At 45.8% G+C, this 121,896-nt stretch overlaps 1 protein-coding gene across 5 annotated transcripts; it reads left to right on the plus strand.

Annotated features, from left to right (window-relative positions):
• Nucleotides 1-61,879: 61,879 nt before the first annotated feature.
• Nucleotides 61,880-121,259, plus strand: MVB12B (multivesicular body subunit 12B). Of its 5 annotated transcripts, none has more exons than XM_020800982.3 (10): nucleotides 61,880-61,948; nucleotides 73,086-73,208; nucleotides 78,491-78,598; nucleotides 78,886-78,982; nucleotides 79,789-79,918; nucleotides 80,745-80,867; nucleotides 87,254-87,351; nucleotides 108,272-108,327; nucleotides 111,294-111,353; nucleotides 116,350-121,259. In XM_020800982.3, the coding sequence occupies exons 1-10, from the start codon at nucleotides 61,895-61,897 to the stop codon at nucleotides 116,434-116,436; spliced, it is 936 nt and encodes a 311-aa protein (XP_020656641.3). In that variant the 5' UTR covers nucleotides 61,880-61,894; the 3' UTR covers nucleotides 116,437-121,259. The 5 variants fall into 5 exon arrangements, with proteins under 5 accessions (XP_020656641.3, XP_020656638.1, XP_020656643.1 ...); XM_020800979.3 differs by lacking the exon at nucleotides 61,880-61,948 and adding an exon at nucleotides 65,584-65,809; XM_020800984.3 differs by lacking the exon at nucleotides 61,880-61,948 and adding an exon at nucleotides 65,970-66,161.
• Nucleotides 121,260-121,896: the final 637 nt, after the last annotated feature.

The raw sequence follows: 121,896 nt of genomic DNA on the forward strand, positions 1-121,896 counted from the left end.
AAAGGCGAAGGGGAATTGATTCTTCTGGAGGAAGATCAGTTAGGTCTTCACCGGTGGACTGCAACTTTCCTGGAATAATAATTTTCTCTCTCTCTCTCTCTCTCCCCCCTCTCCTCGTCCACTGTGACGATCATAGAATTTCAATTAGACAGAATTGTATAATGGATTGTCCCCCCCCCTTCCTCGGAAAGTTATATACATTGCATATTCAAGCACTATAAAATATTTGTAAAAGGCAGGTACTTTTCTAAATTGGGTCTGACAGGACTATGTAGTGACTGGAATATTTATGCTAAGGCAGCCAGGTAATGGAAGATGAAGCAAAAAAGAACAGAAGCATTAAGGGATCGTCTGGAAATGTACCAGCAGAGTTTAGCTTGAGGCGTAGTCCTGAATGGCCCAGCCGGGATACTCCTGGGAGAGGATGTGGAATGATCTAGTTAGTGCTGGTTTGGCACTTCATTTTGTTTCAGCAAAACAGGATCCCCCCCAACCGAACGAACCACGAACCAACCAGCTCATGAGTTTTCCTCCCCATGTGGTTCGGTTCATGCCTACAGGAAAGAGAGGACGAAACATCGCATCGATGTGCAGAACACTGTGTGCGTGAGCATTCATGGGCCAAAAATCGGAAAGGATTTGGTTAGTTAACTAGGATGTGGTTTATTATTATCGTTTCCCCAAGTGAGTTTCCACGATGAAGCAGAGACTTGAACCCACATCTTGTGAGTCCTAGTCTGACACTCTGTCTGCTGTGCCATGAAAATCTATTTTCCCCCCTGGAATCAGAAGCTAATAAAACTGGCCACTTGTGTGGGAGGCCACCAACTAATGGCATCTGAATGGGAGGCCATCAGCCTCCCCCAAAGGTTCTCTAAGCAGGGCTAGAAAGTATTCGGCTTGTAATCCGGAAGCTATATTACTAGATGTGTTTGATCAAAGGGCTAGTGATGTCCTCTGTGCCTATAAGCCCGATAAATCTCTCCATCCCAGACTTTGTTCTAGCCGGCTGGATAGCTCCGTTAGCTTGGTATCTGGCTCCAGAGTCAAAAGTTGGGAGTTCATTCATTCATTCATTCATTCATTCATTCATTTATTCATTCATTCATTCATTCATTCATTCATTCATTCATTCATCCACTACTCTTGGCTGTTAATAATAAAAACACCCATGGAAATAAAGAGAAGGCATCATACTGTAATGGAATACCTTTGAAAAGACAATTAAATTAGGAGACGAATAGGCGGCCAGCAGAGAGAGAGAGAGAGAGGTTCGTGGATACAAAAAGAGAATTCATTGATGCATAAAATTAATTAACCCAAGGAAGAAGGGGGAGAATCGTACCTTAGACAAAAGGGAATTCAAAGCAATGGGGCCACCACAGAGAAGGCCTGATCTTGAGTGACAAAATGGCAATGGACCCCATTATAAGAGGTGTGGGTGGGATCAGTAGACATTTTGAAGGAGCTTTGGGCATGTTTCAGCATCCCGGGGGACCTCCCAGAAGAAAGAACGGATAAACCACGTCTGAGGACTATCTAAAAAACTCTGGAAAGTGTCACCATAAATCAGAATCCAATAGGTGGTGCATAATTATTCTTCTGGCTTAGAAATCTTAGAACTGCAGAGCTGGAAGGGATCCTATAGATCATGAAGTCCAACCCATGTCAAAGAGTCCCAGTGGGGGAATCGAACTCTCCACCTCTAATTGAAACATATCTCAATTTTTTCCAAAGGAGGCTTATGTCTCTGCTTCCAATTGCCACCCATTCATTCAGCCAGAGGGCTTTCTCCGTTCCCTGGAGGGTTTCATCATTTGACTGACTAATTCTACTGTAACATTTCTTGACAATCACAGTTGGTGACTCAGTCTTTTGCCCTCTTTCAACAATTAAAATATGGTATTGATACAAATAGGGTCTGGCAGCTGCTTCAAAAGGGTTTTTAATTGAATGATTATTGTATTAAATAACTGTTTTTAATGGAGCATGAACTTTTCAAATCATGACTGGGGAGCGATTGAGGTTCTGGCAAGTTTAGCAGGTATTAACAAGCCTTGGAAAATTATAAAATCATTATAAGTATTATTATTTGAAACTTTGCCCAGTAGGGTTCACAAGCAGCTAGAAGGAACACAATGGAGAGCAGGAGATCATGGGCCTGAGCTAACAATGTGGTATTCCATTTGTAATCAGTTTCACAATACATTCCACATGACACAATATATCCTTTGGGAAGTTAATGACTCTAATGAGATCCCTTTGTCAAGCGTTGTTTTCGTGAGTTATAATCTGTTGTTTCACATTCTTCTAAAAGCCAGAATCCTGCTGTGCAGCTTTGTCTGTGTAACAGGAATGATGCCAGCAGCAGCTCATTAAAGACTCCTCCTTTCAGTTCTGGGGCGTACATGGCTTGCGTACAATGAGACAAAAACACATGCAACCTGAAATTGGAAAAGGAAGTCTTTTATCAGCAGCGATCTGCTACTGATGATGACATCATACCTATTGTGCAGCTGGAACCCCACAACAAGATTTTGGTTCCTTTTTTTATATATCCCATGGGATATATATGCCTGGTCATTAAGTTCTGCTTAAGTTCTCCTCTGTATTCCACCATGGAGAGCAAGGCGCTATGTCAAGACACAGGCCAGGACTTGGCTTTCTTGACTGTAGCACCTTAGTTGTGGAATGCCCATCCCTTGGAGGCTCGATTGCCATGGATTTCATTTCAGTGTCATGTCAACACGCAGCTGCTCCCCAGAGTTCAGCATAAGGAGGTTGTGTTTTTTACACTGTCCATGTTTTTTCATGCTTTTAATGTGTTCAAATGGCTTTATATGTCTTCAGTTCTTTTAAGAAGGATGCCAGCAAACTAGAGCAAGTTTAGAGGAGGTCAACAAAGGAGGATCGCAGAACTGGAAAACAAGCCCTAGGAGAAACGATTGAAAGAACTGGGCATGTTCAGCCTGGAGAAGAGAAGATCGAGGAGAGATGGGACAGCACTTTTCAAAGACAACAGTGGAGGGGCAGGATTTGTTATTGGTTGTCCCAGAGTGCAAGGCATGTCATAATGGGCTCAAGTGACAGGAAGACAGATTTAGGCTGAATGTCAAGAAAAACTTCTCAACTGTTAGAGCAGTACGACAATGGAACCAATGACCATGGGAGGTGGTGACTGCTCCAGCACTGGAGGCCTTCAAGAGAAAATTGGACCACCATCTTTTGAGTCTGGTTTGATTTGGCTTCCTGCCTGGAGCAGCGGGTTGGACGTGATGGCCTTGGAGACCCCTTCCAACTCCATTATTCCATGACTCTGTGAACTCATTGTTTTTACTTCTTTCCCATTGCTTTTGTTGTACCTTAGCTCCGAGATCTCAGAATATGCGACGGGATAGAGAAACGTTCAAAAGACACCAACAAAGAATGAATATTGCATTACCAATGGGTTCATTTTGCTCTCCTTCTAGTTGGTTCAGGGGATTCGTGTAATTCTGTTCCTATCAGTCAAAGAGCGTAAGGCCCATCTTAGGGACAGCAACAGAAGTGGAAGAATATCTTTAATGTTTGGGGGAATCTCTGTACAGCTAGAAGGATCCTTCCCTCAGTTGGTGTCCTTGGAGAAATTCCTGTTTAATTAGTCTTCTACAGTGTATCCAGTGTATCTGGCCACAATGTATCCCATTGGTTTATTACCTCCATTAAGGCTCCAATAACTTAACAAACAGATCAATAAACCATTATTACTTCCAGTCTTTCAAGGAGCCCACCCTTGTTCCTTCCTCATCTCAACCCTAACCAGCAGTGGTGAAATTTACAGTTTCTCGTCACTTAAAAAAAAAAAAAAGGACGATTCATTAAAGCAATCCATGCTGGAGAAATGCGTCTTCCCTTGGAAGACAAAATAAGGATAATTAGAAGCCATCGCAGCTGGTAGAGGTTAGGGATTTGCAGAAACACAATAAGGGGGCATTAAGGGCATCTATGATGTATGGAAGTGAGAGCTGGACCATAAAGAAGGCTGACCACTGAAGAAATGATGCTTTTGAATTGTGGTGCTGGAGGAGGCTCTTGAGAGTCCCCTGGATGGCAAGGAGATCAAATCTATCCATTCTGAAGGAAATCAACCCTGAGTGCTCACTGGAAGGCCAGATCCTGAAACCGAGGCTCCAATACTTTGACCATCTGATGAGAAGAGAAGACTTCCTGGAAAAGACCCTGATGTTGGGAAAGTGTGAAGGCAAGAGGAGAAGGGGACGCCAGAGGACGAGGTGGTTGGACAGGGTCACCGAAGCGACCAACATGAACTTTATCCAACTCCAGGTGGCCGTGGAAGATAAGGAGGGCCTGGCGTGCTTTGGTTCATGGGGTCACGAAGAGTCGGACACAACTTAACAACTAAACAACAAGGGCATCTCAGATCTTTTCAGATCCAAGACTCAAGTTTAACTCCATGCTTGAGCAGAACCTCCATTGTTGCGGTTTATTGTAGGAATGGGGTGGCGTGTCCTTATGAAAAGGCTATTAGGGTGTCTCAAAGACATGATTCTGGCAGACCTTCATGACCAAACATCCACCTTCGAAAAGAAAGCTTGCATTTATTCTCCTGATGACCATTCAGAAATCAAAGCTACGGTATCTAATATGGAGCCTCCAGGAGCCAGCAAGCGCTCTTGGTGTGACAATCAGACCTTTTTTTGCACTTGAACGATTCCCTCTTCTACTGGGCTTCTTAGGAGGAAGTTGACCATCTCAGACAGAGAAACTTGGCCATTTCGTAGGGCAAGGGCATTTATCACCTGGGGTCTCGTGCTAGAAGTTCCAAACAAGCTCATGGCACCGCTCTCGATCTTCTAGAAGTTTCCTGTGAATGCCTACCAGTCGTCTTGGGAATTAAGAAGTTTTTCACAAAGAAGTGGCATCACGCAAAGAAATCTCAGAGCTTTGAACTATTGAGTGATGGAAAAGAACTGATTAGACGTGAATGCACCACTCTTAGATGAGGGCTGAACACAATAATAGTCGTTCTAAACAACAAGGAAGTCTTTAAAAAAATGCAGCAATTTACTCATGTAAAGAAAAATAGAAAAGGGGGGGGGAGAGGAATTAAATGACAAACAAATAATTCCAAACCAAACTAGGAAAAGAAAAGAAGTGACTTTTAATTATATAATCTTTCTCTCTTTCTCTCTTTTTGATGAATTTATTTCTGACAGTTTCGCACGATGACAAGGGAGTGCATTTTATATGCCAAGGGGATTTTTTTTTCCTCCCCTTTCAAAAAAGCTAACCATTATTCAATCTCGGCTGTTAAGGCTTTCGAATTGGCAAAATGATTCTCAATGCAGTTTTTAAGTGTTATGTTTATTGTCAGGAAACGGGGAGGGAGGGGGGAGAGAAAAAAATCCACAGCAATTACCACGTCACGTGGCCGATAAGTCTGTATGTTTCTTCCTTTGCCTTTATTATACTTTTTAAAAAAGGATAGCGAGAAAATAAGTTTTTGCCCAGCTTCTTTCGCTGTACAGATTGACAAGCCTTTAAAAGACAGCTGTTTCCCACATTTGCAGACTTTATAAGGAGGGAGGGGGATCAGCTAACTTTGAAGCCAATAAGTCGCTTGTCTTTTAAGTTGAACAATCAATTATGTTTGTATAGCTATTTCTGAGTTTGTCTTTTCAAAAGAACAAGGAGTATATTGTTTAAAATATCTGTCTCTCTGCAGTCCTTCTCAGAATGGAGACAGGCAGCTCGTAGAAAAGGTGCAAATTTTTGGAAATGTGTGGAGGCTGGAGGTTGGCCATTTATGCACTGGGTCCGACGCACTTGCCTCTCACTTTATTTCACTGAAGCATTGATACCATTTCTTGTTCTTGCGCTGAGACATGCTTTGAAGGCATCGATGTGGGAAAACATTGAGAACTTGAGGCTGGAGTACGTCAGAACCCTTAAAATTGGGGCAATGCACCCCAATGTTCTCCATAGGCCACCCCCTGAAAGAGCAACATAGAAATCAAAGTAATATCAGTCGCTGTGACATCTTATGCTTTCCTCTTTATCACAGCCGGTCCTTCTATTTAATCATCATCTTAAAACTGCGGGGCTGAAAGGGACCTCATAGATCATCAGGTCCAGCCAGTGTCAAGAATTGATCTCTCAACGGCCAGAAGCGTAAGCCACTGAACTGTCCAGCCAGCTAAATTGTTGTTGTTTAGTTGTTAAGTCGTGTCCGACTCTTCGTGACCCCATGGACCAGAGCATGCCAGGCCCTCCTGTCTTCCACTGCCTCCTGGAGTTGGCTCAAATTCATGTTGGTCGCTTCGATGACACTGCCATTGGAAGGCTTCAAGGCTGAGCTCGGCGAAGCTCTGCCATAGCTTGCTTCTCAGGAAGCAAGCTCCCAGCTGGCACTGGGGCAGGAACAGGAAGTGGGGGTTGAGCTAGGCCTAGCAGTCTAAACCCCTTCCAGTTTAGGTCTTTCTCCCAGGTGAGCCACACTGAGGCATTTGTGAGGTGTCTACGAGGTAGCTGGAACTCCCGGAATGGAGAATTATGGGGCTTGTAGTCCAGAAAATCCAAAAAATAGCACCTTTAGTGGGAATGAGAAACTACGGGAGACAACATCTCCATTGGTTCTTGACTGCCTTCTACCCTAACCTTGTTGCTGAGTCTTTGGGTATGTTTGATCTTCTGGAGCAGTGGTCCCCAACCTTGGGCCTCCAGATGTTCCTGGACTTCAACTCCCAGAAATCCTGGCCAGCAGAGGTGGTGGTGAAGGCTTCTGGGAGTTGCAGTCCATGAACATCTGGAGGCCCAAGGTTGGAGACCACTGTTCTGGAGTACAGAACTGACTCTTGGACTGACTTGGACTCTGAATTTAGATCTCCTGTGCCTAGCTGCACCCTAATAAGCTTTTATTTGCCGACCCTGGAGCTAACTCTACCCAGGAGCAGGTTATGTTGGTCGTAAGATATGGTAGGACAGCTATCTTTTACAAGGGATTCAGAGCTCCTCATCTTGTGTGGTGCAGGAGAGAAAAGATGCACCTTTTTTGGGGGGCGGGGAACCATCTTTCCTCCTTCGTACACACAAGAGGCAGAGGAGATGTAATGTTCACAGAGCTGGTGCAATTTATTCCCACCGCCTGGAGGAATCGGCCATATTTCATGACAAGCAGAGCCTGGAGTGAGGATGAAGGTCAGCCCATCAGAGGTGGAAATAAATTGTATCGGATTACAGCTTCCCATTACGGAACCTATTTATAGCGCCTCTCCTTTGAAAACTATCTGGGAATTTGTTTGCTCGGGATTCGTTCTCTTTCTCAATTAAAAGTCACAGCTCAGAAGTGACACTGGAAAGAAGGCCCCTAATTTGTGGAAGAAAATTACTTGCCCGTGGCAGTCGAAAACGGCTGGCCGTGAGATCGGGCCAGTGGTAGCTCACCTGCTTATTGCTACCAATTGCAGCAAGAACAGAGCAAAAAAATTTGAGGCAGTGCGGGGTAATGGTTAGCCAGGGGTGTGGGGAATTCAGGTTTGAATCCCCAACGAGCCATGGAATTCAGCAAGCTCGTTTTATTCTCTCTCACTGATCTACCTCCCAAGGTTATCGTAAGGAAAACCATCCGCTTGAGGGAGCATCATCTGTACTGCCTTGAGGCTATACCGGTGGGCAGAGATGGTGACTCAGAAATCAACACACAGCAGAACCTCCAGGAGAAAAATGCAAGTCATTTGCTACTGCTACAAATTGGTGAGCACACCGCCCCTCGAGAAACGGTTAAGGGATTTCTCCTGTCCCAGAGAAAAGGTGACGACTTTTGTCTGTCGCCCCAAATTCGTGTCCAGGAATTTTGTTTCGGGTGGTTTATTTTATCCAAAATGGATATTTGGTGACATAGGTGCCAAGATTTGGCTCCTAGTCTAGGAATAACAACCGGTGATTGGTCTACAAGAGGAAGAAAGAGGAAGAAGCTCATGTGGATAAAAGAATAGGAACCTATTCAGAGGGTCTCTTCCCGCTCTGCAGTTCTAAGATGGTGGCAATGATTAAAGTAGAGGAGCTCAAAATAGCAGATTCTATACCTCTCTCTTCCATTTCCTCCACCTCACCTTGATTCTGGTCTATGAGATTACTGTACCTGCCATCATCATCACCGTCATTAACAACATTTTTTACACTGTCTTTCGCCTTGGAAAAGGACCCAAGGTGGCTTATGACATTTGAAGACAATATTTAAGAACAAAACAATGAGTATACAAAGGTGGCATACATCATTAATTGTCTTTGCTGGCTTGTGGAAGGACATCTCTGTATTTTTTTTTTTAATGAAAGAATGCTTTCCATAGACATCTTTAGCAAACGGAGTAGAACTGGACCGGGCACACTTTTGACCTGACGCAATGCGATGACTTTCAAGGCAGAAGAGTGATCAGGAAAATGAGGTCAGTAATGTTATAGCTAAACCACCATCATCAGTCTTCTGTCAGGAACCACCTTGAAGCTCTCCATCACTTGATGGTTTGAGAAACAGGGCTTACAGTCAGCATCCCTGTTTTCTGGAAAAAAAATAGTTTAAAATGGATATGATCAAGGAGGGGATTGGTGGATTTTCTGGACTAGCAATACCATCATTCTCCATTTTTGTTCTACCTGCGTTATGGGCAACGCGCAGGCATCTGAATGTGATGCTCCTGGGGGAAAAGGCCTAAATGAAAAAGATCTGAGGCTGAGCTAGGCCTAGCATCAGGTTCAGAAAAAAAAAGTTCCCCGCTAGCATTGGGACAGGAACAGGAAGTTCGGGCCGAGCTAGACCAAGCTTTTTCATTTACATCTTTCTCCTGAGTGTCATGTTTGTGAGGTGTCTTCAAGGCAGGAAGAACTCCCAGAATAGAAAACTGTGGCATTTGTAATCCAGAACCTCTGAGAAATCCCCCCTTCTAGTTACAGTTACCCCATTGCAACCCAAGGCACAGGGGTGCCTCGCTTTACGACGTTAATTCGTTCCAGCGAAATCACTGTAGAGCGAAAACGTCATCAAATGAAATTTTTAAAAAAACGCATTGAAAAAAATCAGTCCTAAAAAACAGCGGAGGGCCATTTCTTCAGCCGGTGGTCATTTTGAACCCCAACGATCAGCTGTTTGCTGATCATCATAAAGCGAAAATCGGTTCCCGAAGCAGGGAACCAATCATAGAGAAATGAAAAAAAAACCCATTTAAACCATTGTTTTGAGATCGCAAAAGCTTCAACGTTAAGCGGATTTGTTGTAGAGCGGGGTAATCGTCCAGTGGGCCACAACTGTATGTAAAATAGTCCCTGGATTTTGTAAGTCGTACAACTCTTAACCTTCAGAATATGCCTATATCCTTGTTCTATGTTCTGCCTTGTCTGCCGTAGCTGCCTTGAATTCCCCATCTTGGCCTGCCACCGTCCCCCTCCCAACGGTGATGGGGGGGATGATGGCACGCTCTCACCCCAGTGGGTCGGAGCTGTCAGTGATCATGCGGTTGCGGGGACCGCAACCGCGGCCCCGCTTCGTTGCCGAAGAACCTGTGAGAAATTAAATTCTCCACTTGGCTGGTCCGGGTGACTCGGTTTTGCTCCGCCAACTTGTTTCTTCATTATATTTTTGGCTGATAACTGACTGCAGGCTTGTCTTGTCTGCTTAATGCCAGCCGAACGGCTCCACGAGAAGAACTGGAGTTGTCTGTCTCCCGAAAAGGCACGCTGGATGACTGTCCCCCACCTCATTTATTTTACCGACAGGTGGATGAGAGGGTGGCCGAGGGGGGAATCACCTCCACTCAGTATACCAACCCAAGATGGTAGGGTTTCTGGTTTTTTGTCATTCCCCTCTGGCTCTCCACCTCGCTCCACCTCAGAGATGAATTTCGAACTAAATGGCAGGGAGGAATTTTAGATTTTTTAGGTCAAAATCTGTATTTCCTGATGAAGGTGATCCTTTGCCGAATATTTAGATTCTTCATCTCTTGTATTTGCGTTCTTCGGGGCTGGCTCTTGGCTAGGATCGTAGAATCCTAGGAAGGTCAGTCAAATTCTTCCTAGGGGCTTCACTCCATTCGAAACCTATTTTGCAGGTTAAGTTCAGCACCATAGAGAGCTCCTATACATTTTGGGGTAAAACCCGGAGCAGGAATTACTGCCCCTCTGGCAATGGAGCCACCAGCTCCATCACGGAGGGCTAGGCATTCCCCAGTCCTGGTATTATCCTTTACCCTAACATGCGGAGCAAGGAATGCTGCAGTCAACATCTGGGTCTGCAACTCCCATCACCCTCAGCCAGTACACCTGATGATGAACGATTCTGGGAGTTGTAGTCCAACTATATCTCAAAGACTGCACTTTGCCCATAATGGAGTCCAGACTCTGCTAATGTCTTTCCTCCCCCCTCTCCCTTGCTCCTAATGCTAACTGCCGATGAATCCTCTCTCCTCCCTTTGCTCCTCTTTCAAGCCCCCAACTCCACTTTGTGCGAAATGCATTTTGTTCCTCTCTCTTTAATGCACCTCTCCTGACCTTTCCTGCCAGCCCCCTTCGGAGCCCGGCTAGGAGTCGTGCGGAAAAGTCACGTCAAATGGGGCAGTAAAAACCACTTTGGCCTGATGAGAACGAATGGGTGTAAGAGGAATGGCTCAAGTCTTTCCCCCCCCCCCATCGTTTGCTACTCTGTGGTCCCCTCTTCCACCTAGGAATCTGAAATGATGGGGGGAGGACCTGAAGGAGGACGCCGTTGTGGGGAGAAAATACCGCTACAGGTATTGGCGCCTGCCTTCATGGGCGCTAATTGTGCGCCGTGGAAGGATTGACTTGTAAAACGTATCTGGGTTGCCTGAAGGACAAACAATTCTACAAATCATATTATTGTATGCGGAGAAATTGGTAACACTTGGCGTTATGGCTCCATGTATAAATACCCTATTATTTATGAAATTAAATTAAACGGCACTTGATAGCAATCCTTTTTCCCCTCCCCTAATGCTAGTGTGTTGCTTTTTAAATGCTACCTTCCTGTTATAAAGTCATCTATTAGATCTCGGGAGTCCATCAACTGGTGGAAAAATTTATTGTCCATGGATTTTATAACACACTGAGTGTTAACAGTCGGAAACAAATAGGCAATTCCCAAGATAATGTGGCGCAGGCTTCTCTCTCGTTCCTCCCCCCTCTCCTAAAAAGGCAGTACTTTGGAATAGGATCTTTATTAAGTATAAAACGGGTGCTTGGTGTTCTATCAGAAGCTGCCATGTCTAAGAAACACCTCCAGGCAGAGAGATGTGAATGAAAGGGATCTGGATTTTTCAAGAGAGATATGATTGATTTTCCATGGCTGAAATAATTGGGGGTGAAGAGGGAAAGTGGAATTCCCCCATCAATGGCTGCTCCAGTACTTCCCGAGTCCTTCAATTAGCCATACTTGATTTCAGTTCAGAAGGCAAATTTTGGCTCAATTCAACACTTGAGAGCACAAATTTTCAATCCCCCCCCCCCGAACTGGGCAAGGTCATGAATAGCGTCTTTTCCTGATTGGGTTGCTGAGACGTTGGGTGTTGATTCAATAGGATCAACATAAGTTGATCAACGGGGTTACGAGGCACCTAGGCACCTTCCAAACTGGATGGATGGTTTATATGGAATCCATGATGACCACGTCCTGTTGATGAAAGTCTCAAAGAACTGGGCGTGTTTAGCCTTGAGAAAAGAAGACAGAGGGGAGATAGGAGAGCACTTTTCAAATACTTGAAAAGGGAGTCGTGGAGGGACAGGCTGTGCTCTCAATCATTCCAGAGTGCAGGACCACGTAATGATGGGCTCAAGCTACAGGAAGCCAGATTTAGGCTGAATATCAGGAAAAACTTCTCAACTGTTAGAGCAGTACGACAACAGAACCATGACTTCAGGAGGTGGTGAGCGCTCCAACGCTGGAGAAAACTGGACCACTGTCAGATCTGCTTTGACTTGCATTCCTGCCTCCAGCAGGAGGTTGGATTTCCAACTCAATCATCCTCCCATGAGTCTATGATTCTAAGCTGTATTTCATGAAACTTTTAAAAGTTTTTTTTTCTCTCTCTCTGAATGTGTTTCGTCTAGGTATACGGTGTTCTGCGCATAGCGAAAATTGCACGTCAAAAAAAGAGAGAGATAATACATCTTTATCCTGTTATGATGATTTCTAAATTTTTTTCCTCTCATGTCAGCCAAGTTGGGAGGGGAAGGGCAACTCAGCTATTGGCTGATTTGCCCTCCCAAGATGGCTTCCCCCCTGCCAGTTCTGCCAAGTGTCGGCTGCGAATTCAAACAGTAGGAAATCCAAGGGTGATAAATAGCTATTTCTAAGTAAATTTCATGCAATTGCCCTTTGGTTAAAGTCTCTCCTCTCAGCACTTTTCCTGCGCCCGCCGCACCGCTAATAACATTCAAGAGCGAGTACTCGCGGTGTGACAACTGATTGCACTTTGAAGCAGTAAATGGCTGATTTCATAATTGGTATAATTTTTCACAAGTACCTGAATGTCATAGAGAGAAAGAATAAGCAACCTGGACTTAATACGGGAGCTTTTTTTCAATTCGCCCGGCGAAAATCAATAAGGTATTAAATCCTCTCAAACTGATTAAAATAATGGGCGCCCGGACCAAGGATGGGTGAGGAAAGCGGCTGGCTTTGGAAGGAGGCAGTGGGAGGGGGCAGAAAGGGAGATTGATGGCCAAAGGGTTAAAATATGGGACTCTTGTAGGGAGGGGCCTCACATCTTCTACTTAAACTTTATCATAGTTTTCCTCCCTCTGCTTCCCGTTTGCAGTATTCCACTTAACACGATGGAAATGGTATTCCCCTTTTACTGTTCTGTTGTTGTTATTTCTCTGGTACAAGGCCAAAGGGGCAGTCCTCAAACGCCAAGGATAACGAGAAGAAACAGTGACTCCATTCCATTGAATCCTTTAGGAGAAAGGCGGCGTATAGGTATTTTAAATAAATATAAAATAAAAGTTTCAGCTCAGCTCCAGAAGATGGGTCAGGCAAGTTCAGAGGAGGAGCCACGAAGATGATCAGGGGGCTGGAAACCGAACCCTAAGAGGAAAGACTGAAAGAATTGGGCATGTTGAGTCTTGGGAAAAGTAGGAGAGTACATTTCGAATACTTAAAAGGTAGTCCTATAGAGGAGGGCAGGATGTGGTCTCGACCATCCCAGAGCACAGGACACGTAAGAACGGGCTCAAGCGACAGGAGGCCAGATTTCAGCTAAATATCAGGAAAAAAACTTCTTAACTGTTAGAGCGGTACAACAACGGAACCAGTGACTTCTGGAGGTGGTGAGCGCTCCAACGCTGGAGGCATTCAAGGGGAAACTAGACACCCATCTGTCAGATCTGCTTTGATTTCGAAACTTGCAGGGGTTGGACTTAAGGGTCTTATAAGCCTCTTCCAGTTCCATTATTCTAGTTGTCAAAAGCAAGGATGGGGAGCCCAAGAATCACAGTTAAATATTCTAAATTAAAGCATGGAGGTGGTGGTAAATGTCCCTCCATAGAAACCAGGAATCAGTTTTTTTTCCATCATGCTGTAAGACGGTGCTTCCTAACCTTGGGTCCACAGATGTTCCTGGCCAGAAATCCTGGGTGTCGTAGCGCGTGGTGAAGGCTTCTGGGAATTGTAGTCCAAGAACAACTGGGGATCCAAGGTTGAGAGCCACCGCTCTAAGAAGTCTGCAGGCAATTGTTTCTAGGGACCACTGGACCACACCATGGATGCATCCATCAGCCCGGCCTTTTGGAAGGGGCCAGGGTTGCTATGGCAATGATCTCTCCAGGCAACTTTTCCTGCCTCCAGGCACCTTTAGCAAAGTTCAATTAGCATCAGTAATAACTTGACTATTATCGTCCTCCAGGCTACAAAAGAGAAAAGAAGAAGAAATAAAGAGGAGAGGGAGAGGCGATGACACATTTTCAATTTTTCTTTCCCTCTGAAAGAATTTAGAAATCTAGGATGCTCCCTTTTGAGAAAAGAAAAGCTGCCAACGAGTCTAAAGATCAGTTGCGAAATTGCATCATTTTTAACCTCAAGTATGGTCGGGGGGGGTCTCTTCTCCCCATTTTGTCCCACTAGCAATCTCCCCAAGCATCTGAGTGATGATCTGGGTTGGGAACCCTTGCTCGAGAACAGTGGGTCCCCACCTTGGGTCCCCGGATATTCTTGGACTACAACTCCCAGAAGCCTTCGCCACTATCTGTGTTGGCCATGATTTCTGGGAGTTGTTGACTATTAACGTCTGTGGACAAAATGTTGGGAAGCATTGCTTCAAAAGCAAGTGAGTATTTCTCCTTTGGACAGTCTTCAGCTTTTGCTTTGAGGCCTCCATTTCTACCCAACTGAGCAAACACGGAGCTGGTCATTGTGCGAAACAAGGTATTGTATAGATCCGTTTCCCGTTTGCTATTCCCAACTGTTAAGTAATGAAAGGTTTTTATTCATTCTACTACGAATGGCCTAGACGAGTGAGTTACTGAGACAGTAAGTGCCAGTTAATGAGAAAAGGGGAGGACTATCCGGAGAACTGGAAGCTATTCTACTCTTGGAATCTCTTTGTCCTTCGGCTGTGTGACAATTTTGGGAATTTTGACCAGAAATTCAAAGCTCTCCAACAGAAACGAGTGACGACTGCATTCGAGTTTACATATTGGTTGTGGAGAGACGAGTTTGGTAGATGCGCTTCTGCTCGGCAAACCGAACAGCGTTCTTTCCCCCCACTCAGCTGGCGGCAAGCAAAGTACCGTAAACTAGCCAAAAAAAAAAAAAAAAAAAAAAAAAAAGATGGACTTTCTATGGAAACTCACTGCCCGAGGCTCCCGGAAGGGGGGAAAAAGGGGGGGAAATGGAATTTCTTTTCAGGTTCTAAGCAAAACTATAAATCAAATTTATTTCTCCTCAGCTGCTTGTTACATCATGGGCTTGTAGAAGAGTCCTGAAAGGCTCCGGAACGAGCTAACTCTCCCCTGTGGAAGTTGACCTGAAATAAATATATAAATATATAATCTACACACACACACACACACTTATCTGCTGTGTGTGTTGTTCCTTGAGCTGTTAGCCATGGCTTGCCCCATTTATTTGCTCAATATGCTGGGGACATGAAATCCTAGCGTGAGTCAAATGTTGCAGGCAATGGATGGCTTAGGAGTCATTTTCTTTCTTTTTATGGCCATTACATTAGTTTTAAATTGCCCCGCACAGCACTTAGAAATGGCCTCTCCCGTCCAGCTGAATGTCACATGGGAAACCAGGAATTCTCTCTTGCTGCATAGCCGGGTCAGAAATTCCGGTGCCACGTTGTTATTTGAAAGAATACGAGGGCCCGGTTGCCAAAGACAGACAGCCGTGAGCCTTACACAGGGCAAAATTTAAAACACACCCATACAGCTTTGGTGTTCCAAAAGCTAGCCCGATTTCTGTTGGCTATCTGTTGGAGTTTCTACAACCTCTAGTGCTGCCTGTAGTTTGTTTGGAGAATGACTGTCAATCTATCTTGCAGGAACCAATCATTCCTTCCTGCCTCGGAATTCAAAGAGAGCCCCGCCTTTCTGCTGAGTGTTCTGTTTTCCTCTCTGTTGAAGTGGGTTAGTCGGTTGCTGCTCTCTGTTTGCCACTGCAAATAAGGGAACGTTTTTATTCTGAGAAAAGGAGACTGAGAGGAGATATGGTAGCACTTTTCAAATCCTTGAAAGGTAGTCCTACAGAGGAAGGACAGGATGTGTTTTCAGTCATTCCAGAGGGCCGGGCACGTCATAATAGGCTCAAGCGACAGGAAGCCAGATTTAGGCTGAATATCGGGAAACATTTCTTAACTGTTAGAGCAGTACGACAACGGATTCCTGGGTCATGTTTTTGGAATGAAACCAGCACACCAAGCTTAACTAGTTGCATGTGCTGGTTTTGTGATTGATTTTTTTTGTCCGAATATCTAAGAAGAGATGCTTTCAATAAATAAATACAACAATAGATAATTAGTAATGGTTGGACAATTTTTTTTTTAAAAAAAGGCTTTTTATCCACCTTCCTGTGGATACGTTTTACTATGGGCTTTATCAGCTGGCATAGCCTATCAGCGATCTGGTCATTGCCCAATGGGACAGGTTCATTGATAGGCTATGCCAGCTGATATATATATCTGCGTCTAAAAATTCTACTATCCTCCATAGCAGATGCATCAATACAGCCAGCACGCCCTGAAAGGAGAACCTTTGAAAATCGTTGATTGAAGAAAGAAGAATTATGATACAGCCACTTCGAAACTCTGAGATCAAACAAAACAAAATATGAAGATAAAACACACACACACATGGATACAAACCACCCACAAGTCATTCATCAGGGCTGTGGTAGCTCTTGACCACACAGTGAATGATTTATTAAATCTTAATATATTCCATAAAGAGTCCCCATATTTCCATAAATGTGTCACATCTGCCTAATACATAGTAATGAACCCGCGCGGAGGATAGATAAATAAGATCTAAGCATGCCATGCCCATGTTTATCAAAGAGAGATGCGCCAATATTGAGTTCTTTAAAGTATTATTCCTCACCGACAAGGTGAGCTGGTTTCAAAGACGTCTGTTCAGCAAAGATCCCCAGTGTGCATGCGTAGATATGTGTTGGTGTGTTTGTGCGTGTGGAGGAGAGAGAGGGGAAAGAGGGGAAGCAAAACAGAGTTCTACTTTTGGATCTCTGTTTTATTTTTTCTTTTGTCTACTTAGGAATACATTGAGGGCGGTGCTACATTGCTCCTATGGCCCTCCTAGCCAATCAGGGACCCCTGTGGCATTGTGAATTCACATAGCCAATCAGTTTGCTTACGTTATTCCTCGAAAAAAATCAACTGAGATTTTTCAGGGTGAATGATTCCTCAAAGCATTTTTTCACACAAATCATCATCATCATAGAATAATGAGTTGGAAGGGCCCTATAAGGCCACCAAGTCCACCCTCCTGCTCAATACAGAAATCCACATCAAAGCAGGTCGGACAGATGGGCGTCCAATTTTCTCTTGGAGCGCCCACCACATTCCGAAGTCATCGGTTCCGTTGCTGTACCGCTCTAACAGTTAAGAAGTTTTTCCTGGTATTTAGTCTTACGTCTGGCTTAATCGCATGCTGTCAAGTCGATCTGATCTTATGGTGACCCTTTCTAGGAAATAACCGATGCCAATTTGCGTTAATGAAATTGGCGGAGACCGATGGGATTTTAGGAAGATAGATTCTGATATGTGAAGCTAATACTGAAGGGGCACCTTCACTGTGAGGAGAGATGGACAATAAAACAGTTAACAGCCAGAATTCCCTTGACAAATGTGTCCACTTTCTAAGGTATCTTGTGGTTTCTTGACGAACTCAGGAAAGCCCCTATATTTAGTATTTGATGAGGTTTAAATCTACCTAGGAACACCGTTTGCTGACTAAATGTTATTTAATGGGAGTCGCACCCATTTGAAAAAAAAATGGGGCACTGTTGTTTGAAGGCCACAGTTGTGCCTCTGGGCACCCCATGTGTCCCACCCCAAAAATAAGTATCTCTTAAAATCTGAGAATACAGTGGTGCCTCGCTAGACAGTTACCCCGCATGACAGTTTTTTCTCTAGACATTGACTTTTTGCGATCGCTATAGCGATTCGCAAAACAGTGATTTCTATGGGGGAATTTCACTGGACAATGTTTGGTCCCTGCTTTGCAAACCGATTTTCGCTAGACGACGATTTGCTTTTCGCTAGACAAAGATTTCGCGAGACAGTGATTTCAGTGGAACGGATTATCATCGTCTAGCGAGGTGCCACTGTAATTTGGTTCTTTGTTCTCATGTGCTGTCAAGTCACTTCCGACTCGTGGCAACTTTATGAATGCGCCATCTCCAAAATGATGGAGCCATCTCTCAACAGCCTTGCTCAGCTTTTGCAAACTCAGACTTGTGACTTCCTTTAGGGAGCCAGTCCATCTCGTATTAGGTCTTCCTCTTCTCCTGCTGCCTTCCCCCTTTCCCGGCGTTACTGCTTTTTCCAGAAAATCCTGCCTTCTCATGCTGTGCCCCAAAGTTGGACAGCTTCAGTTTCCTCATTTTTTTTTTTAGACTCCAGAAAGATTTCAGGCTTGATTTGATCTACCACCCACTTGTTTGTCTTCCTGTCGGTCCAGAGCATCCACAAAGCTCTCCTCCGACGCCGCATTTCAAAGGAATTTATCATTTTTTTCTGTCGGCTCTCTTAACCGTTAAGCGTTCACGGCCATGCGTGGCGATCAAGAGCGCAAGAGTCAGTGTCTACTAGCCATAAAAGCTAAATAGCTGGTGGAAGGGAAACCGTCCCCTCCATGCCCATCTGAAGCATATGATCGGATGCTGTCAGAAACACAATCCAGGCCGTCTGGACTTTTGGCTCAAGCCGAACCGACAAACCTTCCCAGCAACACATCAGCCGTTGCCTCGGTGGTGGTGGTGATGCTCGACTCTGCATCTGTTGAGCATCCTGTGGGTTCTTCGTACATCCTTCATTGCTGTCACCCCGCAGGCTGCGGTGGGCTTAATAAGACTGCCATGGCACCACTCCTCCTTGAACAATCGCCGCCTCTTAGCAACGGGCAGAACAATGCGGGGACTCCCCGTCGGCCTTAGGGCCTCCCGCTTGCCATGATGGCGCTTGGCTCATCTCAGCTGTACATTCAGCTGACAGGCTGCGTTTTCTTTGGGGTGGTGAATCCTGTCAGCAGTTGGGATGACACTCATTACTCTCGGGCTCCAACTCTGCGGCGCTGAGTGACAGGCGGAAACCTCCCTGACACTTTCCGAGGGCTTCCTTTCGCACTTTACACTCGCCACGGTGGTGTCGTTCACACCCAGGTTCCTTCCTCTGGCTCGGAGTTGGGGAAAGACGGTGGAGGTAACTTCTGATGTGAGGGTTTATTTGCCGACGGCCAGAGGCTAGACCCCCTAAGTCTTCTGGAAACCCATATTTTGAGTCCGGTCGTAGATGTTCTCGAGCTTTTCTCACCAGCTTGGGTAAGACTTTTTGAGGGGATGATGGGGGCAGACCCACGGCATCCTGGCCCCCTCTATTCAGCTGTCTGGTTGTGTTCATTTCTGAATCTGTGTGTCAAACTAGGAAGACTCACTGAATTTCTAGTCTCTTCTGTTTAGGCCATATCCACTTGGACAGGAATTTGAAAATACGGTGAGATCCTTCACTCTCACCTGAGAGAAGACTAGGAGTTCACCCCTCCCGTTAAGACCTCTGTCATTTCTACAATGTCTGTTATATGAGGTCCATTCAAAACAAACTCCTAGCCACTCTAACCAAGCTTCCACTGAAAGTGAAATATTTAAGGAGTGGTTTTACCAGTGTCCGCTGCCCAGTGAGGTCCCATATCTAAGCAGGGATTTGAACCCAGGTCTCCAGAGTGTGTGTCCACAACGTTGCTCACACCATGGCGAGAACTGGGCTGGCAGGGCTTGAGAATTCCTCATCCTTCCCCTTGGGAAGGGGAACGGGGTTGGCTTCTCATTGTTTCTTGAAAGGACAGGATGAGCCAGGATTTACAGTATTTTTCAGTGTATAAGACCCCCCACTTTTCTAATCCAAAATTAAGAAAAATAAGTGGGACTTAGCAAGTGTAGGGGGAAAGGGATGAAAGTGCTGCAGAATCGCTTTGATCCCTGCTTTAACCCTCCACTTGCGTTTGTTCTCTCCTCAGCTTACTTCCGTGTATAAGACGACCTTCAATTTTTAGTGTAAAGATTTTAGACAAAAGTATAGTCTTATACACTGAAAAATATGGTACTTCCTTTGCTCGGAGAGGTCTTCCTCAAGGAGCCCATCCGGCTTTCCAAGAATCCCTCCAAGGGCTGAGCATGGTTTGCTGAGCGTTCGCGAAGCCGTGGCCTCCATTATCAACTTTTCCTCTGCTCTCCCGGATCACAAGCTGTTTTCCCCTGATTTGTTAGCCTTTAGCTCTTGGATGCCATTCCCCTTTCAGCGTCAGCATGGCTTGAAAGGAGATGGCAGCTTCTCTCCTCCCCACTTTCCCGTATCTGCTTCCTCCCACCTTTTGAAAGATGGCCTCACCTTCCTTGTCTTCTCCAGCCCGCTTCTCCCCTGGGAAGGGGCCGTCAGGCGGTGCCAGCTGCGTCTGTCACAATATGGTAAAGAGACTCCACTCCCCGGACAACAGCCCAAAGTTTGGCTTGAAGGCGTCGCTCATCGGGGCTTGTTTGGGGCGCGCCAACTTCATTGTGTCTTCTCTTGGCACACAGACCGGCGCCATGGCTCTAGTGCCAGCTGTACAAAGCTCTCTACTAGATCATATATCTTCCTGACAGTTGAATACCTGGGACCGGTGCCTCGGCTCCTTTCCTTGGCAAGGGATGCCAATTCGTCTCCACTCTTGCGTGCCGGAGCCCCATCAATATAGACTTGGGCTACAGCCCTTGGCCAAGACGGCTTAAAAAGTTGCTCAAATCTCGGTGGCAATGTTTGTCCCAGTGTGCAAACCCAGAATGCATTGGGGAAACCTGCACACTTTGAAGAATACTACACAAGTTTCCCAACCAGCAATGCATAATTGTTGATATGTTTTTGTTGTTATTAACAATTTATTAAGGCGAAACACGGATGTTAGAATCTTGTTGGTCTCGTTGTGCCTACGGAAGAGTGACAGCAGTAAGAGGAGATTTTTTTGATCATGAAAGACTTCCTCCTTCCGTCCAGCAGCTTTTCTGACAAATAATCCCTTTCACGGGGTGGAAGCTGTGGGAGCTGCAGGACAGATGGAGGAAGTTTTTCATGACCAGCAATCCCTTCCTACTAGAAATATAACCCAGTAGTGCTGATCTTCAATATCGCAAGACTTTGGTATTGAAATAACTGTTGGTGTTAAAAAGAAGACAAGTAAACAGGATGCATCTAATATTTAAAGTTAGAAAAAGAGCGGGGTTGAGGACAGGCATTGTGGCCATCACTCATTCATAGGTTTTCGAAAAGCCAAGGGATGCCTGTCTTTCATACCCGCGTTGTATGTCCTCAAATCCGCTCCTACGCACAACCCCTCGCCCAAGCCGGGGACGATGGGGTAAAAGTTTCTGCTGAAAGGCATCTGGCAACCTCCCTGCGCCGTGAAATGATATTAACATTTTATTATTCTAAGGTGAGCTTTTTAAAACGGAATTTTAAATGTTACCCTGCTGTTTCCGAACACGAAAACCTTTAATTTTATGCAAATGAACAGCGAGGAGCGGAGGGCCTTAATGCAAACAAACACTTTCTTTGAACAAAGAGGTTGGAAGTGAACAAGAAAGAGGGAGAGAGAGAGAGAGAGAGAGGGAGAGAAAATATTCCCAGAGATTCTTTAATTGCTGTCTCAAATTATGTAAATCCCAGCACTAGGCAGAATGCAATTATCCAGTGCCCCTCTCTGCCTCCGTCGCTAATGTCTAACAAACTATCGGTAGGTGACATTTAGTGGAGGTAATGCAAATGAGAATTAATTTTTCTCTCTCTCAGAGACAAAGGGCAGTGGAAAGAACACCTCCTTCATATACAGTAAAAAGAAACTGAAGTGGGTATGTGATGTGCATCTGTGAAATGGGGAAGGTGTTCAAAGAGGAGTCTGGAATAGAAGCACTGAGATGGGTTACTTTGAAGGACCATGGATGGCCCAATTCTCTTCTCCTCTAAAAAGAAAGGGAGACATTCAAAGTCCTGGCTCCAACCCATAAAAGCCCTGAAAACTTTACAGCCAATCTGTCTCGAGGACTATACAGGTCTCCCTTCATCAGCCTACCCGGGTGCTAAGATCATCAAGGCCTTTCGCTTGGTCCCACCCTCTTCGGAGATGCGTTTGTGAGGACACAGGAGAGGGGCCTTCTCTGTGGCTGCTCCCAGAGGGAAAGGAACCATTCAGCAAAGAGGCGGGTCTCTCTCTGAATTCCGAGGCTGGAAAAAAAAAGGATTGGCTGATGCTCCATAGATTGACAGCCACCCCAGCCCAGAAGGTCCCTCCCAGCTGAAAAAACTACAGGCAGCATGTGGGTTTGTAAGAACTCCCAACAGTTTTCGTGGTGTGTGGGGCTTGTATACTCTGGTTTCTCTTCAGATCGTACAAATCTTTCGCCTTTACAATGCGACAAAGTCACACGCACTGAAATCACCCAAAGGAGCTATGAAGAGGTGGCAATGTTCTGTTGCCGGTGACCTCGTCACTATCGGGCATGTGGAGTTACGCAATAGGATTCCATTTGGACCCTCCGATCCTGTTGCGAGCCACCACTAGAGTCGGCGCATAGAATCCGTGGAACGTACCGAAGGGTTGGCTTGCCAAGTCTTTACATATTCAACAGGTCTACTCTAGTGGTGCCTGCCGGGAAAGAGATGGGGTGGGTGGGTGAGACGATACAGCATCTTCTGGCAGGTGGACCTTGAACACTTCAGTTCCATTTTATTTCGCCCCCCCTCCATCACCACCCACCCCGTGTTTTGGGTTGTTTTTTTTAAAGCCAGGAAAATGAAATGAGAAATAGTCCCAAGGTCTCAGTCAATGATACCCATTGCGAGTGAGCAGCTAGAATCCATGCACAGTGTCTCAGAGCGGAATTGGGAAACATCACAAGGAAACCATTTTAGAGAGTAATGGCTGGAGATGAACCTATTTCTCTTCCATGCTGACAATGGCTTTTTTCTTCCTCGACTCTTCTGCCATCTAGATGGCAGGCCGGCCGGAAGGTGCCGGAGGTAAAGCTGCCGGGGCTGAAAAAAGCCGACAGCCTTCGGTCGCTCCCGATTCTGGGAGAAATCCACAATGGTTTCACTGCGCCATAGATCTGCAGTCCGTGAGCACGGAGTCTCGCTTTTCCCTTCATTTCTGATCAAATGCGAACCAGATTTGCAAAATCCTTCATACATCAGCCTAGCAATGCAGGCCGATTTTGATAAAAATATGAACTATGTTGGCCAAACTCTTCATTTCTGGGCAGGAAGGAATTCAGATTTATTTATTGATTGGAGGGAACATCTGGAAAGTCCCAGCTGCCTGATTTGTTCATACAGACTCAGGTCTGTGGCTGATCAACCTCTTAAAAATCTATCTTTGAATCTCTATATCAAGATCGGCATGGGGCTTCCAGCTTACTTTAAATTATTTTTTGCCGTTTCAGCCATTTCTGGCCATTTTCAGGAGTGGTGGGAGCAAAATAAAGGAGGTGAGGATTGTTTTAGTTCATTTCAAAAGAATTTACCCATTTTTTTTAAAAAAAAATCTAAATGTTATTCATTGATGAGATGGAAAGAAATTCTGATGTCAGAGGAAGCAAAGTTGACTGATTTTCCCCATCTGTGCAGTGGAGCGGCTGGGCTTGGTCACTTCTGAGAGAAATCCATTGTGGCCTGTTTCATCCTGTGCACACACACAAAAATGCAAACAGGTTTCTCTTCACAACAAGACAGGACTCCCCCCCCCCTCTTGATGCTGTTGGTTTCAAAAAATGATTTGCACATTTGTCCAGAGGCTAGTAACTTTTGTTCCAGCGGCTTATCCTTTTATAGACATGGATAAAGCAAAAGCACATGATGGGTTGTTTGTATCTTAGTGGGCCACCATCCTTCCTTTTGTGCCTCACATTGGTTAGTAAATTCTGAGAGTTGCCACCTGAAAAGCAACTTTTGTAAGGTTTGATCACAACTCCCATCCACCCCACCCCACTGGCCACTGGCTCTGTGTGGCTGAAGGGATGTGGAAACCAAAACATCTGGAGGGCAGCCATGCAGCGACTGCTGTTCCAGATGTTGTGCCAGCTGGAACTCCTGGTATCGTTCAGAGCTGCAGAATGAAGACAGAACTTAGTGACGGAATTCGTGCTTTAAATCCAGAAGATTTTAGGTTTAATCCCAGTATCTCCAGGTGAGAATCCTGAAAGGAATACTGTCTTCCAGACCTGTTCTGGGCCAGCGTTGTCCATATTGGCCTAGACGGGCCAAAATATAAAGCAAGTCCTGGATCAAGTCGAGCCTGAACTTTCTCCAGAGGCAAAAATGTCGAACCTGAGGCTGAGCTACTTTGAGCCCATCGTGAGAAGACAGGATTCAATGGTGAAGACAATAATGCTAGGAAAAGTTGAAGGCAGCAGGAAAAGAGGAAGACCCAATACAAGATGGACAGACTCCCTCAAGGAAGCCATAGGGTTGAGTTTACAAACAGGGCTGTTGAGGACAGGGCATTTTGAAGATTGGTCATTCGTAGGGTTGGCGTGAGTCGGGGGTGACTCGAGGGCGCGCGACAGCAACAGATGTTCCAACAGTCTGCCCATCTTCCACTGAATGTCCTTTTTGCCTTTTTCTGTAGCCCGTAGAAAACAATGCACAAGGAAAAGGGGAAAGAACAGGGCGTCGCACAACCCACTACAGCACAAGAGACAGGAAGCAGAGCACCATAGCATTTAAAATATGCAGGTCTCTGGTAGGTCCGTTTGCAACATAACAGTGTGCGCCTTGAGCCGAGCAGGTCAATTGCTATTTGTCAAAGGGAGCTACATCTGGGTCCTCAGGCTCAGTGCCGATCATAGTGCGGCCCTTCTGAACTGACCCGGGCATTTAGCCTTTTTTTTCCGAGAAATGTTTACGGAAAGGTCAACAAATGCTTTGTGACAGGATGCGAATCGCATCCCCCCCCCAACCCCATCAGCTCCCTCTGCCTTACCTCCCCTCTCATCCCGGCGGCTGAACCTCGCAAGAGTGACACGCTCGGGTGGCTGAAGCGGGGAGAGAGCGCGGCGCGCGGATCCAAGTCACAAACCCCAGCTGAAATGGAAGAGAGAGAGACACACACAATAGTGTGGCAGCTGAACAGGCTTTGGTACCCCGACCGCTCTGCCCCCAGATATCGTAAAGAAAATGGTGTGGACTCCCTCCCTCTAGAATCTCTGCTCCCATTGTGAGCTGAAGCCCACATGCCAGACTCTGAAGATCGCTGTCCTGCGAAAACATTGTCTAGCGAAATGTGGTTCCCCATTGGAATGCATTGAAATCCTGACTCATACAATCATAGAATCATGAAGTTGGAAGGGGCCTATAAGGCCATCACGTCCAGCCCCCTGCTCGATGCAGGAATATACAGTGGCACCTCGCTAGATGATGTTAATCCATTCTGTGAAGATTGCTGTCCTGTGAAAACATCGTCTAGCAAAGTGTGGTTTCCCCACTGGAATGCATTGAAATCCACTTAATGCATTCCAATTGGAAACTCATCGTTTAGCGAAAATCGTCCATAGGAAACCATCGTTTTGCGAGCGCGGGTCCCCATTGGAATGCATTGACAGCTACTCAGTGCGTTCCAATGGGGAAAAAAATCGTCAACAGAACCCATGACCTCGGGAGGTGGTGAGCGCTCCAACACTGGAGAAAATTGTTGTTGTTTAGTCGTTAAGTCATGTCTGACTTTTCGTGACCCCATGTCAAAGTTTGTCATCACTTTCCTCCCAAGAAGCAGGCGTCTTTTAATTTCGCGGCTGCTGTCACCATCTGCAGTGATCATGGAGCCCAAGCTGTTGGCTTTCCTGTTAACTCATGATGTACATTTATTTGCATTATATACTTTCATGGCTAGTCTATGGGGCCTGAACAGTCTGATCAAGTTAGAGGTCTCTGGACACTCAACCCCCTCAAATGAAATTTGGAGACACATTAAGCCAATATAGAAGACACGTTCAATATTTTATTTTCTCCTGAATTCTTCTTCAGATCAAATTGCAGGACAGGATAGTTAAGAACATAGGGAGTTGGTTTATAACCCACCGGTCCTCTAGAGCTGTGGTTCTGAACCTTGGGCCTCCAGATGTTCTTGGACTTCAACTCCCAGAAATCCTGGCCAGCAGAGGTGGTGGTGAAGGCTTCTGGGAGTTGTAGTCTGAGAACATCTGGAGGCCCAAGGCTGGGGACCACAGCTCTAGAGCTGTGGTTCCCAACCTTGAGTCCCCAGATGTTCTTGGACTACATTTCCCAGAAGTCTTCACCAGTAGCTGTCCTGGCCAGGATTTCGAGGAGCCATAGTCTGAGAACATCTGGAAGCCAAGATTGGGAATTACAGCTCAAGAGGACTGATACATTATAAACCTACTTCCTATTTTCTTAATTATCCTATCACTTATACTGTAATCTGAGGTAGGGAAGACTTCCGGTGGCCCCCCTCTGACTCCCCTAAATGGGGAACTTGATGGAAATATCTCCAAAAAGGAAGGACGAATCTATCTAGAGAGCTGGAAGGTCAACCACCTATTTGGATTTCACGGTTTGTCTGAAGACTGAAAGGTTCCCCTCTTTCACGTATTAGTCCGGTTTCACATTGAATCACTCAGCAGAAATGCATCATCCCTCGAAATGGATGATTATTTTCCCTCTCCTCTCAAGCCACAGAGGGTTTGTGGTCACTACCCGGCCTAATCTTGCCTTCGCTCATGAAAAGGACATTATTGTCTACCCAGCTCTTCTCGAGGGGCGAGAGAGAGAGAAGCCTGGATTGGGTTTTCTTGAAAACGAGGCCCAGACCTCCTCGCTCTCTCGGAGAGCCACGGTGAACCAGAGTGGGGCTGACGGAATTGCACAGCTGTACCAATGCTACCCCCTTGTGACCAGAACATAGGAATCCGATCGGGTTTCTCAAGTGCTCTGTCTTGCAAAGAAGGGAGAAAGGGCTGAACTAACTGAGGGCCGTCCCGCACTCCGGGGACATGGGGATGCATGGAGAGACAGCAGCATTCCAAGAGAAATCCCTTTGAGGAGTTCTTTCCTTCTGAGCAGTAAATTTGCTCTCGGTAACAAAATAGCTCCTTCTCTTTTGCATTTATAAGCCTGCCTTCCTTCTCAGTTTCTCTCTCTCCCCACCCCTCTGCCTGTTCCTTCCTTCCTTCCATCCATCCTCAGATTCTTCCTTCCTTCCTTCGATTCTTTTCTTTCTTTCTTTCTTTCTTTCTTTCTTTCTTTCTTTCTTTCTTTCTTTCTTTCTTTCTTTCTTTCTTTCTTTCTTTCTTTCTCTCTCTCTCTCTCTCTCTCTCTTGCTTCCATCCTTCCTTCATCAGATTCATTCAGTCATTCATTCATTTATTCTTTCTCTCTCTTCCTTCCTTCCATCATCAGATCCTTCCTTCCATCCATCCATCATCAGATTCTTTCTTTCTTTCTTTCTTTCTTTCTTTCTTTCTTTCTTTCTTTCTTTCTTTCTTTCTTTCTTTCTTTCTTTCTTTCTTTCTTTCTTTCTTTCTTTCTTTCTTTCTTTCTTTCTTTCTTTCTTTCTTTCTTTCTCTCTCTCTCTCTCTCTCTCTCTCCCTCCCTCCCACCCACCCACGCACCCACCCACCCTCCCTCCCTCCCTCCCTTCCTCCCTCCCTCCCTCCCTCCCTCCCTCCCTTCCTTCCTTCCTTCCTTCCTTCCTTCCTTCCTTCCTTCCTTCCTTCCTTCCTTCCTTCCAGAGAGGGACTAAAATCTCCCACCATTTGGAAAGTACACTTCAGTTAATGCATCCTAAAATAGCATTGGCCTTTTTTGCAGCCCCATCACACTGCTGGCTCATATCCAGCTTTTTATCTCCCATAATTCCTTCTCATATGGAATTCTGGGGTTTTCTGTTTGAATGTCCCTGCTGGGCACCCAGATGCTTTGGGAAATGGCGTTTCTCAGGAATCCTTTGCAAACCTTTTCCAATTTGGATTCTAGGTGAATATTCTATTTTTTAAAAAAATTCAAAATGATGATGAGCTGGGGGACCCATAACTCTGTCTGCAATCCAGTTGACCATTCCGAACCAATTATATAAACTATTCTATTCTATTTGTGATTCGAAGCCTTGAACTTTGTCTCACCAAAGGTCATCTCATACAACTTTGGGGTTCATGATAATAATGTTTTTTTTCTTTCATCCTGGGTCCAATTCTTTGCCACAACAAGCCAACAGACGCCCTTCGTCTTGTTCACATTCAAGCAGAAAGTCCTGGCTTCCCACGCTGTTGCTACAACCTTAAGATTCTCCGTTTCCTTCCCCATTTCCCCCTTATATGTTTTTTTTAAACCTTGCCCAGTTAAATGATTGCTGTTATCAAGTGCTGACAAGTAACATTAAAATTTATTAGCCGGCATAAAGTTTTATTTAAGGCGGGCGAGAGATTTACTGGGCTCAGAGAGTTCCTACAAAGGATAGCCGTGTCACTTTTAATAACTACTGGCTCAACAAGTCTCTTCCAGCAGAATAATCGCAGGGCAGTTTGGAAAAAGAGCAAGACCGCACAACTCTTTCCGATGGGTCTGTGTCTCACATGGTGCCATTTTTGAAGCTCTCGGTATTTATTTCTAAGCATGGGACTTCACATTATTATTTTTTTCACTTTAAGTCCCACAAGTTTTCCCAAAGCCCACGTTCTGGTGCTGGTATCCATCATCATCATCATCATCATCATCATCATCATCATCATCATCATCATCATCATCATCATCATCATCATCATCATCATCATCATCATCATCCAGGTATTATTATTAGCTCAGTGGTTTAGATTTCTGGCTGCGGAGCCAAAGGCTGGGAGTTGAATTTCCCACTGAACCTCCTTGACTCGATATTTGTGTCAGCTAGGATTCAGGACCCTGGACAGCATCAGAAAAGTTCAGATTAAAATCAAGAGCTGATTCCCTTCTTCACTAACATCGGAGGCATCGGATTCGATATTTGTGTCAGCTAGGATTCAGGACCCTGGACAGCATCAGAAAAGTTCAGATTAAAATCAAGAGCTGATTCCCTTCTTCACTAACATCGGAGGCATCGGATTCGATATTTGTGTCAGCTAGGATTCAGGACCCTGGACAGCATCAGAAAAGTTCAGATTAAAATCAAGAGCTGATTCCCTTCTTCACTGACATCGGAGGCATCGGGTGTCCACCAGCACTGAGATCATTTGCCTGTCCCAACAGCGATTTCTTACACCTCCTGTAGCTTGCATGCCAACTTTTGTTTTGTGGTTGGCTGCTGGACGTTGTTGTGGGCTTTGCTGGCAAGTATGATTGGTCAAATCATTTTTACGATTCTAGAAGGTTGGACAGTGTCATCGAAGTGACCAACATGAATTTGACCCAACTCTGGGAGGCCGTGAAAGACGGGAGGGCCTGGCGTGCTCTGGTCCATGGGGTCACGAAGAGTCGGACATGACTTAACGACTAAACAACAACAATGATTTGTCTGTCAGTGAAGCTCTGCCTGAATCGCGTCTCTGGAACACTAACAGAGATCTTTTCTTATGACCGAGTAGGTGTCACTTTGTGTACAATTTGGCCTTGTGGTCTCTAGTATACTCCCAAACGTCTCGTCCTGAGGCGTCCGCCTCAGGCTTCCCCTCTCATTTCCATTTCCCCCGAACTGCGTATCTCGTCTTTAAGTGCTATTCATAAGAAAAAGCAGTTAACACACAGCTGACATATCTTTGATGCAACAATCATATACGGGAAGCCGGCTTGACCCCTGAAGATGCTCGCCTATGGTGAGATTGACACTTCGCATTGACTTTGCTTCAGGCTTATCAACGGATCTAAGCCAATTTTATTAAAGAGCACGCCAGCCACAGACAACTTTATAGACAGGGCTTTATAGGGAGCGAAGGTTTGTTTGAGGACGGCTCTCCCCTGCTCTTCCTTCTGCTTGTGTGACCTGTTCTGATTTTGTTTGCCCAGAAATGGACTCTTATACAAGAATGATGGGCTTACACAACAAAAGTTAATTATTTTGTTGCAGATCTTGGCCACGCTAGTTCCTAGGACAGTTGAAGGTATGGTGATTTGGTTACAGGCTTTTGAATTTTTGATTAAATCTCTCTAGCGACACAGCCAAAGTGCAGGGATTCAGAGAACAGAATAGCTTCAAGTTCTCCAGAGAAGCCCACCCCTTTTTTTCATTCACTGGCACTTAGGGTCTCGATAACTCACTCTGTAACACGAGTGGGAGAAAGGATCAAACGTTTCATTACAATGGAACCAACCAAACAGCAAAAACTAACCAACATGACTGCTTTCAGCAACAGACTTCAACCGACTCTACAGAAATGCAGAGTTCTCTTTGACTACAGAGGCAGGGAAGGAATGACTTGTTAATACTTAATAGATTGACATCACCCCAGCCCATAAAGGCCCCTCCCAGTCAAACCTACAAAAGGCAGCATGTAAGGTTGTAAAATCTCCAACAGATTTTAAGTTCGTTCTACATTGCAGAGGTAGCGTGCTCAACATGCAGACATTCATAGGTTCAGTTCCAAACATCTTGAGATGATGTTGGAAGAAGTGGATTCTAAGAACGAAGTTCCAAAAAACATAATTCCGCCCCGTTTTGGGTTGGCGTCCAAAACAGGCGGATGCCCACAAATTTAAGGAATATGGCTCTCCGTAAGTAAAATCCATAGAATTTATGGAAGGCAGTGATTAATAAGTCCCATTTCGATGAATGGATGCTTCTCTGTTTCAAATGAACACTGGGCTTAAATATATGTTCACAAAGTGATATATATGATGTGGTCGCGTAAAATCCAACAGAATAGAAGAAAGCAGCGAGGAGATCACCTAGAGCGATTATTCTTTTGTTTGGCTTATGCAAATGTTATCAGTGTTATTTATATATTCAAAGCCGCATATACATAATATATACATTTTGTGCTAAGGTAATTGCCCCAACTTGATTATTAATCCTTAATTTCCATGTCCGGGCCAAGAAAGATGCATTGAAAAATATACAAATGTGATGCACTGTAGAACACGCTTCCCTCTGGGTTCAAACATCAACTCCCTTCGGGAAAATATATAATAAATGTGTGTCTCGTATTTCCCACCCGAGTGTTGGCGTTCGGAAGGGGGAAATGGAGACGGATGGATGTGACAGACAGGAAAAAACAAAACAAAGCATGATAGGAAAGAATGAGGAAGAGGGAGAAGGAAACAACAAGCATGATTCAAAATACATGCACTGAAATATAGGTTTTTTTAAAGCACATCAGATATTCCCAGGGTGGGCAAAATATGTCGGCTTTGGTTTCCTCAAAAGTTGGGGGTTGAATTCCTGACTGGGCTTCGTTGACAGGGGATGGACTGGATGACCCACAGGGTCCCCCTTCTAGCCCTTCAGTTTGATGATGATGATGATGATCACTTGGGTCTATCCACTAGTGACTGGTGTGTTTTCCACCCTTTCCTTGTTTGTACCAGTCTTACTCTAGTCAACTGAAGAAGCAAGCTAAGGACCCTGAAAATGTACACCAAATAAAATTCGTCCATCTTCAGGGTAACACAAGATTCCTCGTCAGCTTTGCCCCAGGAGATATCAGAGCTCTTCTCCTGCCCCCCAAAGGAAGCAAACCAAATTCTCTACGTCAGAAGTTCCACCAAACAGACCGGCTTCCCCGATCCGTCATGTTCTTGCCACCCACCTCTTTACTTTACCAAAACTTGACATCACAATGAAAAAAGATTAGGAGTGTTGACGGCGCTGCCAAGGTGACAGCGACCAAGAATTATGGTGCAATCAGATTGTCAGAATGCCCATTAAGAGGCTAAAAAACCTTCCTGGGCAACCAACTCCATCGGGGCTGATTTATTGCTCCACACAGTTCATGAACTCATCAGTGGTTTTGCATGGGGGGGGGAAGAGAGATAGATTTCCACCACCCTGGACTTGGCATACCTTCACAACGTCCTTCTGCATCTTATCGCTTTGATTTTATTTTTTTGAAACCTGCTTTCCTTCCCCCTCCCCAAGCTATCCCCAGGGCTTGAGAAAAGCTCTCGTTTAAAAACAACAACAGTAACCTTCTATTCCACCATTGTTGTTGTATGACAACGGATCTCACATCATTTACAGCAGCGGTCCCCAACTGTTTTGGGACCGTGGACCGGCTGAGTCTTTGAGGAAGGCAGGGCACCCCCCCAATGGCTCAATTTGAACCCCCCCATGGCTCATTTTGAACCCAGACATGTTCAGTGCGTCCCCTTTCTGCAAAATTCATCCTTTTGTTACTGAATTCCAAATGCTGGCCCTAAAATTGTTGCAGAGTTTTGAATTTCTAGTTATATTCTTTTATATATATTCTCCTCTCTGAATACACACACCGCACACAAAGTACGGAGATTCACAGAGGCGAATAGCTTCAAGTTCCCCCAGAGTCCACCCCTTTCTCATCAACTGGCCTGTGCAGTCTCAGTAACTCACTCTGAAGTACTTGTAAGAGGAAAAATAAAGATGTTTCATTACTTAAAGTGGTGAACAGAGTGGCAGCAAACTAACAAGCAGTGCTTCCAACCAACTAAATAGAGGAGAAAGGAACACTCCCCAGAGAGGCGGGCCTCTCCTTGAATTCAGAGGCCAGAGGGAATGTTTGGATAGATTGACAGTCAGCCCAGCCCAGAAAGGCCCCTCCCAACCACACAAACCACAGACAGCATGCGCGTTTGTAAAAACACCACCGAAAATTTCATGGTTTCCTTCCCACCGAAGAATCCTTGAGGTCAAATTACACATTACATCAGTCAAAGGCGAATTCATCTCCCTAGACACGATTGTGTGTCTTGCCTATCTATCTCAGTCCATTTTGAACTGGGGGCATAGAGCAGGGAATCCTCCCTCGCACACTTATGCCACACACTTGGAACCTAAAAAGTTTACTCTTCAAAAACTTTGGTGCTAGACTCTGTGAAAAGTTTCCTTGATGGCTGAGGAGGAAAAACGCTCAGATTCTACATAAACCTTTTCTTTCTTAGATGAACACACAAGGGTCTTTGACTTATACATGGTGGCTTGGGGTTGCAAATGGGTTGGGTAAACAAAAGGTCGCTCTACCCTTTTGTATTTCTTCGGATGAAATCATAACAACCTTAGCGATGGCGTAAAGGATGGTCCAGCTTCAGCGCTCCCAAGGGGCGCTTGGCCCAGGGCGTGCTTCGTAGCAACGAGCGCGTAAATCACCGGTTGCGCCTGCAAGCTTTTGAGTTTTGGAGCATGCTGTGACAGATAGGGAAAGCAAGGAAATTTATGGAAATGTACAGGTTCCGTCTAGACAGGCAGTTATGGGAGGGGAGCGTCCATCGCTACTTTTGATGAGATCATGTTTCAAGAGACATCTGAGTAGTAAACTTTGTGCTGGAGGCCGAAGCTTTGGGGATGGTGACCTTGTTTATTTCATCCTAGAGATCAGCCTGCTGTTGACCAGCCTAAAATCACGTTGCGAACCTCGTAGAAGAGAACAAAGCCATTGGTAATCCTCAAGATGGTGGCTTGCAATTTTCAGTAGCTCTCACTTAGCGTGCCTTCACAGAATGAAAGATCGTGGGATTGTATTTCAGCATCTAGATCACAGCTGCCATCCCATAATCTAAAAGACTGGAGAGTAGGAATTGGATTTTTTTAAACTGGACTAACTATACCATCATTCTCCATTCTGGGAGTTCTTCCTACCTCACAGACACCTGACAAAACATTTAAAAGTGAGGTACCCACAAAAAAAGAGACCTAAATTAGAAAATTTTGAGGCTTAGCTAGGCCTAGTTCCACTCAGGTATCCCAGCTTGCACTGGGGCAGGAACAGGAAGTTTGGGCAGAGCTAGGCCCAGCTAAGCTCAAACGCCTTCTAAACTTAGGACTTTCTCTTTTAAATTCTGGATCTCATTTGCTATTATCCGCACCAGGTCTGACGGGTCCTCCTTCGCTGCCTCCGATCCAGTGGATGCCATCAGAGATAATTTATGGTCTATCCAACGGAAGGCCTTAGACAAATCAATTAAGAGAGCTGCTCCTCTATTGATTCATACCCGTAGCTATAAAAATATCATTGATTACCTCAAGAAGGGCCAAGGTAGGCGCACACCGCCACCGACGGCCCACCTGTCTCCCCGTTGATCGATACGGTACATTCTGGAAACTTTACCCGGGAGCCTCGTTGGAAAGGGGGACGAGGTTGGGCCAAGCTTAAAGAGCGAAAGCAAATAATTTCGCTAACAACAGCCCATTAGGCAGCGAGCGGGCTGGTTTCCCCCCATTTATTCCCTAACTTTAAAGTTTACGGTCACTTTGGTAGCAGTCACATTTTTTATTTTTATCCTCAACTGGAAGAAAAGTGGCTCGGTGGGACCTGTCGTTTGAGTGCTGATGGTGGCAGGTTTTCCTGGTGTGTGGAGAGGATAAATAGAAAATCAACTGAAAGTGTGTGTGTGTGTTAGAGAGAGAGGGGGGGTGCTATGCAGGAGAAGAACATGACTGAGACATCACACAGTGGAAATAAAGTATACTGGGGATGCCCCCCACCTTAGCCCTGATAATAATAATGACCTTTGAACTGCAGAGCTGAAAGGGACCCTACAAATCATTAAGTCTAGCTCCTCTCGAGGAGGAATCGAACTCCCAACCTCTGGCTAACTATAGCCAGAGATCTAAGCCACTGAGCTATATGATTGCTTGTTTCCACCTTTATGGGTTTCTGGAATATCTCTGCTGTAGGTGCTCACCCTGGACCAACCTATGATTTTCTCCTCGTCACCCTTCCACTTGACTTGTTCATTTGTCCAGTACCATAATTTTCCACGTATAAGACCCGCCCCCCACTTTTCTAATCCAAAATTAAGAAAAATAAGTGGGGCTTAGCAAGTGTAGGGGGAAAGGGATCAAGGTGCTGCAGGATCGCTTTGATCTCTGCTTTCCCCTCCACTTCTTTTTGTTCTCTCCTCAGCTTACTTCCCTGTATAAGATGATCTTAAATTTTTAGTCCAAAGATTTTAGACAAAAGTATAGTCTTATACACAGAAAAATACAGTATTTTCTTTCTTTGAAACATGTTCACGCCATCTTTCTCCTTAAAAAGGTCCCTGTACATCAGACAATATCTAAAGCTAACCACAGTGAGAATACAAATACTTAAAAGGATCAAACAAATACCCCACACAAAGCAATAAAAGCACAGCTGTCTGTTTAACAACCCCACTCAAGCAGCGCTGGTCACTGAAGGAAATGGATGTTAAAGAGGGGAAACCAGTCTCGCTTCCAGTGGCGGGGAGTTCCAAAGTCTGGGAGCAACCCACAGAGAAGGCCTTCTCCTGTGTCCCCCCCAAACACACCCGAGAAGGCGGTGGGACCAAGAGATGATCTTAACGCCCAGACAGGCTCATCAAGGGAAGACACGGTCCTGATAGCTTGAACCCAGGCCGTTTAAGGCTTTCTAGGTTAGAATCAGCACTTTGAATTCTGCCTGGAAATGAATCAGCCGCCAATGGAGCTGGTAGGATGTGGTCTATCTTGACCTTGGTTATGTTCACTAGACTGTCCGTCCTTGACTTTGTTCTCTGCTTCTGAGAACCAGAAACGAAACAGATCAGAGAAAGGAGGAAATTAAGTGGAAGCTGCATATGTGTTATTTTTCCTTTGATGGAGCTCATACTTCATGCCAGCTGTTCAAGTGAGGACATCTCTTTTTTTTTTTTTTACTAATTCAGCACTAGAAGTGCCTCTTTGTGGGTGGAAAGGTGTTAAAGCTGAACGCATTAAACATTAGCCATTTGAAGGAGACACTTCTGCATTTCACGGATCCTATTCTCAGGTTAATCTGGCTTGGGCTGTGGTTACGCTGACCCTAATATATTGGGTATTTTTAAACGATATATGGCTTTTCACAAAAGACCACTAGCTCTAACAAGTTCGCCACCACTCAGGCTTGCTTGCTTACACATAGATGCAATCTGCTTAGCAAAGGAGGTTGAAGGGGGGAATCCGTCCACCCCTGAGCTTTTCCCAATGCCCCAGCTCAGAATGGAGTAAATCTGAACCGGCTTTTGACAAGGTGAAGGAAAAGCGATTATACCAGTCCAGGCTGTCACGGGAATTGATCTGTCCTCACACCCCATCGATCCATGGTTTCCAGCATTTCAGGATGTCAACACCGCTCGATCTAAATTTCTACCCGCGACGCTCTCGGTGAAATGATGGAGAACTTTGTCCAAGGCTGGGACCACTCTACCTCGGCTTTGGAATTCCTTGATCGAGCCCTGACATAACGGAGAACCTCATCAGTCATGCTGTGTGGCACAGTATTAACTAAGTCGATCAAGACTTCCAGTTTATTTCTGAAAAACCCAAACATCTCACCCTTACTGGTCATCGTTGACCATCCCAACGACTCGCTGGATCATATTCCATTTATTTCAGCTCCATGTTTTCAGTAATAGTCAACCAGATGTCAATTGGCATTGAAAACAGACCTTGGGAAAGTTTCTTTGTCAGACTACAACTCCCAGAATCCCCTAGGCAGTACAGCAAGTGGATATTCTGAGGTGCCTAGTCCCCAAAGGATGTCTTTTTATCCAAGATCTGGTTGGCCATTAGCTCTCCAGGCCACCAATCAGACTTCAAGAAGGTGGTAGAAGGATATGGACACTGAAGGATGCTGACAAATTGGAGCAAGTATAGAGGAGGCCAACAAGGATGATTAGGGGGCTGGAAACCAAGCCTATGCAGAATGGCTGAAAGAATTCAGCATGTTTAGCCTTGAGAAGAGAAGACTTATGGGGAGATAGGAGATCTTGAAAGGTGGTCTTACAGAGGAGGGGCAGGATCTGTTCTCCGTCATCCCGAAATGCAGGACTCATAATAATGGGCTCAAGTGACAAGAAGCCAGAGTTCCGTTGAAGATCAGGAATAACTTCCTAACTGTCAGAGCCATGTCCTCAAGAGGTGGTGAGTTCTCCAACGTTGGAGGCCGTCAAGAGAAGTTTAGACAATCGCCCTGCAGATTTTGATCTGTACTCCTGCACAGAGCAAGCGGTTGGACTCGATGACCTGATGGGCGCCTTCCATCTTCATGATTCCATGATTCGAACGCTTTCTTTGTCACCTATCCAGAAGTTCTTCCTCTGGAGTAGACCTTTGGTCTAGATTGGGGGGGGGGAGAGGATAAAAATCCAATAAATAAATAAATTCACTAGGCACGAGGCAAAATTTCCCCAGGCTACTGAAATTCCACATTCGCCCCTGTGAGAAGAATCACGCCGGATAAGACAAAACGGTCCACCATCTTGAGTCTTAGGGTGGTCCATAAGATGTCTCCAGACCAGAAGTGGCTAACAGTCCTTTCCGATTGCTGCTCCTTCAATACTCGTATTCAGCAGAGATTCTTTGGCTGAAACCCTGGAGAGCTGCTACACGGGCATAACTTGATCCTGAGCAAACAGTAGCTCTCATCACCCCAAGGCAGAAATTCTTGTTGTGATGTTCCGCCAAGTCTTCTCCGACTTATGGCAATCTTACGAATGACCAGTCTCCAAAAGGCCCCATCCTCAACAGCCCTGCTCAGCTCCTCTAAACTCATTCTTCTGGCTTCCTTGAAGGAGTCAGTCCACCTTGTATTGGGTCCTCCTCTTTTTCCTGCTGCTTTCGACCTTTCCAAGACTTATTGTCTTCTCCAGAGAGCCCTGCCCTTCTACAAAGCACTTCTGCAGGAGCATCATTCAATTGATTGCAAGGGGGACCTGGTGACCGAATGTACCATTCAATTGTGAAACCTTCGACGCTGGGGTGTAATGCCCGGGAAATTTTTTGCAGGCATCTAAAAGCTTCGGGTTGAAAAACTGCAACGACACAAGAGGAAAGAAGACCAGTGACGGAAGAGGAAAACAGAAGCTTGCAAACTCATGAACCTATTTTTAAATGTATAGTGTGTTGTTGTTGTTTTTCATAATGTCCAGCCAGGACATTAGGTCAACAGTTGGAATGGGTGATTGAAGGAGCCAGAAAAAGTTGGTCGTTCAGCTAGGAGGAAGAATATTCCTTTTTGACTTCTCCTCTCCACTGTGGCACAACAGGCAGTTCCCTAAGAACGAGGCCTCTATATTACCCATTCCTTTCCTGCTTTCTTTTCTCCCCTTTTTTCTCTCTCTCTCTTTCCTCCCTCCCAGTCTGTTAAGTAATTTCTTCAACCTTTTGATGACAAGGGCAGGCTGACTTCACCCAGCATATTGCAATGGTCTTTCTCTGTTATTTATCACCGTAACTGCTTCCCCCCCCCCCCTCTTCGTCTTTGGCATCGTTTGAGGTCAGACAGAGTTTGCAGCCAGTAGAATAGTTGTTTTTCGTGTTCTTGGGGGGGGGGGGGAGAGAATGACATAAAAAAAGTAGAAGGAGGCGGGAGGTGAAGGTCGGGAGGAAGACATTGCAGAGAATTTCCAGTTGGGTGTTGCCATCTTGTTGAGTCGAAAGCATCTTTCAATGCAGAGGAGGAAGGAAAGAAAAGGAGGAAAAAGAGGAGGGAGTTTTCCTGAATATTCGTCAAAGGTTCTTCTTCTGTGTTTCTGGACCATCCAAACCAGTTGTGTCCAAAGTTTGTGGAGAAACTCTCGGTGCGAAGGTGGGCAAATTCGGTCACACCGAATTGCTCCCGAATATTTGTGGGAAGTGTATTGTCAAGGACGACGGTGATGCTTTCTGCTTGGAAATGGCTTTCCAGGAGTATTGGAAGAAGCTGGAAGCCTTTGGCCTAGATCTGATTATTAGACCCCCTTAGAGTCAGCCTCAAGGACTGTGTCTCCCTTCAGGATCCTGCCCAGGTGTTAAGAGTCTCAGAAGAGGCCTTTCACAGGCACATCTGATGGGGACGCAGGAGAGGGCCTTCTCTGTGGCTACTCCCAGACTCTGGAACTCCCTGCCACTGGAAGCCAGCCTGGTCCCACCTTTGCTCTCCTTCTGCCAGCAGGTGAAGACCTTTCTCTTCAGGGCTTTACCTTGGTGACTGGCTGTCTGAGTGGAGTTTTTTTTATTAATGGAGTGCTGAGCCTTACTACTTTGAATGGGTTTTTGGTGTTGCTTTGGTTTACCATGTTTCATGTGACATTTGTTTGATTTTTTCTTTATATGATTTGTATGTATGTGTTCTAGTGTTTAAATGTTGTATTGTAATGATGTAAGCTGCCTTGGGTTCTTGGAAGGAAGGAAGGATCTGATGATGGATGGATGGATGGATGGATGGAAGGTAGGTAGGTAGGTAGGTAGGTAGGTAGGTATGTAGGTAGGTAGGTAGGTAGGTAGGTAGGTGGGTGGGTGGGTGGGTGGGTGGATGGATGGATGGATGGATGGATGGATGGATGGATGGATGGATAGATAGATAGATAGATAGATAGATAGATAGATAGATAGATAGATAGATAGATAGATAGATAGATAGATAGATAGATAGATAGATAGATAGATAGATAGATAGATAGATAGTCACCCTACTGAATCAGTGGGACTCATGCATCTGTTGACCTATGGTCTGCAAGTTTGAAAATCATCATTACCATCATCATCATCATTATCATCTTAAAACTGCAGAGCTGGAAGGGACCCTGTGGATCAGTGAGTCCAGTCACCTCCAAGGAAGCATTGTGAGTAAGCAAACTTACAAACTTCAGTTCCACAGCCAGAGACACCAACCACCGAACTCTCTAGCAGGTCACGAATGGATCTGGTCTAGTTAAGATGAACAACTAGGTTGTGAGAAGACGCTCAGGCTGCACCCAACACCTCGCATGGCATCTCTTTCCATGTACAAAATCTGAAAACAGTGGCGGTGGTGGGGAGTCTTTTTTCCACAGTGGGGCTGGAAGAAGCTCATACCACCCACAGAGAACTTGAAGATGACTGAGGTTCTGGGATGATAGATTTCAGCACCTCCAACAGTTCCTGCAAAGTCCAGACTTAGGACCCGGAGCGGATTCTCTCCCCGCTGACACTGGAGCTACCACCAACGCCACTGGGGCTCAAAGTCACCATTTGGGGAGGGTTTAGAAAAACCTTGGCTGTCGTTCGGGAGAAGTATACAAAAGGCTTTCCCCCCCGAAGAATTCTCAGTACTTCGCAGAACTAGAAACCCGAGGGATTCCATAGGCTAGAATCGCAACCCGTGAATCAAATCACCGTCGCTATGTCGTGCCGCATGCTGCAGATGCGTTTCCTGAGTGACAGGAGAGAGGAGACCCATATGGGAACTTGCACAGTAGGGTAGCTACAATTTCAGTCTCTTCGAACCCCCTGCTAGGATAACAGCCCCCTTTCTGGGGCGCCTTTGCTCCATTTTTTAACTGTCACTCCGAACCCTCCCCTAGGTTAAGTGCCTTTCCTTGGCGAGGTTGAAAAAATCACCAGACAACTTGTAATTTAATTTGCAAGCGAGAACAAAGGAAACTCCTGGCATTGTGTGAGGAGGAGGAGGAGGAGAGGCCATCTTGATTGTGTAAAACCTTACCATGCTGAAATCAAAAGTATAGTGATGCCCTGTACTGGCACTTTGGTGGCTCTTTAATTGTCCATCTTAGGGGATGCTGGGTTCAGTAGTTTTGCATCTAGCGTTCCCTGGCAGAAGGCTTCCATGCCTTTCTTGAAAACTGAGAAATCCAAGTCCTTCAGCAAACTACATATCCCAGGATTCCATAGGATAAGCCCATGCCAAGTTGTGATAAGGGTGCAATGTACACACCCTCTGAGTTGAAGCAGTTGGGTGTGTTTATCCTGGAAGAAGGATAATGCAGAGGTGACACGATAACTATCATTTAATCTTTTAAGGGTTTTTCACAGAGATGATGGTGCAGATTCGATCATTTTGGCTGAAACCAGTAGGTTAGTTCCGAGCTGGTTCTTTCTTATCTCATCTTTCTCATCCAAGGTTTTGAAGAAGAGGCTGGGCGGCCACCAAACAGAAGTGAGCTCGTATCCAAACTTGCTTTGATGTGATGACCAGTTAACGAGAAAGAGGAGTGGACTAATCTGGGGACGTTGAAGCTATTCTGTTCTGAGAATCCTTGCACTTCTACTGTACAATCAGAGGCATTCAGTCAAAAATGCAAAACTCTGCAACAATACATCCACAGCAAAAACACACTGATCACCATAATCGCCCATCTCCTGAAAAGGACAAAGCTGATCCAACAGCTATAAATCCTCAACTCCCAAACAAACTACACCAGAGCACAAAGTGCTACTCCTGTCCTCTGAAGATGCCGGCCACAGAGACTGGCGAAGCGTTAGGAAGAACAACCTTCAGAACATGGCCAAAGAGCCCAGAAAATGGCCTGGAATAACATCTGTCTTCAGATGGAAGAGTGATGGGTGATAAGATGGACAGCTTCTTCTGGACTCTACATCCAATGATGGATTTATGAGAGTCGAGGGAACACATTAACCACCTATGGAAATGAATCACAGTGGACCTGCCGTGCCAGGGAATTCTAGAAGCATCATTCCCTGAACATGGAATCTCCAAGAATGATGGACTCTAACACCCATCATCTTGTGTTCCCATATGCTGAATGGGATGGAAGCCTTGGAGTCTGGAAACTTGAATGTCCAGGAGCTGCCATTGTCTGCTCTGGGTTTTAATCCGAACTTTGAAGACGCTGTTTCGAGGTATAGAACCCGGTTTGCCCAACAGGCTTGCTCATCTTGGAAAGCCACCACACAATTCAGACGCAAACCCAGAACGGACTCCCCAGTTTTAGGATATTGGAGGTGTCCACTTCTACAGCATGATGGGTGTTGGGATCTAAAGCTATAGGCGGAAGGGGATGGTTTGGGCAACTCTGTGTTGAAGTCGCTTGGTTAAGCTTCCAGAAACACAGACTAGAACCAAGACTCCAGAGTGATTCTCTCTCCTCCCCCCCCCCAAATAAAATCTGGTGAAATTCTCCCACATGCAAACGCTTTGCAGCTCTAAATTAAATAATAGCTCCCAGCATTTATGCTTGAAAAATGGGTGCCTGCCTAGCCAAATCGCTGCCCCCATATTATTCCTTTGATTCTAAGTAGTTGTTGTTACATCTTATTCATCTGGAAAATAATTTTAAACAGCCCTGAAAAGAGTGGATTCCTCTCGGTTAAAATGATCGCAGGCGCCGGGGCTGGTGACATATAGTAACATGATTCACTTGGACAGTTAGTGACTACAAATCCAATTCATTTCTTCTCTGGAGCACCAAGTTATTATCTGAAATGCACAAGGTGTCTGGGGCTAACGTATGATCAGCCAGGGACGCCTCTGACGGCTTGAAGAGCAATCAATAAAAATTGTCTTCAGCAGTTTTGTAGACTATGAAAGTTGGTGGGGAAATGAAGTGATGGAGATTAACTGGTGGAAGTCGATGCCCTGGTGCTTTGAACCCTGATTTTTAATTAAAGCGCCGAGACTGTTTTGTAGTGGAAGGGGGATTTCCCCCCCACCTCCACCCGTTACTTCCGAGAAATTCTGAAATAAAGGATAATTCAGTGGAACAACATACGAAGCTGTGAATGTTGATCCCGCTCTCCTTCGGTTAGAGGAAACCTATAAAAGTCATGGGACTTAAGTAAATCCTGGGTGGGTGAGCCCCGTTGTTTTGAGCAAAGGTGCGATCAGAATTGTCACACTGTTTCTTCTTGCTGTGGTTCTCCCGTTTTGCTGGAATTTAGAAAATGTCATTGCTAGAGTAAACTTGCCTGTCTTTGGAGCATTTCTATCTGCCTCTTCTTGGGTCCCTCTCAGACGTTGCTGGATTTTGTTTTTTGTTGTTGTGCTTTGTTTTTGGTGTGGCTAAAATCACTCCGTTTTTGTTCATTTCCAGCACGTGCCATTGCTGGAAATGAACCAAAGCAGAGCTCGCCACTTTAAATTTCTCTTTCTGCATTCAGTTTCCCGATATTGTTAAGTGGCTTAAGCTTAGCCTCTTCATGATACTGGGAAATTAAGCACTTCCTCCACCCTCTGTGGAAGGGCAGAGGAAGGAAGCAGAATGTTTTTTGAAAAGTTTAATAGCGCAGCGCTGATGCGCTATGCTACTTAGGAAAAAAATTGAAAACCTCCTCCCAGAAGGTGGAAGAGAGAGAAGGGAGACAAAGAGGATGGTCATTATTGTTATTCGGTTTACTTCTTAAGTGCCAAATAGGGTTACTTCAGGTGTGTAGCCACAGATCACACCACATGGTGTACCTGACATCTACTCTACCTTAAATTACCCTATTTAGCCCAATCCAACTTGCTCCAATTGAGCTGTATAGACAATCCATGAGTTTACTGTAAGTATAACTAAACTGGGATCCAACCCAAATGGATCTTAGGTGTATGGTCAATATGGTGTGGTTGCTTTTTCACATGGAGCACCAGCTCAATTTTTATTTAATATGCATGAATCTTGTCTTCTATAGCTGAAGGCAGGTTGCTGTTGTGGGTGCAGGTCCATTTTCCAGCTCTTTACTGCTGCCTTTCAGCATTTGCCACCCAGGGCCAGCCCTTTTGATATTCAGGTATAGTCTTAACTGGAGACAAGGAAGAATGATTGGTTAATGCTGGATTGATGGACGGTCATCCCAGGCTTCCCAGCCGGACCTACTCCAGGCAGCTTGCGAGGTTGCAAAAACCCCAATAAGAACTGCAGAACTAAAAAGGACCCTAAGGATTATTGAGTGCACCAGACGAGAATTCTTCTACTTTGCCTGGTGAATTTTGTTTCCTCACACAGCTACATTTTTAAAACAGCCGGAATGTATTTAAGGTGGGGATGAAGAAAAAAGGTCTGTCTAGGTTGAGCATAAAAAAAAAACACCCTTTCCTCTCAACCATCTCGCACCCCGTGTGCACCGTTCAGAGGTTGAGCAACCCTCGCACCTCTTGGATTGACATCAAACCCGTTCTACTCCAGCGTCGTCGTACATGGCCATTTGCGGGAGACGGAATTCTGAAGTAAACAGAGCATGGGACGCTTCCCGCCTGACAGTCCTCAGGTCCTAATGGAAAAAATGGCGTCAAATCACTGAACTGAGGAAGATGGAACACCAGCGTGGGGTTCACGCCGAACAAATCTTCCTGTCCGTCCGTCTGTCTGTCCCTCACTCACGACCAGTCAAATCCCCAAGTCTTCTACAAAGAAGGCAAGAAAGCCGTTCAATGGAACATTAACCTCACATTTCATATCTGTGCCATAACCCAGCAGTCAAAGCCTTTCTGTTCCCTCCTCACCATCCCCTCCGCCTTCATTATCTTGAACCCCTCTCACTTCCTTTAATAAGAAATGTCTCCAAACAATAAAAATGGATATTATATATATTTTTTTCCTCCCAAAGCATCTGTCTCGCAATTCCCCGTTAGTCCTGGCATCCTTGTGGGATCGCCAGTATAAAGCATTAACAGTAATTTAAAGTTGCTCTGTGCATTGATTATTTATGCTCTAACATAAAAAATAGAGGGTGGGATGGCCGAGAACATGGTTTTTTTTGATAAACTGGGCATGTTAAATCAAATTCTTCTGAATATGTGTGTGGAATCTCTAGGTAGATTCTCTCTCTCTCTGTGTGTGTGTGTGTGTGTGTGTGTGTGTGTGTGTGTGTTTATTTCCACACACACACAAGCACATGGGCACACGCCCAGATCTATATATTGTTAGCAAGCGTCTTGATTCAACCCGATCGCTAAATCACGCCGGGCATCTAAATAATATATAAGGCAGAGAATCGCCCCCTTAATATTATTCTTGTGTCTTATTAAACTAATATTTCAAGGCACGGAGGGTGCTGGGTGCCATTTGTGGGCATATACTGTACGTCTGCTGGCTGGGTCACCCTTAATGTAAAACAAAAGATGAACGCAGTGTGCAGAGGAAAGGGAGCGCAGAAACCGAGCCATAACAGTAGTAGAAGAAGTAATAATAACAAGGAACTAGAACGCCGGGCGATAAAAGCAAGAATCCATTCCATAAAAATGGAAGTGTGAAGGATTATTCTAATTGTTTGGCGATACCTTCAGAGAGACGGCATAATTAAATGCCACACTGTTTAAGACTTTTAGCTGTATCCTTCCCCTCCACCTCTGTTGTCTCTCCCTCCTTCCATCTGCCTTTACACCAGTTGCAAAAGCATCCCTTTCTTGAAAGGAGGCTTCGTCCATTAATAAAAAGAGAGGAACCTTATCATTAAAAGGTTCTTATTTTAGTCCCCGATGCCAAATCCCTACCCGCCCGCCTGCCCGCTTTGCAATGTGTTTCTGTTCGGCTCCGATCTTTGGATGTTCCACCTGGGAATATGTACCAGACACACTGAGGTTACAGGTTTCAAGTGAATGCGGTGAGCACAGACAGTAGAAAAATCTGCTTATAGCAAAAAAAGAGACACCGTGGTGGGTTTTAGCCTGAACTTTGCAGGAGCTGTCCCACATCCTAAGCCATATTCGCCCCCAGAGGTTTAGCAGCTGAAATGGCCCATTTAAAATCTGGACTAAAATCCAGAGCAAGTTCATGGGATTCTCTCTCTCTCTCTCTCTCTCTCTCTCTCTCTCTCTCTCTCTCTCTCTTTCCCGCTCCTCTGAGGCAGTCTCCACTGGCAGGATTCATTAACAAACCAAAAATAAGCAATGCTATATGATCGTTTTTGAAGCCGTACCTGTGTTTGTGCAAGCATTTCGGCAAGAAACACATTAAAAAAAGCAAACAATAACAAAAATGTTTTGGCACCTTAAAGACTGACTGCTATATTTAACGTAAGCTTTTGTGGAACGTGGTCCATTTTGTCAGACCGAAGAGCCAGGATACAGAGACTTCATGGTAAAATATTTGTGCAAGGCTTTAAGATAAAGGCACAGTGGTGTGTTGGGTTGCTTTTCACACCTAATAATGATTTAATTTGAAGCTTGATTCTGCAAACAGCAGCAATGATTAAAGGAAACAGCACCAGCATGTTGTCATGTAAGGAATGACAGATAATTTAATTATCACATTTAGTAATGGCTTAAGAAACCTTGGCTAATATTTAGTCCATTGAGATGCGCATCCAGTGTGTGTGTACAGTATATATTTTATCTCAGTTGTTTCCCACTAGATTCTTGTTCTGACACAGATATGGCCTTTTGGAAGTGAATGCACTTTCACACATAACAAGTAACCTATACACATGATAGGCAGAGGTGTAACCACATAGGCTTAGTCATCTTGTCCTCTTTCTATCATTCGTCAATCACCATGTGGTGACAATCCACATGATTTTCTCCTTCTTCTTCAGAGCCAATGAGATCCTATCTTAGAAAGAGCAGCCACACATCACTTTGATGGTCACCAACAGAAATCCAAGATGACACCTGTAAGGGGTTCTATAACTACGTTTAGAGCTTCCCCCCCCCCCCCACCGGGTTATCTCTGAAAGTGTTTTCTGAAGCAAGAAACAACATTAGCCTGTTGCAGTCTGTTAGTATAAAAACTGAATATTTATATATGCATAGGAGTCCCAAGTTCCAGATCCAGTGGGGATCTGAAGCATCATTCCAAAATGCTTCGTTTTCCTTCGGTGTCACATTTGAGGTGACAAATCCAGGGTCCTTCACATTCAGGTTTCCAAATCAGCCACTAACAACCACGTAGGATCAAAAGAGAGAGCTGTCCTTTTTCAGGGGAATTTTTTTGGAAATTGAAAAGTCCTTGGGTAATTGTGTGGAACCGCTAAGGAGAAGAAATGATTTTGTGGAACACCTGCCCCCATCTGTTGGCAGGTTCTTGGCATCGGCTGTCATCTGGAAAGCCAGGCTGCTGGGGGTCAGATGTGCCGTCCTCAACCGCGTCACCCTCAAAACATCTCCCATTTCTCAGAAGTGATTAGAAGAAAGCCCCGGAAGAGAGGATGAAGGGGTTAATGACACCAGTCCAACGAAGAGATAAAAGTGATGCATCAAAATTTAGGAAGAATTAAAACCCAAAATATCTGGCAGGGCAGGACGGAGCCGACTCTGTGGCTTGAATAACGGGGAAATTCCCCTGGCGTATTAAAGCTCGGCTTTGAGGTTCAATGGACCACATCTTCTTTGAATGTCACTCTAAGGATAACTTGTTTCCAGTTTGATTTTGTTCAAAGTCAGCTTCAAACATATAAGCATTTTTAGATGCCATATTTTACTCCATATCCACAACAGCCCCCTCTTTTCAGATTTGTTTTTATGTTAAGAAATATTGCCCTCGCTCTGAATTGGCTTTTACCTTGGTGATTCGGCACACAACAGTAATTTGTTTAGCTATGTGGCAACACCATTGCATCCCCTTTGTTGGGTGATCCCTAAATGTCAGACGGTATGTAGTTGATCCAGAACTCATTGCCCTCACTCTAAACTGGCTTAGTTCGGACTCGGTGATATTATTCAAAATACTTGTCAATGTAGCGCTGCTGTCTCTTTCCATTCCCTGTAGGATCCCTGATAGGGCAGGATTTTGTATCTCGCTCACTCAGGAAAAAGAAAGAACACGTACATTCAGGATGGAAGGCTGTCCAATGGGTGTTTTAAAGCAAGGTTGCACGGGGAAGGCTTCCTTACCTGGAAGGATGGACTAGATGACCCTTAGTGCCCCTCTCAACACTACAATCTTTTCATCCAAGCTTGTGAGCGAATCCGCCATGCGAATTGTGCCAACAATACGGTCTCGAAAGGAGGTGAGATATATGGCCCATTAGAGAGGTTTAGAGGCATAACCCTTTTCCATTACCAACTCAGCCATTAGCCGATAAATACCTGAAATCACTCCATTAGACAGTAATCCCCCGAACTTTGGTGAATTATTCAAGTGGGATGACCCAAGAAACTGGGTAATATGGGAGGATAATTGTCGGCACCTGGCAGTTAAGTTCTGCCGGAGCAAGATAAGGGTGTAAAATGTACCCGAGAAGGTCAATTATTCAATAATCTCAATTCTGTCAGGCCCTGTGGCTCTTAGCAAGAGACCACACGAATTAAAACTCTTTGTCAATTAGCAAGTGGAAAGTTTTCAAGATCGTTCCTCCCTCTCATTCAATCTACAGCCGTTATTTTCTTCTTTATTCGGTCGTGCTTAACAGGGATAACACTGTGAGCCGTTCAGGTACTCTTTGGTTATTTAAGGGCTGAGCGAAATAATACGCTAATCAAGGTGTTTTGCTGGTTTATGAATGCAGCATGCTGTGCTTCTGTACCCCCCCCCCCCGATTCAAAACACCAGGAAATGGCCTGATATTGCAATTCAAGATTGTGCCTGCGTTGCCAGAAGGAAAAAGGAGGCCAAGCTTTACACAGCAAAGCACAGCCTAAATGTTGACAGCACCCATGGCATCCAAGTCAAGATGGTCTGCAGGATCCCCTCTTGTGCTCACTACCATTCACAAAGTAACTTCAAGCAGGGGAATATCCCGAAAGCTGAATCCATTTTTTGTATCCGTTAAACACAAAGACTGAGAGGAGCTGTGATGTTGGCCTTCAAGAGAAAACTGGACCACCCTCTGTCCGATCTGATTTGATATTGATTCCTGCCTTGGGTGGGTGGTTGGACTCGATGGCCTTCGGATATTTTTTTCACGATCCACCCTGCCTCCATGCAGGTCCAAACCTAACTGGATCTCGTGCAATCGCTCTGAGCGCCAAACCCCTCACCCGTCCCCCCCTCCATCTGCGCCCCACAGGGCCCCTCCGTGCCGCGGATGATGGCGCTCCCTTCTCCCCAGCGCCGCGCCGTGTTTGCTGTCTCCAGCGATGACACGAGAACAATACTTTATGTAAATTCCGAGCTGAGGTTTCTCATTATGAATGCCGACAGTTTCGAAGACAAACACTTTGGCAGTGAGGTCTTTTTAATGAGGGTGTCATTAAGGAAATCAGCCTCCAACCCCCGGCATAATTCCCAAACGCACTTCCTCTCTTCCTCCTGTCCACTATATCCACATATATATTTAAAATCCCCTTTGTTTTTTTAAAAATAACTTTCGAACGCTGGCATCTCATCAGCTCCCCTCTTTTTAAAGGCCCAGTTTATTAGCACGGAAGAGGCAGCCAGCTGGAGCACACGAGTTCCAACATCTGACCCACATTCCCATTTTTTTGTCCTTATGTGTTCAATATGCTTCGTTATTTATAGCATTCGGGGGCCCGGGCTTCTATAAATCCAAGTTTCTGCATTTCCCAAAGGCTGTCCTGCTCGGCTGAGCCAGTGAGGGATGGTCTCTAATGAACCACTTGAAATATATATATATATTTTTCCCAAGCCCAGGGAATCACCTATTTTATGTATTTGGGACGGTCTCTGTCTTGTGTAGATCGGTCCGTACAGCATCCACATGTGGAATGGGACACACCCAGGGATACTGGCAAGTCCTTTGATATGGGTTCAAAGTCTCGGGGGGGGGGTCTGAATCCATTGCCTTATGTCCGAATCTTGAGCCACGGCATGCACACAACGTAGTAGTACAGAGATCCACAGAGCAGAATAGCTCTTGAATCCTAGTCTGTCCCTCTGTCTACTTCCTGTTAAGTCTGGACTAAAACCTGGACCGGATTCATTGTCCCACTGACATCACACCCATCGGCCTCTACTGGCTTGCTAAACAGTGGCGTGTAGTTTCTTTTGTCCAAAAATTCCACACAATTAAAATTCTCTGTTCTTCCTAGACTCTGATTCCCAGTTGTGTTTCTTGCTTCTGGACGCCTAAATGTCGTTGCGGCATTTCCTAGCTTTGGCAGATCCATCTCCCGTTCCCGTCTCCCCTCGCTTTTCTTAAATTTTCCTCTTCCACGTATTAATGACATCGCACCACGGTTCCCATCTGCAATGCCACTCAAATGCCAGTGGTAATAAAATGTTAACTCATGCATGGAGCAACCACTTATATCTTATATCAGGATGTAACTATTCCCATTGGCTCATAGTTCCAGCCCGGCCAAGGCTTTGGCAGAGCCGAGAAACTCAATTTTTCAGTGTAATTTGTTGGGCAACTTGTTGCAAAAGAGAAACCAGAGAAATGCATTCATTATTGTTCCGTTAGCAACTTTTCTATGATCACTTTGATCCCCTTTTTTTGTAATTGGTAGCTTCTCTCCCCCCCAGCCCCCTTCCAAAGCTTCTTGAGAATACCTTTATACTTTATTTTTTTGACCCCATGTCAGATTTCAACAGGGGTTGCCGTATCTCCATAAAGTTACCTTTTTATATCTCTGCGTAATCTGATTCGATCTGCGATACTTTTATTTGGCTTGCTCAAATTTTACCAACGAAGTCAGCTTTCCAGTTTTCCAGTACTTAACCAGTTTTTGCCACTTAAATACCATCCATCCATCCATCCATCCATCCATCCATCCATCCATCCATCCATCCATCCATCCATCCATCCATCCATCCATCCATCCATCCATCCATCCATCCATCCATCCATCCATCCATCCATTCATTCATTCAGCTTCAGTCCAAACTATCAGAGTTCTTGCCTCCTCATCTACAGTTAGATTTTCAAGAGGGTGTGCAGAAGATTGTGGAAAAAGTGCCACATCATATTGTGGGCATAAAGCGTTGCTTTTTCACAAGGTGGCTTCATCTGAATCTGATTGCCGACTTCATGTTTTCCCAAAGCCTGTACGGAGTGAAGGCAGTGCTTTGTGCCCTCACTCTGACTTGGTTTTATAGCTTCAACATGCCACGTGCATGGTCTGCAACGAGGAAGCATTGCCTCCATGGAAAGCCAAGATATTTTTACTGTCACAAAGATGTAGATTGGGAAGGAGGAGCAGTAAACAAAGAGAACACAAATAAAATTGAAAGACAGTGAAATTCTCCCTTCCTTGCCCCAAAATGGGGGGGGGGGGGCTTTCTCAGAAGGCTCAGCTGCAGCCGCCCGTGTCATCTCCTGGCTACCTTTATTCACGACAGCCCTTAGCCTTTACATTCTGCTTGTGGGTTGAATTCTCCTTATTTCCACACCACTCTGTGCGACAAACATTCAGCCTGGAAGCTTGGCAGGTGCTTCAAATGACTTTTCCAAGACGTCAACAGCGCCACCTTGTGACGGAAAGGCAGTCTGTATTTCGAAGCCCCGAGAGTTTCTCCCTTCTTGTGATTTTGCATATATATATACATATACATACATTCCATATATATGTACTGGGAATGTACTGCTGCTTAGACACCCTATATTTGTATATATATATATATTTGGGTGCCTAAGCAGCCGTACATTCCCAGTATGGTGTAGTGCAGTGGTCCCCAACCTTGGGCGTCCAGATGTTCTTGGACTACAACTCCCAGAAACCTTCACCACCACCTCTGCTGGCCAAGATTTCTGGGAATTGAAGTCCAAGAACATCTGGAGGCCCAAGGTTGAGGACCACTGGTATAGTGGATAAAGTGATGGTTGTTGTGGGTTTTTCTGGCTTTTTGGCCATGTTCTGAAGGTTTTCAGCCAAACAGCCCGAAAAACCCACAACAACCATCAGATCCCGGCCGTGAAAGCCTTTGAGAATACATTGATGGACTAGGAATCTGGAGAACACGGTTCAAATCCCCACTTGGCCATTTCTGTTTCTGTAAAACCTACAGAGTCCATCCGATGATCTCAAGATCTGCAGCTATTTGTAACGCAGTGTGCCAATACTGGGGTGACACAGAACTCTTCATCAAGTGAGAACATGGCTACTTCTGAATCGTAGTATGGCTTCGAGGCTATCTTCTTGAGTTGTTGCACAATTCTTGAGATTGCACAGGAATTTCTGTGGATCTCACAGGATGGTCTTGTCATTCTGGTGCTAGGTGGAAAACTAGACTTACAAGTATATCCTTTTCAGAAATCCAATGTACTGAATTTCAGCGGTAGCTGGAGATAGCCTCCAAAGTCAAAAATAAGGGGTGAGATAGCACCTATTCTGGCACACACCAGAGCATGCCCAACAGCCCTCCAAGGTAGACCATAAGGCCCCTGTCATGAGTCAACTGCCGGTTCAGGAAGCCCATCCTTGTTCTAGGCATCTCCCCTGCTCTGGGTAAAGTCTGATCCGAACTTTACAGAGCTGTCCATGGTGCTGAATGCCTTTGCCACACCATGTTATTTGGATAACTCCTCTGAAGTTCGGCCGAAAATGAATTCACCTCCCTGCAGACTTTGGGGCCACTACTGCAGAGGCCATGTGAGCCCCCCTCCCCAAATTAGGTCCTTACTTGTGTGTTTGCCAGCGACAATGGTTTTGCCACTGTGTGAACAGAATGCTGGACTCGATAAACATTTGGTTCTTAGGTTCCTTTCACGTAACGCACTTACTTGGAAGTAATTCTCATTGAACTCAGTGGCTGGAATCCTGCTGGATTTCATGTGTGGAAAATTGGAACTGTGTAAGCCGTCGTGACGTACAGCAGCTAAGTAAAGATGTTCCGAAAATGTGTTGAAAGAGGGCAGGTCATGTGACCGGATCTGGCACACGACATGCATCTCATCAGTTTGGAACCCCAGATGCCATGGGCTTGAAAACGCAATAGGATTCTGGCCGACAAAACTGAATTTTTGAGCAGACATCTACGGAATTTTACTGTCAGTCAATATGATGAAGGGTGAACATTTTAAACCAGCTTGAACGCACATACGCAAGACAAGCACGCGCATCGGGAACAGTAGCCGGCTGCGTTGTACGCTTTAAGCCTCAATTGACAAGACTCCTTAGAAACATCGCAACCGGAGAAACGCCGAGGAACGCGTGATTTGAAAGCTTATGTGTAACGTCTTCTGTTTCTTCTTCGTCTTTGTCTTCTTGTTCAACTCATTAGTTGATCCACAGATGGCATGATTATCCCGGCTCCTTTTCTCAAGATGTATTTAACATCCTTTGAAACACCCATTCAAAAAAGAATAAGCGTGTGAGGAGCAGGTGGGAAACACATTGTTTTCCCGGCTCCTTATCGTCCTCCATCTCCAGAACTGTTTCTTCTCAACCTCTGGATGTCAACATGGAGATTCTACCCCAAATTAAGCAGTGTGTTCCGTTTCAAAAGACCCCTCTGTAGAATACATCAAATGAATGCTACCGAAGACCAGCCCTCCCACCAGAGAAAAGTGAACAGAAGTGTATCTGGTTTCCAGATTGTATTTTTTTTCTTTCTTTCCTTCCCTCAGTTAAAGATAATTGCAGCTTGCCAGGTATGACAGCACCTGAAAAAAAATCTATTCATCTCAGAAGTGCTCCTATTTCACAAGTGGGATCCCCACCCACCCCAGTATGTGAACATTATCAAAATTGCTCATTGTGGATAAAGGGAAGAGACTGTGGGATGATGAGCAGGCTGTCAGAACTTCTAATGCAGTGGTTACCAACTTTGGGTGATCCAGGTAACAACTCCGGAAAGAGGACAATAGATTAGATCAGTGGTTCCCAACCTTGGGTCTCCAGATGTTCTTGGACTAGAACTCCAAGACGTGGTATTCCCCCTTCCAAGACAGAGATCTTGTAGACTTATAAATGTGGTTCGCTTGGGAGAAAGATCTCAGCTAGAAGATGTTGAGGCGCAGCTAGGCCTATCTCTGCTCCAATTTCCTGTTCCTGCCCCACAGCTAGCTGGGAGCTTTCTTCCTGAACAGGAAGCTAGGCCTAGCTCAGCCTCAGAGAAGTCTAGAAGTCTCGCAGTTGTCTGCCTGTCAGGGAGAACTTCAAGAATGAGGAATAATGGGATCTGTAGTCAAAGAAACAACAAACTCCACCCCTCTTAGCCATCTGGCAAAATCATAAGTTCAAGGCTGAGGTGTTGTTTTATGGTAATAGAACCTCTTATGGGGCCAGCTCTACCGTTTGGCCCAGTGGGCCGGCTGCCTCAGGCAGCATATTTTGGATACCCTGAAAGAGCAGCCAACGTGACCTGTTGATTTTGGTTTTGTGGTTTACCACAAAAATGGTGAGGGGCGCCGATGGGCTTTTCTTCCACAGGCTCCAAAATAGCATGACCGGCCTTGAGGACTTGGATGAGCAGGTGTGGATTCTCCAGATTTCTCAAGACCGAACAGAAGCCGGACACTGTTACTGAAATTTGGAGGCGAGACAGTCCCTTGTTTTTCGATCCATGAGCGATTCGTGGCGGAACCACTGATCTCTTTGCCACAGACAACCCCCCTCACCCTTCATAGCTGCAAGGTTGGAGGTCCATTTCTTCCAGATGGTGGCCATGTATGTGCCAGAAATCAACATCTTCTCCTCTCTCTCTCTCTCCTGCGAAGGCCTCGTCGTGTCTGACTCAGATTCCACAAAACCATCCGGTCCTGACTATGAAATGTCACTTCACCCCAGCAGACGAGAAGCACAAACCCGTTTGACAGTTGGCAAGTTGAAATTTTCACCCCATAAGACCCTAGAAGACCTCAAGAGAATGAGTGTGTGTTCTTCGGGGGAACTTCCTCCCCTCCCCTCCCCGCACAGAGGGGTTATTTGGGCGAGTGCGGAACGATGCGCCCGGCTCCCACGACATCCCCCGGGTGACGCTTCTGAATGACAGCCGGCCGCCCGCGCTCCGTATGGACGAGGTGGCGCTCGGCTTTGACAAACACTCACAGGGAAATAATAAAGTGGCAAACTAATTTTGCATCGGACACACTTACCAGAGCATAAAGAGGCTCTGAAAAGGAGCCATCTTGTGCCATCGATCTTCCTTAAACACCCAAGCTGTGACAAAGTAGAGAGCAAAATTATGATGAATGATGGGAGAGGGGGGTTTTGTCGGTACCCGGGCGCTTTAACCTGGTGGAATGGGCACGAACGCCCAGCAGAACTTCAGCCGGTGGGAAGGTAGAGAGATAAAAGAGAACCATTTTTTTTCATGCGCAGACACACACATCACACCCTTACATGTACGCAAAGCCTTGATTTTATAAGCCGGTGCGCCGTTTTCATCAAAAGCGCATAATGGAGGGGCATCTTGTGACATAAATTAAAAGCGGCAAGCGATAGGTCAGCCTGGCGCCATGTTGCGCGAAGACAAATGGCCGCCGATCCCTTGACAGGGGCTGTATCTCATTTACAAATTTCCTGAGCACATTTCCCGATCGCGAGGAAGGAAACATGGCGGGGGTTTTGTTCGTCAACGGCGTCGGCGTCATTTATTTTACTGCCTCATTTGAATATGATGAATACCGGAGGCCTTTATTTATTCACAACAACCAAATAATTGTAGATCCACTGGTTTCGGAGCAATTAATCACAGGACAGGGATTCCCCACCTCCCTACCCGGGGCCCTATCCTTCCCTCCCAACAATTCGCAAAAAACATGACATTGAACAATAAAAAACATTAACCTTTGCTTTGTAGGAGCAAAATATGCAGACTTTGCACAATGTCATTACGCTGAGAGAGAAGAAAACTGAGGGGAGATAGGATAGCACTTTTCAAAGAAAGGGAGTCCTACTGAGGAGGAGCAGGAAGTATCCTCGATCATCGCAGAGTGCACGACACGTTACAATCGGTTCAAGCTACAGAGAGCCGGATTTCAGCCGAATATCAGGAAAAAACTTCTGAACTGTTAGAGCAGTACGACAACGGAGCCAGTGACCTCTGGAGGTGGTGAGCGCTCCAATGCTGGAGAAAACTGGACCACCCTCTGTCCGATCTGCTTTGACGTGGACTCCTGCCTTGAGCAGGGGGTTGGACCTGATGGCCTTCGAGGCCCCTTCTAACTCCACTATTCTCTGATTCTACCATCAGATGTATCCTTTTGTCTTAAAAATTCAAGCTTTCAAGCCTGTAGAGGAGTGCTCCACAGTCTCTCGAGTCTCTCCGATTTTTTTATTTGGCACCATCAATGGCTTGGAAGGGCGGAAGCCACGACTGATACGCAAAATAAACCATACCAGAGCTTGCAAATGTTAGTTTTCTAGGACACTGTTTCTGGAATCCCTCCAACAACACAACTGGTAGACTTGCTGATTCTAGAACCTTGGAGCTGGGTTTCAAAACAAGTAGCTTGTTTATACTCTAAACTGAACACAGGAAAATGCCGATGAAATAATATCACCGTTGGGTGGGGAGGGACCTGAAACCCAGCTCAGAGGTTCATTGATCCATGCTTTGGATGAAGATAGACTTCAAGTTTTGGATCAGTGATTTCCAACGTTGGGTTCCCAGATGTTCTTGGACTAAAAGTCCTAGAAAGCTTCACCAATAGCCATGCTGGCCAGGATTTCTGGGAGCTGAAGTCCAAGAACATCTGGGGATGCAAGGTTGGGAACCACTGCTTGGAATGAAGGTGGTCAATGGTTCAATCCTCAATATTGTCTATTACACTGGTTAGGCCTTATCCAGAGTACTATGTCCACTACACTTGAAGAAGGATGCCAACAAATTGGAGCAAGTTCAGAGGAGGACAACAAGGATGATGATCAGGCAACTGGAAACCAACTGGGCATGTTTAGCCTTGAAGAAAGAAGACGGAAGGGAAACAGGAGCCCTTTTCCAAGACTTGTAGTCCTACAGAGGAGGGGCAGGATCTGTTCTTGATCGCCCCAGAGTGTAAGACACATAATAACGGGCTCAAGCCAAATCTGGCTCATTTATTCAGCCAGATTCAGGCTGAATGATCAGGAAAAATGTTCTTAAGTGTTCGAGCAGTACGACAACGGAACCCATGATCTTTGGAGGTGGTGAGCGCTCCAACGCTGGAGGCCTTCAAGAGAAAACTGGACCACCATCTGTCAGATCTGCTTTGATTTGGATTCCTGCACTGAACAGGGATTGGATCCAATGCTCTTAGTGGCCCCTTCCAACTCCATTGTTCTATGATGCTATGGGAAGAGTTTTCTAGATCCATGCTTTCTCAACCTGACGGATCACCAGATTTTGCCTTTCAACCCCTAGAGGTCCTAGTTCCCCTAACTAAAGATCTTTAACCTTGAGATACAATCTTCTGTAATGTGTAGCATGTGGGGAAGGCGATTAAAAGAGAGAGAGTAGAATTTGGATCCAGTTCATAGAATCATGGAACAATGGAGTTGGAAGGGGCCTCTCAGGCCATTGATGTGAACAAGGATGAACCTCAAGGACATCCGTTCTCTGTCGAATGTTGGAGATTACATGGAACAGTCCACATCCGCACGACATGAGCTTGTCCCTGAGTTCCCTCCCAGAATTCCATGCGTCGCCCATTCCCTAGTGAGGTCCCGTATCTGGCGGAGACTGTCCCTTTTAGCAATCTTGCCTGAGGCGTTGCAAATGCTTCACAGACATCCAAATGACAGGCCCTCCGGTAAGATATACACTCTCTCTCTTTTAAGAGCAGGCAAAAAAATAAAAAAATAACAGCAGCACGGTGCAAAAGGAAGTCAAGTCACAAGGGCCATCATGGCTTCGCGAAGGGTGAACTTATTTCAACAGCAAACTCAGCTAGAGGTAGCGAGACTGGAACAATTCCACCCCTCTTGATGGCGGTGGACTATAGTTCCCATAATCCTTCACCAATGGTTATGGTAGCTAGGGCAGATGGTCATATGCTCAGTCTTGTTTCTACTTGGGGTCCAGTATGCCTCCTGAATTCCTGGTTCTAGTTTGCTGCTGTGACGAATGTAGGCTCCGGTTTCAGAGCTCCTGTGAATCCCCTCCAGGTTTTATCCTGCTTTCTAAGAAAGTGAACCCTATTCCTCAAATAGCTTCAGCACCTTGGAGAGCTCCAATTCAATGCAATGTAAAACCTGGTGGGGAACCATAGCACACCCAAAACTGGAGTCACAAACTGCCACTGCTTGGCAGAGCTTGGAAACCCTTTTTTTTCAGATAGAAACCCCTAGAATTCCACAGCCAGCCTGGCCGCCAGCCCTGTTGGCTAGGGGATTCTGGGCAGTGTAATTCAAAACAAGGACTTTGCCAATCTTTACTTCCTTGGTCTTGCCTCCTGATTCATTTTCTCTTTTGTCTCCCATTTTGGCTCTTCCTGCCTTCGCTAACCAAGCGCTCCCCACCACTCTCCATCTTCTGCATAGGTTGGAGAGGATGGGACTCGGAACCCCAAACATCTGCCAGTAGGCAACCATGTTGGGAATGGCCAACTTGGCCAAAATCAAGGGAGAACTGGCCAGAAGCAGAACCAAAGAAGGGGACAAGGAGATATCTTTTATCCCCAAGTAAAATTCCTTCACAGCCCGGAGGCAGCTTTTGCATGGGCTTGATATGTGCCTATTCTCCCTTCCTCTCTCTTTCCCTCCCCTTCCCCTTCCTTTCCAAATGGATGGCGGCGAAGCCATGCTCCAGCTGCTGGCGCCTCCGCTGCCCTTGCCCGCCAGTTGTGCCGCGCCGCTCGCGATGAACGCCACCATCTGCCGTGACACGTGGACATCATAATCTTTTCTTAATTACATTAGCCGTGCAATCAGTTACTGCATTACAAGGCCCGACGATGAGCTTTTAAATCTTGCTGGAAATCATAAATAATTGCAATAACTGCCAGGCGCCAGATGTGCATGCCAACGCCGAGCATCCTAGATAAATAGTAACCTTACAATGCGGCGTTCTGCTCGCTGTCCAGCCGGCTTCTTCTTTGGCCATCTTCCTCACCCCCTGCCCTATGGCTTCTGCCTCCATGATTGTGCTCTTCTGGAAGGAGAAGCACACAAGAACTGGTGGAGGAATTCAGGGGAAATAGAACCGACTCGCCCCTTAGAAATATACAGAGATGTCACCCACACCCTAGCTATGTTGCTCTGATAGTTTGGTATCAAGACATGGGGCTAGAAGGGGACAGTTGCCGCATTCAAACTCTTGTGCCTCCTTGGTTCATGGGGAAGAGGCAGCATCCAAGGTAAAAGCTAAAGTTGCAGAACATGATGCACCACTTCTTATGAAAGTTTAAAAAAAAATAAACACTGGCAATAAAGTTCGAATTGCCAGCCCAATAGCCTTTCTGATTCTCTCTCTCTCTCTCTCTCTCTCTCTCTCTCTCTCTCTCTCACACACACACACACACACACACACACACACACACACACACACACACACGTTGATTCTTTGAAAACCAAGCCAGGTTTCATTGATGGTGTTCTTCTTCTTCTTCTTCTTCTTCTTCTTCTTCTTCTTCTTCTTCTTCTTCTTCTTCTTCTTCTTCTTCTTCTTCTTCTTATTATTATTATTATTATTATTATTATTATTATTATTATTATTATTATTCCAAATTATATGTTAAAATAGAATCAATGGCATTTGAGCCAGCCGGAGAGCTCATGGCTTCGGGATCTGGTTGCAGAGCCAGAGGTTGGGAGTTTGATTCCCCCCACTGGACCTCCAGGGAGAAAAGCCAGCCTGGGTAGCCTTGGGCAAGCTGCACAGTCCCAGGGCACCCCCTAGAGGAAGAGAAGGGTAAAGCACATCTGCATCTTCTATACCTGGGAAACTGGAAGGAAGGAAGAAGCTGAGGAACGAAGGAAAGAAGAAAGAGAAATAGAAAAGGAAGGAAGGAGCTGATGATGGATGGATGGATGGATGGAAGGAAGGAAGGAAAGTAGAAAAGGAAGGAAGGAAAATAGAAAAGGAAGGAAGGAAGAGAAATAGAAAAGGAAGGAAGGAAGGAAGGAAGGAAGGAAGGAAGGAAGGAAGGAAGGAAGGAAGGAAGGAAGGAAGGAAGGAAGGAAGGAAGGAAGGAAAAGAGAAGGAAGGAAGGAAGGAAGGAAGGAAGGAAGGAAGGAAGGAAGGAAGGAAGGAAGGAAAAGAGAAGGAAGGAAGGAAGGAAGGAAGGAAGGAAGGAAGGAAGGAAGGAAGGAAGGAAGGAAGGAAGGAAGGAAGGAAGGAAAAGAGAAGGAAGGAAGGAAGGAAGGAAGGAAGGAAGGAAGGAAGGAAGGAAGGAAGGAAGGAAGGAAGGAAGGAAGGAAGGAAGGAAGGAAGGAAGGAAGGAAGGAAAAGAGAAGGAAGGAAGGAAGGAAGGAAGGAAGGAAGGAAGGAAGGAAGGAAAAGAGAAGGAAGGAAGGAAGGAAGGAAGGAAGGAAGGAAGGAAGGAAGGAAGGAAGGAAGGAAGGAAGGAAGGAAGGAAGGAAGGAAGGAAGGAAGGAAGGAAGGAAGGAAGGAAGGAAGGAAAAGAGAAGGAAGGAAGGAAGGAAGGAAGGAAGGAAGGAAGGAAGGAAGGAAGGAAGGAAGGAAGGAAGGAAGGAAGGAAGGAAGGAAGGAAGGAAAAGAGAAGGAAGGAAGGAAGGAAGGAAGGAAGGAAGGAAGGAAGGAAGGAAGGAAGGAAGGAAGGAAGGAAGGAAAAGAGAAGGAAGGAAGGAAGGAAGGAAGGAAGGAAGGAAGGAAGGAAGGAAGGAAGGAAGGAAGGAAGGAAGGAAGGAAGGAAGGAAGGAAGGAAGGAAGGAAAAGAGAAGGAAGGAAGGAAGGAAGGAAGGAAGGAAGGAAGGAAGGAAGGAAGGAAGGAAGGAAGGAAGGAAAAGAGAAGGAAGGAAGGAAGGAAGGAAGGAAGGAAGGAAGGAAGGAAGGAAGGAAGGAAGGAAGGAAGGAAGGAAGGAAGGAAGGAAGGAAGGAAGGAAGGAAAAAAAATGACTGGTTTGTCTACTAGTCAATTCTCAGGCCTAATCAGAACAGAGAACGCCAAATGTTTGACAGGCCAAACCAGCCAAGCAAAGTCTGCCACATCCCCTAGAACAATTCTGCCAAATGTCTACCTTGCACCCAAGGCCTATCATGCATTTGCCCACCCAAAGGGGCTTCATCGGAGGAGGGTCGGCCTGCTGCGACTCTCCAACCCCATGGTCGCTCTTGCAGGAGGAAGCAAACCGGCTGAGCTGGGCTCGGGATTAAGATCTCAAACCCCGGAGGCCTCCCCCAACCCTTTCCCCAGCTCCCCAATCCACGGAGTGCAAATTACTGTGAAGGAATTTCCGAACAGTTTATAAACCCTATTTTCGCCAACAGCTGTTAGTATCTGATGAGCCGTGGGCATTCTGTTAGGGAAAACCAGTTACCAGTTTTATTGCCCTGGCGCGTAAATATTTATGATCCCTAATATATAAATAACAGCATACATGCTACCGCTTCTCACCTGCCCTTTTGAGGCAGGTTTTAGGTATCTCATCTGGGGTCTTTATATATATCTAGGAATTGGGTCTGATTCTTGCTCCTCTCCATATATCTATAATTCTTAGAGGCATCAGACGAGGAGAGCAAGAAAGTAGAGTGTTGGTTCCCATATCAAGTTTATTCACAGAATAAAGTTGAGTTCAAACCTCTGCTCAAACCAGGAATCCAAGCCAAAGCAGATCGTAAAGGTAAAGGTTCCCCTTGACATTTAGTCCAGTCGTGTCCGACTCTAGGGTGCGGTGTTCATCCCCATCTCCAAGCCGTAGAGCCAGCGTTTTGTCCGTAGACAGTTTCCATGGTCACGTGGCCAGCGAGACTAGACACAGAACACCGTGACCTTCCCACCGAGGTGGTCCCTATTTATCTACTCACATTTTTACATGCTTCTGAACGGCTAGGTTGGCAGGAGCTGGGACGAGCGACGGGAGCTCCCTCCGTCGCGTGGATTCGATCTTCCGACAGCTGGTCTTCCGACCTTGCAGCCCAGAGGCTTCTGCGGTTTAACCTGCCGCGCCGCCGAATCCCAGATCGGACGCAGGGTGGTCCAATGATCTCTTGAAGGCCTCCAGTTGTCAGAATCTGGCCCATAGCTGCAGGATCGGGGCCAGCCTGGCTCAGGAATGGCCGGGTGTTTGCAGGATCGGACCCTGGCCTGGGTAGCAGCTGCTGGACCACTCATGAGGCTCACCTGGAAACCTGGAGGGAAGGCCTATTTAAGGAGCGGTTCTCCCTCCCAGAACTGGTCTCATCACTAGAGGTCTTCTGTCCTGCTGGCTGCTCCAGAGTCCCAGTGATCCAGTTCCTGTTTTTGCTGGCCTCTTGCATCTCAGTGCCTTGATCCGGCTCCCAGTCCGGTTCTCCTGCCTTTACTTGGTCATGACCAGCTGTGCAATGAGTGTGTTTGAACTCCATATCCTGCATGGCGGACCAGGTCCTGATGCCCTTGAGAAAAGGCTCACTCAGGGGGTTGAGTTCTCTAGCTACGTAGCCAGAGGTTGGGTGTTTGATTCCTCCACGGTGCCTCCTTGATGTGGGCTGGACTGGATGACCCCCGTTTTCCCTTCCGGCTCTGCAGTTCAAAGGTATTATGATTAAGGCACCCTTTCCCTCCAAAATCTATCAAATGTGCTAAATCTTCGTTACGTTTTGCAAGCCTTTCACTGAAAGTGTATATTGGAAGGAGAGCTGTACCTATTTGTTCTCTAAAAGCCAGCCTTTCTCTTACTGTGTTTCCCTGAAAACAAGACAGGGTCTTAGATCAATTTTTGCTCTAAAAATGCATTAGGGCTGATTTTCAGGAGATGTTGCATTTTTTAATCTGCATTTATTCAAATACAGTCCTGTCCTCTTCTGGTTGCTGTGCAAGGGGGTAGAGAGCAGGGTTTCACTGAACCGGAGCTAATTTTTTTTTTGGGGGGGGGGAAGCTTATATTATGAACATCCTGAAAAATCATACTAGGGCTTATTTTCAGGTTAGATCTTATTTTTGGGGAAACAGGGTAAGAATTAATTGCTTTTTGATTTGATGAGGTGAGCCTTTAATTTTTTAAAAAAACACTGACATCCTTTTTGATTTAAAGTGGAAATCTTGGATTGTTATTGAGGCCCAGAGTCTCCCAACCAAATTCATGGACCAGTGAGGATTAGAATTAGGGTTTTCCCCACTCTTTAACCAGTATGAGAGCTGGGTGTGTGTGTATTACAAACAGCAATACAGTAATTTCCCAACCTTGGGTCCCCAAATGTTCTTTGACTAAAGCTTCCAGGAGCATCCACTATCAGCTGTGCTGGGCAGGATTTCTGGCAGATGTAGTCTTAAGAACATCTGGGGATCCAAAGCAGGGAACTCCTGGATTAAATAGAAATCGACTGCAGTACCTCAGACTGGCCAGCTTCACAGGTGGCAGCAGAGAGCAGAGCAATGGCTCCCCCTTCTGGTAAGCGTCCATGCTGGCACCAGATAAGGCCCTCAACAGAATCTCCAGACAAGGACGGCCTGTTTCCTCCATTCATGTGCGAAGTTAGAAATCAATGAAAAGGGGATTCCCGTCTTTCTTGAAATTGGTATCCCACACCCTGCCGTATGCCATGCAGATGGTGTTATTAACAATTTATGCACCTCGATAGATTCAGGCAACGAGCTGATTTCCTTACGCACAAACTCTTTGTTTTGTTTCAATGAGGTCCGATAACTTTACCGTAGAAAGTTAAGATATACATTACTCTAAAAAAAAACGCAACTAATAAAAACATGTCGATCTCAATCAGTGGATAGGAATCTTCCTATTTCATTCACCGTCCCGCAAGGAACTCTGTCTGAGAACATCTTCCCTGGATTTTGAAAATTAAGGACCAGCAGTAAGGTCCTTAAAAATGGATTTTTGTCTCCTCTATGCACAAACAAGCACTTCCCAACATCAAGGTTTTGAGGGACTGGGATCTTTCCACGATTTGAAAGGGGGGAGGCAGCAGGAAAAGAGGAAGACCCCAATACAAGATGGACTGACCCCCCCATAGGAAGCCACAGAGTTGAGTTTGCAAGACCTGAACCGGGCAGTGAAAGGGAGGAGATTTTGGAGATCCTTCATTCATAGGGTGAGGCAGTGACTCAATGGCCCCCTCGCAATAGCAGACAAACAGGCTGCCTTTGTTGAAGTTCCCAAATATAAAATCTTGGCTTCACAAAGAGTGTTCGGAGTCCCCTGGGTTTGCTGATGGCGGGAACAGAATGGGACGACAGCCCCTAACACGCACTCGGATAAATAGCCATCAAAGCCAGAGAGAGCCACGGCTAGGAACTACACACTGGAGCAAGCAGTAAGTAGCGTTTTCATCGCAAACTCTGGACATGCTGCTAGTCCCTAGGAGGGAACGACACAGAAGGGGGAAACACAGCACTTGCTGAGTCTCAATCTCCCCCACAACTACAACAAAGCAACTCCATATGTTTGCAATATGTATTGTGATGTGTTTTTTTTCCAGCGACTAAGTAGCAATTAGATGCTTCCTTGGGAAAGAATGGGGATCTTTTTGCTGCATGATCTTATTGGAAAGGGAAGTTTATGGGGAGAAAAGACATTATTACGCTAAAGACTATCTCAGTAGCTGTACGTCCACAGGAGAGCATTCACAGTCCAGAACGCCTGCCAATTTGAGAAATCTTTCCGCCTTTGTTAATGGGGCGGCTGGGGGCATATCTTACAATACAGAGCATATATTTCTTGCTTCTGGCAGGCAACGTTGGCATCTTAAAATTACCCTCCATATGAACAGAGGAGAGAGAAAATTGTATTCATGGTGTCTCTGGACCCCTTAAGCACCCCTTAAGCAAAAAAAGAAAGGTAGACAGGTTGATATGTTCGAACACAACCGACACCCCGAATGTCACTGTTTGGCCAGTGACGTTTCTCCGGTGGAGTGCCAGCTTTTGAGTTGGGCAGAACGCTTTATCAGTCGGTGGTGAAAAGCACTTCAGGAAATGGAGAAAGATACCTGGACAGCAAAACATATATTTTAAGCTAGAAAGTCTGCAGTTAAATGTGGTGTGTACTATAATTCCCTCGCCCCACGTTTTAGTATGCTGTTGTCATCCGTGGGTTCAGCTAAGCCAGTACTGAGCTCCTCCTTTTAACTGAGACAGCTTAGAGAATGTTTTAAAAAGAAAGAATTGTACCCTTAGTCGGCGACGAGATCTCTCAATCATAGCATGTGGTTTTCTTCATCGCTGTATCTTGCGCTTAGCGTGCTCCTGTTTTGTGATTGGTTGGGGGATTGTCAATGCAGCTTGATTTGGAGGCTGAATGAGAAGCTAGTTGTAATGGGCTGAAGATGCGTGACTGTCTGACTTTTTTTTTTTTTTTTTGCAACTTTGCAATGGGAAATAACTGGTAAATGTGCCACGCCAGACTTTGGTTATTGTTTTCTGTTTCTTTTGTTACATGTATCACCAGGTATTGTTTTTTTTCTTTTCTTTTTAATGAGCACCTTGACACAATACAATTTGTAGGGGGAAATACAGTAACATGTGCGGTGCAGGAACTGAGAGAACAAGAGCCTCGTGGCGCAGTGGTTAAAACGCTGTACTGCAGCTAAAACAGTGCTCACGACCTGGGGTTCAAATCCCAGGTAGCCGGCTCAAGGTTGACTCAGCCTTCCATCCTTCCGAGGTCGGTAAAATGAGTACCCAGCTTGCTGGGGGGGGGGCAATGTGTGGCCTGTATAATTAAAAATTGTAAACCGCCAGGAGAGTGCTTGTAGCGCTATGGGGCAGTATATAAGTCCAATAAATAAACAATCCTGATGCTTCCAGATTTCGTTACTTACCATTGAACAGAGCAAACGGACAAACACGGCTGCTTTCCACACCAAAAAAAAAAAAAAAAAAAATGTCTACATCTCCAATTGTATGTGGAAAATGAGTGGGTGAGACTGGGCACGTTGTTGCTATATATATACCATCAAGCCATTTGTAACTTATGACGATTAAGGATCTCTAGAAAGGTCTGCCCTTAGCAACTCAGGTCTTGCAAATGCTAGGTTGTGGCTTCTTTCAAGGAGCCAATCCACAAGGGTCTCTCCTCCGGGGGGAAGGCGTCGCAAAAGCATCGGGCGTGACGCGCGCATCCAGAGAGGTGCGCTGCTGGGAGGACGCGTTGCTCCCTTAGCCCCCCCTTGCCTTAGGATCGCACGCTGGAGGCTGCGCCCTCGCTTCTAGGCGCCTCTCCACTTGGGGGCCCCGGCGGCAGCTCCTCCCTCTTGGAGAGCCCCACCACCCCTCGTGCGCTCGGGAGAAGCCATCCGCCGCCGCCGCCGCCTCGCGTGGCTCAGGATCGCCTTGCGCGGGCGGAGGAGGGGGGAGCCTGGAAGGCCTGGAGGAGGGGAGACGCCCCCGGAGAGGAGGACAGCCGAGGTCCACCTTTTGGGGCTGGCCGCGGCGCGCCAAGGTAAGCCTCTCCAACCGAGGGCGTGCGCCCTGGGCGCACAAGGCGAGACCTCTCCAAGGGGACCCCCGTGCGCCCTGGGCGCACCGGGCGCGGAGGGGGCCCGCCTTTTGGGGAGGGCCGGGGCGGCTTCTTTCGGCCCTCCTCGGCGGCAGTGCAGGCTCCGGGAGGCAGGGGGCTCTTGTGCGCCGGCTGCAGCGGCCGCGTCTCCGCCTCGGAGCGCCCGGGAGGCGGTGTCAAGGCTGGGGAACCGGCCGCCTTCCCTCCGCCCTGGCTGGCCCTAGCCGGGGGGGCGGCTCGGTTTCTGAAAGGGGGTCCCCTTGCTCGCCATCCCTCCACGATCCGGCTCGTTTGGGTAAGGATCGCCGCCGCAGCCGCCGCCTCCTCCTCCTCCTGCGCCGGGGCCCTGGAAGGCCTCTCCTCCTCCTCCTTCTTCCACCGCTTCCTCCTCCTCCTCCGATCCGCTCCCAATGCGGAGCTGCTTCTGCCTCCGGCGGGGGAGCAGCCGAGATCCGCGGCCGCCGGAGGTCCCGGCAACAGTTAAGTGCGTCTCCCTCTTTGGGAAGCCTTTTGGGGGGACCCCCGGGCCTGGCTGCCTCTCCCCCCCAGCCCTGGGGCCCTGCGCTTTTTCTCCCTTCTCCTCCACGGACGCGTCTTCCTCCCCCCCCCCTTGGGTACGGATCCGGCCCTCCCCAAACATTTTAATCATTTTTTGGAGGGGGCAGGAAAAGCCTTCCCCGGTGCAGTGGAAAGGTTTGGCCTGGCCCAATTCTTGGTGATGGTGGGGATAACGGAGAAGGGGGGGTGTCAATGGGTCCAGCCTTAACGCACCCCCAAAAGGTTGACGGGGATCGACGTCCATGGGGTGGCTCAGGGTGGCTTTCTTTGCCATATGGAGCCTGGATTTTTTTTAAAAAAGGAAATTTCCTGGCAAGGATTTATAACAAAGGGCTGCCTTTGTCTCCGCTGGAAACCTCTTGTGTCCCCACTTCCATGGAAAGGGGGAGCGTAACCCCCCCCCCTCGGATCAGCAACATAAACCTAGCAAGGCATTTCCATTTTAATCTCTCTCTTTTCCTCCATAAATTCATCACCCCCTTCTCATTTTTTTGGCTGTGTTGAATCAGGGAGAATGAAACAGGCCCTTGTTATATCTAAGAATGCCTCTTATGACCGCCTGGCCTGCTTTCTGTTTGGCATTACCTGAGCACCTTTTTAAGTAAGCATACCTGGAGGAAATTAAGGACCGTAGAAACTCAGCTCCTTGGCTAAAAGTTATTTAGACGGCCCTGCTCAGTTTTCGTTCAGGCCTATTTTTAAAACAGCCCTCTCTGTGCATCTTCTCTCTGTCTTCCCACTCACCTCCTTAGTTACCGGTTTAGGTAGGATGCGTTCTATCGCACGGCGTGATTCCTTGGTACGATTTGTTGTGTTTTTATGGCAAGCGTTAGCAGCCGGTGTGTTGTCTTGAACACGAAGCCTGTTTAGGCGGGGTTGGGGTGGAAAGAGCGGCGAGCCGGCGTGCACCTTTTAGCCGTCCGAGAGCCTGTGGAACTCCTTGCCACTGGAAAAGCGGCAATTTGAAACGGAAAATTCTTTTGCTGTTGCTGGACACTCGACATATACATACATAGACACGAACATACATATTTCATGCAAGTAGAGTAAAACAGTGGATCTCACCCTAAGATCCCCGGATATTCTTGGACTAAAACTCTCAGAAATCCTGGCCAGGGGCTGAAGGCTTCTGGGAGTTGTAGTCCAACAACATCTGGGGACATAAGGAAGGGAATCCCTGGTTTATTTCACAGGACTCCTTGGGTTGGTTCAGGTGACTCTCCAAACCATGGTCTGTAGGATCAGCTGAACAAACCAAACCATGGTCTAGAACAGTTGGTTCCCAATTTTGGGTCCCCAGATGTTCTTGGTCCACAACTCCCAGAAATCCTGGCCAGATTGCGAGTGGGTGAAGGCTTCTGGGAGTTGTGGTCCAAGAACATCTGGAGACCCAAGGTTGGGAATCCCTGCTTCAGGGGAAAGAGCCAGCCTGGGTAGCCTTGGGCAAGCTGCACCATCCCAGGGTGCCCCCAGATGAAGGGAATAGTAAACTACTTCTTAGTACTCTTCACTTGAGAAAGTAGCCTGAAAGTACTGTACAACCATCAGTCAGAATTAACTTGGTGACATATGATGACCATCAATTGTCCATCTGTGAACTTTTCCTCTTGCGGGTCATAATTTTGACATTCAGTGTTTCTTCTGAACTTCCTTTGCCCGCCATGTCACCATGGATCTTCAATAAAATGAAAAAATGCATAAAACAACAGTAACATATGCATATCCTTGAGTATTTAATTTTTTTTGCATTCGTCAACAAGGATGTTCAGTAGATCTCCAGATCTTTGCCAATGACCATGGTAGTTCTCTGGTTCCTTGATGGAAGGGTTGATGGGATGTGAGATGTGACCCTTGGAGAACCATGACAGTAGAGGTTGCCGAGGAAGATATCTGTCTTGGTGTTAAGCAGCACGTCTCATATTTGATTGCACGTCTCAAAACCAGTGTAATGATGCACCCGTTTATAATGCAACATGGATTCTGGTGCTCAGAATTTTCATGTGTCCACAATGTCTTATGTTTCCTGCTACGTTCCTTCTCAAAACGCACTGCAGAACAGCCGCCTGGCCATTGCTGGCTTTCTTGAGAGCCAGGATGGGAAATTGGGTGGACCTTTCCGACGTTCTAGGCCAGTGGTGTCGAACTGTGGCCCTCCAGATGTTCTTGGACTTCAACTCCCAGAAGCCTTCACCACCACCTCTGCTGGCCAGGATTTCTGGGAGTTGAAGGCCAAGAACATCTGGAGGGCCACAGTTTGACACCACTGTTCTAGGCGCTTCGGCTCCCATCCATTCTGGCCACCAGGGCTGAGGGCAAGGGGTTGTGGGAAATGTAGTCCCCGGAAGGCTCAAGATCCCTCACCCGCGGATATTTTTGGTTTAATCCTGAATGATTGTTTATTGTCGTGAAATTGTTGTTACATTTCAGTTGTTTTTACTCTGTTTGTTGTGAGCCACCTAGAAGTAGACATTGTCCAGATGGGCGGCATACAAGTTTAATTAATTAATTAATCTCTTGGGTTTTCTAAATTTGCCAGAGGATTTGACCTGGGACTACAGTTCTGGGACGCACGACGCAAACCTTCTGTATGATGGGTTTGCATGTTGAGTTTATGGGGCAAGTTCCTTCTGAATAATTTCCAGAAGGAAGCTGTGTTAGCCTGTTGCAGTAGTGGAAACAATAACGGGTAATTGTGACAATTTTAAAGACCAAACTGTTTTGATACGAGCAATGAGTAGGGCCCACTTTACTGAGCAGATAAGAGTGTTATTCAGAGTTGTTAGGTGTGTTTATGAATGTATTATCTGTCTATCTAGCGTGTTTCCCCAAAAATAAGACAGGGTCCTACATTAATTTTTTGCTCCAAAAAAGATATTGAGACTTATTTTCAGGGGATGTTTTAATTTTTTTTTCATGTACAGCCATCTACATGTATTCAAATACGGTCATGTCATCTTCTCGTTGCTGCACAATGGTGGAGGGAGCATTTTCACTTCACTGGGGCTTATTTTTGGGGTAGGGCTTCTATGACAAGCATCCTGAAAAATCCTACTAGGGCTTGTTTTCAGGTTAGTTCTTATTTTCGGGGAAACGGAGTATCCTGTTGATCGGAAGAGACCTTCCACACCCCAAAACAGTGGTTGCCAACCTTGGGTCCCCAAGATGTTCTTGGACTAAAATGTCCAGAAGCTTTTGCCCCTAGCTACGCTGGCCAAGACTTCTGGGAGTAGTAGTCCAGGAACATCTGAGGACTCCAGGTTGAGAAGCACTGCCCTAGGTTTATGGAACGGTGGTTCCCATCCTTTAGCAACTCCTATCCTGTAGAAGTAACGGGAGCAGCAGTACAGGACTGAGATATGATGGCAGTAACTGGAGGTGGATATGGAAGATCTTCCCCCTGCCCCTTTTACAAAGGCTGGAATTAAACAGCTATGGATGCAAAAAGGAGTTGCGGTAAACCCTTGGGAGGTGGTCCTTGGCAGGAGACGCAAATGTCTTTCGGGGACTTGACGTCTGTGCATTTCCTTCTTGCTACAGGAAGTTTTTGCAAGAGAGGGTTAAGGCGTCCGTGGAGGGGATCCTGCCAAGCCCCATCCTTCCTGTCTGATAACAAAGCTGGTTTCAGGCCAGCTTTCTCTCTTCTCGACCGACCGCGGGCCCTTGGGCTCGGAGCAAAATCCGCCGCGGGGTGCGTGCGCCGGGGTGTGGGTGTGTTTGTGGAGGTCTGCTTAGGAACGTTTATCGGCTCTTCTTTCCAGTCTGCAGTTTCACCCCTCTTCACCTCAACTCACTATTTATTCCCTAATCTGGAACGAGGGACTCAAATGAGAGAAAAATTTGTGTCATCATATAACCACGGGGAGGTTAGATTTTTCTACCTTCTCTTTTATCCGGGGGGAGAAAAAAGGTCTGATGGGTCGTATTCTGAGTATGCTGCAGAGCAGGTATGGCCTCAAATGGCCACCTATGGTCCTCAGGCTGTCTTTGCGGCCCCTGACCTCCTCTTATTCTTGGGGAGGAAAAAGCTGGATCTTGAAAACTTTCAAAAGTGGCAATTCTACCTTTTAAATATAGGGATTTTTTTAAAAGTGACTTGTTGTTTAGTCGTTAAGTTGTGTCCGACTCTTTGTGACCCCCATGGACTAAAGAACGCCATGGGGTCACAAAGAGTCGGACACGACTTAAAGACTAAACAACAAGTCACTAAAAAAAAAAATCACTATATTTAAAAGGTAGAATTGCCACCTTTGAAAATTTCCAAAATCCAGCGAGACTAGAGATCCAAGTTTTAGTGACTACAAATCCCATAATTCTCCCTCCTGGGAGTTCTACCTGAGAGACACCTTAGAGACAAAGAAATGTGGCTCTCCTGGGAGAACAGGCCTCAACTGTGGATATCCTTGAGGCCTGTCTGGGCCTAGTTCTGCCTCACTTCCTGTTCAGGGAGGAAGTTCCCAGCTAGCACTGGGGTAGGGTGTGGGGAGGAACAGGAAGCTTAGGCAGAGCTAGGCCTAGCTCTTCCAGTTTAGGCCTGTCTCCCAGGTGAGCCAAAGTTAGGTATCTGTAAGGTGTCTGACTGCCCAGGAGAACTCCCGGAATAGAAATTTGTGGGATTTTGCAGTCCAAAAACAATCCCAAAATCCCATCGTTGTACTCCTCTAACTGTTTAAAAAGTATTTCCAGATCTTCAGCTTGGCTTCCTGTGGCTTGAGCCTATTATTACGTGTCCCGCACTCTGAGATGACCAAGAACGGATCCTGCCCTTCCACTGTAGGACTCCCTCTCAAGTATTTGAAAAGTGCGATCCTATCTGTAGTGTCCAGAACTGGACACAGTACAGAGGAGGCCGAACCCATCCTGAATAGAGGGGAACGAGAGAGCATGTGGTGCTTTTTTGGAGTCCCCATTTCTTCCAGAAAAGATGGGTGATTCACCCCCAGTATGGAAAACCCTGCCTTTTTCCACACCCATCTCTCCGCGCTCCCCAAGCTCATCAATTCCCTTTATAAACCAGGTCTTTGTGTGTACGGCGACAAAGTCCGAATTCATGCGGATTTCCCCTCCTGCCCCCTGCCGCTCGCTGTGTGTCGCACACCCACAAGAAGGCTTTTGTGCCAACCAAGCGGACAAAAGCTTTTGTACTCTTGTGTCTTCTGTCCCGGATCCAAAAGTGGATTATTATTGGCAGCTTTTAGCAGGGACTGGGAGAAAAGAAGGGATCTCTTTGTGCCCGGGGACTCCTGACCCCGGCTCGGTCGCTCGAGAAACTGCGCTCTTGTTCGACAAGATGGCAGCTGTCCCACTGAGGGCGCCTCTCCCCGTAGGAGGAACAGTGTCAAATTGGTAAAAGGGAAAAAAATCTCTAAGCTTTGGCTTGCATTTAATTCCTGTCATTTCCGTATCCTTCGTTTATCTTTAGAGATGTGATGGCTGATTTAATAAAAATACTTTGTACGTGCTCAGGAATACTCTTGTTGACTCGGCGGCTGCTTTCAAAATGGAAGCTTTGGTGTATGGAGCATTAAAATCATCTTTGGATTTCTTTGCAAATTGTGAAGTCCTTTGTGGACTGCTGATTGTATCATATGTGTTTGAAGGACATTGATTATAGTTATACCTTCAAGGCTGCAAAAGGAAATAGGAGCCGTTACATGTAGAATTATTTAAAAGTAACTATCTTTGTTTTTCAAATGTAATTGTCATTACTTTTAGTTACCCTGACAAGTTACTTTTTGTTTATTTGCTTTACCTATTTTTTTTAAAATCTGAATGTTCTTATTCTTCTCTGTGGTACGAAAATACTCTTCTTTTATCGATGACCTCAAATGCCCTCATCAGAAAATAAGGCAGCAAAAACAAGGAGTGACATGAACCTGCACGGAATCATTTCTTGTGAGAACTTGAAAAGGAACAGAAAAGTAACAGGTGCAGTGCAAGAGGACAGCTATGATTATTCAGTTCTCGCACATAACTCGTCTAAGGCCATCGAGTCCAACCCCCTGCTTTGATCCAAATCAAAGTAGATCTGACAGATGTCAGTCTAATTTTCTCTTGAATGCCTCCAGTGTTGGAGCGCTCACCGCATATCAAGGTTCCATTGTCGTACTGCTCTAACAGTTAGGAAGTTTTTTTCTTGATATACAGCCTCTGTCTGTCTGGATCTCTGTTCTGTTTCTAACCTTCAGGAATTTGCTGCTGTTTGGGTTCCGCTAGCCGTAGGATTTTTGCTGGCGTTTGGCATCTTTCCGAGCGCTCGAGAGGCTTAAAAATAACTCAAACAAACAAGATATTTCCCCCAGACTACTTTGGCTGCTTGCCTGTAAAGAGGCTAGGTTGTGGCTCCCTGTTTGTTTAATTTCTTTTTAATTGAGCAGGTTGCCACCTTTGGGTCCCTCTTGATCCTTCTCAGACGGAGAGCTGGCCTGGGTGAAAGTATTTGCCAGGCGATAAGGCTTATCTTAACCAAACAGCAGGGCTATCGGGACGAGGAGCGAGGGGGAGGCGAATGAACTTGAGCGGCCACGAATGCGGTTCTCCAGAGGGAGCGCCCGGCTTGCATGTTTATTTTGGCAGTTTCCTCGGGCTCTCCGTGACGCGTCCGCCCATTGGCACGTCGGCCGCTGACCTGACCGTTCCTTCCCCCCCCTTTTTGCTGTTTCAGAAGGAGACCACGATGCCCGAGGTGAAAGACCTGGCCGATGCTTTGCCAGAGGTGGCCATGGACCCCATCACTGGAGTCGGGGTGGTTGCCTCTCGGAACAGAGCCCCGACGAATTACGACGTGGTGAGTCTGGAAGCTCTGTCTGTCTGTCTGTCCATCTGTCCTTCCTTGATTCCATCGTAGAAGGCTTTCAAGTGCTCTCTTAAGGTTCAGGCAGGAGTCCTTCCTATCAAAGCCCCACCTGCTCTCTTGAGGTTCAGGCAGGAGTCTTTCCTATCCAAACCCCACCTGCTCTCTTAAGGTTCAGGCAGGAGTCCTTCCTATCCAAGCCCCACCTGCTCTCTTGAGGTTCAGGCAGGAGTCTTTCCTATCCAAACCCCACCTGCTCTCTTGAGGTTCAGGCAGGAGTCCTTCCTATCCAAGCCCCACCTGCTCTCTTGAGGTTCAGGCAGGAGTCTTTCCTATCCAAACCCCACCTGCTCTCTTGAGGTTCAGGCAGGAGTCCTTCCTATCCAAGCCCCACCTGCTCTCTTGAGGTTCAGGCAGGAGTCTTTCCTATCCAAACCCCACCTGCTCTCTTAAGGTTCAGGCAGGAGTCCTTCCTATCCAAGCCCCACCTGCTCTCTTGAGGTTCAGGCAGGAGTCTTTCCTATCCAAACCCCACCTGCTCTCTTGAGGTTCAGGCAGGAGTCCTTCCTATCCAAGCCCCGCCTGCTCTCTTGAGGTTCAGGCAGGAGTCCTTCCTATCCAAGCCCCGCCTGCTCTCTTGAGGTTCAGGCAGGAGTCCTTCCTATCCAAACCCCGCCTGCTCTCTTGAGGTTCAGGCAGGAGTCCTTCCTATCCAAGCCCCGCCTGCTCTCTTGAGGTTCAGGCAGGAGTCCTTCCTATCCAAGCCCCGCCTGCTCTCTTGAGGTTCAGGCAGGAGTCCTTCCTATCCAAGCCCCGCCTGCTCTCTTGAGGTTCAGGCAGGAGTCCTTCCTATCCAAACCCCGCCTGCTCTCTTGAGGTTCAGGCAGGAGTCCTTCCTATCCAAGCCCCGCCTGCTCTCTTGAGGTTCAGGCAGGAGTCCTTCCTATCCAAGCCCCGCCTGCTCTCTTGAGGTTCAGGCAGGAGTCCTTCCTATCCAAGCCCAGCCTGCTCTCTTAAGGTTCAGGCAGGAGTCTTTCCTATCCAAGCCCAGCCTGCTCTCTTAAGGTTCAGGCAGGAGTCCTTCCTATCGAAGCCCCACCTGCTCTCTTGAGGTTCAGGCAGGAGTCCTTCCTATCCAAGCCCCGCCTTCTCTCTTGAGGTTCAGGCAGAAGTCTTTCCTACATATACAGAACTTGGGACGTTCTGTATATGTAGCATTCCCTGTGAGCTGCCTGCGTCTCCCATCCAAGAATTAACCAGTTCTAATCCGACGTTAGCTCCTGAAATCAGACAAAAGAAATCAGATACAAATTCAGGACGCCTTCTTTCCAGCAGTTGCTATAAACCGCCTCATTATTTATACACTAGCACCACCCCCACCACCCCAGTATCTGCAGGTTCTTTATCTGTGGTTTTACTTATCTGTGGTCTGAAAATATTAAAAGTATTTTTTAATATTTCCACATGTATTACCAGAACTGGTCACTAGAGGGAGCAAGAGACCATGTTTAAGAAAACATAGCATGATCTCTGGTTCCCTCTAATGGCCAGTTCTGGTAATACATGTAGAAATACTTTTTTTCTGGATTTTCCCCCCCTTTTACTATGCTGTATATAGTGTTGGCTATTATCCATAGATAATAGATTCTTCTGGGCTAGGTTGCCTGTTGACTAGCTTTCTTTGAAGGGCGCTCCCGATGCTCATACACAGATTTGGGGCCTGGAGGTTCTTTCCGAGAAAAGGAAAGCAAGAAAGCAAAACTGGCTCAAAAGTTTGTAGCGAGAAACAGATGGGGGAATTTGATCCGTTGCTGGCTGGGGAGCTGCAGATGTTGATGAACTGAGGTTGAACTAGGCTGTGAAGTCCCTCTGGAGTTTTGCTGGCTGTAGATTCTGGTTTTGGAGAGAATGCTTTTTCAGCGCGGAAAGGAGCGAATAAGCCGTGATGGCAAGGTTCAGACAGCGTCTGCATCGCTTCAACTCTTCAAGATTCTTTGCCCTTTGTGTAATTAGTAAACCGTCAATGTGTTGTGCAAATTGTAATTCATATGGTCCATGAGCGGTGGCACAGAAGTCTGGATCTTTCCCCTGGGCAAAGGTGGTGCTGGCCCGGACATCTGGCATATGGAAGAGACTCGCAGGATTTTGTGGTCTCGTTCCTCGGCTTTCCATGACTCGCTCTGAGTCAGAGGGATTTTTTTTCGACTACAACTCTCATCGTCCCTGCTTCTTGGCCTCGTGTGGCTGATGGGGGTCGTAGTTCACCAAAAATATGGAGCACACCTGTTGGGAAGTTTGCATTCTTCTTTTTAACTCCAGGCAGGAAGGAGTGCAAGTTGGAACGGCTGGATAGCTCAGTGGTTTAGGTCGTCTGGCTGTGGAGCCGAAGGTTGGGAGTTAATTGTCTTCGTTGCCAGCTAGATTCATTGAAAGTTCTGTTCTAAATTGTCTCCTGAACTTGGAAAGGGGAGCAGATGTTCGGCATCAGGTGGTGAAACGTCTCTGTGCTTGCACATAGGTCTGTGTACAGTATAGCTCGGTAGGTTGGAGTACCGGTCAATGGAACCAAAGGGCAGGAGTTTAAATCCCCGGTGCACCCTTGGGAGGGGTGATGTTCAAACCTTCTGTAGCTGAATGAGTTACGGGCCCGGCCAACCTGGGCAGAAGGAGAGGAGAATCGCTCGGAAGACTTTCTAGGTAGCAAAACCCGAAGTGGTCATTTACATGTCTTTGGGTCGATTTCTGTTCCATGGGTCTTTTTTAAAAAAATTGATGGATTGTTGCTGTAAAACCGCCCATCAGAGTGCATTGCACTAATGGGGTGGTATATAAATTTGAGAATGAAGGAATGGATTGATTAATGAATTGATTGATTAATTGGAATTGACGAATTAATTGGAAATGAGACCAGGAAGAAGAGACACCAGCCAACAAGAGAAATTTTAAGCTCTGCCTTGTGTGTGTGTGTGTGTGTGTGTGTGTGTGTGTGTGTGTGTGTGTGTGTGTGTGTGTGTGTGTGTGTGTGTGTGTGTGTGTGTGTGTGTGTGTGTGTGTGTGTGTGTGTGTGTGAGAGAGAGAGAGAGAGAGAGAGAGAGAGAGAGAGAGAGAGAGAGAGAGAGAGAAAGATTTTACTTTCATTTTCCCAAGAATATATGCTAGTAATTAAATTAGGCTTCAAGCCTGAACATGGGCCTGATCATTCCGATAATGGTTACCTTCTTACGGGGAATTTTAATATTTTTTTTTAAAAAAGAGCTAAAGGGAAACAAGACAGGCCAAAGGCTGGAAACGGCAAAGTTGTCTAGACACGCCATTGCTTCTTTAAATACCTGATTCAAGGCATCTCTTGCAACATTTTATAGCAGCTGCTGGTGGTTTCCTTGTGCTCTGTGCTACTGTGCTCGTAGCTTGCACAATATTATAATAATAGTAATAATAATGCAGACGAGACAAAAATGTTGTCTAGATAGGAGACAGAGATAGGGGGAAAAATCATTCTTTGTGAAAACTCTCATGTTTTCCCGCAGGTCTGATGGAGTGTTTCCTACTAGTCTGTTTTGCTTTAGATAGATAGATAGACTTTAATACTGTCAGTGACCAGAATGTGAATTACAATAATAAATGATCATGTGGTGTCAAGTCAATTCTGATTCATGGTGACCCTTATCAGGTAGAGAATATTCAGAAGTGCTTTACCCTTCCCTTCCTCTAGGGGGAGCCCTGGGACTGTGCAGCTGGCCCAAGGCTACCCAGGCTGGCTCTTATCCCGGTGCAGGAATCGAACTCCCAACCTCTGGCTCTGAAGGCAGATACCTAAACCACTGAGCTATCCAGCTGGCTTTGCATAATATGAAGATCTGGGAATCACTTGTAGATGTTTTCGCCCAAATAATGACATCAGGGTTGCTCTGCTTACTGTCTTACGTGTGTGTTTGTGTAGGGGCGCATAGGGATTCGAGATGAAATCCTACAGTGACGCTGAACGAATGCCCGGAGCACGTCTCTCTCATGGAGACCTCTGTAAAGCTTATAAAGTATCCGTCAGCCCTGTACCAGCTGTTGTATGTCAACAGCTCCGTTCTAGACCTCCTCTTGGTTTTGCTGATTATTGGCCACTCTCTTGGCTGTTTCGTGTTAGGACGGGGGCTTCTAGCTGGATCCTCTGAAATGCTGCCACTTTGAAGAAAGATGATTTTCGGTGGCTCAATGCTTCACACAGCTATCAGGGTTAAAATGAGGAGAAAACCAAAAAGCAGTGTGGGGTTCAGAGAGAAGGGTAGAACGCATCAGTGGTTCCCATACCTTGGTCCCCAGATGTTATTGGACTCCAACTCCCAGAAACCTTTGCCTGCAGAGCAGTCCCACCCCCTCCTGAGTGCAGGAACCCGAATCAAAGCAGATCCGACAGAGGGCGGTCCGATTTTCTCTTGAAGGCCTCCAACGTTGGAGTCCTCACCACCTCCCCCTGAAGTCGTGGATTCCGTTGTTGTACTACTCGAACAGTTGAGAAGTTTTTTTTCCCCTCCCCTTTATATTCAGTTGAAATCTGACTTCCTGTCGCTTGAGCCTGTTGTTACACGTCCCACACTCGGGGATGATTGAGAACAGATCCTGCCCCTCGTCTGTAGGACTGGCACTCGAGTCTTTGAAAAGTGCGATCCTATCTCCCTTCAGTCTTCTTTTCTAAAGGCTGAACGTACCCAGTTCCTTCAGCCTTCCCTGCTAGGGGCTTGATTTCCGGTCCCCTGACCATCGTCTGAACTTGCTCCAGTTTGCTGGCGTCCTTCTTAAAGTGTGGTGTCTGAAACTGATGGACGTCCTGTAGGCAGCGGGTTGGCCACCCCATGAACTAGATCTGGTCTCACCAAGTTGCTCTTATGTTCTTGCAACATGCTCGCTTTTATTTATTTTTTCCAAGAACCACCTCTAAAACAGGAAAAAGACACTTAGGTTTGCCCCCACCTCACCTCCAAACCACCTTAAATCTACAATCAGAGGTTGTTTTCTCTGCCAAATTGCCTTGCGTGGGATTCTCTTTAATCAATGGATTCTCTGGTGGCAGTATTTTTAGACCGGGGGCTGCTTTTGTGTTTGATCCCTTTCTTCAGTCAGAGAGAGGCTTAATGAGTTGTCAGGAGAGCCTCCGGCCAGCATTAATTAGGGCAGGTAAGAAGGGGATGCGGTACCTATATATTAGCTTCAGGGTGGTTCACCTCTCTTCTTCCTTTGTCTCTCCCAACACCTCCCTGCCTCCTTCCCCCTCTTTCTTTTTCCAGGTTGCACAAACAGCTGACGGCTTGGATGCTGACCTCTGGAAAGATGGGCTGTTCAAATCCAAGGTCACCCGGTATTTGTGTTTCACGCGGACCTTCTCCAAGGAGAACGTAAGATTTCAGCTGGTTCTCCTACTCTTGAAACCAGCATGCACTGCCTCCCTTAACTTTTGCTGATTGATGAAGCCGGGTAGATTTACGTGTTGTCAATTTAAGCCACTACAGATCTACTCAGAAGGACCACTTGTTTTCCTTATGTCCAGGTTTATGCAGAATCGAAGGTGTAACTGTACATTTTCTTCAGCACCAGAAATAATGTTGCTGGTTTTTTTGAGTTGTGTTTCTGCTTTGGTATCAAGTGGTGTTTTTTTTTCTTTTCCTTTCTTTCCTTCAAACAGAGTCATCTGGGCAACGTTCTAGTTGACATGAAGCTCATTGACATTAAGGACACGTTACCCGTCGGCTTTATTCCCATCCAAGAGACCATGGATACACGTAGGTTACATTTATGGGCTTTATCTGTGACATAGCGCTATATTGAATGTCTTGGTTCAATTTGCTGCAGACTTTGAGAGATTGTTTGTTTATATGCTGTCTTTCTCTCGATCGGGGACCCAAGGCAACTTACAACATATAAGACAACAGATTTAAAAACACTACATAAATACCATATTTAAAAAACAATTTGACTTATATTAAGATTTAAAAACAAGTTTAAAAGCAATTCTGAAACCGGTAACTTCAAAACTGGCGGTCCTGAGATGACTTACTGATTGAAAGCCTGCCGGACGAGGAAGATCTTTGCCTGACAATGGAAGGAGAAGAGGGAGGGGACCAAACTTGCTTCTCGGGGGCCATGCATTCCAAAGCCTGGGAGCCACCACCGAGACGGCCCCGTCTCGTGTCCTCACCGAGCAAGCTTGGGAACGTGGTGGAACCGAGAGGTGGACCTCCCCAGAAGATCTTAAAAGCCGCGAAGGCTTATTTGGAGTGATACGATCCTTCAAATAGCCTGGACCCAAGCCGCATAGGGCTTTATCATTAATAACTAGCACTTATCCTAGGAGGATTTGGGGAATTCTCCAAAACACCTATTCCAAACTGTGTTCAGTTAAGATCTCTCTTTTCAACCCTCCTTCCTGCCCCCCTGAAAGTGGCTTATGGTTTAAAATTTGCACCGCCAGACCCAGTCTCATTCAGAGGATTGAAATGGGCTAGTATCCAAATTGTAGGTTTTGATATGTTTGGGGGTGGGTGGGAATTCCCTGCCAAGGCATTTACACCCGCTGGCGTTTTTGCAGAAGAAACGGCTTTCCGGAAGAAGCGGCTGTGCATTAAATTCATCCCACGGGATTCCACGGAGGCGGCCATTTGTGACATCCGGATCCTTGGCCGAGGCAAACAGGGCCCTCCCCAGTATACTTTCATAGGGTAAGGCTCTGTCTTCTCTCTGCTGGTCTTAAATCAGAGCTTTTCACTCAGGTGAGTCGCGCTGTTTATGGGAACCGAGAGATGTACTTGACATGGAGGCAGAGCCTTCTTCCACGCACATCGGTATAAATAACGATAACTGTTAGAGCCTTTTTGGTGTGCCGGTTGAAATTGGTGGGAATTTTCAGGTCCATTGCAATCTGGGGCACCACGTTGAATCCAGATGGGCACCGACTGCTCCAGACCAAAGCGTGCTGCTTGTATACCGCCCCATTGTGCTCAGAGTGGTGCTTTACAATTGAATGATGCAGGCTGCCCATTAAACCGCTGCCTCCCAAGCAGGTTGGGTCCTCCATGTACCGACCTTGGAAGGATGGAAGGCTGAGTGAACCTCGAGCCGGCTCCCGTGTCGTGAGCAGAGTTTTGGCTGCAGTGCTGCAGTTAAACCACTGTTTAAGCTCCATTATAAATGAATTATCAATTAAATTCTTTATTTGCATTAGCCACGTGCCTTTTACAAATCAGGATGAGAACGGCTGGTTAGTTTCTCAGCTGAACAGCTGCTTCCCAGCCCTGCCTCCTCTGGCAGGTGCCCCTCTGAGTGGGCAGCTGCAGGGGGAGGCGGGGCGGGGAAACGCCAAACACCTGTTCGTCCAAAAATCAACCGTTGTGAACCCATCTCTAATCAAGATAACATGGAGTAGTCTTGAATTGGTCTATAAATCAGATAAAGTCCTAGCTGACCTATTATATTATTTTGCCAGTGAAGCTGAAGGCTTGGCTTTTTGTCCCCTCTGACTTGTTTTGTTTTGTTTTTTGGCCAAAGGGAGTTGAACAGCATGGGCATCTGGTACCGAATGGGCAAGGTGCCTCGAAACCATGAATCATCTCAACCCACCACTCCTTCGCCACAGGCTCCAGCGACAACGCCGGCCGCCAACCTTCCTAGGTGAGGTTTGTTCTCCTTCATCCTTCCGTTGCCCAAAATGGCTTTGGGCTTTCGTAAGGCGGCCGTCTTCGTTATTGCTTTATAAATGTCATCGCGGGGCGTCCCAGCCTTGTGTTGTGAAGCCTGCACTATAGCCTAGACCAGTCTGGGTTCCCCAGATGTTCTCGGACTAAAACATCCAGAAGCCTTCTGTCGACTAACTTTGCTCGTCAAGATTTGTTAGTTGTCCTCCAAGAACATCTGGGGACTCAAGGTTGGGAATGGCCAACCTAGACTGACCCACTTTTAGGATTCGGGATGTTTGCAAATGCAGAGCTGGCTGATGGTGTATTCCAGATGTGTAAGGCGGAGCCAAAGAAAGCCATGATTTTTTTCCGTGCCCCCAAACACAAAAAGGGGGAGATAGTTCTTCCCCTTTTACGGTACCCCTTCAAAACACAAGCTTGATGTCCTCTTAGTGGCTCCAAGTGCTTGGAAATAATGCAAGAGATTTAACAGCTAAAGTTCTAATACTGACCTTCAGCAAGGGGACCACTTGATCTCAAAATAACAATGCTTTTAACGTAATGTGGAAGTAGTAAAGAAACCACTACTTTCATAAAGCTAGTTTTTAGTTGCTTAAGTTGTTTTAGCTCAAGAGTTGAGAAATTAAAGGAATGTGTTATTTCCAACAATATGTGCAGTTCACTTTTTGTGCTGTTTGGGCGGTGGTAAATGCAACACTTTTTCCACGCTCCCTCCTTTTGTCGGGTCTAACCAACATCTCCACCCTGGAGACCTCTTGATGAAGGGTCGTGGTTAGGCCAGTGGGTCCCCACCTTGGGTCTCCAGATGTTCTTGGCCTGAAACTCCCAGATGCCTTCACCACTAGCTCTGCTGGCCAAGATTTCTGAGATTTTTAGTCCAAGGACGTCTGGGGACCCAAGATTGAGAACCACTGCTCTAGACCATGGTTTGTTTTGTTCAGCTGATCCTACAGACCATGGTTTGATGGGGGGTCACCCGGACCAACCCAAAGATGGAGTCTCATGGTATAAAGCAGTGGTGTCGAACTGTGGCCCTCCAGATGTTCTTGGACTTCAACTCCCAGAAGCCTTCACCACCACCTCTGCTGGCCAGGATTTCTGGGAGTTGAAGGCCAAGAACATCTGGAGGGCCACAGTTCGACACCACTGGTATAAAGGAATGGTCCCCAACCTTGGGTAATCCAGATGTTCTTGGACCAAAACTCCCAGATGCCTTCACCACTCTCCCCAGTCTCTGGGGACTCAAGGTGGGGAACCACTGCTTTAGACGATCCCTCAATCCTGTTCCGGTTGAGATGCCCCTTTGGGGCAACGTGAATCGGAAAAACATGTCCAGGATTCTCTACTGAAACTGTTTTCTCTCTCTCCCGCTTCTGGCTGGTTCACTGGGTTGACAAAATACAGAAAGCCGTTCTAGTTCACTGTGTGGGGTATGTTTTTTATAAAGCTGCAATTGAGAGTATATACATGTGATGTGTTCCTGTTATAATCCCTCTATGAGAGCCCAGGGAGTCATTGAAGAACTTAAGAACAGCTTGGTTTCATATTTTATGGAGGCATTGGTGAGGGTGTAAAATATTTACAGACTGTGTGTTGGTTGGTGTCCCGGCGGTCGGGCTTGGACTGACACCTTAAATATGTTGACATTGGCTTTACTTTTTCAAGCGGGAAGCAGAATTTTGTTCCTGGTGGCCTCGGGTAGGATTTTCCCCACCTCCTGCATCTCGGACACTTTGTCCCCGTGTTGCCTCTTAATTTGATTGGGTAAGAGGTGTGATGGACGACACTGTAAACCTATTGGATTCTGCGCTTGGACGTAATGCGATCGGCTCAGTGGGTTGACTCCTCTTGCCATGCGACAGGAAGAAAGAAACATTAAATAGCAAAAGGATATCCTATCTGCGCATCCCGTTGGCTTGTCCTCTAGTTTCATGGCAATAGTAGCGAGTTTAAAATTAACGTGTTACTGCCAAGCTGTGATCTAGGTCAGACTTATGTTCCCACCAGAAACATCACTGGGAAAATCTATGAGCAGGCCAACTGGTTAATGGCATCATCAGTGTCTTTCTTGCTAATGGCGTTCAGAGATGTACCACGTCAGATCTCGATTTAACCACGGTTTGCTTTATAGTCCATGAATTTTGTCTCATTCCCTTCTGGTGGCAACAGGTTGATGAGGGTCCCGGGATCTTTCCACCGTTGAAGAACAGCACGATTTAGGGGTTAGAATGTTTGGTTGGGATTTAGGAGTCCTGAGTTCAAATCTCTGTTTGGCCAGAAAATTCAGAGGGTGACTTTCAGCCCCGTCGCACTTTCTCGGATTAAACCTCCTTAGAGCCTCTACTTCCTGCGGGGTGGAATTTATTGTTTCGTAGAAAGGAAACAAAGTGGGATGATAAGACTTCCCTCAAGTTTATGTGTTGCAGTTCCAGCAAGTTCTCTCCCCCTCCCCTTTTGATATTTGTTTCTCCCTTTTTAAGGCTGCTGGAGAAAAGGTTCTTGCTTTTAAGCCCATGTCACGGTGGGAAAAAAAATAATAATTTGTATTTGCTTGTATTAATGAGCGCCTGCCGGTTGTCCCACCAGCCAACACTTCTCTCTGGACTGTAGAGAGTGTCTCGGAGTTCTTGTAATTACCGTTAATATCTTTCAACGGCTACTTTTCGTCAGCCCATCCTTACCCCACTGGAGCAGTGGGGTAAGGATGGGCTGTCAGCCTGCCGAGGATGCAAACGGGGGGTGTAGACCCTCTAGCGATTGCGTCTCTGTGCCACCGTTCACTGTACGGCGAGCAGAGTTGCAAACATGCCACGCATTGAAGTGTGTCAAAACACAACTTTCAATTAATCTGCTTTAATTACGGCTCCAGAGAGGCAGGGATGGCACGGATCCTCATTAAGCATTTTCTCCCTGTCTCTCTTTCTGCCTTCCCTGGCGCTGCTCTCTTATACCTTAACCGCGCATCGCAAGCAGGAAGACGTTGAGAACGAAGGAAGCCTTTTCTCTTTTTAGGAAGTGGGTCGAGGAGACCCATTTTGACTTCATAGGCTCTGTAGTTGCTGTAACGAGGATAGGATCCAGTAGGTCATGAGTGACCAACCGGTGGCCTTTGGAAGGTTCTTCCGTCAGGTTGAAGCCAGCCTAACCAGTGGTGAGGACAAGAGTTAGCCACTTATTTGTGATGGAAGACCAAAAGATGTGATCTAAGATGATATGTGAAGGTGAATAATTGGAAGGAATTTGTAGAATCCAAAGAGATTTATAATTCATCTCACTAGGATGGAAAAGATGACGACAGGATGATCTGCTTCCTAGTTGTCCAGATGCTTCTGATTGTGGATGGTCAACTTCAAGGTCCCTCAACCTCTGGTTCATTCCATCCATCCATCCATCCATCCATCCATCCATCCATCCATCCATCCATCCATCCATCCATCCATCCATCCATCCATCCATCCATCCATCCATCCATCCATCATTAGATCCATCCATCCATCCATCCATCCATCCATCCATCCATCCATCCATCCATCCATCCATCCATCCATCCATCCATCCATCCATCCATCCAAGACATTTATAGACCACTTGACATACTGCTGAGCACTACTCGTAAGTGGTTGACATCAAGAACATGGCAGAATCAGGACCTTGATGGCTACACACGGCTCATCCTTCGTGGCTTTCCTGTCTCTCATTTAGGATGTCAAATCCCAACCCATATGTACACAGTATGGCCTCCCTCAATTCCAAATTGTTGTTGGGAACATTATTCACCATCCCGTTAATGGTTCAGAAACGAAAACTAGCCAAGTGGTTTGTGCATCAAACCCAAAGACAAGGTCAATTATAACCTTTTTAAAACTAGAACAGTGCTTCCTGACCTTGGGCCCCCAGATGTTCTTGAACTACTACTCCCAGAAATCCTGACTGGCACAGCTAATGGTAAAGGGTTCTGGGAGTGAAGATCCAAAAACATCTGGGGACCCAAGATTGGGAACCACTGCTGTACACATCGTGATACTTTATCCTTGGGTTGGTTCAGAAGACCCTCCAAACCACGGTCTGGAGGATCAGCTGAACAGAACAAACCATAATCTAGAGCAGTTGGTTCCCAACCTTGGATCTCCAGGTGTGCTTGGACTAAAACTCCCAGAAATCCTAGCTAGCACAGCTAGTGGTGAAGGCTTCTGGGAGTGGTAATCCAAGAACGCATGGGGACCCAAAGTTGGGAATAACCGGACCAGAAAGACTCGGGTTTTGCTGGACTCTTAACTCTGGCCTAGGTCTGTTTTTGAGATTGTCTAGGTCTAGTGTCTCCTCTCCCTGTTGTTGGTTGTAATGAACCCGAAATCAGAAATGATGCTTTTCTGCGTAGACAAGGGAGGTTGTCGGGTGGTGGTTTGTGCCATGATTTGAGGGGAGTTGAACCTCCCCACGTCTTCTCCCACGCCCTGCTCGGTTCGGTAATAATTTGATGAAGAACATCACCCTAATTAAATGTTCAAGTGCAGCCCGCACATCAGTAGCGCTCCGCGTGGCTCGGAACAACGCTTAATTACATGCAAAACTCGGGCAGCTGATGTTCACCTCATCGTCGTTATTCTCGCCCTCCCCCTCTTGCCTCCCCCACACACACGTTGAGGTGTGTTCGTGTATTTCGGAATTGAAGCTGGTAATTGATAGACCATATGCTCCTGAGCGGCTTGAGTTTAACGGTATGTGTTTAGAGTTTTCCCCAAGTTGGGCTTTGCTTTGTTTCTTGCTGGGGTGTGTACGCCTAGCTGCATGCGAGAGAAGAAAAGTTCACATATCTAATTTCCTGCCTCCAGTATTAAATGACAAAGGACTTTTAGAGACATAAGGAAAACACATTTCCTCAGTTGGTGAGCAGGGAAATAAATGTGCAGTGATGCCTCGCAAGACGAAAGTTATTCGTTCTGCGAGTCCTTTCGTATTGCAAAAATTTTGTCTTTCAAAGCGCAGTTTCCCATAGGAATGCATTGAAATTTAATTAATGTGTTTCTATTCATCTTGCGAAGCACGGCCATAGAAAAAAAATTGTCTTGCGAGTCACCAAAAAATTTGCAAACCACTTTCGTCTTGCGAGTTTTTCGTTGCGCGAGGCATTCGTCTTGTGAGGCATCACTGTATGTCTTATTGTAGTTTAGGGCTGATAGGTTTTGAGTTAGCTCCCCCATGGCTAATTCTCTGACTGCTCGGATCTTAAGATCATCGGTGGAAGTCTTTCTCTCCAATCCACCATAGGGGCTTCTGGTGGGGACACAGGAGAGGACCTACTCTATGGCTGCTCCCAGACAGTGGAACTCCCTCCCACTGGAGGCTAGCCTGGGCCCCATCTTGGCTGCCCTTCCATAAGCAGACCACGACCTTTCTCTTCAGGCAAGCTTTCCCTGAGTGACCGGCTACCTAAGTGGAGTTTTAAAACAGATTGTTGTGCCTTATTGCTTTGAATGTGTTTCTGCTTCTATCTACCATTTTTTTAGGGTGGTATTTCTTTTTGATCCTTTTTAATGCTGCTTTTAGTTTTAAATGTCCTTTGATACTGTAAGCCACCTTGGGTCCTTTTTAAGGAGAAATGAATCAATCAGTCAATAAGAGAGAGAGAGATTTGAAGGCCGACGTTGACATTATTTTGTCAGAGTTTGGACTGTCACATTGTAAACGAAACTTCTTATGTGAATCCTTAATTCTTGGGAGCTGGTTAGTAATAACTGTTGTTCCAATACCGCACATACTGTATTTTTTTCACCATAAAACACACTTTTTTCCCACAAATCAGGGGGGTGGAAAGTCTGTATGTCTTATGGAGCGAAGAAAACAGATTATATTTTCCTGTTTTCTGCTCCTAAAAAATTGGTGCGTCTTATGGAAAGGTGCGTCTTATGGAGCGAAAAATACGGTTAATTTTTTTATACTGTGTGGTATCAACGTGCATTATCCTTATGGAGAATTTTCTGGAAATATTGTTTGCCCTCCAGTGGTCCATTCTGATATTGCACTGCAGGAATAACAAGCAAAAATAAATGCAAGAAGAAGGGAATACCTTTATTGAACCAATTTAAAAAACACAGATTGCAAGTTTTTGTTGGCGAAATCCCATTTTCTCAGGCTGTGAATTTTTTGAACTGGAGAATGGGTTGAGGTCTACGGAGCCAGAGGGTTGGGAGTTCGAATCCCCACTTGGGCCTCCTTGACAGGGGATGGACTAGATGATTTCATAGTGTCCCTTCCAGATCTGCAGTCCTAAGATGATGATGATAATGGTGGACCTCCCTTAATCACACTTCAGTGGCCTTGAGAATCGAATAAAAAGATCATGTTTCTTTTCTTCTTTAGGCATATATCTCTGACACTTCCTGCCAGTTTTCGAGGGAAGGGGCAGGGCACGCGGCCGGACTTTGAGTATCAGCACTCCAATTTATACGCCATATCAGGTAAGTCAGAAGCCGTGAGTTGTCCGTTTATTTATTTATTTATTTTTTACGTACCATCTTGACCAGTGCTTCTCCACCTTGGGTTCTCCAGATGTTCTTGGACTGCAACTCCCAAAAGTCCTGGCCAGCACCAGCTCGTGGTGAAGGCTCCTGGGAGTTGCAGTCCAAGAACATCTGGGGACCCACGGCGGGGAACCGCTGGTCTAGAGCAGGTCTGACTATGCAAGGCGGTCCCAAAAGTCACTTGGATCATTCTGTTCCCCAGGGTTCTTATGGGAAACTTTTGAACCAGGATCTTTTCCAATCCTTCAGAAGTCGTTGGGGAAGAGTTCTCAAGCTTGTTTCGCACCCGTTCCCGAAAGGAAGCCTCTGTTAAGCCTCTGTTAAGCAGCTGTTAAGTCAGTTTTAGCCAGTTTGGAAGTCTTGTCATACTTTGCTGTCTGTATTAATGCCTGTTGTCCAAGATCTGTTGCTGGTCCTCACCCTACCAATGTAGAGACTACATGATTGTACAGTCACATACAGACCCATCCTCCATAAATTCCGCTAATCTGTTGTACTGTATTTTTCTGTGTATAAGACTATACTTTTGTCTAAAATTTTTAGACTAAAAATTGAAGATTGTCTTATACACAGAGGTAAGCTGAGGAGAGAACAAAAACAAGTGGAGAGGAAAGCGGGGATCAAAGCGATCCTGAAGCGCTTTGATCCCTTTCCCATTCCACTTGCTAAGCCCCACTTAGATTTCTTAATTTTGGGTTAGAAAAGTGTGGGGGTGTGTGTCTTATACATGGAATAATATGGTAATTTGTTAATCTGAGAAGATGTGACAGAAACGTCCCTGTAGCCTCATCCAGATGTTTTTAAAGGCTGACTTCCCTGAGAGAAAATGATAATATGGAAGTTGAAAAACTGGGAGAGATTCCTGGGAATTAAAGAATTTCTCCTTTCATCCCACGGGATGGTGGGAGGAGTTGGATAAAGCTGTGGGACAGAAGAAGGAAGTTTTTTAATTACTGAAAATCAGCCCCAGGTAGTTGTGTGTCAAACATTTCATTGCCATGCAGGCGAGGCAGATAATAACGATTGGGACTTCTCAAATGTAAGCAAGAACCCAAAGAAAGCCATGGGTGAGCAGGCGAGCACGATGGCTCGAGAAGATATTTTATTTTTTTAAACAAACAAAATAGGAAAAAGCTCTTGGCAGTGTTTTTCATTTGTATTCTTTTTAAAGAAACTTATTAATGGTGAGCGACAGTTATAACCGAAGAACATGGTGCTAACTCATGTACCTTAATGAAAGGGCTCTTCACATAGTAAACGTATCCTGTAAAACTGCCACTGCAGGTTTCCAAATAAGCTGGGATGTTAACCATGGAACTACTCGCGTCAGGATTAGTTTTTCCTTCTTATTCCGGGGAATCGAATGGATTTGGGAAGGAGAAAAACAGAAACCGCAGCAACAGAGGCTCGGACCCTTCTCTAGTCATGATTTCTTGTAGGAGGTGCCCCTTCTCTCGATCGACCTTGATGCCTAATACTTAGAGGTAGACTATTCCTGAATGTGGAGGTTCTTGCCAGCCATCGCGGCCGGCACTCGCTGTGTTGCATTTCCTTTAGAATTGCCAGTTTGTTCCGCTAGAGGAGGCTCCTTTCTCTCCCGTGGGACGGATCCGGCCATGTCTTCTCCCAACCTGACCTTACCCCACAGTAGAATAATCCGGGGTGAGGGAAGCCACAGATACTGCCTTAAGATCATTGGGTGGTGGTGGAGGGGATGAGCTATAAATACTAATAGAAAGGAGTCACAGAAATTACAGATAGGATCTCAGTGCCCGAAATATATAGGGGAAATATATAGGGGATGCTGGCAAATTCAGTCTATTCCCGTGTTGTTTTGAAGGCGCTCCCCTAGTGTCAGAATGTCCGATCTTCGGTTTTAGAGGACAGTTTTGTGGCTCCTGAGATCTGCCCATAGCCTCCCATCACCTGCCTGTGTGTGTGTTTCAGAAGTGTTTCATTTTCTCCAACCACGACCAGTTGTGGGATTCAAATGTGCAAAGGCGCGCTATCCATTATTTTTTAAAAGGTTCCCTCTTTTTTTGTTGTTGTTCATTTGGAAATTCCATCTTGGAGGATCCCAGGGACCACAGACGTGGCATCGTGGAGGGCCACGTGGTTTTCATCCATCCCCCCTTCCATGCACACACGCAGTTGAGTACATCAGCGCATTGCGAGAATTGAGCTGCGGGCTCCACTTGCTAGTCAGATTGCTCTCCTCACACCATGGCCTCGGAGGGAATCAGAAGTAGACGGTTTCGACGCGCCGCGGAAAGACGTCCCGCGTGCGGTTGGTTTTGCCGATCAAAACGGCAGGGGCGAGCCAAAGGAGAGCGAATACACAGAGGGCAAGAAGCAGGGAGCACTTCTACATGCAAGATAATAAACCAGGGAAGTGAGGCAGGATCCTGAATGAAGTCGAAGGAGGAGATTATTTATAATAATGGAAGTCAAACAGAAGGGGAAATAAGTCACTTTAAGGGTGCATAAATTTTTACGACGGTGCATAAACAGCCGTGGCTTGTCTTGTCTCTCCCCGTCTGTCCCCACCAATAACAGGGGATGGGCGCCGGCACATAAAGGAGAATATAATCAGGCGGAGGGACAGGGGGAGTCCTGGAAGGATTGATCGGGGGCGTCCGTTCGTATATCCCTATGTAAAAGGTTGGCAGGTGGCAGGTGGCCGGTTTTCTGCGCGGTATCGAGCCATGTGGGGGCTGTCAGCCCCACGCTGGCGGCTCTGGTTACGATTGATGAATGGCCTGCTTTCTTGATTAAACCTTCCATCACTTAAGAAACAATGAGCTCGGGCAGGGATCGGAGAGAGGGGGGGACACGTCGAGAAGCGTGCGTGGGAGCGTGGTGCGCCTTTGCGCAGATGTTTCGGGCGCCCGCGCGGAAACCGTGCATTATGAAAACGGACGTGGCGTTTATAGCGTGTGTGGGCGGGGAGGAGAATGGAACTGTAAATTATAGGTTAATCATGAGATGGGGAGGGGCTGCCTTCCCGGAGTCCCTTGGACGTCTCGGATCCGTTTCATGAGGTAGATTAATCAACTGAAGCGATTGTTGATTAATCAGAGGGGCGTGGATTTATTTCTTGCGGTGTTGTTTCCATTATGGATGGGCTTTTGATTCAGGTGTTTCGTGGCCCCGAGGAACGAAGATGGAAATGGGAGCGAGGTGGTGGTGGTGGTTCTCTCCCATGTATGAATGAATTGTGTTTATCGACAACCACAGGAGTGAACTATTATCTTTATCTCCTGGTCAGCAAGTCACGATTTGTGCGCTCGGGGCGAAATGATACAGTCCTGCTGCTTTAGATGTCTAAAAGAAACCTTTGAAATTTGGGGTACGTCCGTGTTTATTTAAATTGCTTCCACAATTTGGTAAAAAAAACTGGCTTGAGGTCTTTGGCCACAGATCCAGAGGTTGGGAGTTTGATTCCTCGCTATGTCTCCTCAACGGGCTGGACTGGATGATCCAGAGGGCCCCTTCCCGCTCTGCCCGTTCTAAGATTTATAGATTATTAGTATTATTCTAAAAGATTTTTCATTGGGTTGACCCAACCATCCTGGGTTTACGTTGTTCTGTTCTTCTTTAAACAAATGTTAGGCTTTGCAAGTTGTAAGAGGACTGATCTTCCCTCGCCTTAAGGCGCTTATAGTCTAAAATCTGGTGCAAATCTGGAAGCAGAGGATAAAGAGAGGAAGAAGGGTGAGATGTTTAATTGCTCATGACTGGTCAGGACTCACAGACTTGGGCGTTGCGGGAGAAATAGCACGGTGTGCATTTAAAGGAGGAGGGTGGTACCGTAACTTTTTTCCTTTCGTCGTGTTTTGTATTGCATCTTGTTGTATTTTTGCTTCTGGCGGATCGGTTTTCCTACGCTGCTTCCCTTTGAACCGTCCGGGGCACAAGAACTGCACCCACCAATATTGGGAGAATCCAGGTTTGATGAGTGAAAGGACACGCCCATCAGGGTCCTGATTGGTCACCAGATAAAACCCGCCCACTGCCCCTCTGTAACATTCCCTGGGTGGCATCTCGGTGTTTCAAAACAGCTGCAAAACAACCCATAATTTCTTGGTAATGTCTTTTGCTGTTCCCTTCCTTCCCTTCTTCTTTGATATTCTTTCCTTAAAAAAAAAACCTCTTTCCTGTTTTTGTGCGGAAAATGATTCCTTTGTCACATTCCTTTGTCTTAAATACTTTCTTATGTTGGGTTAAGGTGTGCGGCATTGGGATGCTGAAACCTTTACCGGTGTGTTCTGCTTCTATATGTCACTAATAAAACTGGTGGGGTGTGGGGGGGAAACATCTAATTTTTCGCAGTATCTAAATCTGTCCGGTTTATTCCCCTCTCTAGATAAATATCCATTGGTAATTTTTTTAAAAAAATTAATGTACGTGACCAAAACTAATTATAAATGAGCTTCACCATATGTGTAACGCCCCTGAAATCCGCTTCATCATAATTCTTTCTGCCCCAGCGGTTTCGGTGGGACTTATCTTTCCTGGCCAACTGGGCCTTGCCTCGAATCCGTCCAAAAGAAGGTGTCAAACGGAGGTGTGCAAATCTTCCATCAAAAGTTTCTGCCGCTTAAATGTGCATGCTTTCGTGAACCTTGGCAAACGATGGCGGTGGAGTTAATAAAACAGCCCCTTTCCGGAGAATACATTAGTAGCCTCCAAAGAACGAGGCTAGCCCTGGCTTCCAAAAATGCTTTGGACTGGAAAGAAGACCAGTTCCCCATCTTGTTTGGTGTTTTAGTGGACACGGATGTGAATTGCTGGATCGCTCGATGGTTTAGGTCTCTAGAGCCGGAGGTTTGGAGTTCGAATTCCCACAACAAAATATTAAGGGCCTATCAAAGATGACTGGGACGACTGAAACATCCTTGTGCTGTGGTTGTTTTCTGTTTACTTGGTTGATTACATTTATAGCCTATTATTTCCTTTAACAAGCTCAAGAGCATCCCAACGACAGCCTTGCGAAGTAGATGACGCTACAGATCTCTTTGTGTGGATCGGAACTCAGGTCTTCAGAGTCCTGCTCTTTAAGCACCACACAAACCTCTGTTCCCACGCGCCTCTTGTAATCCTCCTGAGTCGTTCATTCAAACGGCTTCTGACTTTGCAGTGGGATGGTGGATTGCACTGGGTTTTAGTCCGAACTGCCTCCAAAATAGGTTCAGCTAGGTCCTTTCAAGCTCCGACTGAAACCCGGAGGGGATAGACCTTCCCTCTCAGAACCTTGGGCCTTTATTGGGGAAACGTAGAGGGAGAGAGGAACAAATCATCTCGCTTCAATCCCCGCCGTCTGGGGGGCCACCACATGCTAAATTCAGGGAATTCATCTACCCCAATGTAGACCATCCGTCACAGTCTCCCAGCTCATTCTGTCTGTGCTGTTTGGGGGAAGAAGAAGGGGGGGGGACAAAACCCTGGGGAGTTGTTGACTTTAAAAAAAACAAAAGGCCCAGAAAACTGAGAATGAGCATCTTGGCTACCTCCACGCTCAAGAACATTAGGTCCCGTAGATTAGACGTGAGATGGAGCCGATCTGTCAGCTGGCTGAAAAGGAGCTCATTATTCCACAGATTTGTCTCGGCATTGTCTCTGAGAGACAGTGAAGGATGCCAGCCGGAGATCCTTTGTTATCTGGAGAGCCGGTTCTCTCCTCTGCCAGCCTCTGTCTTCCCATCACTCCCACTGCCGTCGCTCCTTTTACGCCCACGGTGTTCGGTGGCAGAGGTTTGGGTACTAGTTTTCTCTGCTCTCAGGACCTTTCGGGGGCAGCTGCCCAGACTACGAGGAATCCCTTACCTCCCCCCCCCCCAAAAAAAACCCTCCATGAGCAATGAAACTGGGAAGGCGAGAGTAGTTCAAGAGGACCGTGTAATGTATTTAAAAAGTCAATCACCTCTCCTGAATGGTTTCAAAAGCCGGGGTCAGCTTCTGTTGCCCCACAAAGAATGGGGGGGGGGGGAGAATGTTACCCATACCAAAAGCCTTGAAGGCCATAAACGGCCCTTGATCGTTTGGTTCCTCCCCTGTTTTAGGGCGTCAAAGATGTAATGATGTGCCAGAGATATTTCCTCCTCCATTTCCCAAAATGGGTGTAAAGATGGGGGTTGGACTTGATGGCCTTATAGGTCCCTTCCTGCGTCCCTATTCTATGGGTGCGTGTCCTTAGAAGTGGCATGGATGTATCAAGGGAATCCCCCTTTCTCCATCTTTCACCCTTTACAAGTCACTTTATAAAAGCAACTAGAAAACAATTCAAAAAAAATTGGATAGCTTAGGGTTAGACCTCTGGCTGCAGAGCCAGAAGTTGGGAGTTCGATTTCCCCCACTGTGCCTCCTCCAAGTAGAGCCAGCCTGGGTGGCCTTGGGCCAGCTGCACCATCCCAAGGTTGCCCCTAGAGGAAGGGAAAGGTAAGACACCTCTGAGTCTTCTCTACCCAGAAAACCCTGTAAAGCAGTGGTCCCCAACCTTGGGCCTCCAGATGTTCTTGAACTACAGCTCCCAGAAGCCTTCACCACCACCTCTGCTGGCCAGGATTTCTGGAAGTTGAAGTCCAAGAACATCTGGAGGCCCAAGGTTGGGGACCGCTGCTGTAAAGGGTTACCAGATGCCTGAATCTCCGTCACATGCCCACATATTGTGATTGGGACTGGCGGACGGATAAAGGGCTTCGCATTTTAATTTCATTGCAATTTTTCGTTAGGTACCTACTGATCCATCTTTTCCTCCAGAAGAAAGGCAGCGCACACGGTTTTTATCCTCAGAAGGGCCCTTTGGAGCAGGTCAGGCTGAGAAAGATTGACTGAACTATGGTCCCTGAGTGAATTCTAGGACTCAACGGGGACTAATCTTAGACCTGCCATGTCTTGGTTTGAATGAAGGAGCCGTAGGTCATGTGTTGTTACAGTTGTAATGCTTGTCTTATGCCAGAAGGTGTCAGTGTTGCGCCTCTTCATCAGCTAACAATGTAGCAATAAGTCTCGGTAAGTAAAAAAATGAATGCTATCATGCATTTCTTTCTGATCACCTAAGAGCATCCAGAAATATTATTTTACTGCAGAAATACTTAGGGTCTGGAGTTTCGGCGAAGCAACACACATGAAACTTTGCAGAAGTACCACCCGTGGCCATAACGTAGTCATAGGACAAGAGCCAAATTGTGAGGTGACAATAGAAAATTAACTATCCAGCCAGTGAGTTTGGTCACCGGTTTTTGTTTTCAGCCTGAGTCCGTTCAAGTATTTTGGCATTGATTAATGAGCGTTGGCGTCAGGTTGAATAGAAGAATCCTCCATTCTCATTTTGCTTTGAAAAGGAGGAACGGCGAGGATCCCTTACCTCGACGCCTTCTTGGTAATTTTTTCCCTCCACCATGCCAAAAAACACACAAAAAAACTGGTATTTGGGTGTGTGTTTGTTTTTTAAGGGTATCTTTTATCTGTGTTTGACAAGAATAGACATTTTAATCAGAGCTTCACCATATATATATCTTCCCCCTCCCCCCCAAAAAACCCTTTTGTTTGGATTTATCTCCCCACCCCACCCCTGTCCTCACTCCTCACTTTTCAAAGATAATTAAATAGTTCGCTAGGCACAGTATGGCACCTTTATTAACATAGGCAATTTTGAAAGGAAGCGGAAAAAAGGAAGACATGGCGTTGTTTTAATTCACGGTTTTAAAAAATTAGAGATCCTTTTCTTTCAGCTCACAACATAGCTTGTGGGTGTTGTTATTGTGTTCTCCTGAGGTTTGGTTGTGTAATAAGATAGGAGCAAAAAAAATTTGCACTCCTTCCCATACGTTGCTTTGAGACACAAACATTGTGCTTTTGGGGAGAAACTGTAGTGAAATTTCCTCCGAAGGGCTAGGTGGGGTTGTAACGAATCACTGAATGACTTACGGCTACAGTTCATACCTCAGAATGGCGAAACTTAAAGGTTTTAAGACGTTCCGAGTGAAGAGTCTGGGGTGCAGGTGAACGGCGTTCGGAAGTTGTCAACTGCTTTAATGGCACAAAACGGAGAGTTCTGGGAAAGTGAGCCAGAGTGAGGTGACCTTGGTTGGCTGTGTATCAGAATGTCACCCCGTTTTCCCAGCGATCAAAAATTGGAGCGGACACTTTGGCTGATTTCCTGTTGCTTGGTGTAGGAAGTCACTCTAGCGGAGGCCCATTGAATCATCTGGGATTTGATGAGACAACTCCTCCATAAGTTCTGTTGATTTGAATGGGCCTACTCTAGTTGCAATTCGCAATACTAAAATAAAGTTGCCTCTAGAGCAGGCCTGTTTGAATCGATGGAAATTGGAAAGGGGTTGACTTTCTGAATCTCCACAGAGTCAGTGGGACTCTAGTGTCACTTACTACACTAAACAACAGGATTTCAGCCTTTCGCCCTCTTTCTCGCTTGCTTTGAAGGGCCTGCAAAAATGGAAAGCATGATTTTGTCATTTTTAGGAGAACCTGCTGGATGTTCTCCAGAAGTTTCAAGTCCTACTTTAAGCTGAGGCAACATCATCTTTAAGCTGAGGCAACCAGCACGAACTTCCAAACCCACAGTTTGTGCCCATGTTAACCACCACGACGTGTAATTACCATATTTTTCCATGTATAAGACTATACTTTTGTCTAAAATCTTTAGACTAAAAATTGAGGTTGTTCTTATGCACGGAAGCTGAGGAGAAAAAAAACAAGTGGAGGGGAAAGCAGGGATCAAAGCGATCCTTCAGGGCTTTGATCCTTTTTACCCTACATTTGCTAAATTAGATTTCTTAATTTTGGGTTAGAAAAGTGGAGGGGGCGCGTCTTATACACTGAAAAATACGGTACATGGTACTTTGTACACCTAAGGAACTAAAATGTGAGCTTATAACTATTGTTACATTTTTTCATTGTTCCAATGTAATCAGTTCCAAGTAACTCTGTTACTTGCCACTGGTCCAAGCTCTTGGTCGGGGTGGCAATTTTGCATTCTGCTTTACCAAGAGCTGGCACTCAAGCCGTTGCTAAAACTGGGAAGATCCCATGCCATTTGTACATTTAAACAGTTATTAATGGCATGACAATTAACAGATTGCCAAGACAGATTTCCTTTGGGGAGGGGGAAAAAATAACCATCACTTCCTTGAAAATGAAGTGGAGTTTCCAAAAGTATCACAGCCCGGTAATGACAATGGATTTTTGATTCTCCGGAACTGATATTAGACTCCTTATTAAACTCTGTGCATCTGCTTTTAATTTAGTCCAAATAATTGGAAAATGCAATGAAGCTTTCCAATTAAAGAAGGGGCTTTATGCTGTTTAATAATACCCCATAATATTATAGCTTATGAAGTGACAGGTGAGTTGGGTGAATAGATGAATAAAACATAAACGCAGCAATAAAGGACGGGTAAAACTGGAGACAGTTGCAGGAGATTTTAAATGCTCAATGTAATTTGCATATATTAATCTCTTCTTTTCAGCCTTATCAAGTATTCTTCAGTATCTGAAGTTAAAATAGCGTTGACAGGCGAGAGCACGCTTAGTTTTTTCGAGGATTTATTACTTGTATAATTTCTGATCTTTAATAAGGCGATATGACTGATCCTCATAGTTCTATAGAAAACCTTTAATTGTTCCAGATGGCGTGTACTGATTATGCAAAATTACTTTTCGCACATTTCCCCCCCTCCGTTTTTGGTGCTTGTATATGATGGACATGATGGAGTTCGGAGTAAAATTAAATTTTTTTTAATAGCTGCTTTATCGTACTGTTTTATGGTGTGTTAAAACACACACGCATATACATAGGGAGAAGTGAATTTAATCTTCTACATTACATTGACCAACCGCTATTATAGGGTAACAGAAGAGGATTTTTTTTTCTTCCGTCTCTGTTCTCATCTGGAGGTCGGATGAAAAATAATTGTACGATGTTGGCTAGTGTTCATTATGGTGTCGTTAATGTGATCGAAAATAAAATAAAAAGCAGTTCTGGTGAATGAAGGATGCCAATCCTGATCTGTAATACATAATTTGTGTGCTAAAATAAAAGCAAGGGAATTGTTACCTCTGTTTGAATGGTGGATCAGTCGGGGGGAAAGCAGAGTAAGCTAGGCGCAAAAGCTTTCTCCGAATCGAGAAGAAATTTCTTTGGATGACTAGTGAGACAAAATGGTGTTTTGATTTTATATAGGAAATGAACAGGAAACAAATGAACTTAGTCTAAATCTGGCAGTCATTCCAGGCTAGGCAGGAGTCAAGCAGCTGTTTTTGACTCAAAAGGAAATTTCTGAATAGCCTTCAAGGGCAGCTCCATGTATGCCATGACGCAGTAGTCAAGTGTTTTCTTTTGCTGTTCTCACCCCCGTAGGACATCCTGTATCCTCGTTGCTCTTCAGAAGACCAATGTGTTACCCTTGCTGCTACTTCCTCCTGGTTTTCCCCCCAAAGTTGTCACAATCAGTTTAATTTTCATAAATATAATCCCATCAATTCGTTGAAGAAGATACTTTTTTATTTTCCTTGACAGTTCCAACTTGATCTTCCTTTGCTTTGTCTTCTGTGAATGGTATCAGTCTTTGGGATTTTTTATGGGGTCTAATGTGTCATCCCTCCCTTTCTCTATGTTGGTAAGTCCCACACTGAGACCATATTACCGTATTTTCATTGTATAAGACGCCCCAATGTATAATCCAAAATTAAGAAAGTGGGGCTTAGCAAGTGTAAAAGGAAAGGGATCAAAGCGCTGCAGGATCACGTTGATCCCTGCTTGTTTTTGTTCTCTCCTCAGCTTATTTCCTTGTATAAGGTGACCCTCAATGTTTAGTCTAAAGATTTTAGACAAAAGTATAGTCTTATCCACGGAAAAATACAGTATGTTTTGTCTGGCAGTATTCTCCAACAGTTGAATCAGAAGCGATGCAGACAATGTCTGAACTTTTACATCTGATCTGAAGGAAGAACTCCGGAACGTCATAATGAAAGGATGAGAAGCCTTTGAGCGTCACCCTCCACAAGTCCTTTCCACCAATCCTGCAGGCTAAGAATTACGACTAGAAATGGGCATCAACTGCCAATAGAGTGACAATTCGTTTTCTAGCCGAACAAGAGTTCAGCGCTTCCAAGCCCCCGCCTCCTCTGCCAGGCACCCACTCAGAGGCAGGACGAAGGGGAGGCATGGCAGGAAAGCTGGGGTGCTGCCTCTGAACTGGCACGAACCGCCGAATTCGCGCAAACTCCCAAACTGATTGCTTATACCTGTCTAATTATGAAGTTCATCCAGAGGACCAACGCTTTCCTGTTCCTCTTACAAGGTTCGGTATGGATCCACTTCAGCGGGGGCCACTCTCGTCCCCAGGGAACCCCCGTGGATCCGCGTCACATAAACACCCCAAAACTGAAAGTGAAAGTGACGAGAACCTTATCCCTGATCAAAACTAGGCACAACCCTTAATTGTGTCCCAAGGTGTAACTAGAAATTTGGCAGCATCTTTCACTCACTCAGTCCAGAGACAAAGCTGTGGGGGGTCACCAAGAAAAAAAAGGAGCAGTGTGCTCCTAAAATAAAGTCAATTCTGACTTACAACAACCCTTTTCTATAGAGTACCAAGAAGTGGTTTTTAGCCTTCCCTTCCACTAGGGGCGCTGTGGGACTGTGCAGCTTGCCCAAGGCCACCCAGGCTGGCTCTTCTCTTGGGAAGGCACAGTGGGGGAATCGAACTCCCCGACATCTAAACCACTGAGGTCTCCAGCCAGCTTTTTCTAATGCTAAAACTACATTGAAATTCAGGTTAAAAAGTAGGCCCCAGAAAATTCTTCCCCTTACACCGTTATCAAAATATCTATAGGCCTAAGTTCATAAATCAGGGATGATTAGAAAAATATTTGCCCTAATGAAGTAATCATTTGGTAGTAATGCATTTCATGATGGAGTTTTCGGGGGTGTTAACTAGATGGACGTTATATGGATTTTTTTTTTCATTTTCGATTCCAAAACATGATCTAATGTTTCATTAAGAATCACTTATAACGTATCTTAAGTACAGTCATTAAATATAGTTTAAGGAGATTTATGCTTCAATATGGCTTAAATATGGTTTAATAGGCCCATTTACTTGGGCTATATTAATGAGCTCTTACCACCTAATTTTAAGGATGTTAATGTGTTAAGAGTTTGCGACTGTATGAAACAACTTGGAGAAAAATGGAATATCTAGAAACAACTCTGTTGTTGGGTTTTTAATAAAATCCTTTGATTTGGATCCTACCCCATGCCTTCATTCAGTTCATTAGTGAGTGGGTTGAAGTTGCCCCTTGGGGGGGCCATCAAATTTAGCTTACCTAAAGAGCTTTGCCGTCACTCTGAATTGTCTTGATTTGCTTTGGGCAATCTCATCTAGTCTAATTAAAGTCATGAAATGTTATGGTCAGTGTTTGCTTACTTGAAGAGCATGACCCTCACTCTGAATTGTCTTGATTTGCCTTCAGCGATCTCACCTAGTCTAATTAAAGTCATGAAATGGTATGGTCAGCGTTTGCTTACTTGAAGAGCATTACCCTCACTCTGAATTGTCTTGATTTGCCTTCAGCGATCTCATCTAGTCTAATTAAAGTCATGAAATGGTATGGTCAGCGTTTGCTTACTTGAAGAGCATTACCCTCACTCTGAATTGTCTTGATTTGCCTTCAGCGATCTCATCTAGTCTAATTAAAGTCATGAAATGGTATGGTCAGCGTTTGCTTACTTGAAGAGCATGACCCTCACTCTGAATTGTCTTGGTTAGCCTTCAGCGATCTCACCTAGTCTAATTAAAGTCGTTAATTGGTATGGTCAGCGTTTGCTTACTTGAAGAGCATGACCCTCACTCTGAATTGTCTTGGTTTGCCTTCCGTGATCTCACCTAGTCTAATTGGAGGAGGAGGAGTAACGTTATTAAGGCCAAAAACCAGTAGTCTAATTAGAGTAGTGCATTGATATTATCAGCTTTTGCTTACTTGAAGAGTATTTCCTTCTGAATTGTCTTTTTCTGCCTTTGGTGATGTCACCTTATCTAATTAGATTAGTTAAATGGTATTATGATGCCGTCACGTCTGTTATGAAATCTAAGAGCATCTGGAATAACCCTTGTGATCCTTCTAGAAAGGTTTGGAAATGTCTGGGTTTTCCTTCCTCCATAACATGGTGATATCACCAAGCCTGGTGAACTATGTAATGTCATCCCCTCCTATTCACTAGCCCAACGTTCCCTAACCTGGGTCTTACCAGATGTTCTGGTCTGGCCTCTCCCATCATGCCCAGCTGCCATGACATTTTCCTCACCCAGGATGATGGTACTTGTTATCCAAAACATCTGGGAAGGTGCCAAATTGGTAACATATGAATCGAGAGTTTCTGTATCACAGACCAGAGAGGAAAAGGGATAAACAGAATCGGAGCAAAATAAATATTCTTAGAAATAAGGATTTTCCTCAGAAGCAGGATTTTAGCCCATGCTTTCAGTAACCTAATGAAAGCCCTTCTTAAAAATATTAAATTTCATGCCAAAATTACCTTATTTTTCCATGTATAAGATGCTCCCATGTATGAGAAACCCTCCCCCCCCCCACTTTTCTAATCCAAAATTAAGAAATCTAAGTGGGGATTAGCAAGTGTAGGGGGAAAGGGATCAAAGCGCTGCAGGATCGCTTTGATCCCTGCTTTCCCCGCCACTTGTTTTTCTCTCCTCAGCTTACTTCCGTGTATAAGACGACCCTCAATTTTTAGTCTAAATATTTTTTTACAAAAGTATAGTCTTATCCACGGAAAAATACGGTACATGGAAACACATGAATATAGTGGATTCTGAAAACTCAGATTTTCTCTGTGTTACTGAAATATCTTTAGACTCATAACATACATGGAGTGATTAGGGAGGAAATGATCTAGCAAAGTGATTATTTGGTAGTAACCTAGTCTGTGATAATTTTTTTCCCCTCAGACTAAATTTGTTTTCTAAGTGAAGTCCTTCTCTCTCTAGATAGCTACTGGCTACCTTCGATGTTCATCATTTGGATTTGTTTTCATTGCTAAGCCTTCCGGCTTCAGAGGCATTTCAGATTCCTCCTCCAGTTGATTAGTAGAAGACAATAGCCAATTTCTTTCTTCCCTAATTGGACATTTCTTCCCTGTGGACTCGTGTTTAAGCCGCCCGATTTGGGGGAGCGAGAGATGCCGAGGCCCCCTTTCTCTCCCCCTCCCTGCCTTGCTAACTAGCTAATATGTGTTGCATTGTCATTGGGAGAGTAATGGTTTGCTGATTAGCATAATTAATGACAAATTGTGGTGCGAAGCCCGTGGATGGGTTTAGCGGATGATGAATGCGTCCGTGGCCTGGGTTGGTTTCTGCCAGGAAAGCCTTACCTGGCCATTTTAGCCTTCTGTTCCTCCTCGGGTAGCCCTCATTAGTCACCGGGCACCTTAATTTTAGGGAGATTGGTCTATCAAAACAAAAACAAAGGAAACGAAAACATAAACAACAAATAAACAACCCCAGTAAGGTGGAAGCCTCTCGGGTCTCCTGGAACATCATCTGATCGTTGTTCTCATTATTGTGGAGTTGGGTTGTGTTTTGTTGTTGCGTGCCCTCAAGTCAAAACTGACTTCTGGTGATCCAAGGTACGTGGGGTATTTAAGGAGTAGCTTTACCAGTTACACACCAGTTACACACACTAGCTGTGCTGGCCAAGAATTATGGGAGTTGTAGTCCAAGAACGTCCATGGATCCAAGGTTGGGAACCCCTGCTCTACTGTGTTCTTTGTTAGATTTCCAGAAATGCCTTCTGCCTGATTGACTGTCGTTTGGCCATCCAGAGTGTGATATACCACCATACCATGTGAAGCACCCTAACTAGCAGTAACATTTCCTTTGTAGTCTTTACCTTAATCAAAGCTAAGACGTCTTTGGAAACAGCGTTTAAACTGGATGTTCTCTAGCAATGCCTTCTCCTTCATCAATTTTTTTAAAAAAAAACACCCAAAATATTTCATAAATAAGGGCGAACATCCTTAATTTTGCATTAGCAAACGGGGGGGCTAATAATGATGCCGTTAATCGGCATCGGGAAATGAGGCTCCTCTTAATTACAAAGCGGCATTTTCTTAATCGCGACAAGGTTCGGGGCATCTGATCTGTGTGGAGAGGGGCGGCTGTGATTAGGCAATTAGCAGTTCCAATAATGGGGGCATCCTGTTTGGATGGAATTTGCATATGCAAATAAGAGGGACCTAGCGGAAAAAGCGTCAGAGGGCACCTGGTTTTCATGCTACGATTGAAGCCATTCACTTCTCTGCGTTTTTAAAATCATGTTCGGTTTAACAGCTTTCCTTTTGAGCAGATCGGCTTGCGTCAAAATAGTCCGGGCTAGTGAAACACGAGGAAATTCTTTGAAGTTGGAGACCGGTGGTCCTCTAGATGTCCTCTAGATTTTCCAGCATTCCTGAAATTAATCCAGAAATGAACTCCTAGAAACACTTGCTTTTGAAGTTCCATACTGACTGGACCAAGGTCACCTAGCAGTTTCTCAGCTTGCTGAAGCTAGATTTTCCCCAATTGCAATCTGTAACCACTATGCCATACTACCATCTGAAGTTTCTCCTCTCACAGGATCTCTCTATTTGCCTGGCTAGTTCTGTTTCTTCTAGAAGTTTCTGGGTCTTTATCTGAAGCCCTATCCTGGGTGTCAGAAGGGTGGCCCTCTGGATGGCTAGGACGCCCAGGGTCTGGCTAATCTTGGAGGTGACTACCAAGGCAGATTTTCTCAGCGCAGCAAGAGACGTTTCGACCCACCAGCAAAATAATTGGTTAAGTTTTACGTCTGCCAATGAAGCTATTTATCATGACATGCTACTGGTTTAGAACGTTAATTCTGTTGTATTTCATCAGCACTGTAAATGAGATCCATAAATGAATAGAGATGGGATTTTCAGATTTCCTGGACTACAAACACCATCATTCTCTACTCTGGGAGTTCTGCCTATCTTGCAGGCACCTTATAAACACCTAGGAGGAAAGCCTTAAATTAGAAGGCTTTGAGTCTGAGCCGAGTCTGAGCTAGGCCTAGCTTCCTGATTAGAAAGGAAGCTCCCGGCCTAGACAGGAAGTGCGGGCATTGCTAGGCCGGGAGCTTCCTTTCTAATCAGGAAGCTAGGCCTAGCTCAGCCTCAAAGCCTTCTGATTTTGGCCTTTCTCTCGGTTACCTCACATTGCAGTGTTTGTAAGCGATTTGGAAGTCAAGTAGAACTCCCAAAATGGAGAATTATGGTGCTGGTAGTCCAGAAAATCTGAAAATTCTGTCCCCAGAAAAGGGTGCCTTGACGTTTCTTTGAGGGCTTGCGGCCTGCAAAGCAGCGGGCAGCCCTCGCTCCACGCCCCAACGCAGTTCTTTCCAGAAGCCTTAACGATGACAGTGGCAACATTTTTCATCTTTCCGACATTCTCATTAATAAAGCAATGATCCACGCGCAGCTTTGCTGAGTCGGTCCTTTATGCCTCCATCACTCACTACCGAGATAATTTCACAGAGGATCGTTTTTAAATTAAATGACGATAAAGACGTGCCGGGCTGTTTTTCGGTGTTCGCCAGTTCATGGAAGTCTATCAAATCATTAATGCCTCGTGACAAACCCCTCGACAGGAAGAGGAGTAATTAATTATTTGCCTAAATAATGATGCAGACCCGGCTCTTTGGGGCTTGTCCTTGTAGTTTCTTGATTGAAAGGGGGGGGGGAAGAGTCTCTCAGACCACTCTATTTTTAAAAAATGACTGAGTACATTGGCTGGATAGCTTAGTGGTTAAGTATCTGGCTGGGGAGCCAGAGGTTGCGAGTTCAAATCCCCTCTGTGTCTCCTGGGAGAAGAGCCAGCCTGGGTAGCCTTGGGCAAGCTGCACAGTCCCAAGGTTGCCCCTAGAGGAAGTGAAGGGTAATACACCTCTGAGTCTTCTCTATCTGGATAACCCAGAAAAGGGTCTTAATATGTCAGAATTGACTCGATGCAAGTTGATGATGATGGCATCGGTCCCAAGCCAGAAGCTTTCCATAAGATAGGGCTCCTCCCTTTTCATCAACATATGCTGGAACTATGTACTCTCTAGGCCAAACAGATAGAACATTCTTCATCATTAAAATGCCACTACATATGTGTCCGTTATTATTTGTTATTTAAACATGGTACAGTCCAGGAAATCATCTGCCAGTTCACATAGACAAAAGCTAGATACGTATAGCATTCATGATGATGATGATGATGATGATGCATTTTTTTCATTATATTTTATATCTGCTGTATATACTGTGAACAAATGTGCGTGGCGGTCCACCTCCAATATTATCCTCACGCTAATACAAGGAGGTGGATAAAAGACCTATGAGAGCCGAGGTCTGTGCATTTCAGAGCTCATTAGAGATTAGACCCTGGATCGTCGAAATCCTAGCCCAGCAACTAATTGCTACATCACAGTGGCTTTTCAAAGGCTGTCTTGGAAGCTTCTGTCGCTCAAGAAGGTCAAAGGAGGCCAGTGGGGCATCGAGATGGGTAGAGTTTCATGGAAGCTTGGAGACCTCTCATGGCCCGGCCTCTTACCTTGTTGTAGAGGGAGACCTAAGCCCCTGCAGGCCCAATTCTTCTGGGTTTTGAAAGAGAAAATCAAAACAGAAGTGTTGGTGGGGATTTGGGAGAGGCGCGAAGGTCTTCTGAAAAGGCCATGAAGGGACTCGTGTGGCCAAAGCAGGAACATTTCTGCTCCTTTTTTTGGAAGAGCTTTTCTGAACGTTCCTGAGTCGGAGGACCCCAAAGAGACTGACTGAAGAAGTCTTACTGAGTCATAAATAGTTGCATGCAATTTTCGTAATCGTTGTGAAACGTTGTGCGCCTATAGAATCGTAGAACGATTGATCAGGTCTCCTGGGGCCTGGTTTGTCCCTCTGTCCACACCATGCTGGGTCGCCTAACCCTGATTTGAGGTTCACTAACAACATGACATGAAAACTGAGCATATTCTCAGTTTTCGTAGATAATTGAATTGGAAGGGGTTTATAAGGTCATTGAGTCCAACCCCCCCTACTCAAGGAAGGAATCCACATCAAAGCAGATCAGACAGAGGGCAATCCAGTTTTCTCTTGAAGACCTCCAGCGTTGGAGCCCTCAACCAAATGTGATTGGTTCCATTGTCGTACTGCTCTAACAGTTAGGAAGTTTTTCCTGATATTTAGCCTAAATCAGGTTTCATGTCGCTTGAGCCCATTAGGATGTGTCCTGTACTCTGGGATGGTCAAGAACAGATCCTGCCCTTCCTCTATACCACTAACTTTCAAGTATTTGAAAAATGCTATCCCCACAGTCTTCTTTTCTTAAGGCTAAGAAAATAACAATACCTGATCTGGCCCATAAATAACAACAGCGGATATGGGTGGTTTGAATGCTCCCTCTTCCTCTTTCTGTTGTTTGATTTCCTTTTTAGCAGATGCATATGTATCATTCTGGGGAACGCTTTTCTCTTCTATTTTTTCGCTTCCTTTCATAGCTGGGATTATATTTAGCCAACGCAGCTGATGGGGTTTCATCAGGCTGTTTAAATTTAGGGCAGTTGCCTTTGCTGAAAAAAAAACTGCTTGGAAAGAGATGTGTGGATGATTTGACAGTAGGAGGTAGAAGTGGATGATCTGGTAAAGCTGAGGAGAGAGAAAAGGGGAAGAGAAAGCAGGGATCAAAGCGATCCTGCAGCACTTTGATCCCTTTCCCCCTACACTTGCTAAGCCCCACTTAGATTTCTTAATTTTGGATTAGAAAAGTGTGGGCGTCTTATACACAGAAAAAATACGGTAATAAAAAAACCTTTTTGAGCAATCAGTGAAAAACAGAAACTTAAGTTCCAGCAACTTGAACCGGCAGTGGTGGGGGCAGATTGCAGGAGGTATTATTGTATAAATGTATATTGGAGGTAGACATTCCAACACTGGCCATGGGGAAAAGGTTCAAAACCTATTTTTTTGGGAGGGGGGACATCTTCCTAGTTGTCGAGTCCTTTTTCTGAGAAACAACCATGCAGGACATCCATTTCTCTCTTTTCCCCTTGCCGACATTGCCAATCTCTCCTCCTCCCACCCAGAAAGCATGGATTTTATAAATAATCTTGCAGTGACAAGCCTTGATATGAAGCTGATACCACGCAAGAGTGTGCTCGCTCCTCTTTTGACAGTGCGGCATTAATAACAGGCTGCATTGTGCGTCCTGCCATTTTTATTTTATTTTATTTTATTTTTTTAAAAAAGGACGATCATTCTAATAAAGGGCATCGACTTAATTACAGGTCTGCTTAATTACACCTCTGTGGAAGCTCGTTTGCTCAGGAGGGCCTGTAATACAGTGCCAAAATAGTTTTGGCATCTCGCTCGACTTTTCACATCTGCGGGGTCCCTCCTCCCTACCCCACACACAGTTTTTTTGGGGGGGGGGAGTTAAAGAGTTTTAGAAAAAGTTTTCCAGTTCTCCTGGTTCTGTTTTCTTCCAAATCTCTTGGGAGAATGAAAGGATATAAACCAAGTAAGTAAATAAATAAATAAAAACAAGTTCAGTAATAATCACTTTAGAATTGCAGTGCTGGAAAGGGACCCCTAAGGATCATCCAGTCCAGCCGCTGTCAAGGAGGCACAGAGTGAGAATCGAACTCCCAACCTATACTGAATTATTTCGTGTATAAGATGTCCCCATGTATAAGATACCCCCACTTTTCTAATCCAAAATTAAGAAATTTAAGTGGGGCTTAGCAAGTGTAGGGGAAAAGGGATCAAAGTGCTGCGGAATCGCTTTGATCCCTGCATTCTGCTCCTACCCTTTTCTCTCTCCTCAGCTTACTTCTGTGTATAAGACGACCCTCAATTTTTAGTCTAAATATTTTAGACAAAAGTATAGTCTTATGCATGGAAAAATGCGGTATATATTCCACGGCAGCCCTGCTTAAATGACAAGGCTCTGAATGGAAGCATCTTTGCCTGCCTCCAGACAGGTAACAAAGAAAGTTGACGCCCTCTGGAACTCTCTGCCAAGAGGGGCCAGGATATGAAATTCGAGGGCGGGTGGGTGGAGAGACTGAGAATTAACCTCTGTGATACCAGCTAAAAGAAGCTGAATCAAATATATTCAAAGGTAGTGTTTCCCTGTAGAAGAGGAGATAGAAGGTGGGTGATTGATCGCACAAAGCAGGGGATCTTCCAGACATTGTTGGAGTGCAAGTCCCATCACCCCCAGACCACTCAGCCCAGTGGTGAGGAGTGTTGGGACATGCGGTCCGATGACCCCCGAGGGTCTTTATTTTGCCCAGCATAAAGCCTAGGAAATCCAGCAGATTAGATGGGACTTGAAAGGCCAATTTGGGACGAAAAACTGATGTCTGTAAAACAATGAGATTATCAACAGGAGGCGCAAAGCAAGGCCATTATTAAACTTCTTAATTGTTAGAGCATTACGACAGTGGAAAAAATGCCCTCGAGAGGTGATGAGCTCTTCCGGGCTGGAGGCCTTCAAGAGAACGTTGGGCCACCCATCTGTCTGATCTGCTTGGATTTGGAGACCTGCCTTGAGTGGGGGGGGGTTGGACTTGATGACCTCCGAGGCCCCCTTCCAACTCTATGATTTGATGGATGTCTGAATCGAGAGCACCTCCATGGCGGGTGGTAGTTCCAACTCTTTTGGGTTGGTCACCATCTTCCTGTGGTTTTGAGCTACCTACAGTGGAGATCACAATTGTACGCTTGAGCCACTTTGGAAAATCTGAATCCGACGCCAACAATCTCTTTCTGTTTTGTTTGCAGCCATGGAAGGTGTGCCTTTTATGATCTCCGAGAAGTTCGCCTGTGCTTCTGAAGGGGTGAGTCTCCATCTCTTGCTTCATCACTATCCAAACTTCTTTATTTCTCTCTTATTCCAAATTTGTCCAGCTTTTCCATGGAACGCCCTCCCATACCTGCAGGAAGGACCTTTTTTTGGGGAGGGGGTCAGTTTCTCCGCGACACCAAAGTTCAAGAGGCCGGAACTCCTGGTACCTTTTTAAACTGTGGGGCAACTCAGAGGGGTTGTTGACTCAGTGGAGCCTCCGTTGACAGAAGTGATGTATCTGTGAGTTCAACGTAAAGGGGCAAGCTGGAAGGGGCACCAAGATTGGATTGGCCAATTGATGAATTTTCAAGGTCCTTTTGTCTGGGTGGGACAGGAAGCCGGAGTTAGGCAGAACATCAAGAAAAACTTCTCAACTGTTAGAGTAGTACGACAATGGAACTCGTGACTTTGGGAGGCGGTGAGCACTCCAATGCTGGAGGCCTTCCAGAGGAAATCGCGAGAACCATTGAACAGACCTGCTTTGATTTAGATTCCTGCGTTGAGCAGGGGGTTGGACTTGATGGCCTTAAGAGACCCCTTCCAACTCCATTATTCTACGATTCTATGGGGGTATTGTAAACTCCGCTGGCTGGATTTTGCTATTTCTCACGCGCTTCCATGAACAACAGCCAAGAATCCCAACTTTGTACCTCATCGGACTTTGGATTCCCGGATTCCGTATCATTGACCTAGAACAATTAAAGAGGAATGGAACTGGAAGAAGTATATAATGTAGATGCAAGACTAGGCGGTACTTTTATGAGCCACTAATAAAAATGTAATGAAGATGCCCTGTGAATGCTAACTTCTCTTGCAACGTAGACTAAAAGTTTCCCACATGCACGCGCTCCTCCTCGGCTGAACGCGACCCGACATGATTCCTATTTCTGGAAGCTGAATTAGGTCTTGAAAAATGCAAGCTATTCCACGCACGGAGCGCCCGAGTAACTTTAGCTGACCCAACTCTGCTCCGTTGCCGTGGCAACGCTGGCCCGCCTCCAGCTGCTGGGGTGAGGGAGGCCTGGCCGGCCCTGTTTACCAATTCTACCCTAGGAAGTTGAGAGGTCGTTACGTCCTAATGAGGCAGCAGATGGACCTCTGCTGGAGGCCGGCGCGGCCGAAAGACGGCCTCGAGGAAAGCCTCTTCAATCTTTTCTCCTTCACCCTGCCTTGCTCTGCCTCGCTGGAGGGAGGGAGGGAGCCATGCCGTGAAATTCCACTAAAGTGTTGGCATAGGGGATCATGTTGTCAGATTGGGCAGAGGCTATACTCATGGGGCAGCTGCTGGGGCAGCACCCCACAGCACCAATATACTGAGAGCACTCTCAAATCTAGACGTGAATCTGCTGGCTTTGTTGTTATTTAGTCATTAAGTCATGTCCGACTCTTTGTGACCCCATGGACCAGAGCACGCCAGGCCCTCCTGCCTTCCGTTGCCTCCCGGAGTTGGGTTGAATTCATGTTGGTCGCTTCGATGACCCTGTCCAGCCATCTCCATCGTCCGCTTCTCCTCTTGCCTTCACACTTTCCCAACATCAGGGTCTTTTCCAGGAAGTCTTCTCTTCTCATGAGATGGTCAAAGTATTTGACCCTCGGCTTCAGGATCTGGCCTTCCAGTGAGCACTCAGGGTTGATTTCCTTCAGAATGGACAGATTTGATCTCCTTGCAGTCCAAGGGACGCTCAAGAGCCTCCTCCAGCACAACAATTCAAAGCATCAATTCTTTGGCAGTCAGCCTTCCTTATGGTCCAGCTCTCACTTCCATACATCGCTACTGGAAAAACCATAGCTTTCACTATGCGGACCTTTGTCGGCAAGGTGAGGTCTCTGCTTTTTAAGATGCTGTCAAGGTTTGTCATCGCTTTCCTCCCAAGAAGCAGGGGTCTTTTAATTTCATGGCTGCTGTCACCATCTGCAGTGATCATGGAGCCCAAGAAAGTAAAATCTGTCCCTCCATCTCCTCCCCTTCTATTTGCCAGGAGGTGATGGGACCAGTAGCCATGATCTTAGGTTTTTTTTATGTACCTGGCATAACGCTGCCCTATTTAGCGCTCATTCACTACAGCACACATGCTCAGGCAGCCATTTTGTGGTGCCTGACAGGCGTGGTCGACCTGCTCTGTGACAGTCCTCCCATAAGGCATCATAAAATAAACCCGCTTAGTTCTGATTCAGTTAGTGCTCCATTTTCTTGGAAAGTATTCTGAGCATGAAGTGGAGTATGACTGTCTACCTCAACAAACTACGAATCCCACTATTCCTTAGGATAGAGCTATGTCTGCTGAAATAGGATCAAACTCATTGGATAGTCCAGTATGGATGCAATCTTTCATGTAAACACCTATCCATGTAGACCAAGAGTGAGCAACCCGAGGTTCTCAAGATGTTGGTCAACTGGAATTCCTATGATCCTTCATTGTTGCTAAGCTGCCTAGAACCAATGGGCTTTGTGGTTTAAAGCAATCTGGAGGAACTCTGTTGCTTACCCCCCCCCCTCCGCTTCAGTGCTTTGCAAAGACCTTGCTTTATGGATCCCTTGCTTTAGAGTTGTCCAGAAATTGCAGCCTCTCGGGCTGTGGAACTCCCTCCCACAAGATGTGGATGCATACCAGACGTGGTGGCCATACTCGTCTTTGGGTGTTCTGCCAACATTATACGGCTAGATGGGTGGTATATAAATTTAATGAATTAGTTCATTAATAAAATATGTATTTTTTGTCAAATTGTGTGCTGTTTGTTGTGTTTGTCGTATTTTTATATTAGACAGAGTAATAGGACTGTGAGCACAGGGGCAGCTTGTGAGCTGGGACAGGAGGACACTGCTGGCGCCTCGATGAATCTGGATCCTCAGTTCCCTATTACAATTAATTCCCTATGGGATGCAAAACCACAGAATATATTTTGTCTGGGATTTCTCCTCTACCTGAAAACTGATCAAATGTTGGCCTTCCCTTGTAGATGCAGCCGGTGGACCTCCTGGGCATCACAATTAAATCCTTGGCAGAAATCGAAAAAGAGGTACGTTTTGCTCTAGTTCCCGGGTGTTTTCAGCTAGGCCTGTACAGGATTCTGTTGAGAAGCTAGTTTGGGGCTTTTGAATGGTTCCCCGATTCATTCCGGAACGATTTATGCCCTGGGTATAAAATCTCCTGTAGACCTCCATGGGAAAACCAGAATAATGGTGACATAAAAATTTTTTTGCCTTTGCACAAATAGACTTGCAATTGGGGGGGGGGGGGTCATTATCAAATTTCAGACTGCTAAATCCAGACATTTGTATATTAAACACGAGGAAAGGGTTGGTTGCTTTTTTTTAAATGTCCAGAGCAATTTAATCCCTGTCCAATTTGATTTTTTTTTTTTTGCTCTGGGTCTAAATCTATAAACTCACTTTGTTTTGCCTGGAACCGAATCCGGCTCGTTTGCTTTGACCAGGAGCTGATGCAGATCAGTCTGATAAACAAGACCATCTCGGTCCGAATCCAGTCCACAGCATCTGGTTTACTGCTGGATAAGAAATCTTCTTCTGTCTCTCTGGGTGGTATACGTTCCATATAGTTGAAATTCCATCACCCAAATTCTGCAACCAAAAAAAATGTACTTTATAAGTTATAAAAGTTATAAAAATATATATACTTTATATAATTTATTTACTGTATTTTTCCATGTGTAAGACTATACTTTTGTCTAAAATCTTTAGAATAAAAATTGAGGGTCATCTTAGACATGGAAGTACGCTGAGGAGAGAAAAAACAAGTGGAGGGGAAAGCAGGGATCAAAGCGATCCTGCAGCGCTTTGATCCCTTTCCCCCTACACTTGCTAAACCCCATTTAGATTTCTTAATTTTGGATTAGAAAAGTGTCTTATACATGGGGGCGTCTTATACACAGAAAAATACTGTAATTTTAAAAACTGGTGAGAAGAGGGAAATTAGGTGCTTCCACGAAGTGCTAAATATCTCAGCAGCTGCTTCGTCTTCCACAGTCCGATCAGGTCCTTCCCGCATGGTGTTTGACATTTATTATCTATCCGGAGCCTATTTTATGCTTCACCTCAGCTCAGAAACGTTCCTGGAGCAGCTGTCTGCAGGCTGTGAAAGCAAGGCAGGTTTTCTCCACAGATGGGTGTCTATAAAGACACAACAACAAAGGAAAAGCAGATGGGGAGGGAAGAAGGAAAGGCAAGCACTTGACGGCAGGATCTGACTCTCCCATCTCTTTTCTCTCTGGGGAGAGAAATCTTGAGCGGAGGATTGGATGACCCGGGTAAATCGCTGGGCGGCATTGATAAGGAACAATCATTGGATGGAGCGCTAGGATATCGATTGTTGTTTTCGTTTGCCTATCGTTACACCATCGCTGTTGGCAAAAGATGTGGAAACGGAGAAGGCATCATGTGGTCTTGGAAAAGACCCCAAGGCTGGGAAAGGTGGAAGGCAGCAGGAAAAGAGGAAGATTGGATGCGAGACGGACTGACCCACTCAAAGAAGCCACGAGAGCTGAGTAGGGGCAGTTGAGGACATGACATTTTGGAGAGGGGTCCTTCACTGGGTCACCAGAAAGCCCCTTTAAAGGGGCCGTGCTGTGGGAACTAGGCTTCCCTGCTAATGCATGTGTTGATCTCTTAAAATCAGCTAACCAAACGTTTCAGAGCAGGTGCTTGTGGGCTGGCATCTTGGCAGAGCCTCAGATGGAGGAACGATCACTGGGAGGAAAACCTTCCAGCCTTTTAGATCCTCTCTGTCGGGTTGTTTCCTACACTCCACGGCTTTTTTTTCCCCTCTCCTCCCTTGCTTCTTTTTAGCAGCCATGCCTCCAGAGTGCATTATTCACATGTCGGGGTCTTTAAAAACGAACAAATCTGCTAATTGGGGGGGAAAAATTCCCTCTCTCTTTTTCGCAGTCCTTTAAAATGTTGGTTCCAGAAACTCAGCGTGGAGTTTCGGCTATACCCCTCTTTCCCCAAGAATCCCAAATGTCTGGCGAAATCCATCTTGATTATAATTGCTCTTACCCACACATATCTAATTTGTGTCTTTTTAAGTGTTAATTAGTAAACAGTTTGAGCTGACATCTTTATATGTTTGCGGGTTTTGAAAAATCACGCTCGCCGTAGCGGTAGCTGCAGGCGGTTGGTGCTCCCCACAACAACGCGACATTGATACGCAATTAACGAAGACAGGGGTACCAATCCTTTCTTTCCTTTAAAAAAAATTTTTTAAGCCTTCTAGAAAAGATGCTTCCTTGAGCCAACTCTCCCTCGTGCTGTTTATTTGCATTTATTTATTTATTTAGTGGCTTGGGGGGGGGAAGAAGAAATACAGGTCCACCTATCACTCCCATGGCCCCATCTCCGTTGGGCAGGAATTCGGAGGTGTGCTGAATATTTCACAAAGCGAACAATACTTGAGTATTTTGCGTTCATGTGGCACCATCTAGCGGCCGTATCGTGGATTGCGTCGGGAGGGGGGGAGGAGAAGAAGCGCTCAGCTTATTTGATCTAAGAGCAGACCCTGGCCCTCTCCCCAAAATTGGGGTGGAAACCGAGGAGACAAAACCTTTCAATTTCATTTGGAAGACCAAATATTTATGGAGGCCTGCAGCTTATAAGGAGAGTTGCTGCTCCTGGAGGTTTCTAGATATCGTATTTCTGTTTTTCCGCACCTGTTAATTTTTTTGCTAATGAGCCAGAGGCTCTTTAAATGGCTTGAGGTCACAAAAACAGTCTTGAGGGCTTCCTTCAGCCTGTCAGCTTCGCCATCCCCATTCTTCCACGAACAATAGCCAAGAATTCCAACTTTGTGCCTCATCAGATTCTGAATTCCAGGATTCCGTATCATTGACCCCGAAGAATTAAAAAGGAATCGAACTGCGATAACTACATCGTGTAGATACCCTGTGAGCGTTAACTTCTCTTGCAGAATAGACTGAACATTTCCTATAACCGGATGCCAAACCTGCTTTGGCGTGGCTTCCTGCGTTGAACAGGGGGTCAGACTTGATGGCTTTAGAGGCCCCTTCGAACTCCTTGAATCTGGGATTCTTTGCTCTGTTTTCATGTGATATTGTTAGTGAGCGCTAAACGAGGGTCAGGGACCAACCAGACTCGGGAGCCTTGGTTATGAATCTCTGGTTGACTATGGAAACTCCATGGTAGTAAAGCCCTCCTTAAATCTTTCATTTACTTTGAAAATGCTATTAGGGTCACTATAAGTCCATTCTGACTTCAATACAAAGAAGTGATGGTCGTCCTTTTCCGTCAACACCACCTTCTCAAGCTCTTTGGTCCAGATGAGCAGCATCAGATCCCCTTCTCTTTAAAATCTAGGCTGTTTGGACCTCAAAGGAAAGGCTAGACGCTGGGTTTCCGAAATGCTGAGACCTGAGGCCGCCTCCCTTCATCTGACCCATAGCGGCCTTGCCTTGTAGCCAAGGGGGGAGACATTCTGGGGCGTGGTGATTTTGGAGAGGTCATTCATTGCAGGAGATTCGGAAAAGATAAAACCTCTCGCAATGGGCTCTTCGGATCTTTCTGGACTACAAACACCATAATTCCCCATCCCAGGAGTTTTGCCTAACTTATAGACACCGTACAAGCACTCATATGTGATTCATCTCAGTGAAAGGCCTAAATGAGAAGGCTTTGAGGCCTAGCTAGGCCTAGCTGTTCCCCCCAACTTCCTGTTCCTGCCCCAGTGCTACCTGGGAGCTAGGCCTATCTAGGCCTCCGTGTTTTACAGTTCAGGCCTTTATCACATTCAGGTGTTTGTTAAGGCAGTGGTCCTCAACCTTGGGCCTCCAGATGTTACTGAACTACAACTCCCAGAAGCCTTCACCACCACCTCTGCTGGCCAGGATTTCTGGGAATTGAAGTCCAAGAAGATCTGGGGGCCCAAGGTTGAGGACCACTGTGTTAAGGGGTCTGGGAGAGAGGCAGAACCCCCAGGAATGATGTTATTTGTCAAAAAAACAACAACAACCCATCAAATTCATCAGGAGGTTGCATGAGTGTAGCGTTCCTATGGGTTCCTGGCCCGGTTGTGGGGTTTTTGTGTGTGTGTGTGTGTCCTTGTGTATTTGTAAGATTAGTCATAAAAGTCATCAAGAGGATGCACACAGCCGGGGGTGGCTTCGTTCTTACAGAAAGACGGGCTGCCAAGATGATGGCCTGAAATTGTGATTTTTTTAAAGTACGTCGGCTTTGCCACAAGATGGCAGGCGAACCCCATTCCTAGGCTCGAACTCATTGGCTTAAGTTTAAATTAACTTCACAAGCCCTTCTGCGAAGCTGCTTCTTTCATTTAATCCTAGCTACCAGGAGTCCTTTGAAGGATGCATTGGGGGTGGGGGGTGGAAATGACCCCAGAGTTGGAATTCTGTGTCCTGGCCCTCCAACCTTAGGAGGGGGGGGGGAAATCCAACGTCCATTAAAACAGATCTTTCCCTATGAAGAGGAGGCGATTTGAGAGGGTTGAGAAGAAGCAAGGGGTAGTTTGAGTGAGTGGACGTGCCATGACCTGGGTCGGTTCTAGAAATCACTGGGGTAAGAAAAAAATTTTCCCCAAATGTTAGAAACTGCAGTTGGAACGGAGGCTGTCCTGCTTTGGGTGCATCACCATGAGAAGGAAAGGATTCTCTAGAAAAAGACAGTAAAGACGGAAAACAGCAGGAAAAGAGAATGACCAAACACACCGGATGGATTGAGTCCCTAAAGGAAGGATGAGCCACAAGCTCCCTTCCGACTCTGAAATCTTAACTGGGCTTACTTTTGAGTAGACATGGAGCCCGCATTCCCACCACGGATGGGGCTTGTCTGTATCGATCAGTCCGTGGTGGGAAATTGAGCAATTGGCCGATCTCTTACCCAAAAATAATATCCCTTAGGAAAAAAGAACAGGCTACTAACAGCCACCGTTCTCTACTGAAATTGTTTTTTCCTTCTCAAGGAAAGCACGGTTTGGTCCTTTCCTGTGTTTCCCATTGAAATGTGATTTTTTTCCTTTCTTTCCTGCAGTATGATTACAGCTTCAGGACAGAACAGAGTGCCGCGGCCAGGCTGCCCCCAAGCCCCAGCCGATGCCAGCAGCTCCCACCGTCCTGAGAGCCCGTCAGCGCCTTGGAGATGAAGCACATATACTACTGAGAGGGGAAACCGATTCTCCTCCTTCTCCTTGACACGTAACCTTCTCCCCCGACGTCCCGGACTCTCTCCTCCCGAAAGCAGTATTACTGAAAACTTGGATAGCAAAGAGATCTGTTTGTTTCTCTTTGGCTGATGATTTTCATCACTCTTTTTTTACAATGTAACTGCAGATCTCATTCTCTTCTTTTTTAAAAAAAATGTACCTGTTGTTCTTTTGAAGACATTGATCAGACCGCGTTTACCCCTTTTCAGCAAGTTCTCAGACTCACCGATCTTCTCTCCATGTTGTAATATTTTATTGCCCACCTCGTAACTGAATCAACATAGCGCTAAGCGTATGGACTGTCCAGTCCCCTCTTTTTCATTGTCTCCCCTGTTCACGGGGCTGCCGAGAAGTCTTGAAAATCGAGAGGGGGACCTCTTCTTCAAGACCTCCGGCACTATCACAGAGGTTGGTGATACCAGGTCCTTGACTTCAATGGCAGCTCCCACACAGCAGTGTGACTTGTTTGAGGAACGAGATGAACACCTTCCTATGTCCGGTTTTCGACTCCTGTGGATAAAATTGGTTTCTGAAACAGCAACATTACCTTTTGTCGTAAACTTATATCTGTCTCTCTAAACAATTTGGAGTTCGGTCCGTGTTGAACGAAGACGGTAAAATTCGTGCATTCAAATTAGACATGGGCCATAACCTCTGGTGGTTTCACTCCGCAGTGGCTCTTGGAGGAAAAGTAAGAAAAAGAAATCAATCTATGTTTTTTGCCTTCTCCACCATCAAAATCCTTATCGCCGGAATATGATCATCTTTTGTGGCCTGGATTTTCCTTTAGCTCATGAGGAAGCCTAGAATTGCACTCACTCTGCTCCATTCACCCGTCTCTGCCTGCCAAGCAGTTTTACTCACCCTTGGTAACTCAGTTTCTGAAATTTGGACCTTTTCTTCCCTAAAGCACCTTTTTTTTTTACAGAAGAAATATCAGTTGAGAGATATCCCTAGAAGGCCGAGATGCATTAGGGTGGTGCTCTCTGAGAACTGCACGGGGAACCTCGAACGATATCCCTAGGTTTCTCCCCTGCCCGATAATACTTGAACAAACGAAAAAAGCCAACAAAAGAATGTGCCAGTTCATGCGCCCGTCTCTTTGAGTCTTCGTCCTGAGCAACCCACCGTATGTGCCTCCAGAAAAGCCTTCTTGGAAGGCCTCAAAAAATTCAGTTCTCCTCATCACGGCTGGCCCAGATTTGCTGGTCCGAGAACGGCTTTATGTTTCACTCTCCGGCATGCTCATGACGGGGTGTTTTCCGTCCTCTTCACTTCAGAGCCCTCAAATGCATGCTGTGGTGAAATCTGTTCCTTAAAACTTTTTTAAAGTTATTTCGAAAAAGCCCGTGTGATCTTTTGTGCTGTTTACGGGCAATTACCTCCTGGCGAACCCGTGATAATGCAGACCTAATTTTCTCCTCAGAGGTCTCCTCTGAAAAACCATGTAGAAAGGTTCAAACATGGGACCTGTCGAGATGGATTGTTTTGTACTGTATTAAAAAGCCTGTAGTGATGAAAGGGTAGCTGCTGTTGTGGGTTGGGGTGTGGGGTGTTGTTGTTATTTTGGCTACCATCTTTGTTTATCCTTCTGCCTCCAGGAAATTAACACATAACAAGGAAAGAGTTCTAAGTTTTCTATTGCTTTACTCTTCAGAATTACCACATTTTTCCGTGTATAAGATGCCCCCATGTATAAGACGCCCCCGCTTTTCTAACCCAAAATTAAGAAATCGAGGTCGGGCTTAGCGAGTGTAGGGGGAAAGGGATCAAAGCGTTGCAGGATCGCTTTGATCCCTGCTTTCCCCTCCACTTGTGTTTGTTCTCTCCTCAGCTTTCTTCCCTGTATAAGATGGCCCTCAATTTTTAGTCTAAAGATTTTAGACAAAAGCATAGTCTTATACACGGAAAAATACGGTACATTCGGCGGAATGGGAATCTTAAGAGGGTGTTGACAATGCGGATATAATGTTGTTTCCTTGAGCAATATATGTACACAATGGATGGATGTTTGTTTATAGCTCACGTTGTGGTCCTTGATGTGTCGATGGAAAGTTTACTCCTGGCTTCTTGCTGGTATGTAGAAGTCAAGTTGGGAATGACCGAGGACAAAAGACATATCTGCTATTCCCATAAGTTCTGTTGGATCAAGAAGGGGCTGTCGGCCATTGGTACAAGACCTCACATCTCCAGTTAGAACATACACGTAGGGATTGATGGCCACTGGGAGAATCTGGCGGAAGAGACATCCGCATGCTAAATAGGCTAAACAGTACAGCTTAGTCTGAAGGGGCTTCAGATGTTCATCACAGTTACCCATAGCTCACTGGAAGAGTTCGTGCTTTATATGGGTTTGATCTTCACCATTTCCAGAAAGATTCAGGTAGAAAGCAGTGATGACTGATTACTCTCATGTTGCAGCAACATTTCATAAAAACCTGGAGGGAGCTGTCCAAAGTTCTGAATGTGTTGCAAAAATGGGGTTCGGCATGTTGGCAAGCTTCCGGAAACTTCAGACTGAACCCCGGAATGGATTCCCCAGGCCGCCCATGATATAGGAGTGACCCGTCTCAACGGGCAGCAGACCGTGGGAAAGAAAACCGCCCCCGTACCTGATGGCCCAGAGATCCGTGCTAGATGATACGGGATTAGAGGAACAAATTGTCCTATCCGATCAATGGGAGCGGAACAAGACACAAAGCAGAGAAAATTGCTAATATGGTTGGGCAATTCTTGGTTGTTCCCCGACCCTAGCACGTTGGTCTGCACTGGTATCTTTTTCACTCTTTTCGGGGGGCATTAAATGGCCCCCAGGGACTGAGGGTTGACAAATTTAAGTGGCAGTTGTACAGTGTTGAAAGTGAGTAAGGTGGGGGAGTCATGAGTTGTAGGCTCATCCCCCATCCGTGTGTGTTTGAAGAAGGAAATAGATGCGTCATCTGAATATTCAAGTTCCTTCTCTGCTAGCTGCCCAAATGTAGCTACGCTGCTCGGTCATAACACATTGATTTCACTTGATCCCGCAGGGTCTAGATATTGGAGTTCAGTGGCATACTTAAGACTTCTGTGTTGGGGAATAATGGTATTTTCTACCACGGGGAAGTCTGATTGCTTCACCAGGCGAGAGATGCTACGATTCTGTAGGAGGGAGCCATGATTACAGCAGAATCAATCTGCTGTAATTGTGTAGTGTAGACACACTCCCACCAGCCACATACACAAATACGTCTGTGCCAAGCAAAAAGAACTGACTTCACCATCCACGCTGGTTCTTCTCACCCAGGGACTGGAAAGGAGAGCCCCCAGAGGGATCCAAGGTGGGTTTTGGTCCGAACTTTACAGAAGCTTTCCAAGGGTGCTGTGCCTACTTGAAGGATAGGATTGAGTGCCCATGGACAAGACCCCCAAAGTCCGGACTAACTGATTAACAGACGAGGGTCAACCTGAGTGTTTTGTAGCTGCCACAAAATAGAAGCCACACCATGGTCTATGGTCTATGAGCGAGAAAGAGAGATGGTTTGGGACCAGAGCCCTCATTTCTCTGCAAACTGGGATAATTTTTAAAATTAATATTACAGGGAAGGATGGGCATAGAGTGAATATAATGGGTATATATGTGGGTTTTGGTTTTGATCCATACTAACGGTGGCTACACCAAAGTTGACCCTTGTCTCCCTCTAGGGGAGATGTATGGCACAAAAGTTAATCGATGTTTTGAAGCCAGTAGGTTTTCTCAAACAAAATATACATCTTAAGTACTACTCTTGTCTAGACATTGAAAGCATAGAAATTGTGTGCCACCTCTTATCCGTTGAATGCGTGTGTGTTTTGCTGTATGTACTTGGTTTTCTGTGTTATCCCAGCTTTCCCCATCAGAGGGAGACAAAGGGTTTGGATCTGTGGTCAAATTTCATTGATGCTCTATCCACTGCCATTGATATTTGGTCTTTCCCCCTAGAAAACAGGCAAACACTAAGGGTCTTAACTAGATAAAGAGTCTGGGGCCTTGCAGAGGATGGCAGTATATGGTACGGCCTACAGGCCCTGGAGAGAAAGGATCTCATTGGCCTCCGGCTTTGGTTCGTGGTTAAGGAAATGCTGACACCTCATGGCCAAATGCAGTACTGCAGGCGGCCGAGAATGTCCATAAATTGAAATGAATGCATTCATTTTAAAACAAAACAACCCCGAAGTGTACACCCCTTAGGATCTTTCAAATCTAGCTCCATAACCACTATCCCATATACTGGGGAAACTAACCACTTCAGCAGAAGTGCAGAAAAAGAGGTGGCTTTGTAGAGTGAGCTGGTCACTTTTCAAGTAGTACTTACACGTGTTTTAACAAAGTGTGCCGTGAAAATTGTAGAGAACTTATCGGAGGCAAAAACAACACAAAAACCCACAACTGTCTTGGGAGTGATCAAACGTGGGACACGTTGCCGTCAGATCATACAGGTGAAACCCAGAGCTTTTTTAGAAAGCAGCCGGGGAATCTTCTGTTGTGTCGTGTTTGTGCGTGCGTGCGTGCGTGTATCTTTTTGCTGAGAAAAGATGCTCTGCATTTTGTTTGTGATGTGACCGTGGATTAATGGTCCATTAATTCTATTACTATTACCCTTTTTTGTATTTATTTTAGGCGGCCTTCCTTGCATTTTACAAAGAAAAGTTTGTGTCTGAGAATTTAGTCTGTATTCTTAATATAATTTGTTAAATAATGATAATAAAGTCTTAACCGGTTTCTTTAGGGGTATTTTTTTCTTTCATACGTCAGTTCCCTGCATTTGGAAAGCCAGAAGCTATGGAAGAATGCTCATCTTGGGGTTAATATGCCGCATGACCTTTCTAAGGATAGAACTTGTGCTCTTGACTTTGTGGAATTGAAGGAAAACATCCAGAGGATACTTAAAAATACTTGTAAAATGGGCAAATTGAGGAAAAGGTTAGAGGACAGCCCTTCTCCCTGAGGTGCTAGGTTTCTACATGCAGGGAATGCTCTATGAACAGGAGTATCTGGACATGCCATGCCCCTTCCTGAAGGTTCTACCTAACTCCACCCCAATATGTGGTTCATAGTGAAGGAGAAATTCTCCTGATTTCCAGGATTTTATGGGCATGATAGGATGAATGCGCCTTTTAGTGCAGACTGGATTTCTTGAAATGCTTGGTTTTTGAAAGCCAGGTGTGGGTTTTGGGGTAGTTTTTCATGCATCTCAAGTTACCGGTCCTCATGGCTTTGAAGATTTAAGCTGGTGTGTGAGAAAACCATCTCGTAGAATAACAATTGTTTAAAACACAGAAGTGGGAAATTTTCTTTCTGTGCCAACTTCTTGCGGATGCTGTGGTCTTCCTCGCGTAACTGTCTCCCTGCCCCGAGG

The sequence above is a fragment of the Pogona vitticeps genome, chromosome ZW-PAR (genome assembly GCF_051106095.1).
Source record: "Pogona vitticeps strain Pit_001003342236 chromosome ZW-PAR, PviZW2.1, whole genome shotgun sequence".
Lineage (NCBI taxonomy): Eukaryota > Metazoa > Chordata > Lepidosauria > Squamata > Agamidae > Pogona > Pogona vitticeps.

Bases quoted from the DNA above. Each gene is read 5' to 3' on its own strand.
- MVB12B (XM_020800978.3), top strand. From the start codon at position 66,277: ATGCGGAGCTGCTTCTGCCTCCGGCGGGGGAGCAGCCGAGATCCGCGG. The intron at 80,868-87,253 runs GTGAGGTTTGTT...TTTCTTCTTTAG, and splicing joins CCGGCCGCCAACCTTCCTAG to GCATATATCTCTGACACTTC. The intron at 87,352-108,271 runs GTAAGTCAGAAG...TTTTGTTTGCAG, and splicing joins CAATTTATACGCCATATCAG to CCATGGAAGGTGTGCCTTTT.